The sequence below is a fragment of the Labrus mixtus genome, chromosome 11 (genome assembly GCF_963584025.1).
Source record: "Labrus mixtus chromosome 11, fLabMix1.1, whole genome shotgun sequence".
NCBI classification, from domain to species: Eukaryota; Metazoa; Chordata; class Actinopteri; order Labriformes; family Labridae; genus Labrus; species Labrus mixtus.
In genome coordinates, this window is record NC_083622.1 from 18,927,906 (window position 1) to 19,072,084 (window position 144,179).

The 144,179-nt window shown below is 40.5% G+C and overlaps 5 protein-coding genes across 8 annotated transcripts; 2 read left to right on the top strand and 3 right to left on the bottom strand.

Annotated features, from left to right (window-relative positions):
• The first annotated feature begins 6,398 nt into the window (after window positions 1-6,398).
• galnt1 (UDP-N-acetyl-alpha-D-galactosamine:polypeptide N-acetylgalactosaminyltransferase 1) lies at window positions 6,399-49,674 on the top strand. Of its 2 annotated transcripts, none has more exons than XM_061050557.1 (14): window positions 6,399-6,865; window positions 21,858-21,965; window positions 28,857-28,996; window positions 29,088-29,256; window positions 34,750-34,916; window positions 35,671-35,798; window positions 35,938-36,017; window positions 38,105-38,275; window positions 40,792-40,909; window positions 41,238-41,418; window positions 44,409-44,548; window positions 44,828-44,926; window positions 45,139-45,273; window positions 47,035-49,674. In XM_061050557.1, exons 3-14 carry the CDS (start codon window positions 28,858-28,860, stop codon window positions 47,179-47,181), a joined length of 1,674 nt encoding a protein of 557 aa, XP_060906540.1. In that variant the 5' UTR covers window positions 6,399-6,865; window positions 21,858-21,965; window position 28,857; the 3' UTR covers window positions 47,182-49,674. The 2 variants fall into 2 exon arrangements, with proteins under 2 accessions (XP_060906540.1, XP_060906541.1); XM_061050558.1 differs by having other exon boundaries at window positions 6,399-6,648.
• A 3,564-nt stretch (window positions 49,675-53,238) lies between these two features.
• On the bottom strand, window positions 53,239-64,736 carry tmem245 (transmembrane protein 245). 2 transcript variants are annotated; one of them, XM_061050553.1, is made up of 18 exons: window positions 64,058-64,736; window positions 62,595-62,712; window positions 62,010-62,105; window positions 61,517-61,624; window positions 61,151-61,354; window positions 60,884-61,053; window positions 59,382-59,405; window positions 57,764-57,868; window positions 57,599-57,681; window positions 57,423-57,513; window positions 57,215-57,313; window positions 56,998-57,129; window positions 56,616-56,738; window positions 55,850-55,995; window positions 55,649-55,749; window positions 55,357-55,531; window positions 54,674-54,868; window positions 53,239-54,589 (listed from the first exon to the last, which is right to left on the bottom strand). In XM_061050553.1, exons 1-18 carry the CDS (start codon window positions 64,721-64,723, stop codon window positions 54,544-54,546), a joined length of 2,682 nt encoding a protein of 893 aa, XP_060906536.1. In that variant the 5' UTR covers window positions 64,724-64,736; the 3' UTR covers window positions 53,239-54,543. The 2 variants fall into 2 exon arrangements, with proteins under 2 accessions (XP_060906536.1, XP_060906537.1); XM_061050554.1 differs by lacking the exon at window positions 59,382-59,405.
• Window positions 64,737-66,062: 1,326 nt separating this feature from the next.
• LOC132983971 (DOMON domain-containing protein FRRS1L) lies at window positions 66,063-69,387 on the bottom strand. Its single transcript, XM_061050548.1, has 5 exons — window positions 68,820-69,387; window positions 68,302-68,386; window positions 67,862-68,000; window positions 66,947-67,193; window positions 66,063-66,860 (listed from the first exon to the last, which is right to left on the bottom strand). Exons 1-5 carry the CDS (start codon window positions 69,022-69,024, stop codon window positions 66,688-66,690), a joined length of 849 nt encoding a protein of 282 aa, XP_060906531.1. The 5' UTR covers window positions 69,025-69,387; the 3' UTR covers window positions 66,063-66,687.
• Window positions 69,388-84,539: 15,152 nt separating this feature from the next.
• alg2 (ALG2 alpha-1,3/1,6-mannosyltransferase) lies at window positions 84,540-92,458 on the bottom strand. 2 transcript variants are annotated; one of them, XM_061050551.1, is made up of 5 exons: window positions 92,305-92,458; window positions 88,368-88,539; window positions 88,137-88,274; window positions 87,477-87,644; window positions 84,540-86,060 (listed from the first exon to the last, which is right to left on the bottom strand). In XM_061050551.1, exons 2-5 carry the CDS (start codon window positions 88,536-88,538, stop codon window positions 85,320-85,322), a joined length of 1,218 nt encoding a protein of 405 aa, XP_060906534.1. In that variant the 5' UTR covers window position 88,539; window positions 92,305-92,458; the 3' UTR covers window positions 84,540-85,319. The 2 variants fall into 2 exon arrangements, with proteins under 2 accessions (XP_060906534.1, XP_060906533.1); XM_061050550.1 differs by having other exon boundaries at window positions 92,285-92,375.
• Window positions 92,459-92,723: 265 nt separating this feature from the next.
• Window positions 92,724-96,349, top strand: sec61b (SEC61 translocon subunit beta). The gene is made up of 4 exons (XM_061050552.1): window positions 92,724-92,881; window positions 93,637-93,734; window positions 94,817-94,921; window positions 95,777-96,349. The coding sequence occupies exons 1-4, from the start codon at window positions 92,879-92,881 to the stop codon at window positions 95,862-95,864; spliced, it is 294 nt and encodes a 97-aa protein (XP_060906535.1). The 5' UTR covers window positions 92,724-92,878; the 3' UTR covers window positions 95,865-96,349.
• Window positions 96,350-144,179: the final 47,830 nt, after the last annotated feature.

Sequence of the window (144,179 nt, forward strand, 5' to 3'; positions counted from 1 at the left end):
AAATATCTTTGGATTTTGATTGTTTTCACATCGAATATAGGAATAACCAAACAAGTCACTATATAAAAGAGAATTACAAGCTGGTTGTATGTAACATACCTTATGAGGGGGGGTTGATGAATCAGGAAGCTCAGAGTGTTGTGGCTCCTGAAGGTTGTCACTTTGTGTGCCGACAAAATAAGTGAGTCCTGATAAAAGGGAAAAAACAAAGCATAGAGACGGGTTAGGGATTTTTGACTCACAAAAGAATAAGATAATATAGACAAAACTTAAAGGGTATTTACAAGAGATAACTTACCACTACACAGACTCAGTCCAAAGAAGAGAATCACAAAATTCTTTAAGTTGAACATAGTGGGGCTCTGGCTTCTTCTGCCCTTGCTGTTTCTGTCGATTTTTACAGATCTATCCATGCTGCTGTTTCTGTAGCTGCTTGCAGGTCTGTCTGTGTTGATGGTTCTGCAGGTGTGAATGATGTCCTGAACGGATTTGTCAATGCTCCTGCTGATTTGGCTCTTTAAGTAGCTGGGACTGTTTCTCACACTGTCTGTGTTGCCACGTTGGCTTTTGTCACTATCTGATATAACACTATCTGCTGTACTGCTGACGTCTAGGCTGCAGTTTATGTTAATATACAAACTTTCCACGCTGTGCGTATCACTGTTAGAGATTCTCCTCTCTCTCCGGGGTCTACAGGGAGTCCTTTTGTAAATCCTGGAAGTAATGAAAACAAGGAGAGAGTTAGCGCTGGGGAGACATTTAATAAAGGACAATTTTGAGTTAAACACATCCAAACCATGTGTACATATCATGCATGACTAGCTTACCTATATAATCTCTCTTTGTAGGAAATCTGTGGCTCTCCTTCTGGGTCATAATACCCCGTAGATTCCAGTCTAGAGCTTCTTCTAGACATGTCTGTAAAGGAGAGAGAGGGAGTTTTAGTCATATTCAACGAAGGCATGGCATGAAACACATCAAACAACAATAAAGCCACAGAAACTAATTAGGTCTTTATCAACATTATAGCATCAGATCTGGAAGGAAAAAAAAGCCGTATTCCCTCTCATGTCTTCAATCAGTATTCGTTTTATACTCTCTGTAGAGGAGTACAAGTTTTAACTAAGTACTAATCTAATCAAAAATGTGGCCAACTACATAATTGCAAATTCAAAGTTGAGATAGTTAAATGTAGGCTTATATTAGAGACTTTTTGGATTTGAGAGGAATCGTCATGACTGGCTGGATTTTGAAACATTGTCACAAGTCTCATTTAAAACATTAGACAAAACTTAAAAAGCCTACCTCACCGATTACATGAAAATATCACACATTATCACTTTCTATATTAAAAACAACCACTTACCTTTATTTGTGGACGACATCTTTTGAGCTGTAGCTTGATACGTGTTGAAGCTTGGCATTCGTGTATTTTCTGCAGATCCTTGCTTTGTGCCAGCTTCTATAAACAGCTCTCATGGAACTGCGCTTTGCGTCAAAGCCACTGATCATTCCAAACGCTGAACTGTGACGTCACGCTTGCTTCGCAATCAGAACAACTCACTAATTTGAAAAAAAACACTAATTTGTGGAACATTGCGCTCGCATGGCGCATGCGCAGAAATAGGCCTCGCTGAGCATGCATTATGGTGCTGTGATGACTGGTTAAAATAAGCTGTTTAGGGAAAGAGCCTAGTGTGGGGTAGGCATACAGTATATAAAACATTAATAAATGTGCAAAGACAAAGAAATAAAAAAGAAAAACAGAAGACTTCCCCAGGTCCTTCTTAGTGGTGGAGCGCTGCTGCCACCATGTGTTTAAAGCAATCTGTGCAAACAAACAGCCTCTTATAACGGCCTGCTTGTTATCGGATCACTCACTTTGTTAATAGCAGCTGCAAACAAAGCTCTTTACCGGTACAAACTGGAGGATAATGGATGGACACTCACTGGGAAGACAACGTTTTTAGCTCGGCTTAACCTCCTGAAGGTTCACAGTAGCCTACTTGTGATAGGCTAGCCTACTCTGCATGGACATTTCTTGTGATCTTGCAAGTCTGTGATTGAGCTACTTTCTCATGTAACAGTAACAAGTTAAAGAAATAACCCAGGGGACAAATGTATTTTCCATCCACTTCATATCATAAATATTTAGCTAAATAAAACAATTCTAAGCTGTAGCCTATCTGAAGTCTTCTTGATTATAGTTTTGTAGGCAGCAACCAACAAAAAACAGACCAGTGAAGCTTTCTGTCATCGCCTTCTAACAAAGGCTACATTCAGCTAGAGAAATGCTTTGGGCTTCATGCATATCCCGACATATCCTATACCACAGAATTTATTCTCAGAATGATCTCATAAACCACAACCAAGTTGATAAAATATCACGTGCCATTTTCTTTCAATCTTCTACTGAGATAGCCAGAATTCTGTTGTTACTATAAATGTGTAACCTCTAAATATTTATGTCAAACATAGATGATAATAAATAGTGTGGTAAACATTACAGTGGAGAAAAAAAAATGCTTTACATAAAATATAGATATTTTTGAAGAAAGCCTAATAGTCCTGGAGCAGGCAAGTTATGGTAAATATTTGATAGAATGTCAATGCTCCCTAAAATGAAACATACAGGCCCTCTAATGATTTGCACCTTTGTTGCATTTGGGAATTTTTTTGTCCTGTCACAAACTGAGCAATTTATGCTTGAATTGAACTGCCTTGCCAAAGAGTTAAAGTGCGAGGGGGGTAAAAAAGTTCCCCTGCAGCGATCTATAAAGTAGTTCTGGTAAAAGTGAACAAGATTACCTGTTGGCAGAACTGTGCAGGCTGAGGTGGCCTCTGGGAATCTGCTGCACGATTATGGCAGGGTGCCTTGGGAGGTACAAGGTTATTCTTTTGTCATTCGCTCACAAACATCTTTGGGAGGAATGTGCCTCCAGCATATCCATCAGTCTGTGCTGGGACGCATACCTGTCAGCATCCAGACATCTCTAACCTATAAAGATCTACCACATCTTAATTTAACACAGTGTCCTCTGAGCTGCTGCAGGGACCTGGATGAAGTGAGGGATGATGCTTTGTCTGACAATGTATGCGTGTGTGTTCTGTCGACACACACTCTGAGGCTTTACCACTACTTTTCTGGCCTTGTCATGCAGAGACTTTAGCTTGTAGGGGACATGCTAATTCAGAGGGAGGTCTTTTCAAATGTCTCATTCATTTTTCAGTACTGGCACACTGCTGCTGCCAGCTGCATGAATAAAGTATATATGACTGTGCTGGAGCTCAATTGCAAACAGATATGAATGTTTAATGTTTGAAGTTAAACTATGAGCTCTAACTGCGGGGCATTGGACCGGTACACCATGTTCCTTATAAACACATCACCTACTGTATCGGATGAGAGCAGAATGATAAAACCAGCAACATCAAAGCCTTTGCGCCAGCTGCTCACAGCCTGAACACACCTGGGGGCCTCACAGAGCTCTGCTGACAAACGAGGCTGTTTTGTGTGGATCTAAGCTGACTAGCATGCGTCCTTTTCCTAGAAGTCATGACACATACAGACTGTATTGAAGCAGATTATGTAAGCAGGTTGGTGGAGTTTTCTGCTCTATTGACTCCGGGTGGTATGCGAGCCAAACATGTAAGCAACAGCCTGAGGCACTGCTTATTGATCCGTGTCAGCAGGCCATTGACTGGCGCTGGATATGTGTCAATGTTTGTAATGGGGATGGATAGCTCTCACGTGTGTGTGTGTGTCTGTGTAGGTGTAAATCCCACAGTCTAAATACATTTGCATTAGCGTTTTGTAAGTTGTTGTTTTCTTTATGCATTTAAAGACAGAGTTAAAAATGTTGTAAAGAAAACATTTTATCATTGAAAGGCATTGAAAACTGTTTCTTTCATTACTTTTTTTAAACATAATTTTAGCCTTACAATCTGCAAATCTCTCTCTTTGGCAAGGATAACAGAGCCATTCTCTTTCCCTAGATCTAAAACGTTTCAACTCCAGCCCTGACTCTTACACGCTCACTCGTATTTTAAAAAGTGTGTTGACAGAGTTCATTTTGAAATAAACTGAAATCAACTAAAGTGGATCGTATATGGAAGCGAAAAAAAGGAGCTGTCAGTAGGTTTTCTCTTTCAAATAAAACATTATAATTAGAGACCACAAAACACCCAAGTCTGTATGAACCTTTTGCAGATGTACACTGACTAATACAAGATGGTGAGCTTGCCAGAGAATGCAAATCAGCTTTGTGTATCACATATTTAATCATTCACCGTGCTGAATCTCACTTCCTGAATACATTGTTCATGACCCGACCCAGAAGTGTAGCTGTATTACTATTCACATCTCATCAAGTCGAGGCAGAGTGTTTTCTGTCTGTGCAGGTAGAGAACGATGACTCACAAAAATGAGACACGTCTTCTCACTGACTTCATTATGTGCAACAGGAGATTGGCAGTGATGCCGACACAAACCAATTTGCATGTGGAATGCTGAAAAAGAAGACTTGCCCGTTTCATATCAGCCACCTTCAATGGCTTAAAGAATTACATCCAGAAATGTGTTGCCAATCAGAAACATAATTTACCATCCCGGTGAGTGAGCGCTCACTAAAATGGTATCAACTGCTGAAAATGAACTCACTGAGTAAGGCTGCTTCCAGTGCCTGGCACCGGCAGCGGTCTGAGCACTCCCAAGTGCTTCTCTTATTCTGGTAATAAATTGTGACGAGAAAAAGGTTGGGCCTCAAGTCGAGACATTTAAACACTCCCCTGATGGAACAGGCAATAGTGAGCAATACTGTTGACATCTTATTTACAGTTTTCTTCCCTGTTTGCTGTAAACAGTCGTTTTCCCTGTAGAAGAAAATAGGAGCCAATTTTCTGTTCCACTCTTTTATTTCCAACCTTTTCAGTACAATTTTTATCCTCAGCAGCTGCAATATATGACAAGCCCTCAGCTGTACCCGAGCTCTTTTGTTTGCAAGTAGTGGCCAATAAACCTATATAGCTAAAAGAATCAGAGCCTTCTGTCATGCTCACCTGATAAGAGATTCCCACAGGTTGTTTACATTCTCCAACACAGTGGTTTATTTCAGAGCGTTTTCAACGCAGGCTTGAATGAATATGTTTCTGAATATGAATATGTTGGGAACAAAACTGAGACAAGCACCTAATGTGAGGATCAGACTTCAATTAATCCATGACTGATATGTTCAAGAGCAAATTGGATCAATCACGTTTTTAGTGAAACATTCTAACACTTCAACTAAACTGATTGGTCGGGTGAGAATGGGGTGCATGTATTCACACCAATCTGTGTAATAAAAATGTATGAAGGCTATGACAAGATAATGAGGCGTGTTTGAATATTTGTAACCATACTATTCTGTTTCTTTTTTTATGAACTTGTTTAATAAATCCAGATATGCTTGTTTTGTTGAGTTAATTTTATCGGGAGCAGAAGGTACACTGAGGGTTCAGGTTGCAGTTTAAGGGTTAATTGGTTTAAAGCAGAACAGACCTTCAAGCCACTATCTGCAATGTTCAGCAGTGATAGAGCTTTGTAACACACATATACATGCTTGCTATTAGTGTTATAAACCTTAACATTCAACAATCTTCTATTTTAGAACAATCAGGTGTTGCTTATGATATCATTCAACGGGCCCTTATAGGCCTGTAACTACTGCTGACTTTCTTGTGTAAAGTAAACACTGGATGACATGGTTCTTTAACATGACTTGGATATTGGCATGATTTATCCTATTATTTCAATAGGCCTACTTCTTTATCTCTGGTCTCTTTGGTTTCGTCTTACTCTACACTACGGCCACTACCCTTTCATTTCCACCATCTATTATGTAACGACTTTCTTTTCCAATTAGAACCAATATAAGTCACAGAACAGAAAGTGCAAGATAAAAAAAATGTCTGCCCTGCAGCTCACAAAGCTGTAATAAAAGGGGTTCTTTCTTTGCATTAAATAAGTTGGACTGCAAGTTTTTTTTTTTTAGCTTACCCTCAGTGATTTATAAAGTGTTATTTACAATCACGCTACACCTGACTGATGTTTGAGTTATCGTACTATTATCCTACAGAGTCTACAACATTTTCATTTTGTAGACATTTTCAGTCAAAATGATTTGATGATCCAAACAATGCAGGACTAAGTGGGGCTAATTGTTGTAACACTGCCTTTATTACAATAGAAAACTATACATCCACCTCGATGGACGGTTCGGTAATTTGATGCATTTGTAATATTACTAGACTATGCGAAAGAGGATGGGCTCAGTTTAATAATTTCTTCCGGGTTGAGGGAGGGATGAGTAGTGATGCTGCTGCCTCTCGTTTGCTCCGCACACCCTGGTTTCTCTCTCTCTCTCTCGCTCTCTCTCTCTCTCTCTCGCTGTCACACAGAGCCAGGCCAGGCAGAGGCAGCTCGTCCGCCCGGAGAGACAGCCACACAACACCACATCGCGTAGCTGCTGCCGACTGATCAATAGCGTAGTCAGTTAAACGCTTCTTTAAAATGGATGTCTTGATTCATACCATCTTTTGACACTGGACTATGTTGTTGCTGCTGCGTTCAACGGGAGTGGAAACCTCTTCTCCGGCTTGCTGTTAGAGGTAACTGGTTCGCCTCGACGACATAAGAGAGGACCACACTCCCCCCCCCACTCCCCCATCACCCCCCCATCCCCCCCAATCGTTAGCTCGCTAAGCTACCTAGCCACGCTAACTTAGCTGTGATACTTTGAACCGTATCGGCGTCTGTTTTCTGCCTCGAAGCTAGCCTGCGGTCTCCTGCGCCACCGCGGTGGATTGAGGTGCTCTGTCTCCCAAGGTAAGCCAACAAAACGCCCGAAAACACCGTGTTATTGTTGGTTATTTTCTATCTAAGCCACACTGTCAAATAGCGGGCTTGTGGCGCTATGTCAGAGAGCTTTCTTGTTGACAGAAGCAGCCAAGCAACGGAGATGTGATGCGAGTGCGACTCCCCGTTAAACACACATTATGTCACTTTCCGCTATTTAGCCGACAAAAGCTTTCTCGTAACCAGCGGTGAATGGGTGTAATAATAGAGAGCCTTCTCAGTCGACGACAGTGATGCTGCTAGATACTTTTTTTTTTAAGCCACCTTGTGTTAGCGTTTACTTTTGGTTTGGTTTTTCGTGAATGGGCCACTGCCACATTATCTCACAGTTGCAGCATTTGACTGCAGCGAGTTCTCCTAACGGTGTATTCAAATGACTGCTGAGAAACAGGAGATAACACAGTGCTATCAAAACCCTAACATTAATGTCAGGGTTTAACATTAAACTTGAATGGTTATTAAACCGACTGTAACCTATAAGTGCTCTTGTTCCTGTTGGACGTTTCCTCATTTCTCTCTGTGAACATTTTAAGAGCTTCAGTGTTGCATCATAGCCTGGAAAGATGAGCTGTACACCCGGAATTTAACCCCTGCTTGGTGCTGGTTGCATGTCCCGATTAGAGGTCAGCTGATTTAGCTTACCCTTATAGTAGGAAACTAAACAGTGACCAGATCCTTCCTTGCTGGATTTCCGAGGGCCTTCCGTCTCTGCTCAACATCGGTTAATCACATTCCATGTAATTCAATCACTAAGAGACCTTTTGATAAGGTTTGGTTGAAGCAAGTGGGGCCTGACCTACAGTATGTGTATGTGCTGGAGACAGTGAGGCTCATTGACTGAGTGAAAGAGGAGGGAATGAGTTTGCATGAGTGAGCAGGCATTAACTGTAATTATCTCAAGAGATAAGAAAATGGATTCACTATCAATCCTGCAAGAGACTGCAGTAGCAGATGAAGATGTAGCGTCGACAGGAAACCAATTATATTAATCTGTCATGTTCCTTTAAAGGGAGAGAAGAAAGGAGCATGTATTATTTATCCCCAGCGTGCGTGGTGTTGTACATGTGTCGTAGAAAAATGTGCTTTGTAGCTGGAAGGAAGCTGCTGTATATTTTTGCTACCTGTAGCTTTGGTCCCATGGGGCCTGAAGATGAGCGTGTGGCTTTGATCACGCTTTGAGAAGATGTGATTTTAAAGCTTAGTTACGTTGAAGAAGCTCTGAATTGACCTTGTAGGTCAATATGCTGGTTGGAAAATGAATCAAGAGAAGTTGTCAGTAGATGCATTTTTCCTCATCAGGATAATATTTGTCTCATGTTTTGGACCATGCCTCAGAGCTGTATCTGAATCCAGCTCGGTGTTCAGGCATGACTGTCCAGCATTGGAAGGAAATGAATCATGTTCCTCATTTCAAGGCTGTGGAGTCGGCATGATGTGTTTCCTTCCCTGTGTGTATTGACTGTGTAGTCAGGCGTCGGCAGATGTGTCTGCTTTTGTGCGTGTTTGCTTCTGAGTGGGCACTGATTTTTTTGTTTTTTATTTGAATCACTTTTTTTTTGCCATTGTTGGGGAGCATATTTAGTTAGGCGAGTATTTGGATGACAAAAGGTTTGTGCCAAAGAAATGAATGACATCATGGCATCGGACATGTTTACAAGAACGTGTGTGTGTGTGGGGTGTTGTTATATCATTGTGGTTTTAGCTCACATTGAGGGTGTGTTTAAGTAATATGTTGTGTGTTTCTACTGTGAAATGTTGATGCAGGTGGTAATAATTGTATGTTCTTACTTTAATCTTTGCAAAACTCCTATGTGAACTAATTCAACAAGGTCTTTCATTTTAAATCAGAACAGACTGTCATTTTCTCAATATTTCCTCACAGTAGGTAACATAAGGTGAAATGTAACGGTGAAAATCTTCGATATCAACTTCTAATAGTAGGTATTTGTCATAAAAGGTGGCTGTGGTGCATTTATTGCTCCGAGCGGCTTTGGAACAATAGCTCTATTCTGGCCCATGTCTCCGGAGGGAGGCGGCAGTATTCGGTGTTCCCGGCACTCTGTGTGCCAGTGGGGTTTGGTTTGGGATTGGGTTTCCACAGCCACCTGGAGCTCTGAGCACAGGAATGCCATTGTTCCTTCTTCCAGACTATAGCCGGATCAGACACGCATGCAAACACACACATGCATGTACACAGTATACAACAGGACCTAATATTGGCCTGTGTGTCCCAAAGCCTTAGGTCACCCTTCTTTTCTGACGTTGTCATCCCTTATATAAATATATACAGCCACTGATAGCTTGCATCAGCAGCAGAGAAATAGGCTTGACTGAGGGACGGGTTTGTATTTTAAGCATCAAAGCACAGTAAGTATCTGTGAGCTAAAGTCTTAAACTTTGGCTTTTAGTTTAGTTTTTTAAATCCAATGATTAACCTGCTAAGACTTGTAGTGAGTAAGAAGTGGTTTAGATGCAATTAGTGCAGAAACAATTCCTCAATTAACAAACATGTTGCTTGACATACAATCAATCAGAAGTAAAGCAAGAAGCAGCTAATCATTTGAGTCATTAATCAAGCACAACTGTTTACCTTCAATGTGAAGAATTTTGAGCCTGAGGCAGCGGAAAATTATGATGACAAATTATCTCTATTTTCCGTCATTTTCTCGACCAAACTTTTTTTTATAAACAAATGAATTGATGAAAAAAAATCAAGTTAGTTGCAAGCAAAAATACAACCAAACTGGAGAAACAGTGACCTTGAAATTGATTTATAAATTCATTAATATGGATGTATTATGTAAAAGAGAAAGCAGAGCGTAGCGACAACTCCTCTGTTATCTGTTCCAGTCAGTGAAATGTCACTTCGACTTTGTTTACTTCCACGTTGTCTCTTTAATCAAACCCTTCTCTCTCAAGAAAACATTGAACAATCACCAGCTGTCAGTTAGACAAGTTATTACTGACTACTTTCCTGACACTTACTTCTCAGAGGTAGGGTCTTGTTTTTTTAATGACTTCTGATCACACAGCATGGCAGACTTATCTCAACACTTTACACTTGTTGGTTTTGCAGGTAGCTGTGAAGCAAAAGCTTAATTTTCTTTTCAATTATCTGCACAATAAGATAATTTCTTAAGTATTTTCAGCCTTCATTATAAAGGAGATAGTTGAGGGTGACAGGAGAATTGTACGGTCTAGGGATGGGGGGATGGCGTGCAATAAGGGCCAGTGGCTGCATCAATAAGGCGTAAACAGCACAGAAACTCATTCTTGATGTTGATGGATAGTTTAGCAAAATCAGATAGGGCAGATCCTCTAAATGGTTGATCTTCAGACACAGTGAGAGAAACAGAAAACGGACACAGAGAGATGAGGGAGAAAAAGATAGCCATCAGCAGCAGTTAATGTTTTTTCCTGTGTCCTTGAGGCTTTGCAGGCCGGCAGTTCAAGTTTAGTGTCAGTGCTTGTGTGTGCACGTGCATATGTGTGTGTCCTCTAGCTTTCCAGCAGGTCATATTAGGGATAGAGTTGCACAGAAGTGGGTCAGCTAGTGCCACCAGGGAGTCTTGTCAACTCCCTCTGAGGCTGGGACCAACTAAAGGCCAGCACAAACATGTAAACCATAGATAGATAGATAGATAGATAGAGAGATACTTTTTGGATCCCGAGGGAAATTCAAAGTGTTAGTTGTGTGTATGCTTGGTTTTGGGCATTAATTGTTTATGGCACACAGTGTGTATGTGATGTAATTCATTCATTGAGATAACATGTCCCTGCCTTGTTCGTTGTACTTTGACTTCTCTTAAACAGCTTTCATTTAAAGTGTAAAGCCTTCAAGACAAGACAGAGCAGCTGGCCTGAGCTATGATGCAGGATGTTCAGACTGCATATAGAGCTTCTACAGATGATTCAGAGCCTGTCATACTCTGTGTGCCTCAGCTGGATGGACATGCTGTTTCTGCTGGAGTAATGATAAGGAAATAGGATTTAGCCTAGTATTCAGCTGAGGTTTGTTTCATCTCCTCGCTACAGCCTCTTGTTCTCTGCAGTGGTTCTCCGATGACGAGGAATGAATGCGCTATTTCTGTTTGCAGTTTGCTTGCCTGTACGTCCCTGTTGTTGCTGTTGAATAGAGAGAACATCATTAGGATTAAGTCGACAGTAATATAGGCTCAGTACAATTCTAAATGATAGAAAACATGGCAGAGATTACACCCAACCTCCGTCCAATATAAGTAACAGCTGCTGCTTCAATTACCTTTGTTCTCAGATTCTTGGATAATTCTCAGATTTTTATTTTCATTTTATTTTCTAACAATGTGAGGGTCTTGTGGTGGGTCTGTACTCATATTCTGACACCAATGTCCAGTTGTGTTTAGGTGTGGAAATTACCAGGGTTTGAACTGGTCAGCAGCAAAAAGTGCTCTGTAATTTATTGCTTTTTACACAACTTTGGTGAGGAACTTTCTGGGGAGAACTCAAATCTGTGATGCATCACTGTGGTTTGGAGTATATAAATGTTTTGAAGATACAAGTCCAAACTTGTTCGTGATCTGCATTCCAGCAAATGAATGATGTTTCCCTCGGCAGACACTGTGACTTGCTTATTGATGTCACTGAGTACAGGGTGAAAACATTCAAAACATATAGAGTGGTTGAACACACATCAGGATGTTGAACTTGCTGAATTTCTAATACATTTTTACTTTGTTTGAGAAATATTTTCTCTATTTAAAAAAAAACAAACTTGCTCTTGATTAGAGGGACCCATAATCCAGCAAGTTTTATTTAATATTTCATGCATTTTTTACTGCCTAAAGCTGAAGTTATCAAATTTTCTGTTGTGATGTAATGGTCTTGATAAACTCTGGTTAGTTTCTGCACATCGCAACAGTGAGGAGAAACAGAAAACAGAAGGTTAAAGATAGAGTCTGTAAGTCCCCCCCCCCCACCCACCCCCCAGGATATGGCTGCAATGGAAACTCTTACCAGCCGCATTATGATAAAATTAAATCACTAAAATAAAACATTTTTTAGAGCGAGACAAAAAGCATGTCAGTATTTTCTTTAATAATTGAAACATTTAATTTCATAAAATAGCCAATTACTTAATTTTGATTTGATTTGATATTCTATGTCATTACATTATGCTGCCAGTGGAAACACAAACAAAACAAAAACGAGTGACTGGTACATTTTTTAATCCACCAGTCACAGTGGTAGGTAGGTGAAAAGGTTAATTTCGAACCCTGGCTAGCTGGCTCAATTATGGGCTTTTCCATCACAACAAATGTAATGTTCTCAGGTAACTTGCAGTGTACAGTACATACAAGCTGTAAACGTACATGCTAACCTTGCAGTGGAAATGTACTTCTGATGGCAATGAGCCCAGGAAGTGTGGCCCAATTTGAATGTTGCGGTTACAAGCTGCAAATAATATTACTGACTACCTTTAAGGACTGCCATCTATCATTAGCAACCTCCAAAGAGGCACAAGCTCTTATCTTCGTTTAGGGATTTGAAACAGCTCATCATTCAAGTATCAGACCATGTTTCATGTAGGGCTGGGCGATATTAATTTTTTTTCATTATTTTCAATGATTTTCAATCATTATTTCTTTCAAATTTAAAGGCTGATTTTTGCCCCTCAGTGAAAGTTGAAATAACCAGATGGTTAATTATGGTTTAACAATTCTTTATTGTTAGAACATGACAAACTATACTTCACAAGAGGAACGTTTCACAATCATAAGCACAGCGGTCTTTTCTTGCTTTTAGTGTGTTCTAACTCTAATCAGTGTGAACTTTCCCAGGAGAAGCTGGACATTTGGAATTGCTTGTCAGTTTTATGGTAAAGGTATTATGATGGGCAGACATTATGAGCATAAAAAACTGCTTTTTGCTAGGGGAGAGACAGAGCGAAATTCAATAAATGATCATTTTCAAATCCACATAATGGTCTTGGATATTATTAGTACCCAAATCCTATTTTCTACATTCCTTACACTTCACACCTATAAGTGTCAAAGTAGCTTTATTGGCTTAAATTAAATTTAAGTTGAACCTGAAATTGTAGTTAACTTGTTTTCCCAAGTCTCACTGGCTTTTCCTGCTACTACTAGTGTTTGAAACTGGTACATTGCTTGAGTTCTGTAGGAAGCTTCAAGAGGAACTTTGAAAATCTGAACAGAGTGAAGTAACACTAACTGCATCAGCTAACACTGGCAGCATTGAGTAACCCTACACCACCTTCAGTCCAGCTCCAACAATAACTTTCTCTGTAGGAAAGTGATGTTCATTTGTCCCTGTGTTGCTTACAGCATCAGTTTCAGACTTGAGATATATCCCAACAGGAAGAGACGTGGTTTCCATGGAGACAGTCCTGCTCTTTGCCCAACCCCACCGACCACTATCACCACCACAACACACACACACACACACACACGCTATAAGAGGAAGTGGAATAAGTATTTGTGTGACACACTAGCTTGTTCTTCTGGATTGGTGATATTGTATATGGACCTTTCTAATGTTTGGATTTTTGTTTTATTTTAAGTTGAAGCATGAACAGTAGCAAAAGTCTTTTAAAATACATAACCTTATTTATTGTAGGTTGTGTTTTAATTGTTTACCTTTTTTTGCTGTTTTCACCACCTTATTTATGTAGTTTTTAGTCCACACTGATGTTAATTTCTCACACACTCTCACACTCAAACACACATGCACACAGTAGCTTGACCCTCTCTTTCTGTTCCCCTCTCACTTCTCTCCCTGTCTGCTGTTACTCTTTTTTTTATCAGCAATAAGTTTCAGAAAGTTGCCCAAATACCACAATTTGTGTTTGAATATTTTCACCTGCGCTCCCAATAGAAGCCTTTAGAAAAGGCTTGTTGTTAATGACAGAGTATCAAAACAATCCAAAACCAACATGTAACAGAATGACATCCACAACGACCTGATGTTATTAAAACACATATTATTTTTTCACTGTTTAACTAATATTACTAGTTAATTGTCTAAAACTCGTTGTGCCTGTTTTTATCGTTATCCTTAAAGCTTGAGCCCATTTTGAGTCATTCCTGGTGGCAAACATTGAAAGTTTGCTATTTTGTAAGAGGAGAATCCCTGGGGGTTACCAGAGGACTTAACGGGAAGCACAAAGTGAGAAAAAATAAACCAAAAAAGGACCAGCATAAACATCTGGTTATCTGACTTCTGCAATGTGTTGGGCAAAATGGATAAATTTTTAGTAACTGCAGAGAGGGAGGCGACAGATTTTTTGGGTGAGCGGAAAAGGAGGAAGAACTACAAGCACTATTTAAAGTTTGGATTATCATGGAGTGGTCCTGATGATGCTCCGAAGCCACAGTGTGTAACTTAAAAAAGAGGGACTGTGTTAACTGGCAAGATATTGAGACCAAGTACCCAAACTTTATTACCAATCCACGAGAGGTTTTGAGAAAGCTTAAGGAATTGTGGACACAGGACTGTAGATGTAGAGCTGTAATATGGCCTTGGAACAAAAGATGAGTGTCAAGGGTCACTTGCTCACTTTTGGTTGTCAGTGAAGAGTTCTCACATCTCTCTACAAAGGTTATAAAAGTGCTCAACCCCTTCTTTTTTTCTTTTAGTTGGACAAATGTTTTAAATTTACCCTAGGATGGATTGTGGAAGATTAATTGTTGTATAATTTTTAGATTAATTTAGCCCACAATTTAAGCATTAATGTGACAGAATGCTAGACTGAGTGGAATAAAGACACAAACCATCAAAGGCTTTTTTTATAAATAAAGTAAATTATGTTTGAAATCTTAAGAAAAAAAGGAAATGGAAAACAAAAGATGTTTGAAATGAAGATAAAAATGATGACAATCTCATTTTTTTCAAATCAATGATCACAGAGAAAAATGTGTTTTCTCACCAACTACTTAGAATTTGCTTGCTCCCTACAAAAACTCCTATTAACTAGACTTGCGATGACTGAGATGAGTAGCCTTTGTTTTCAATCATGTTTGCTTCTTACTAAATATTCAATGGAAAAAAATATTTTTATGAATGGAAAAAACTATGAATAAATGGCAAAGATGGGGCAGCAATCTCAATGAAATTTAGATAATGGAAATGTGCAAAAAAAATAACCAGAGGCAAAATAAATCTCCCAAATAGAAAAGTACTGTAAAAAAAAATGAAGAGAGGGAACTAGTGAAGGGCAGAGAGGACAGACCCCTGCTGTGGCCGCTCTGTGCTTTGTCTTTGTTGTGTGACAGAGTGAGATAGCTGCCCCAGGCTCACCCTGACCCAGGTTCACTTCTCCCTTTTGGGCACACACACCAATCCATCTCAAGCTCTTATCTGCTACCAGGCTGCTCCTCAGATTGACTGCATGCATGTGTGTGGGGTCTCTGTGTTTGTGTGTCTGAGGACTCTTTGAGTGCAGTTGTTCTGGCCTGGTCACACTGATAGCTGTATCAACAGTTACTCCTGGCTGATGGACTGCAGAACAACAGGCCCATTGTTTTTCTGATGTGTGTGCGTGTGTGGGCGTGTATGCTAAGCCATCAGAAATTGCATTTCTACAAGCCACAAATGTCAGATGCACTGAGCTCATGTATCTTTGGATTGAGTGTGTTGTGTGAGTCTGTGTGTTGGTGCTGCAGTGTAATCTGCCAGAGGCTGGGATGTGGGTCAGTGTGGCTGCAGCTCTGCGAGGAGGGGCAGCAGCAGGATACTGCCTCTGTGCTAGTTGAGAGGGACTGTACTGGATTGATGAAAAATAAAAATAAAAGGTTTCACAAAAATTACAACGCTGAGGGGACTACACCCACTTGAGCTTTTTTTGTTGTTGAAATTTGTGCCTTCTTTGTGCATGTTCTAATAGGCCTGAAACATTCTGGTTTTGCTGTTTAACTCATTAGAGCCACCTATTCTGTGATAGGAATAGGGTCCTAAGAGGCATGGTTTTTAAATGGAGATGAAGATCTGCATGCCGTCTTAATAAGGCTAGATTCGAAAGAGGATGGATGATTAGATTAGCTGTACCTAAGGGCTTCACCTACAGCCAATAAACCAAAGTTATTGTTCAACGTTTAGAGCCCACAAAGAAGGCTTATCCACCAGCTTTATTTATAGAGCACATTTTAAAAACAGCAGAGTTCAGCAAAGTGCTTTACAGTCCACAAAAAATAATGGTTGCAAATAAATTACAAATAATAATAATAAGAAATAAAATGATAAAAAAGAAATAAAAACACAAGAACAAGATAAAACCCTAAAAGAAAAAGGAGCAAGGACATAAAAACACACTCAGAGTTCAAAGTCAAGGCGTAAAAAATGCTTTTAAGACATGTGTGGGGGCTAACCTGACATGTGTGGGGGGGCATCTCATTCCAGAGATTTGGAGCATTAGCTGAAAAAGCCTGGCTCCTCTGGTCTGCAGCCTCGTTTTTGGGATTGTTAAAAACAAATGGACAGCAGATCTGAGTGATCTCAACGGAGTATAGGGCTGCAAAAGTTCTGAAATGTATTGTTGCACTGACCATTTGAACAATTTTAAAACAAATAGTACAATTTTAAAATGAATCCTAAAAAAAACGGAGCCAGGGAATAAGAGCTTGAATAAGACATTCAAAAACATTTAAAGTTAAGGTAAGGACTTACCTTGGATAAAACCCTGAGTTGGTAATAAATTGTTTTAAAGGGATACTTCACCCGTTGAAACATGAATCTGTATTGACATTGGGTCGTATATGTAGTAGAAATGTGTTGGTGCCTTCTTGACTGAGAAAAGGCAGAAAAGTGTCTTTTTGGCTCATGTGGATGAAAGACACCAAATCCCAGAATGCACAGCACCGCAGGCCACTCCCACTAAGGTCCTCTATTTCAGAATCAGAAATACTTTATTAATGCCAGAGGGAAATTCGATCGTTACAGTTTCTCCAAAATATACAATATAGCAGTAGAAATATAGTAATAAAAACATTTTCAGACATATTTACTTCAACACATAAGGGATGTTTGAACAGTTAGATTTAAAATATCATTCACTCATGAGAAAGAACTTTAGACAAGCTTTTTGTTGACAGCTGTAGATGGATATTTTACACACCCACTATGACTCAACAGGCTCAGCTCACAGATTTTATAGGTTGGGGTCTGCAGATGTCTGTCACAGACGTCATCCTGACTCTATGCCGATTGAATCTGGGTTATGTTAAAAGCCCTTACTCTGCTTTGTAGGAAAAAGGATATCCAATGTTTTTGCAGTGTAAGCAGATACAAACAGCCTTTGTTCTCCAGAATCATTTTTTTTATCACAGAAATATGCAGTATAGATGGTCAGCTGATGCCTATATTAGATTTTGCCTATTGTTTATCATTTCTTGAGGTCTCTTCAAATCCGTCTTATCCCAAGAATCTAAAAGCTTAAAGATCACCATTACTGATGATAGTAATGAAATATGTCTTGCTTATAAAAATGTTTTCATGTTAACCTGCTCACTTAACTGTATGTGTGACAGCTACATACATTTCCACCTTTTTGATAGTAAATACAAAAGGTGTTAATTTAGATAATGCGTTCTATAAAGTTGTGCTACTACTAATCAGGTCTGCATATACCAGTTTCTGCCACAGTCCTGTGTGCTGATGGCCAATAACTTGCGCTCATGTTACCCTCATTCATGTGAAAAGCGCCACTGTTAGGACTCATGAAGAAGTGACGCTAAGAGTCTAAGGGAGGGAAATCTAAGAGCACTATTTTTCTTTTTCTTATATTTTGATATTCAGGGATCATCAATGATTTAATTACACAAGTCAGGAGGACGATATATTGGCATATTGATATTTTGTCCCACCCTTAGAAAAGACATCCATTTAAAAGGGTTAAAGCCAAACTTTGCCTGGGGGAACCTGGGATTGCATGTTGTAAAGAATTGCTAGGCAGTCTGACCTTGGTTGGGAATTATGCCTGGAGCATTTGAACACACAGCTGGAGGTATGCACACACCTAAGCTTGATCCTGTTGACATGGATGATGGCCAGAGCAGGGACAAGCTGCGAGATATATAACAGAGAGCAAACGACACACCGCCAGATATCACGAAAACAGATCACAGATAGATTGGAGAGTTTTGGGTGAAATCTGTTTTGTGTAATCAGTCAGAAGACCGGGGAGGAAAGGTATGACTGTGTGTATGTGTGTGTGTGTGTGTGCGAGTGAGTGTATTAGGGCAGCAGCAGATTAACGTCATTGTGAACTAAAATCTAAAATAAGGCAGAGAATACAGCACAATCAAAGTGGTCAATTAAAATACAACCTACTATAACTAGGGTTATGCATCTTTTCAAATATTTAAAAAATGACTCCAAAATGGCATCCCTGTCAGGCCTGTTAACTGTGTTCCCTCTGTACCCCCTTCTCTACATAAACAGGAAGCAGATATTTTTTTCTGTAACTCAGTCCTTTCATGTGTCCTTTTCTGTCCTCCCTTGGTCCCTCTTTGTTCCTCTTCCTACCCTCCCGTGAGTACACAGTAGATCTAAAAGAAATGACAGGTCCCCAGCTCCCATAGCACGTCCTTATTATAGAAAGTAAAGCAAGCTGTTGTGTTTCATCCAGGTAAAGTGTGACACAGTGGCATGTCCAGCTGCTTCTTACCTGTTTTTCTCCATGCTCTATTCCTGGTGTTCCTGTTTTTGCTCCCTGGGCTTCCCCTGGAAAGCTGTCAGAAATGTTGAGCTGCAGTTAGATTTGCCCGTGATACTGTTGTTGTCATCTTTTCTTACTTTTCCTCTAGTCCCTATTTAGCATGGATTCAGTGTTTGTGCGTGCATAAGGCACAGCAGACTCCTCTGGGCCTTCCTTTCCCACACCACTAGAGTCATGAGGGGTGTGACGGGGCAGAGGGCCTGCATGGAGTTGGAACAGGATTGACAGAGCACTGTTTGTTGTTGTCTTCTTTGGACACCCTCTGTTCCAACATATGCTACAAACAGAGTCACATTACGCATGTAGAAACCCTGGCTGGGAACCAAACACACATAAAATAAATTCACACACTTTATGTTTTGAGGAAGATATCACACAATTTTTTTTTCTTGTTTTTACCCTGTCTCATCTCTCTCCTCTGTGTCTTCCTCCAGCAGTCTGTAGAGAGAGAGCGGAACTGTTTGGTTTTATGCTTCGCTATGGCTGCTTGGTCATACTTTGTTCATGCTGAGCTTGGGGAATTGTGAGAGACCGATTTGACTGTCTGTTAGTTTAGGCTAAGGACTCACAACCCTCTTAAGAGCAAAGGTTGTTTCAGGGCTCCTCCACCTCTTCTGGCTCCAGTCCTGTTTTAAAGGCCAGGATCCCTCGCTTTAGCATGCCAGCTTCATCCTACAAGGTGTTGTGTTGGAAGAGCACTAATAATGCACATGATCATATATGTGTGTTAAGTGATTTCTGCTAGCTGATAAAGGGCATGTGCTTGCTAGCCGAGATTTCATCATTAATAATCCCATAAATTTACCTCTGCATTTGTTAGTCCGACTCGCTCACAGTGTTTTTTGGACATATGTCAGGATAAGTAGACGCAGACTGAAAAGAGCCCTGTGTAGGAGAAGAGAAAGAATTGGCTGAATCACTTAGGGAGTATTAAGTTTGACAAAGATAGGGGCAACAGTAGGGTGGAATGATGAGGGCCAAGCCTTTTGGCTCCCATACCTTGTCTTATTGGCTCTCAGCTGGTCACAGCTGGAACAAAGAAAAGTACAAAGGAGAGGAATTCACAATTCCCTGGAATTCACATTTGAAAGAAACACTAGGAAGCAAAGAATTGGCGCTACACTCATAGAACTTTTTTTTTTACTCACAAAACCAATTCTGAGACCTAATCTTAACCTGGTCAGCTTTATGAGGTCAATATGGGTACTGATGCCAATCCAACAGATTACCCTAACCCAGTACTGTCTATTCCTACAAAGAAAGTGGGATTGCAAAACCAACTGTTGCTGTAAAAAATGTGGATCATCTCGTAGTGTGGACTCTTGTAATGTTTTCTATTTGAGAGCGTGACAGTATCTGGGCTACAACAACACCGACTCTCTTAACCGGCACAAGACATACGCTCAAACAAACACACAGAGTATATCAATTTTTTTCTGGAAGCTTGAGTCAGTGCAGTGTTGGCCTACATACTGTCATGTTCCACTGACACTGCTTACTGTTTGGACAGGTCCATCTCTGCTCACTTGCTCTGCATTACACATCTGACTAAGTGTCCATCTGTTAGCCCAACCACCCAGGCGTCATGTTGTGAGGTGCTTGTGTATTTATATTGAAAGCTGGTCTGTTTTACAGCAACACTCTGTATTACAACTAGCCTTTGGGATTGTAAAGAACAGTTAAGCCCAGTTGAACACACGTGTGAAATATAATGTCCTTTTGAATTCAAGTTTGTTATATTAGCACAACAATAACTATGAGTTTTAATCTCATTCTCTGTCTTAATGTGTTTAATTGCAGGTGTCTTTGTGGTTGCTTTCTTGTTGGTTTTTGCTGCTCAACATCTAGCAATCATGCGTTGTCTACCACATGAGCTGGTTGGAAAGCAGAAAGTGAAGAGGACTTTGCTCTGCAGGCAGACACAGAGATGGGTTGCTATTTGCACTGCAGTGTTGCGTGTGGTTCTGTAGGTTTCTTTTGTGATTTGTCAGGGGAATCTCTGAGTATTTATAGAAGCTCTCGCTCGTCCTGCTTCCAATTTGCAGATGGATTATGTACCACTCAAACTTTGAGGAGGTGTGTGTGAGACAAAGGGAGGGAAAGGAAGGAGAAGGGCGAGAAGGTTTTTGACATGTGTGTGAAAGATAGAGGGAGCGAGGAAGAGTGAAGAAGGGAGCAAATGAGGAGTCATGACTCACCCAGAAGGAGACACCTTAGGTGGCCAGAATCCTTCACATACTGAGGCGTACCTGCACTGCAGTACAGCCTCCTCACACTCACTAATGCAGGAGTGTGTGGGCTGGCAGGAAGAGATTAATGGTATGGTTCTTCTTGTATTACAATCTCCTAATACACACACACACACACACACACACACACAGAAACACACACATATACACAGATACACAGCCTGGCAATACGAAATCCCAGTGGACCCAATGATGACTTGGCTTTAAAGTAGGCCAAGGACCAGATTGAAGGACACACACACACACACACACACACACACACACACACACACACACACACACACACACACACACACACACACACACACACACACACACACAAGCCAAAACAGAGTCATATTCTCTCTCATCTTCATTCTCTGCGGATTTCTCAAAAATAGCAGATTAATCCAGTGAAATGAGCAGTTCTGAGAACCCATCAGTTGTCCATCCTATATCCCTCTGTCTTCTCCCTCACTCTTTTTTGATCCCTCTCTGAGGCTGGCAGACTCTTTGGCTGTGTCTGACCTTTGGGTTGGCGTGAAAGAAGGGAGGATGATGGATTTATATCAAAACACAAACGGATACAGGGCCGGGCTGACAAATGTAAATGATTGACAACTGGAAACATGCGTGGTGACATTGTGACTCTGACTGTGTGATTATGTGAGAGAGATGAGTGTTATTACTGTGCGTGCGAGCCAGGAAGTGTGTTTGAGGCTGTTGACTGACAACGTCTCTCAGTTCTTCCTGTGGGTGCTGAGTGGTTTTACATCCCCGAGCTGTGATCAGCACACTCTCTGTCTCCTTTCCAAGCCATTTGGTAAAACCAACGCTACTGTTACCGAGATGAATGAAAGCAAGACAAAGCTCCTTTAGGATATTTCCTGACTTAGAATCTCTGTGTGTGTCAAGATCACCTGAGGATTAAGAATTTATATTTAACTGCTTGGCATGCACGCTGGCTTTTCACACCTATGGCTAAACAGTGTTTTAAGTCTGTGTCTGTTTCTTCTTGTTTAAGGAGCATGTTTGAGTGACAAGACAAGGAGGAAGTGGGATCTCTGACGCTCCGCCCCTCTGCAGGTGGAGCAACCCGCACATCTGACCAGAGACCCCTTAGTCTGAACAGGTAATGGAGAATCAGGTTAAGTAAGCTTCATAAGAGCCAGAATACAATAGAATAGATATTGCCGTTTGCAGTTACAGGACAATACAAGCACGTTGGAATTTGTGTGTGTTGTCAGTTTTTATTTTATTTAAAAGATAGATGAGCAACGAAATGAATAAAACATGTAATCACAAAAAATCCACAGTACGTTTACACTAATAAAAAAATCATGCAGCAGTACACCAACAAAGTAGAACTCCATATGTCATTATATCCAAATGCAAGAATTGTGAGGAGATCAATAATGTATTTAAGTGCTTTAAATAATATGGGGCAAGTATGTTAATAATGTATTATTTGTAGAGCTAAAACATGCAAAAGCATTATGTTCTGCCGCCTAAGAAAAGCAATACATTTTATCTCTGATCTGTTGACAACAGTCTCACTGTTCTGTCTTCAAAGCCTTCCTAGTACAAGGAGTACCTAACAATTTAAATAGCTGGTTATAAAGTTAATGGAGTCAGAACATTGCTCTCAATTGCTCATGGCACTGTAAGACGATTTGAAATTAAAAGGAAAAGCAAAGTGATGTATGACACATTTTCCACATTTTTGTGTTGGGATAACTTAGAGGTGGACTGTTAAAATAGCTAATAAGCAGGGAGACCCTGCTGGGAAGCAAGAGCCTCGTAAATCCTGTCTGCTCTGCATTAGCACTGGTGGTAAGAGTAGGAACGCTGACAGCAGCTCACATACAGCTGAGGCCATACAAGCAAGTAGACATGTTAAACAGATCAGTCTGCAAGTATTGTGATATGATCATATGTGTTTGTGTTTACATACAGTAAATAAACACACGGTCTGTGATGTTTATTTATTGAGTTGAGTTGTTAAACAGAAGCATCATACTGGAGTCACACATACTAAGAGGCATGTTGTTGTGGTTTGTGTGCCCTTATGTCTGCTGTATTACTTTTTTTTAACATACTGTTTGCCTTCCTGTATGTCTGTGGTTCGCTGCATAGTCAACCAGCAGGGCTCTCCATAGCCGTCAAGGGAACCCCCCTTGTGACAATAATGTGTATTGATTTTTGGCTGAAAATGCAGGAGCGATTGAAGATGTTTAATTCTGCGTTGCGCCTGTGCCAAGATTTTCAAATGGTAATCAATTTCATTTGTGACTTTTACTCTTCCATGAGTAGTTGTCTTTGTTTTACTTTTGCAGTGATCTTTCTTTTAACTGTTAGCTTCTCTTTCTCTGTGTTTCTCTCACCAGCTTTCTGTAAGCCAAGGTTAATGTTTTATCTCACAGAAGTGTGTTGACTCTTATGATATAAGGCAGGGGTTCTCAAACTGTTTGGGTTTGTGTACCCCCTTTCAGAATTTTTTTGCCTTTTCAGCCAAGTACTCCCTTATCCAGCCAAAGACATTTTTCAGGAAATAATTTGGGGAAAAAACATTACTAAACAAATGTATGTGGTCTTCATAAAGCTGTTGGCTTATGTCACCCGGCAAAAGACAAACAGTGCTTCAGGAGGAACAGAATACATGGACATAAATCCCATAAAAATATCATATCACGATCACAATTTTTCCATACTGATCTTAAAGAAAATATTTGCAAGTTACCAACCAGTTTAACCAAACTTATTTCCCTGTATAATGTTTTTAATTGCACAAATACTGTGCTTATAAGTTTACTCTATTTAAAATTGTCTTTGTTGAGGGGGGGGGGGGGGGGGGACAGCAGACATTTTTTACAGCAGAAATGTCTTTCCCTGCATTCTGATAAATTTGTATGTACAATTGTAGGCTTTTATGCACCACTTTAAATTAATGATTTAGTATTGTGTGCTCTTTCGTGTCTTTAAATCTATGTTAGGGTTCATCAGGTACCTTTTACCTGTAATGCATGCATTTAAAAACATGTAGACTTCAAACATAATCCAAAATGTGATTATTCTGTGACACATGCTCAAAGTAAGTTTTACTGAATTAAGAGTTTTATTCAAGGAGGGGGCGGGACATCGTTGATTGACGGACAGACAGTCACCATGGTTGCTCACTCTCACCTGCCTGCTGCACACTGAACGAGATCAGAAAGAGCTACTGACTGACATCACTTCAAGCAGGATGCATAGATACTAATGCATGGAAATAAATGTTTGTAGGTGACTGTTCAAAATTTTGTTTTTAACAACCGAGGTCCAGACCTTGCTGATATTATCGCCTCCCACCGTTTCATTCTCGTTTCCATTATCACAACAGATGAGCTTCGAGTAGAGAGGCTTGTTAATAACTTTAAAAACTGAGAGAGAGCAGAAAACACTTGGCAGCGTCAGTTTAAATAACGGATTACAAGACAAAGTCCTATCAACTGTTGTTGAAATGGCTTTAATAAACTTGAACTATGCCCTACATCTCCCATCACAGACTTTCTGTCTGACTCTCAGCAGACTAATAATGTTGTTGCTTGTTAGGGGTTTGTTATGTCGCTACCCGAAGTACAAACCTTAACTTTGCAAACTCTTCAGATAACTGTCTATTGCATCCTGCATCCTGTATCTCAAACAGTTGCATATAACCGCAATGGAGTTCTTTTTACGGGCTAACTCTTAAGTTTCGTTTTCGGGTGATGCGTCCAGCAGAAGGGGAGGGGGAGACGGGTCTGTGTAGGTGCATAAACTGCAGCATGATAAAATGAACACAGCTCCATTCTACGATCTCCCTGTTTTTGCAGATTGTCAACACATTTAAATCCTTCACGATCTAAGATCGTTATTTCGCACACCACTAGTTTGCTGTGATGAAACTTTTTTTTTATGACATTTGTCACATACCCCCTGCAGTACTCCCACGTACCCCTAGGTGTACGAGTACCCCCATTTGAGAAACACTGATATAAAGCTTAAGCAGAGGGTACCTGAAGTGATTCATCCACTAGTTGCATGATGTTTAATAAATCCACAGACAGTACGACAGTTTACTCTGACTCTCTCTCTATAAACTAATGACAGGGTGGTCTTAACACTCTCTTACCCAGACAGTTCTTGTCTCTCTGCCTTCCTGCTATGGGAACAGTTTTTAGTCAAGATATAGACCTAGATAAATGGACTCCAGTCATTTAGCTGTACCCCCCCCCCCCCCCCCCTCCACACACACACACACACACACACACACACACACACACACACACACACACACACACACACACACACACACACACACACACACACACACACACACACACACACACACACACACACACACACACACACACACACACACACACACACACACGCACGCACACATACCCCTTCCCTGATGTCTGACTTGCTCTGCTCAAGTTGATAGGCATTACAAATGTATAAAAAATAACCACAACCATCAGAGTTGCTGTAGCAACTGTTGAGCTTTATCAAGCCTACATGACCCACAGACAGATCAAACACTTTAATGGCATAATCTCTGGTTTTGTCAGGAAAGATCTACAATATACAAGTTTGTTTATGGTGGAAAAAGTTGTTAAAAAAGGCAGCTGGTTTTGTGAAGAATTAATTGTGATTGAGCTAAGTTAATAGTTTATGATTTAGCAACGTAAACTGTTTTAAATAGTAACAAAATAGTCCTCTTTTTTCATTTCCCCCTGCTCTTATAAATAATATCTCCCTCCCTTCCTCTTAATTTTCTTTTACACACATATAAACATTAATCCCTGAAGGGAAACTCCTCACTCCCAAATATACATTTTGAAGCTCTGGGTTACTCTTAAACCAGACTTTCTTCCAAGTGGTTGTGAGAAACACTGGTTGTGCAATCTCTAAAGGGGGATTAAGCCTGTAGAGAAGAGGAGAGGAGGGGGATATGAAGAGAGACACAGAGAAGGATGTGAAGGGGGAAATTGTGTTCTCGCAGGGGTGTAGTGATGGCAACCGCTCTTGAAAGGAGACTACATCACTAAGAGACGGACAGACAGACGGAGAGGAAGGGGTGGGGGTGTGTGTGGCTGAGAGAAAGAGAGCGCGAGATGCCAGGGTGGAGGTATAAATGAAGGATGGAGGGAACGTGATATGTTAATGGATCAGGGAGATGGAAGGTTGGAGAATTGTGAGTCTGTTTAATGTCATCAGGAGCCAGGCTGTTTAAAAGAGACTTCAAAGACATTAGCGCCAAACATAAACAAGACGTACACACACATGCTACACAAGCAGTAAAGGATGACCCGGGGCTGTTAGGGTGAGCGCAGAGGAGACTTGAGGTGTCCGCTGCCATGCCTGATTAGAAATACAGTGAGTAGAGCCGTATAGCAGAAAGACAGCAGTAGGGAAGTGTGTGAACTTGGATTAAGTCAATGTACATGTATATAAATCTTCTGCTGCTGCTTGGAGCACAGCTGTCTGTTTCTTTACTCTCACTGAGATCTAATAGCATCCAAGGAAACAGGATGACATCTCTCTGACAGCATTTTCGACACAACTTTGTGAGCAAGAGTATATGTGAGTGTTTGTGTGACAGAGTGCTTCCATGTCGGTGTCTGTCTCTGCCGGAATGTGCTGATTTAAGTTTGGCATATGTGCCTGGCTCTTCTGGGAGAGATAGAGGAAACGTAAAGTAAAAATATTGGTCTCGTCCAAGTTTCTGCCGTGAGATTGTGTCATGTTGCTGCATGGAGGTCAAGTGAGGCCGGCACAATCCTGCAGAGGTCACAGAAACAGAGAGGAGAGCTAGGACTGAAGTTCAGGCTTCCTACTGATCCTGGAATTTCAAGAATTTCGATGGGAGTGATCCAAACAATAAAAGAAGCAATTTGATTAATTATTTGAGGATAGCCAGAAAAATTCTACTTATGATAATATTGCAGCAAAATACCATGCTTTCATGTTTTTTTGGTTTATGGATGTGTTCTGACTGCAGTGTCAAAGCTGGCTGTCAGTTTGTCTCTGAGAGTTTCGATGATGTGGTTGGAACCTTGAAATCTTATTGAACATGCATACTTTGTGGCTCACAGAAAATACAGAGGTTATATACAGTATCAAATAAACTAGATATATAACACACAGCAAAGCACTCAAATACGCCCTCTCTCCACACTTTCTGCACTGAGAGTAACACTTGTATGTGTAACCACATCTACAGCCAAGGGTGTGAACATGCTGAGCTGTTAACAGTCCAGACAGCACAGAATCTGTCTCCTCCAGTACACACTGACAGGATCCTGAGCTTGAAAATAACATCAATATGTTATGGGTATAGCATGTATTTAAGTATATGTATATATATTTGTTAATGAGAAACTGCTTGTGGCAGAAATAACACACTGAGCGTTAAAAATGTATATTATTATATGTTAATTAAGGGACTACTTTATGAAGGGAAAATATTACAAATAAGGATAATAAATGTCATTTTCTTTTTATTTAAATAAGGATTTGTTACTCGAATTAAGTATGTAAGTACCGGTATTTGAATTCCGATGCCAGGGGGCTGTCAATGGAAACAATAACAAAAAGACGGCGGGTAATCATGGGAGTTCTCTCTGCTACCTCCCCCCTACCCCCGATGAAAACGAACTCGGAGTTGACTGTAGTCGAGAGGAACGGGCTCTAATGATGTTGAGTCCATCTCTAAAACAGTTTCTGATACATCCTGTACACACAAAGATTATATCTCTATAATATAAGCTGTGGTTTATCATACTGATGTTGAATTCTGATTAAATACACACTGTGCATGCATATGGTTCCTGTCTTTCCTCGGGTAGAAGTGTTCAAAATAGGAAATTGTCACAGCATTCAAACTATTGGCCTCCACAGGCACAAAAGTCTGAGAAAAGACAAACTTTGAGAGAACAGATCTTCACTTTTGTTTTATGCTGTGCACACACTTTGTGCATCCAGAATCCTATCAGGTGGACTTTAGAAATGCTGCTCTGCAATTCCCCATCCTCAGTGGATGTTGTGCAAAGCTACACTAAGCTAAGCTACGCTAGCTATGCACAAACACCTTTTTTCCCTCCCACGGGTAAGAGAGAAATCACCGAAGCCAAATTAATTTTCTCCCTTCTGCTTGTGCTGTTGCAACCTGCGGGATCACTGAAGCAGAGAATCAGCTAAAGAGAGGAGAGATGGTGCTGGAGGAGAGAAGGAAAAGGGAGCAGTGGAATTTTAATGTGGCTGTGTCTGTCTCTCGCTGCCTGCCAAAGAAAAGCAATTACACTCACAGCCCCCACCTTCGGCTGTGTGTGTTGGTGTGTATTTATGTGCTTACCTGAGTGTGTGTCTCGCTGCATGCAGGGATTCTGTATGTTAAATGTATAAAGTAGATAAGCTTGTTCTGCACCGTGCATAGGAACTCTGATCCAGTAGATATCTTACTCCACTTTAAATTTGAAAACAGTTAAAGCGTTGCCTGAATGCCATAAAACTTCCTCTCCAGAACACAAATCTTCATTCATAGTGCTCGGAATAATTCCTGAAATTTAAAACAATTTACATTTGATACTTCATAAATTATAAATATCCTTTTTGTTTTTTGTTTTTGTTTTGTATGGAAGTGATACAATACTGAAATCTGACATTGCGCTGTGCAGATTTTGAGGCTCTCTCTGAGTGTGAAGGTGACCATTTGGAGAGGGGCTGATAAACAGCCGGGAGATAGGAGAGTCAGACAGACAGACTGACTGAAGGAAGGATAAATGGAGGCAGTGAGAAGATACTCAGGCGCAGAGCTTTAGGATGATTGGGATTTGAGGGGTGTGAAGAGAGGGGATATGAGAAGAAATTAAGTGCGGGCTTCTCTACAGATCTTTGGAAGGCCTGGGATTGTAGCACCTCTGGACATCCCATCACTCCTCACCTTAGCCAGGACTTAACATGTCTACCCTCTTCTCTCTGTCTCTCCCTCCGTTTTTAGGATGAGGAGGTTCGCCTACTGTAAGGTGGTGCTGGCCACCTCTCTGGTTTGGGTGATGCTGGATATGTTCATCCTGCTATACTTCAGCGAGTGCAACAAGTGCGACGACAAAAAAGAGAGAGGACTGCCCGGGAGAGACGGTGAGTGTCTTTTTCCAACCATTAAAATGTGATCACAGAGACACATAGCAGCATCTGTTGATCGGCTTGTATGTTTGTGTGTCTCTTGCAGACGCCATGGCCAGGCCGCGGGATGGGCCCGGTGAGGGGGGGAAGCCTGTGGTGATTCCTAAAGAGAACCAGGAGAAGATGAAGGAGATGTTTAAGATCAACCAGTTCAACCTCATGGCCTCCGAGATGATTGCTCTCAATCGGTCACTGCCTGATGTCCGACTGGAAGGGTGAGCAGCCTCCCTACAGCTAATATCTGCCCTGTCACTTACTCTTACTGCACTCATCAAGCTTTTCTCACTGCTGTCCACTTCTGGGATAGTTCCAACTGGTGATGATCTATAGGCTGTAAGCCAGACGTCTAGTGAGAAACCTGCACAATCAGTCACAACGTCAGGCATTTTGTTCTGCAAAACCCTAACACATTAAGAATGACCACAAATGGTTGGTAATATTAAAAGAGTTGCAATTCATCGAAAATCAAAAGACCATACTTAACAGGAAGGTTTGCCCGAGGAAGTCATTAAAACAGTTAGACACTGGATAAGGGGTGTGGTGGAGGGAAAGAATCCATGAGCACTTGAACTTCCTGAAAAACAAATAAGTGTCCCATTCCATACCACAATCTGATTGCTCTCTGTTTGTTCTATGCAATAACTGTCCTCATGTGCTTTCCTGTACTGAATTTTCAAAATACTACAACATTGTAAGCAAACAGAAAAAAATTGTGCAAGTCGACATGCATTTCATTGAGGCTGTGATTTTATGATACTTTCCCTAATTACTCCCAACTCAGACAGCAAACAGCTACCCAGAGATTTAATTATTGTGTTGTTGCTGTTGTTGTTGTTGTTCTGCTATGTTCCCAAAGCTGCTATACTGTCATACACAATTCATTTGATTTTTTTTTCCCAGCTGTGAGAAGCTCCATAGTTTTTCTTGTTCAATGCAACATGGGAAATAGACCACTCATAAAAATCAACCGTATTAAGAGAGATCAATCAGACTGTGGTGCATTTGCTTGTTAAGTTATTTTCGTTGGTCTGGTGTGTTAGCTGTTAGTTTAAGCCTGGTGTTGTCAGTGTGGGAATGTGGGGACTTTCCACTGTGAATCATAGAGTTGACCACAGTAAAAAAAAATGCAGTGTCTTTATCTTTGTGTTTTTATCTTTGTGTTTTTTTCTTTGTGTTTTTTTCACAAAGGACACCAATTGTTTTTGTTTATTGGTTCATTTAAAGTGTATAACATGGGATTTCCACTGTAATATTGCCGCACAGAGGCTTCTTTCCCATCCTGTCGTATGTGTTGATAGCATAAATTACATATGTAGACAATCACCTCGTTCTTTGGGCGCTCTTTGTGACACCGCCGTTCATTATTGAACACATAAGTATTTGCAGTTTTGTTTAACCCAAGTCCTATTATGAATTGGACATATACAACTGGGAAACAGCTAACCAGGGATTTTATGAGGTGACATCAAGCTGCACTAGTGGGTGTCCCTAAAAGCTGTAAAGAAACAATAGATTTTAACAATCCAACCTTTTTCTGGCTGTCCTTTCAAATCTTTCTCGTCATGATTAAAAGCTGATTGGCTCACCATCAAGATTGATCCTGTCAGTCCCGTTTTTACAGGAAATACATCACATTAAGGAAGAAATGAATCCATTTTGATGAGACCTTGCCGCCAAACATTGACTCAGCAGTACAGAGCCCTAAGCTCACTGGCTTACAGTTTTATTTAAGTATAAAGAAAGTCAAGAAAAAACCAAAACAAAGATTACAGTCAGTTTGAAGGGTAATGATTACAAAGGAGGTTTTAATGATTGCGTTTTGGCTTCCTCCTTTTTATTTTGTTTCAGTAATACTACCTTGAATGTGCAATTAGCATAATGAGGAGTATAGTGTTACTAAAGTGTGTGTCAGTGCCAAAAGCTGCAGGTTTGTCACTCTTGCAAACAGTAACAGAGAGAGGCAGTTAGAACAGAAGACACATCCGGCCTGCAGCCCTGAAGATATGTCAAGATTAGTTCAACCAGATGTAAACCAACTCTGGCCTCCCATCCCCCCTTCGCCCTTACCTGTGCTTCTGTAAAAGAACAGATGCATGAATCGGTAATGAAGGTATTTTTGGGTGGTACACAGAAAGACTGACTGACAGACACGAGAGTGACAGACAGGCGCACATGCACACCAGACAGGCAGCAAAGAAAGAGGACGTTGATCCGTGAAATGGGGTTTAGTCTTAGAGCGAGAGTTGATTACTAGGTGTGTTTTCACTCAGCCTTCTCTCCGTCTATCCCCTTTTCCAATTAGGAGATAAGAGAGAGTCAATATCAAGGCAAGCAATGTGTTGTTGGATGTATGTATGTGTTTATTTTTATGATATGTCCACATATGTGTGTAGATCAGCAGTTTGAGACAATTCTGAATGAAATCATGAAGGTTCACCATTAGCTGAAAATCCAAGAGGAAAGTCACACATTGTTTCTTTCTTTGTAATCTGCAATGTTGTTTTTTAAGGATAAAAAAAGAGAGCGAATAGTTCATTCTGACATCACAGTCAAGCCTGAGTGTGTGTGTGTGTGTGTGTGTTTGTGTGGGTGTGTACATGTGGTTGGGTGGGTCCACAGTATATAGAAAGACTTTCCATGACCACACCTCTCAGAGACATGACATTTTCCGTTTTGAGATTCTGACTGCAACATTTTAATGAGACAAATATATAGATTTATGTATGTGTGTGTATTAGCGTGTTTGTGTGAGCTAAATGTTGCAAGAGTGATTTAATCAGAACCAGTCTGCCCGCCTATCCTTACTATGCCCGCAATCCACTGGCTGGAGAAACAGCCTGTAACTCATTATGCTGCTTCGCATCTGCCAAATGTTTCTCCAGCAGTATCCAGGCTGTTTGGGATACACAGGACTCACAACCACCCCTCATTTTTTAAATCCACATCATGTGACAAATAGTCACAACATGTGTCAACACATGTAGGCTCTGTTGACACACAGGCATGCTTGTTTTTTTCCATGAGCTGCACAGCACAGATCATGTCTGAAAGCCTAAAAATTCTTGTTTTTTTTTGTTGGTTTGTTGTACACAAAGAAGAGAGGAAAAACGAACTGACGTGTGTAGAAGTTGGAAGACTCCGAGGTTGTCTCTGTTTTCACAGTGAATCATTGTGTGTGCTCATCAACCCACCCTCCTTGCAGAAAGCGCATGTACGCACACAAGCACATGTATGCATATTACACACTGAGAGTCTCTATGTGTGTTATTTAATGTGCTTCAGAGGCATCTGCAGGATGGACTGTATTCTTGACCTCCTCTCCTCTGCTGCTGATACATTCCTTCAGTCAGAATCACCAGCAGCAGAGAGAAAGAGGAAGCATTCCTGCATTCTCGATCACATCGAGTGAGGGATCTATGACGACTGAGGAAGAGAGAACATTTTCCTTTTGGCTATTGTGACAGCCGAGTCTGCCAGAGGAAGGAAGTCACAAGCTTGCTTCGTTTTGTTGTCAATACTACATGAAAGTTTGAGACGCTCTCTGAGTGTCTTTTGAGAAAAATACTGACACAGTTTGATGTCAGAGCGCTGCATGCAGGTATCATAGCAGTCAGCAGTGTTCCACGTGACTCTAACTTGTGTTCTTCAATAAAATGGATCCCTGCTTCATTTGTTTTTTTTGCAATTTGTGAGTAACATTTAACATTCATTTGTGATTGGATGAGTCAATTTTTGTTTGCCATCTGCTGTGCAAATCAATCCATCTGTAATGTGTGTGATTGAGATTGTTTTAAAGCTGTTTCCCTAAAATGTAATTGTTTCAATGACTGTGAAAGAGGTTTAAGCCTTAAGAAAAGGTGTCACAATGGCAATGAGAAGTGAGTTTGTGACCCTTAGGCCCAGTGTCCACCTAGCGTTCTTTCTTTTTTTGGCAGAAGTAATGGCTGTGCGCTTGGGAGTGCTTGCATGAAGCGTTTGTGTACTGAGAAGAAAGTGCTGCACGTCCGTCCTGTCTCCATGACAACAATCTGTTGACATCGGCCGCTGTATGACCCACACTGCTCTGTTGCTTTTTACTGCACGTTTTTGATTTGAGATTGCTTTTACCCCATGAGACACGGAGCAAATAGGATGTGCATGCAAGGCGCAAGGCGCAGGCGGGAAAAATACGGGGAATATCATACATGTGGAAAAGAGCGCCAATGACGTCAACAGCGCCTTTCTGCAAAGTTGATCGGAAAAAAGACTCTGGGTACTGCACTTTTTGTCCAGGTGTCCTTCTGCTGCTCTACTCATTGAACACAATTTGAAAAAAAATGCTGGCACTCAGAAAAAAACACTAGGTGGACACAGGGCTTTTATATATAATATTTCAGTACCATGTGTTAATGTGTGGTGTAGTTTTGTGTGCCGTCTGTAACGCTGAAATAGAACTGCCTAAAATGTCTTCAAACGTTTGTTTTAAGATTCTCACATGGAAACATTGTCTTTAATGCAACGCCAAACCTGTTCTTGTTTTGCAGAGCCATACAAGGTTTTGCAAGCTGCAATATGGATTCAATCCTCTGAACCTGTTTGGATGCATCATTAAAAGTTGTTTTATTTATCATAAAATACTCAAATTGTTTCCTAGAAAATTACCTAAGAATCTTATTATGGATAAAATAACCAGAAATTAATTTGTTGTGATTATTCACTTTGTTAAAGAAGCTACATAGAGCAAGTTTTACATCTATGTTAGGCTGATTTTCTTCAACTTATTAAATAATCCTTTATCAGTGGCTGCCTGGAAAGCATAAAATACATCTTAAAGACATACATGTGGTTTGAATAGAGAGTTTAAACACAATTTATGTTATTTTTCTTCATGATCTTACAATCCAATCCCACCTGTGTCATTATTAAAAACGGAATATATAAATAAGCATGTGACACAGTTATCACCTCACTCATATCCGTCTCTGGTCTTCACTCACTCCTGTTCTCCTCTGTCCCTCAATAAGCAAGTTCGATGTGTGTGCTGCTCTACACGGCTATGATAATGAGTCACAGTCTAATTAGCATCACTAATCAACTGTCATCATGCTGACCCCGCTATTTCTGTATCGACTTTCTTCATCTAAATTTGGGGATATATACTCAGTTTCGCTCGCTCATTACTCCCCCTCAGTTTCTTTGTTGGAAGTTGCTAAAAATATGATTTTTCACGAGGCCATAAATGATGATCTGATTAGTGCAGGGACTCCATGACTGACTAATGCGCTTGAGCTGATGTTTTAGTGCCAGTTATTTTCCCTCTTGTTCAGCTGTCTCTTGTGTGCAGATTCTCTTTAGCTGCAGCTCTGCCTCTCTGTGTTGCAGTCACCTACAATCAGACAGAGGCTGCATTGTGTTGTCTCTACTCGAGTGTTTCTCTCTTATCTCTTTCCGTCTCTGTCAGCTCAGTTTTGTCGGCGTTCAAAGCCTACAACTTCACTTCATGCACATGTGGTTGTCTTTTTGTCTGTGTTGGTTAAGATGCAACTCTCACATTTCCTCCCCTTGAGCCGTGTGATATGTTCTTTCAGTTTGACAGTGTGTTTTCCTTTTCTTCTGAAAATGAAATGTACTTAGCTTCCACATGCTTACATGCATGAAGCATCTCTTCTATCATAGAAGTCCTGTTTTTGCATTCAAGTGTTTGATTCTGATTTTTTTTTTCTTTGAAGGTGCAAGAATAAATTATACCCAGATAATCTTCCTCGTACCAGCGTGGTGATTGTTTTTCACAATGAGGCTTGGAGCACGCTTCTGCGAACCGTCCACTCCGTCATCGACCGCTCACCACACACACTGCTGGAGGAGATTGTCCTGGTGGACGATGCGAGCGAGAGAGGTATATACACACACACATATACACACACACATAAGTCCTTCAATGTTTGTTCCTCTTGTTTGAGGCTTAGCCTATTTTTACTACTGTATGATTTTGCTGGGTTAGTGTGTGTGTGTCTATGAGAGTGTGTTGGCTCTAGTGCCCAACAGCCAGTCAGCATATATGAGCTGTGTGTGCCACTCCACCCTGTGCAATGCTGCTAATCCCTGTTTGGGGGAGATTAGGTCTTTAATTCGCCAGCCGCAGGGATTACACTCTGTTATTACCCTCAATCCCCCCCCCCCACACACACACACACACACACACACACACACACACACACACACACACACACACACACACACACACACACACACACACACACACACACACACACACACACACACACACACACACACACACACTCCCCTAGCCGCCACCAAATAGCACCGTTTAACCCTATGGACACTCAGGTTGATGTCTTGCAAATCAAAGAGAGTGTGTGTGTGTGTCTGTGTGTGTGTGGGTGTGTGGGTGTGTGTGGGTGTGTGTGTGTGGGTGTGTCTGCGGTGGGGGAGCTCTCCACAGGTGTGATTTAAGAAGGCATGCTAAGAAACATGTACACAAACACACACTTACCTTTTGATGACTTTTGCTTCTTAAGTAATATTTTGGAGAAGACACTTAAAATTCTCCTTTTGTTGTGTGTTTCTGTCAGTCTTGTGTATTAATTTAGCTCTTTGATTGCATTTATGTGGTTATCTCTATCTTTAAGATTTCCTAAAGCGGCCGTTGGAGCAGTATGTCAGGAGGCTGGAGGTTCCTGTCAGAGTGGTGAGGATGGAGCAGCGCTCCGGACTTATCCGTGCTCGCCTCAAGGGAGCATCCCTCTCCACTGGTCAGGTGTGTGTGTGTTGTGCTTTTTTCTGGATGTGTAAATGTGTGTGTGCATATGCAAATACTTGACACCCACTGACCAGTGACCTAATCTCCATATGGTGTTCACTGTTTGGTTTGTCTCATGTTTTCTCTGTGCGTCTAGGTCATCACCTTTCTGGATGCTCATTGTGAATGCACTACAGGGTGGCTCGAGCCTCTGTTGGCCCGCATAAAGCAAGACAAGTAAGACACACTGACACACACACACTACAAAAGAGGCACCCCAATTGCACGCATAAAAAAATCGATAAACTATGTTAAACCTGCAGGGGGCTTGCCCTTGTGTTAATTTGATGCTTACTTACTTATTCTCTGTAAACCGCTTTACCCAAGCAGGTACTCACTTAGGCACACACACACACACACACACACACACACACACACACGCGCACACACAGAGCCCTATCTTAGGCCTAGTGAAAGCATGCAGGCCCATCTATCATTGATTGTATCTCTGTGTTGCAGTTGTCATTTTCACGTTCAGTGCAAAGATTGTGTTAAAGGCAAATGGCCCTGCACCCATCTTAGCACCCATGGGTGTGTTTGTCTTAAAATGAGTTGAGGTCAGTTGCATTTGTTTTCCATTAATATCCTAAGGCAGCAGAAAAAGTTGTTACAATGATCTACAAAAACCTATATTATTAAAATAAGTTGTGCAGAATCCTGCCATTAGAACAGTGAATTTTTCAGATATTAAGATACATCATCGCCTACACAGGCAGGTTCATCACTCACTTACCCTCTGTTTGTTTCACACAGAGACAGAAACAGTCCTACTCCTCAGTTAACGTATGTGATATATCATTTTTCATAGGCAATCAAATTGAGTTGTTGATGGAAAAGGCTGTTGGGAGATGGCAAGCTTTTGTTTCACATCTCCTTCCATCAATATACCACCTTCAGCATTGTGTGGCTGTTGTGGTACTACAGAGGACAAGGACACACTCACAACTACCTCCTTACACCTTCCTCACCTCAGGGAACTTTGCTAGATCAATGATAGAGCCCTGCATGGGCTGCAACCAACAGGCTGAGACAGAGCAAAACTGTCACTGCTGCATGCTTTCTCTGCACGGTTAAACATACACTCAGATAAATATTTATTGTACGTCTTAAACAAAACCCAAACCACACCAAAAGGCGTGCACACTGTTCCACAACACTGTAACGCAATGTGAAATTGCACACATTGCGGATGTAATATTGGTGTACTGACGGCGGAACTAACTGCACTGTTGCAGAACTGCAATCTGAAAAGGACTACGCAACTGAACTTTATTTATATGAAAACATGCTGCCCAGAGTGCTTCACAAAAGAGACAGAAAGGAACAGTAATTAAAGAGAGGGAAAGTAATAAAATAATAAAAAGAATCAGATTTATTTTTAAAAAGATATAGATGAAATAAAGTAAACAAAATGTATAAAACAGGGAAAAAATATCAGAATAAGACATGGTTCAGAAGTTGACAAAGACGATAAAAAAACATGAGAAATGTAAAAACAAAATGATTAAGAAAAAAGGAAAGGCAGTAAAATCACTCCTAATGAAAAGCAAGATTAAAAAGGTAGATCTTAGGTTTACTTTTAAAAACACCCAGAGAGCTTTCTGTTCTGATGTCCAGGGGCAGTGAGTTCCACAGTTTAGGAGCATAAAAACAGAACAGCTCTCTCCCCGGTGCTTGTGTGGGTCACATGAGGGACAATAAAAATGGAAGCATTCCACTGAATGTCAAGGGTCCACTCAGAAGAAAATATAAACAAAGTACAAACCAGTAGCAAAAATAGGTAAAAAAAAAAAGAAAAAAGATAAACAGCCTCCATTTCTTTGTTGCACGCACAAAGAATGTTACATTGATACAACAAATTCTTTGGCCATGTTCCAAATAATCCATGTAGTGAACCACTGACGACCCGGGTAAATTCCCAAATTACCAGGGCTCAAGTGGGGTATATAAAAATGATGGCCAAATAAATAGCAAAGCAGCAGTTGTGAGATTACATTCTGATTGGTTTCATCTATACAAAGCCCCAAACACACCATAGTAAATATAAGACACTTAATACAAATCATTTGTGTCCTGTGCCTTACTTCATTCACTGTTTGAACTAGAAAATCAGGGGTGGGACAACACCCTGAATGCTATTTAGACTATGTGCTACAGACCCTAGGGGTAAAAAGATCACATGATAGTTGATGAGAAGTCACTGTGCAGCATGGTCCCATATATGAGAATTCAAGTTTTTCTCTCTGTATTTGTGTTTGCTTCAGGAGAACGGTGGTTTGCCCTATCATCGATGTGATCAGCGATGATACATTTGAGTACATGGCAGGATCCGACATGACATATGGGGGCTTCAACTGGAAGCTAAACTTCCGTTGGTACCCTGTACCCCAGAGAGAGATGGATCGCCGCAAAGGAGACCGCACGCTGCCTGTCAGGTACGTGATAAAGCGAGATGAAACCTTAAAATCGGCTGATGTGGGGTAAGAGAAATTCAGAGGCATCTTTAATCCTCGGCAGCTCTGGGGCTGCTGGCGAACTGTTAACCCTGACCTAACTGTTGGGTCAAGTGAAGAGAATTTGCAGAGAATTTGCCTACAGGGACAAAATTAATCCATTAGTAAAATATCTCATGAATCACACACGCTAACTCATTCAGTCAGCTGTTAAACATAACTTATATGCTGTGAGCTGCAGTGTTGCTGATAGGCATTTACAATTGATGTGCACAGAGTAATTGCACTCTGAGCAGCGTTTCATTTATCGCACTTAAAAGTCATAACATGTTGTGAAGGCAGAAACACTGAAGAAAGAGGTTGAACTTCCTCTGTAGCTTGAGTCAAGATGTTTATGTAAGACTCAGTGTAATATTGTTGTATGATTTCTCATGACCCCGATCCTGGAACCTGAATGAAACATATTTGTGCCTGTCTATCATCTCTTCTTCCTGCTCTTGTTTTTAAGCGTTGTTGATGCCAATATTCAAGGTCACACACATAATATATCTTATATAACACTGTGCCCCTGTTTTCACTTGCTTTTCACAGCTCTGCATAAGAAAACGCTCCTTAGGGTGTCTTCTAAGTGGCCTAAATAAACAAGAAAGGGATTGTAGTGTCAGGTCAGGAATTAAGAACTATTATACATAAATGACTTGATTTACATAATCCCTCTCCCGCCACAAAGGGCTTCTACGTTATTGAGATGACTTGAAAACTAGGTTTAGTTAACGCTTATGTTTTAGGTTTCAATATAGCTCACTGAGTTTTCCTTAGGTGAAGAATAGATTCATTATGTAACCATTAACACTGATGTTTTTACCACCAACCATTTCCTTACACAATATGCGAAACCCCATAGAGCGTCACTACAGAAGAAAAACCTTGACTACTAAACCGGTCGTTATCGCCTCATCTACCCTGTAATTTACTGAACTAACAAAAGTCTGAGGTCACTTGGAAAGTCTCTGGAAATATAATGGACAGAAAACATGTGTCCAAGGTCTAAAGGAGACTTGAACATGTTAACATGTTAAATGACCTTGTGTCATTTAAATTTGAAGGGATTTAAGAGGTTGGCTAGTAAGAATGAGAGGGGGGTGTATGAATAGGTATCTGTGGATGAGTAGGTATTTTTACACACATATTTGTGTGAAAGGTGATAGTTGTAGGGGATGGGTGGGGTTGAGGATGAGCGGTTAGCAGCTGATGTAGGGGTTTCAGACCTGAGCTTGACTGCAGATTGTGTGGTGGAAGAATGGGGCTGAGAATGGTGAACACCCATTTTCTTTCTGGCCAGGCTCCACATTGGCAGTCCCCAGGCTTGATTTTAAACAAAGTTTAGTATTTCAAGCATAAAAATCCCTCAAGTAAACCATATATGTGTCTCACACCAGTGTAGACTGACATACAGTAGGTGTTCATTGGCCCTGTGTCTGATTTTAAACTGGATGTTAGGGGGGCATCACAAGCTGTTTTCAAATAATGTACTAAATCATTCTTAGAGGTCCTTAAAACATGTCTGTGAAGTTTCTAGCCAAATATCCACTCTGATCCTGTATTGATTCATACATATAAACCCCTTTATTTCAGCCCTGCTCAGAACAGGCTTTTCTGTGTCTGTAGCTTTAAATGTAAGTGAGCTGTAATAGACCACGCCACTCTGGAAGGGTTTAGGTGGCTTGGGCTTTTTAGCACCATGCCCAATTGTTTATGGTGAAAAGGAAGACTCAGAGGACAGAACATGCGCAACACCTAGCTGTGGGAGTGTCACCCACCTGGGGGAGGGGTTACTGCCCTTTGTGATAAGACAAAATCTGCAAATGGCCTGTTTGAGTTCACATTTTCTGAAAAGTGGAGCAAGCAGAAGACAGAGAGGATGGACCTTTCTCTTAATTGGGGGTTTTGTGGACAGACTAGGGACACATATTAGTGTAAGAAAAACATTGTAAAGTGTATTTATTTAGCATCATAAATGACCTTTGAAAAATGGTATTGAAGTTTTTGAAGTACTCTTCAAAAGCTGTACAAGCTAATTTCACAGGGTGGTTCAGTAAAAACACTCACTGTACTATGAGACAAGTGCTGCCAGAAAAATCCTTTAACCTGTTTGCTATCAGATGTGCTGAATTTGTCAGTTTGTCTGCAATGTTACATGTTGGTAAATTAACTTTGATGCCAAATGAAAGCAAAAACAACCAAAGAAGAAAATAATCAGGCTCTTCAAAAGAGGGAACCATTATCTAAGTGGGAGAACAACCAAAAGAGTATTAAGATCAAAAAGACAACATCAAAAACCAGTAAAGCTGCAAATAAACAGGGGATGAGAGCAGTGAAATACAATATTCTAGATACTGTTTGACCTTTAGAAAGTTGGCTTTTGGTGAATCAAGTTGCACAGATCCACCTTGCTCTGAATTTACCCTGCTCTTAATCTACTTCCTGTCTCTCGACAGAACTCCCACCATGGCGGGTGGCTTGTTCTCCATAGACAGAGATTATTTCCAGGAGATCGGCACGTATGACGCAGGCATGGACATCTGGGGAGGAGAGAACCTGGAAATCTCTTTCAGAGTGAGTGAACGCACCCGCAGCCAACTGACATGACTGTATTCTTCCATGGCCTGGCAGGCATTGAGGAGTGTCTGAAACACAAACCCACACACACTCACATATTCTCATTATACTTGTGAGTTTGACTTGTCTGACTAAATTGTTGACTTGACTAATACTTTCTCAGGCGTCATCCTGACTGCCGATTAATCAAACTTATTCAGACTGTCAAAACACTGGCAGAGCCATTCTGTGTCACTGGTCAGTCTCTACTTGTTCACTGTCAGGCAGTGTGTCTACTCGAGACAGAATGGAGTACAAGTGTTTTCACAAGGCTTTTACTTCACAGATCTGGCAGTGTGGTGGGACTCTAGAGATCGTCACATGCTCTCATGTTGGTCACGTGTTCAGAAAGGCAACGCCCTACACGTTCCCTGGAGGAACAGGACAGATCATCAACAAAAACAACCGGCGCCTGGCAGAAGTCTGGATGGATGAATTCAAAAACTTCTTCTATATCATCTCTCCAGGTGTGTGCACGACTGTGTGTGTGTTTGTGCTCATGAAAGTATGCATGTATGTGCTCATGTGTGGAGGTTAATCTCCGTGGCGGTTTTGATCTATCCATTAACCCTGCGTCAGTGTGATATAGCAGTGGTGACCCAACAGCGCGGGACGGGGGCGGTGAGTAATTTCACGCTGCAAAGCATCAATTGACTCATGCAATCACACACACTTACACAGGCGAACACACAAGCTGGCTCAGGAAAAACAACTAAAAGTTAAGCAAAAGTACCTTAACAGAGAATAATTTTAGAGCTAGCCCAGGATTCCCTCTGTTCCATCACTCTTTTCTTTTTTTTTTTTAAAGCTGCAGAGTCTCCACAAGGGGGAGCTGTTCTGGTATTGTCAAATAAGTTCTGAACTTGTAAAGTTCTGCACTTATTACAAGAAAGAAAGTACCAGTAGCAGCAGCAGTTGAGGTCTGTGGACATTTTGATATAGCCACCTGAAGACAAGGATACTCACAGCTGTTTTCATTTTAATATTAAGGGCTCACTAACATTAGGCCACGTTGCCATGCTGAAGCACAATTGTCCCCACTCCCCAGACCCCGCAGGCCGGCAATCACACTGCTCCAGGCCCAACGTGTAATGCTGCCAGAGCACGCCAGGAATGGCGCTCTGGTATTTTTTAAAAAATACAGCCTCTACCTCTTACAATCCTGGATTTCTCAGTTATGGAAGACAGGGATCGATTATAAGTCATGTCAGTGTTGAAGCACACCTCTTCATACTGTGCCAGTTGGACTTGGACTGGGGGTCAAACGAGTTTCTGCACGGTGCAGATTGCCTAGTGTGAGTGTTTTATCTGTGTGATCTGGTCAATCGCCTGAGGTGGTTCTTTAGCTTTATTGACTAGGCTGATTTGATCTTTGAGAGTGTGTTGTCAGTATTGAAGTAAGCTGTTACCACAGATATCATACCTGCCTGTTTGAGGGTTTCATGTAATATTATTATTAAGTTGTCTTCAAATAAGCGAGCTAGATGTGTAATGGCAGGATTTCCTTTTTATTTTAAATATTATTTGTTTGAAAGTCTGGTAAGTGCCCTTTGGGATTAATTGATGTGGTGTCATGGGTTGTCCCATAAGTTTCCACCAAGCTGTCAGAGTCACTGCAACCTATGGGTTATTAAAGCAGTTGTGTTTTGTAATTGACAGTGTGTTGTAAGATAGAGACAGATCTATTGGAAGAAATACACTATGATTCTCATCAATATGTGTTCAGATCACCTGAAATAAGAAAAGTTATGTTTCATTCATTTACAATGAGCTATTGACAGAATGATTGTCTTCAAAGTAGTCTGTCATGTTGCTACATCCTGTTTCTACAGGAACCCAAAACATGCAGACGAAACACTGGCTCTGTCGGGCCCTGATGTGTTTTTCAAAAGTTTCAAGAGAGCGCCGAGAGGAATCCAGCATTCTTGTGCTACTAGCTTACTAGCTTGAGCTTGTGGAAGACCCCTGTTGTGCACAGTGTTAGCAAATGGAATAATTTAGGCAGGTAGACAAGCAGCAGTGTCCCCATCCAACCTGCCATAGCCTCCAATAAGAACAAACATTTGATTTGACTACAAAAATGCTGGTGGGATACAAAACCAGAAAATATCGGCAAAAAATCTTTAAAACGACTCAAATGACATGTCAATCTTCTTTGTAATGCTTTTGTTATGGAGTCTTATTTTGACATTCTCAGACAGTGATGTTTCAAATGCAGGAGACAATTGTTGAAGCAGCTCATGGGACTTGTTAACGTAACTGTTGGTGAAGAAAATGGACAGCTTTAAGGGATACACATCTGGGTCCACAAACAGATCACTTGTTGCCAGTTGTGTCCCTGTTTTTTAAGCTATAGCACAGAAAAACATTGCTGTATGTAATGTTGCCCACAAAGCTCTGTTTAGCAGTTTTCACATTTGCACCTCAGGAGGACTGCTTCTGAGGCAAGACAGGAAGTAGCGGACGAAGCAACAGCATCTGCTATACGATGCTATAAAGGGAAAATTTGCGTTTATCTTAATTCTATGTGTAGTTCTACAGTAGTAGTAGTTCAATCACAATGTCAACTAAAGAGCGCAGAAGAACATACTGGCGAACAGAAAACATATTGCAGCAGTTAAATGTCATGCACAGATATCATAGAGGTCGTGTGCAGTCTATGGTCGTGCACAAATCCGAGGCAGCTGGCAGGAGAAACTCCGGATAAAGTCAGAGTGAAAAATGTGGCTGTTTATGTTCACACAGGCAGCTCATCCTGAAACCTTCTGGAGTTTTTCAGAAGTTTTTTTTTTAGTTTGAAAGCACTGTTTGTCATTTTTTCCACATGGTGAAAAACTATACTTGACTTGAAGTATACTTGGGTTTTTACTGAGTTAATGGGATTTCTGACCCTGCACATCCTTTAAAAATTGAGCATGAGATTCCTAAATCTCATCAGAGACCATGAACTCCAGTATGGACAAAAAAAAAACTCTTTTATGCAGATTTTATTTTAGAACATTTTGAGCAAACACTTTTTTATAGACAACAAATAAAGTGTATTACCCTGCAGGGCTGCTTTAAATGTTTGTGGGTGGGATTTTCCCCCACTAATACTGGGTTTTATTATTTATTTGGAAACTATTCTACTTTACACAAATTCAGTCAGACTGTTGATGCTACCCCCCGGCAAAAAGCAAGCTCCACTTAATCTATGTAAGTTTGATATTCACCAAATGTATTTTTGACCAAGTGTCACTTTTAAACATTAGGCTTTTTAGGTACTTTACCATCAGACCATAAGCTCTGAAATTCAATCTGTGTTTGTGCGTTTTAAATCATTTTTTTGTCTTTTGCTTTGCCAGCAGTGACACCCTTTAAATAACGCCTAATGGAAACATTAGCTCTGGATCCTAATTTGGTGCTTGAGTTGCTGACTTTCATGCTAATGTCTGTTTGTGTGTCTGTGTGTGCGCAGGTGTGACCAAAGTGGACTATGGTGACATCACGTCTCGTTCGGCTCTGAGACAAAAGCTTCAATGTAAACCCTTCAGCTGGTACTTGGAGAACGTCTATCCTGACTCCCAGATCCCCAGACACTACTACTCTCTGGGAGAGGTACGCTCACATACACACACACACACACACACACACACACACACACACACACACACACACACACACACACACACACACACACACACACGTACACACATGTACACACACACACGACTCATAAATAACACATGACTCATACTTGAACATATTGTAATTCACATGACAGAATGACAGAAAGTGTCAATGCTTCAACACCTTTAGTCTGAGTTCCAAGCACTCACAAAGAATCAAGTTATTGTCTTTTTTTGATGTGTGTTTTTGTTTGTGTGTTCTGCTCAGATCCGTAACGTGGAGACCAACCAGTGCCTGGACAACATGGCACGCAAAGAGAATGAAAAAGTTGGCATTTTCAACTGCCATGGCATGGGAGGCAACCAGGTATCTGAGGAACATGACTTTGAAAAATCATTCAAAAAGCTATAAACAGATTTTTTCATGAGATGCATACAGTGAAAGGTTTTTGACAAACTGATTTTAGCCTCATTTCTGGCAGAAGTAATGAAAGAGTAGTACTAGAATAAATTATATGGAGTAGAATGATGAGAATTATTTGTTTGTTTTCGTCTGACATTTGTTTGTGTGACTTTCAGGTTTTTTCCTACACGGCCAATAAGGAGATCAGAACGGATGACTTGTGTCTAGATGTATCCAAGTTAAACGGACCTGTCATGATGCTCAAGTGTCATCACCTCAAAGGCAACCAGCTCTGGGATTACGACCCTGTAGTGAGTGGAAGAAATATTACACATAACACATTATGGTATATGTGATGAAATAAGGAATCTAAACATGAAAATACTAACAGAAACAACAAGGTAAAATTTGTGTCTTTAAAGGAACATTTCAAAAAGAGGAAAAAAAAAATGTAATATGCATGCAGGTGCAGGACAAAAATAGGATAAACTGCAGAAAAGAGAAAAGAACAGTGTGCAGTTTTTCTCTTTAAGACTTTCTTTAAAGGAACAGAAAAAAAATACAGAACCCTTTTTTTGTTTTATGGCAAATATGATTGTCAGTTTTTCATCAAACCAGACCCTGGAGCTATTTTCCCCTATGTACCATAAAAACTATGAAACACATCTGCTGATGTCATAGTTTGTTTTCTGAACACTTACAGTTGTGTCAGTTGCGCCAAGCTATAAGCTAACAAACAACATAAAAAAGACTCAAACTAAACCTGTCACTGATACGTCTGACAGCCACTGACTTTGGTGCATCATCTTTTGAATTTGAGTCTGACTGAGGCTCACACACACTGGGGCTGAATGTCCTCATGTTGTCTTTAACACTAGCCATCTTAACAATCCTGTTACTGGTCCTTTCACAACACAAGGAGCCGTGTCTGCAGGTTATTGAGCAAAGCATAACAAGAGCAGAGTATTTTTACATGAGAGGAATGAATGAATGGATTTATATTTCAACCATGTGTCCTCACACATCCAAAACTTTGAGCGTATCTCGTCAAAAAAAAGACGACTGATCACTGCAGTAAACAAGCTCCACTCTCAAAACCTCCCCACAGCTCAGCGATTCAAGTGAACTGAAAGTGAATATAAACATTTTGAAAGTAAGTATGAGTTGCCGGCTAGCGGCAGCCTCCAGTGTTGAACAAAAAGGACAATGCAGGAGCTCAATAAACTGCACTTCCTTTAGTGTCCACTTGAGACTAGCTCCAAAGCCAAGAACTCCCCTTTAGTTCCTATATTAAAAATGAAAGGAGAAATAAACATGTTTAGAGCCTCGACAGTAACGGTATGGATCTTACTAGCTCATTTATTTATACATACACAATGTAGGGGGGCGGGGGGGGTTTCTTTTGTACTCATCTGTTGAGATTATATTAATGCTAAAATGTATGCTTACATTTGCATACTTTGGGGCGTGGCTGATTTAACTGAGAGGTGGGGGTGTTGTAAGCTTAAGGTCCACTTTAACTCCTTCCTGTTACTATATCGATTGAAAGTTTTTTGGATACAGTATTACCTATATGGTGACAGACATCAGTCAGCTTCAAATGTCTCTTTAGAATCAATTGGGTGACATCACTGAAACAGTGTCCATGTTTGATACATTCCATGGTTACTGATTGTGCACCAATGTTTCTTTGACTGCATTTTTGAACAGTTTTGTAATAAATTTAAAGCCCTTAAAAATGAATTCCCATTTTTCATCATATCAAAATTATAAACCCACTGTCACACGATATAGCGACAAAAAATTAAGACCAGCTGTCATTTCAGTTGGTGGAATATTTATTGTCTTTAGTTAGTTAGTGATATAAATTGTAGATGACACATTACCCAACTTAACCAAAGAGTTTCTCTTGCTGAGAGCTGAGCCAAAATTCCACTGAGCCTCAAATGACAAGTGACAGTTTGTAAACAGATATACTGTATGAATAGTTATAAATGTACTTGTCCTGTGATTAAATATGAACCAGCTGGATTTGCATGCCCTCTCACACACGCTCTGTTTTCTCTGTGCAGAAGCTGACCCTGATCCACGTCAACAGTAACCAGTGTCTGGACAAGGCCAGCGAGGAGGACAGCCAGGTGCCCAGCGTCAAAGACTGCACACACACACGCTCCCAACAGTGGCTACTGCGCAATGTCACACTACCAGAGGTCTTCTGACCACGCTCCACACACTCCCAAACACACACACAATCACACACACAGCAGCCCAGAGTGAGCAATCAGGGGAACAGTCGGTGTTTATCAGAATTGGGCACAAGGAAAGAAAAGACTTCCCATGAAGGGATTCGGGAAGAGAGGAGGATGGATCGGATGGTACTACCTCTGACTGGGATTGGAGGGAGGAGTGTGTTTGACCCCCCTCAGTGCGACAAAAGAGCAAAGACTCCCACCAGGAGACTGTGGTTGGTTATTTTACGTTTGTATTTTTTGTTTTTTTAAAGAGATTTTAACCGCTGAGTGTGACGTGACTCCTGGGAGTGAACATGAGACTGACGGACAGAGTCGAGATTCTGTGCTCACAGCTTCCCTGGACAAAGTAGTCCATCTCTCAACTCATCACTAAACGTTTACTGACTGCCTCTGATGAGAGAATGTGTGCACTTAGGTGTGTGTTTGTGTGTGTGTGTGTGTGTGTGTGTGTGTGTGTGTGTGTGTGTGTGTGTGTGTGTGTGTGTGTGTGTGTGTGTGTGTGTGTGTGTGTGTGTGTGTGTGTGTGTGCATGTGTATTCTAAGATGAATGTATGCAATGAGAGGGGGGCTAAATTCCTTGTTTTATGTTTTTTTTTTTTAATTTAAACTTGTAATGAAATGAACTCCGGTGAATGAAGAAGGGTGCATGTGTGACTGAGCGTGTGTGCGTGCGTGCGTGCGTGCGTGTGTGTGTGTGAGAGAGCGTGAGCCCCTCCTACAGTCTTGCAGCAGTGTGTGTCTCCCTCTGGTGTGACACCTCAGTATTTCATCCCTCAGACTGAAGCCTCTCTACTGAGGAATTTCCAAGTTACTTCACAAACGAATCACAAGAGAACGAGGACTGACCTCTGCTGTCAGCAGAGAACTACAGATAGAGAACTATGTTTGTGATATCTTGAGATTTCTATGTCCATTTTTTTTCTATGGTTTTGTGTTTCTACAGTCCTGTGAGAGTGCCACAGAGCAGTAACATTAGTATGTCTATCAGTCTCTGTTGACTTTTAAGATGTTTAACATAGAGCTAACACACAAACAGGAACTCTGCATATGTAACTGATGTTCACTGCCTAATGATGTGTTCAACCATAAGGAAATCAAACACACACATGACCTGTAAACATATAGGAAACAGGCTGCACTAGCCTCATACTTTAATCCATTTTGTCATATCTTCTTCTCAATGACCTCTTCAAGACACTCCAAGGGCTTTTTTCCTCCAGTGGAGTGTGTGTGTGTGTGAGAGTACGTGGATGCATGTGTGCGTGCGTGTGAGAGTGTGTGATTTCTGTTAATCCCAGTCCATCAGCTCCCTGTTTACCAGGACAAATGGCTCTCTGATTCCTCGCTGTTGGACAGCCAGACTCGGTAGCATAGACCGACTGCAGATGCTTCATATAAAAAGCAAAATGCTGCTTTTCTTCTTTTTTCCACGCTCTCCTGAGGACATTTCTACAATAGGAGAGGAAGCCAAGGAAGCCCTTATTAGAATATCAAAGAGATGTTGCTGAGGTGTGTTCGGTGACTTAATCAGGGACGGAATAATAAATGCAGAGAGCCGAGGGGAGGGAAGGGTTGAACTGTTGGTTACAAAGAGCAGCAGCAGCAGCAGACATATCTGAAATCATGACTGTATATCTCATTTTGAAAGCCCACCTGCAGTATTTCCCATTTCATATCACAGACTGCTGAACAGAAACATCAGTGTGTCAATCTCATTTCAACCATCATACTTTCTTTCTTCTCTATCACTCCTGCCGCTGCGAGTCAGGGCAGGAGAGGTCATTTCATAAAGGTTTTTACCATTTCAGCTTCCTCCAGTGGAGGAGGGTTTACATGTAGGACAAGTCCCCAGTTCATCTTTGTCCTGGACGTGGTAGTAGTTCGATGAGGCCACTGACTGATTTCATGTCGGAGTGAACGACTGTGTGCTGAAGATGTGAACGTGTCTTGTTTTGTTTTTATATTGTGAGACAGAGGAAGTGGATCGATTGTTCTGATATTTGGGGGTGGGGGGTTTTAATTCAACTGACCTGTCCAAGCTTCCACACTGAGCTGATCCAAATGTAGAAAATAAAAGTGAAAAAGTTTACAGAACAATACGGGAGAAATGTGGATTTCTGCCTCTTTTTGTTTGCACACACCAACAAACACCATTTCTTTTCTGTCAGTGAGGAGTGCATTTTAACTTTGGTGCTGACATTTTTTGACCAGTGTTGGCCAAGGCTGAACAAAGTAAATAAAGTGCCAATGTTTTTTCATGAGAGGGAAACAAATATTGGCAAATTTTGCCCCTGACTTTCATTCATGACTGAAAATAATTTAATCTCCCCATGCTTGTAAACAACCAATATATTGGTTACTATTAAGTTTTTCTTTAATCAAACAAGCCCTATGTCTATCCTTAAGGTGTAACAAATGTCTTGCACTGCAATAACTTCCTCATAAACTATTTGAAAATCACATTTTCTAAATATTTGCTACATTTCTTGCTGCCTTTTGTCTTTCTTTTGCGGGTGGGAAAATGTTGAAACAAGTGGTGAGAAGTGTTTTGCAAACACGTGTGTCCTCATGTGAGAAGTCTTATCATTACAAAAAAGGAACTCCTCCTTTAAGACGGTTCTGTTTTTATAGAAAGACCGAGATAAGGACTCGCACTGCTGCTGCAGAAGGCACCTATGGGTGTTAAGAGATCATAATCTCACTTTTTCTCCCCACATAGCTCTTAGCATGTGCCATAAAGCACGGTGAGTGCTGTCCTTCTATAAACTTGACGGTGCTGTGTGGAGGTAACAGAGCTGAGCAGTAGACTCACTGTGTTGTGGTTGGATTATTTCAACTCCTAGACTTGATCTGCTGAATAATTCATGTGAGGATGAGACCCACAGAGAGCCATCACAGAGCTTCCATACACATCTTTAATAAAATATGCATTTTGTTTTCTAAATATATCCTGTATAGTAAGAGAATCAGTCTCGGTAAACGTTTGTCCTCAGTAAGGCCAAAATAAAAATGGACCGGATCTCCAAATAGAATCTTCCCCCCACATATTCAGTGATGAGAAAGAAGAATTATTCTGATGTCATCCCCCTGATGAAGACTTGATCTGTGCTGGAGATTCAAAAAGAGTCTTCTGCAAGGAAACACTGTACGATTGAATCTTTTGTGTAGAGCTTTAAGCTGCTCGAGCTGAGGAAGACTCTGCTGTGGTGTATGTGTGTGTGTGCTGCAGACTTCAGAGGAACTGTGACTGTGTGGAGCCTTTGATGTGAAGAAATGGATTAGAGAGAATCAGACTGCAGCCCGGAGGAGAACTCCACCAAGACTCAGAATAATGAAGGATGGGAATTTATGAACTCAGCTGTGGGTCCCTCTGATTTTGTTGTTTTATTGATCCTCTTATTCTTGTTTTGGGAAACTTCACTAATTAATATAAATGAATCCTTTCTTTAATTGAAATAATTGTTTGTTGCACCTTAGGACCGAGTGGTTTCCTCACTGAGAAATGTAGTCTATATTGTTGATGATGTAATTACAGATTATTGCAGTAATTACTTTGGGATTAAATTAATCATAGACATATTTAGTACTGACAGAACTAACATCATTCTTTGGACTGTTCAAATGTATCTTGTTGTCCAGCAGCTTTACAAGCCACTGTTAATTGAAACCTGAACCTGAAAAAGATCTACCAGCAGCATCATCGGTGAAGAATTCTAGTTGAGGTTTGCAAGCAGTATTTTCAGGTCTTTTGATCATTTGTCTCAATGATTTTTATAAAGGTTTAGATCTTGGGATAAGAGCCAATGAAATGGGATCTGTGATTTATTTATTTTTTAACAGATCATCATTATTTGCCGTCACCTGGAGGGCGATGGTTTATGTCAGCATCGGCTCTCAGGTAACACTTTATGATCGTACACAAACGCCTCTGTCAAATCGATGTTTATTACTCATCATTATTTGAATATGTGCATCATCCCAAAAGTCCAAATTAACAAGCTTCACAAAGCATCATCTTTAGATTTAAAGTACTATGCATCCTTCACTCACTTCCTGTCCAAAACATTGAAAACTCCTCTCATCCAGGTCACATTGTGTTTCTCTCTCTCTCGCTCTCTCTCTCCCTCTCTCTCTCTCTCTCTCTCTCTCTGTAGTTGACTTAGTCTCTGCAGTATAACACAGAGATCACAGGGGTTACTGAGTACTCAGACAAGAACTCATTCCTCTATTTCCTGTTCAGATCACTTTTTGAGAGTGCTTTTACATTTGACTTGGGATATCTGTTTTAGGAATATCATCCTGTGATCAATGTGTTAATTAGTTCACTGGAGACTTCAAATGAGAGGTTTCTTTGTGGATTTAGCAGCAGCTGTGCTGTGTCTTCATTTATTCTGTCCATCTGTCCAGAGCCTCGCTGACACATCGACAATCTGTCAAATCTTCACAGAACAGACGACACCATGTGACTCAGCTCACACAAACACATAGGGTTTTACTTTTATTGATCAAGGAGACATGAGCTTTTAATGCATGTTGTTTTAGTCTAATTTGAAGCCTGTATATACTAGCTTTATATTTACACAGTTCAGCATATCTTCCACCTGAAAGCTGCAGAGAACCGTACATAAGCTACTATTGTAAGTCTTCCACTGCAGGACAGTAAGTAAAAGAAAAGAAAGTAAAGAATGGGCTGTTAGGTAAAAGGAGATTTCACATTTCCATTTGTAAAAAAAATAAAAAGTATTCTTCTTCCCTTTGGACAGAGCTTGTTCTGTGATCACAGGTGAACATGGTTTTAGAGTGAGAATTTCCTCTGAGTCCTTGTTGCCCATGAATGGTTCTAATTTTGCACTAAATCAAATATTCTGTAACTCACATCACTCTTATGCTAAATTTGAAGTAATAATCTGTTTAAATTACATTTAGCACTTTAGAAGGAGGATCAGCAGTTAACACACAAACGTTCAGACCAACCGGTTTGCTGTTTGCATGGACTGACTGATTTTGTGACGATGATGTTGAACTGAAAAGTAAATATTTTTCCTCAAACAAATAATTAAATAATTAAATAAATCGGTCAGCAGATCATTAGTTATTTAAAAGTTGTTCACAGTACTACCTCTGCAGAGCCAAACAATCTTACATTAACGTTCTGTGTTTCCTCAAATGAGAAGTTTGTTTTGCATTCTGTTCAATGTATTTACATTACAAAAGTACAGTGAAGAGCTACTTGTCTTTTATTTGAGTATTTATATTTTCTGCCACGTGCTTTAATATGAAGTTAAACCTTATATCCATTACATTCACTTAATATCTTAAGTTTCTTAAGAAATTAAGATTTTGCTCCCAAGACAAAAATGGACCCATAATAAACATGTTTGGTTTTTAATTAGTAAAACATAATACGTTATGTATTACAGTTTAATGAGCTCAGTCTGAACCTACTTTAAACCAGACTGTAATCCGTCAGTAATTATAACAACCGTTCAATTTTCATTTAGCAAAAAAGAGCCATAAAAAGTCTCTATAGAGATCTGTCAAACCTGTAATCAGTTAAAGTTGTTTCAATGTGATGAATTAGTAGATAACAGTATTCTGCAAATGATGTACAAAGCTAGTAAGAAAACGTTGCCAACAAACAAAAAAAAGGGAAAGCCGTTATAGCTTTAAAGAGGACATATTATACCCCCTTTAACAATCTCAACAGAGATACCAAAGAATCTCAAGATTTTTCTTCTTTCTGCTCCTTTTAATTCAAGATTTGAGATTTTATGTTTGTATTATACTCTATTGTTTGGTCTATGAACAAAATAAATTTCCCAAAAAATAATAATAACGTGATATCCTTATGTAATCATATGACAGCCTCCATTTAAGAGTGATGGAATAGAAGCTGGGGGCTGGAAACAAAAAGTCATATTGTGAAGAGCACTCCTCACTATTTTCTTAAATTTTATGAAAAATGATTGAAAATACTTTGAAGTTGGACCCTTTACCAAGAAGCAAAGTACCAACAAGGACACATTGGTTTAAATGATGTTTATTGTGTCAGTGCATATCCAGTGATATAAAATACAACAGGACCAAATGCAAACAGTTTCAGCTGAACAGTGAACTATTGCTAACGCTTGTTCAAACCCAGGACATATCCTACCCCCAGGCAGCTAACATAGTAGCCAAGTTTGATTAGTGTGTCACATTACATACACAGTTCATATGTACAGCTTGTTCGTTAAAGCTTCAAATGATGTAAACAACTTCATACTCTGTTCAAAGTGCGCAGACTGATGTTTAAGAATGGAGAGAGCGAAGAGTGGATGAGGTGAATAGAAAACATAAAGACTCTCCTGTTGGACTTACAACTACTGAAAAAAATCACAGTCATACCAAGACTTTGGAATTCTGACAAAATTACTCAGTCAATCTCATCAATGAGGTTATCGATATTCTCACTGCTGAATCAGCTCGGTATGTTCAATTGCACTCAGTGTTTTATAAAACAATGAAAAATGTTAAAACATAATCCCTCGTTAATCCCCTGGTCTCAAATTCAGACCAAATTCCCTAACCGGACAACTTGTCCGACCCTCTAAAGTAGTCGTCATCTGTCTGAACCTGTAGACATTAGAAGAAAAGATGAAACATTGACATGCAGTAAAAGAAAAAAAGTGACAAAGTGGTAACGGATCCTGGTGCAGGAGAGCAGGAGTAGAAGTCTTGTAAGCAGCGATCTGGGGCTACAATCACTGAAACGTGAATGAAGTTAATAAAAACAGTTATCAACACCCCCCCCCCCCCGGCCAGGTTTGAGGACTTAGGTTTATCTTCACACAGCTTAACCGTCGCTATAAACTCTACGTGAGCCTCAATGAGGAGAGAGGTAGGGAGTACAAATACTGCACGAGCACATTCTGGAGCTGAAACACAGCCGGGGAGTGAAGGTGGACATCAGGGGCATATGAAGTTATTATTCACCACAAACTGGACAATCATTTTAGGCTTTTTCAAATGTATCAAAACCTATTTAGGCACATGGCACAGAGTGATGATTGATTAGCACCAACATCTTCACCATTCAAAGTCCAATGTGCAGTCATTGGTTTATATTTGGGATCAGGATGAACGCTCACATCCGTCATTTTTTGGGTCTAGATTGAGAGCAGCTGGAGACAAACTGCTCAGAGAAAGAGCTTTGGTAAGCAGTCGGCTGCCTTCTCTTCCGGGCCGGGGGCTCCTGTAGAGCCGGGCGAGCGGCGAAGGAGGAGCTCCAGGGAGGAGAGCAGTTCCAGCGAGGAATCAGCCAATAAGAGGCCGCAGGAACAAATCCTCTCACTCACTCTTCTTCAGGACCGAAGGGGTGGAGTCTGTGAAGGTCCTATAAGCGACAGTTAACGAGGACAATAATGGTAGGGGTGCATTCCAATCCATTGTATCAAAGTGTTTCAGATCTCAATTTTACCTCGTGGGGTGGAGCGGCCAGGTGGACTGCACGGGTGTTGGTGCAGCCGAGCTGGGACTCATCAGCATGGCGCTGTAGATGTTTGCTGCAACCACCAGGATGCAGAGGAGGATCGGCCCGATGATGGCGCCCTCCAGACCCAGATAGTACGCTCCTCCTGCCACCGCCAGACCTGTCAGATATGGGTGTCCACCCCTGAGACAAAGACAAGAGATCAAAACACAGAAATGTCTCAAGAACATCCTTTTCATAACATCTCTCCACAACACAATACGGACCAAAGGATGGAATCTGGGACGGGTTAATGGAGAAGTTCCCAAATAACTGTAGAGGAGCTTCTCTCTGTAAGTGCATGTCCATAGGATCGTGTTTGTGGAGCATGTCCAATAACAAAGTGAAAAAGCTGATTTCCCCTTGGTGATTAATAAAGAGGTGGCTGCCAATAAAAGCTGGAGCATAATCTGGCCGGCTGTCTGGTGTTGTTTTCTTTGGCTCTCAAACAGCTGATTTTTATGAAACTGATTGCGCTAATAGAAACACTATTTATAGACTTCACACTGAATACTTTCCTTTCCAAGCAGTTTTCCCCTACTAACAAGGCCGTTTGAATATCGAAGTCTGTCGGACAAATGTGCCAATGCTATTCTGGGGAACAATAAGCATCCGAAACATGGCGTACACACCCTGATATGTCCGAGTAGATCGCCGTGTCTACAAAATAGGTCGGAAGCAGGTGAAAGATCAGCAGCAGCACGGCCTTCGCGCCTTCTCCCTGTGCAAGCCACAGGTCGCACACTGCTGGCACCGCTGCCCAGTACGTCCCCAGGAATGGTACAGCACCCAGGATGGCAGCCAGGGCTTCAGGCGGGGGGGGGGGGGGGGAAGAGATTAAAAAGAGAGTGAGTAATCACTGACTGTGGCCGGTAAAGTCCAGGTATTGAGACATCACAATCTGCTGTAAACGTGAAGACTCACCAGAGGGAATGAAAACAATGTTGATGCCAAAGATGGTGTGAGTGAGCCAAGTGTATAGACCGTAGAAGCCGGCCATTTTAAAAGATGCGTCAAACACTCCTCTTTCAAGATAAAACACACACAAGGGCAAAATGAATGTCTTTGTTTAGACTGTTCACATGTGATTGCATAGCTGCGAGGAGATTCTGTATGTGTGTCTACCTGATGGCCTCTTCCACAGACTGGCCTATGATATTAGAGGAGGGTCCAGGCTGGGAGAGGGGGGTCAGGCTGATCACCCATTTCACAGGTTTGTAGTATTCACCGCTGGAGCTCAGCAGGTAGAAGAGAGTGGTGAGGAAAATCACCTGCACATAAAGAGTAAACATAGATTTACTTTACTCGGACAAAGGCGAAGACAGTGATCAATATTATTCAACAACTGTGCAGAAATCAAAAGGTTAGCGTTAAAAACAACAAAGCATGCAGCAACAATATAATTTATTTGCCTTTTCTGACTCTGAACGGGGCTTTAGCTTATTTTGTTTTAAATAAATCCATGAACTTCCAGATCCCAAAGTGAAAAAAGAGGATGAATGAAAGGTAAATCTGCACCAGAGACCAAGACTACATATTCATATTTTTTAAACAAAGCTTTACATGTATATGATAGCAAATATAACTGATCAATAATCAACAAAAAACACCACGTGCTAACGTTGCAGCACAAATATAGTCTGTTTCATTCCTTATGAGGTCTAACAACTTGATTTTGAAGTGAAATATTTGGATGTGTCACTCTTGTGTAATAAAAAGTCTAAAGACGCAGCAAATGTTAACTTTTTTCTCTGATTGTAAACCCTAAGTTGTAGTTTTTGCTGAGTTCAAACTGTCAAAAAGCAAAACAAAATCCACCTCAGGTGATTTATTCATAAAGTAATTTCATTGATTATTATGTTAATAGTTCAAATCAGTGAATGTCTCATACCAGACTCAGAGCGAAGTTGAGCAGCGCAGTGCCACTGTGGAACAGGACGGTGAAGAGAGTGGTCGTGGTGGAGATGAGGAGGCCGACATTTCTGCTCATCACCACCCACAGAGACTCCAGGATCTATAAAACAAGTAGACGGTAAACACGTCAGCCACAGGGAAAACTGTGAAAACAACCCTCTGAGACACACGTCTGCAAATCTGTCAACAACTTCCAGATGTTGCAACACCAATTAAAGGCCAGCCAGGGCATGAAATTTATCCCTTCACTGATTCTAAGAAAATATCAGGACACGTGATGTTGCTTTGTTCTGGCAAACACTTTTCAAAGAAACCAGAATAAATGCTACTTAAAGACAGAGTTATACACAAATACTTACAGACAGCAGGGTCTCAATATTTTCCTGCAGAAAGGAGGCGATGTCCTTCCAGTCCAGGATGTCGCCTAACCAGCTGTTCTGTCTCTGAGCCATCATCTTCTGACCACGAAGGCGTCCAGTGTGGGTAGTGTTCTGTTAAAGCAGGAAATATTTTGTGAATTTAAAGGGGGGGGGGACTTAAAAAAGACAGGCCTGGCGTCAGTCGTCCTCACAATACCTTCACAAACCAGGAGTGATACAGTCTGTCCCAAAGCTCCAAAACCTGTTTCTCAATCACAGCTGTGTGGTTCACCTTGTCTCCTAACATCTTATGGAGCTGCACAAAGGAGGAAAGATTCAATGAATTGAGCAGTTTTCTGGTTCTGATTCCATATTTTAAGTCTGAGAAATCAATGAAAAAGTACAGTGGCAGTCATCATTCTTACCTTCTGTGTTATCCATTCTCGACCGTGTTGATAGACATTAGTAGCAGCTGAATTTAGAGCCTTCTGAACCACATGAGCCTCTGGAAGCCAACTACAGGACAGGAAGAGTTCAGCAGATGTGAAATGATAAACCCCAAAAGATAAAGATACTAAGAAAAAAGTTTAAACCGTCATACTTTGCCCATTCTGGATGATTAGACACGGTCTCGTTGATGAGGTTACTCGTTACGTCGACGATGTGAACGCTTTCATGATGAACCTAAAAAGATCAAAGTTAAACACTTCTACAGGACCATGTCTCCGAGTAGCAATCGAGTGACTCAAAGGAGCAACAAACATACCATAGCAGTGAGCAGAAGAGCCATGAGCAGCGTCCCTGAAACCAGGACGAAGATGATGAAGATGCTGATGATTTTATCCAGAGATCGCTCCAACCACACGATCATCTACAGACACAGAGGAGGAGAAGCCATATACGAGAAAGACAGGGAGGTGTGGAAAAAGAGAAGATAAAAAGTCATTGGGATTCTGAAGACACTGAAAATATACAGAGAGCAGACACATGGAGAAACCTGCGTCCTTCCCATTTAGGATCTAAAAGTGCTCACTTTGGCCCTGAGTGAAGTTGAGTCAACCAACATCCACGATGTCCGTCTCAAGCATGCACACATCCTTACACTAGCAAACATGCGAGTGAAAACTCAGGCTGTGTGCAGAATGTTTAATCCAAAGACTTTTGCATGATTTCAAAGTTGATTCTTAACTCAGGTTTCTCAGTGTTCCAAATAACCGCATCAACAGCAAACCAATGACAGCGTCAGTATCTGTATGACTGTGTGTTAATGTCACAAAAGCCATGTGTTAAAATGAAGTGACTGGACATTATAGTTACTTTAATGAAAGAGGATGTGTTCCATTGGACACTTCTCTCCAATAAGGCCAAAAGGTTAACCATTGAACAACATTGGAGCTCCATTGCTTGGAGGAATATGATATTTCAGGCTTTGGATGCCCAGACAATACTCTATTAGAGCAAGGTTTTGTCTGTGTAGGCCTTTGTCTTTTCATGGAATTTGTTGATAATAATAAAGAACATATCCATGTATAATAATGCCAATCTTGTCCTTCAGAAGATGAATAAAAGAGGATTACAGTCTGATGAGCCATTTCTCAGTCTGATCAAAACTGTTCCTTTCGAATGTGAAAAGTTTTGCCAGGTGACAAAAACAGGTAAGCAGACCTTGGGTGGCCCAACTGGGACCACTGACTTAAACAGGGGAGCCTGAAGTATCTTCAAATCTTTTGTAGAACATACTTTGTGTTGACTGTAGATCAAATTATAAATATAATATAAAATGTTGCTAGATACATTATCATATAATATTATAAAGAAATTCAGCTCTTTTAAAGATAAAGGTTGTTATTGAAGTGTTTTCACATCCATCCAAACTTGATTGGTGTTTCCAATGTTTTGTAAATCCCCTGCCCCATTCCCAACCAGCATGATCACATCCCAACCCTGCCCACCTAGAGCCGTTTTTCTTCTTCATTTGTATTAGAGCATAATCAACCTCAGGGTTATGGACCAACATGTGTTCAGAAACATTGTCCGCTCCTCCATCTCCGCTCTTTACATCAGCCATTGCTCCATGCGGCCCATTCACTCTCAAGCCAAACCTGCCGGTTAGATCAAAGCAGGGAAGGTACGGATGAGGCCAAGGGACAAAATAGTCCTCGACCTGACCGTAGCTTCCTTTCAAAATAAAAGCAGGCAGCAGGAAAGCAGTGAGAGGACAAACACACAAACAGGATGACAGGGTGATGACAGTGGATGGGTAAAGTGCCAGTCCAAGCTACTACGAGGTGTGCTCACACCTTCACCCACACATATAAACAGGTTGATCTGAGTTATCTCATACACACTCTTTCTCTCAGCACTCTGCTCCCCAAAATCATTACCTGCTTGTTAAGCCAATGCCAGAGCTTGGGGAGGAGACAAAGAGACATTGGGAAGATTATTTTTGGAAAGATCTGTGCAGCAGTCATCACAAGTACCCGTGCAAGAAGAACACAGCCTCTTTGTTACGGGGTTTGAGTGGTCGGGTAGAGAAGAGTGAGAGGAAGGATAACAGCAAACAGGAGTGTGGCTTTACAGGGGGATGCCAGTCATTGTGGAAAACACATGACAGAATGTTCTCCATTAGCATCAAGGGAGAGACATCATTTAGTGTGTAAGTTGTCAGCGATGAGTTTTGTGTTTGTTTTCTTTGACAAATGCAAAGTGCAATATTTCTGGAAATATCAGTTTTTTTTAATGCTCCACTATGTTCACCAGCAGGAGTCACTTACTCTGTTTGTCCTAGACAGGTAGTGTACAGAAGCTTTCTGTGTCTCAAAACAACACTATGTGAGCAGTAAACAGAGCCAGTTCTGGCTGGAAGGAGATCACAGAAAGACCCAGTAAAAACTAAAACCTGCAAGGACAGCACAGTGAACAGACCATCAAAATGTCTCCGTTCACATAAGAGCTCAATCTTCACGACAGTTTTATATTAAAAACATCTTTTCAGTTTCAGTGTGTTTTTGACTGAATTAAGAATAAACTAGAACGAGAAATACATGATGGTTCAAATGACCCAAAATCTTTATTTTAAACTAGAATGTATTGCTATTGTTGTTTTTTGTGGGTTAACAATGTAATCAATATTATTTAAGGAGGGGTTGAGGACTGGAGCGATGCAAAAGATTTATATGCGTACAGGCTAATGTTTTGTTTATTTATTTATTATTATTATTTATTCTGGGCTTTTATGCCTCTATCACAGAGATGGGACATTGAATAGGGTCAGATATCAGGGACAGAGAGTGGGGAATGACAAGTGGCAAAGGAGCGCCACAGCGCCCCACCAGGCTGATGATTTTGTTCTAATTTTTTATTTAATCTCTAATATTAAAATTTAAAAAAATGTATCAAATATGTACGGGTATTTCAACTTTATTTACGCAGTGCTATATTTTCTGTGGAATAGCGTAGAGCAGATTCTGAATGAATGAATGATTGCAGTAACCTTATTTTGTAGGGTTTGTTAGTTGTTTGTTTTTTTATTTAGTGGACTACATACCAGAGATGTATTTTCTTCAACCTCAAAAGTTCCCAGAAAGTTATTCACTAAGAAAGTTCTGCATGCTCCAAACATTGTGAGCTCTCTCATTAGAATTAGAATTCCAAAGCTGTTCAACACTTGCTGAATATTTTATGCTGTGGTCTTTGAGCTGAGCTGAAACATTTATAGTACGAAGAGACCTTTGTAGCCACTGAGGACCTTAAACATGTTTAAAATATACCAGTTTACAAAACAAGGAGTGTGTGAGTTTGATGATGATGTGTGAAAGTAAGAGATTGTGTAATTAAGGAGAGCAACCTGCACATCTGGCACTTGGAGATCGGTCAGAGACATTACCTTAGTGTCCACACGCAGCAGGAACTGTGCCAGGCCTTTGATTGGTCCAGGCAGCAGGGCCTCCTCTCGCTCACGTCCCAGCTTCTCCAGCACCACCCACCACGAGCTGAGAGTCCGCTCTGCAAAGCTCTTCAGGCCAAAGTGGACCACCAGCTTCTTTAGCACCCACACTGAATCATCAACGCAACATTAGTCTGAGCAGGTGTGAGAGAAGGAGGGTGAAAAACAGTGTGCGTGCATGCATGTGTATGCGTGTGTTCAGTATACCGGCCAGAGGAATGGGCAGCAGCTGTAGGATCCATAGGTTTAGCCACACCTGAACCAGCACGATGGCCCACACCAGCAGAATGAAGTAGATGTCACTGGCTCTGTGGGAGCTTTTCTCTTTCTGAAAGAGGCCGGCTGGAAGCGAACGAGAGCCGCGAGGGAATCCAGGCGTGGAGGGAAGTGGGCCAACAGACTGCACTCGATCTTGTAGGAGGACATGGAGAAAACACAGGGGATGACAATAAGAAAAAGACACAAGGACTGACATTGGTTTGGTGTCATGCAGCAAGTGCTGATCACTGTTGCAGTTATGTAGTTACTCAAGGTGCGAACAGGTGAAAATGAAACGAAGCTGCCTTATATTACCTGTAGTTGAGTTTCCACTGGGCTCAGTTTTCAGCTGAAGATTGCTACAGGAGATAGCCATGTAAATAGTGTTAGCAGCGAACGACAACACCTGCCCTGACAGCTCTCCTGGGGAGGTAGAGAGGCAGAGAACAGTCACACACTATACCAGACACACTTATCATTTTTGTGTTTACATTTCACCGTTTGAATGACAAACTCTCCACCTAATACCTCGTATACATACATTATAATACAAACAACTGTAGGTTTAGAAGAAGGATACCACTAACATGTTTGAACAGTAAATATGAAGCTATACCGAGCAGCCAGTTAGCTTAGCATAGGGGAAACAGCTAGCTTAGCGTTGACTGAATGTAGCATAATCCTACTGTACCGACATATTTATAGATCACAGACAAACAAATCACTTCTTTATTGTTTTAATCATTAGTAAATATTTGTAAAGACAACTGGTGTGTGTGTGTGTGTGCGTGTGTTCACAAGTATTCACCTCTGCCAGGGACAGGCGGTTTCTCCAGAGAGCCAAGGATCATGAGAATAACCATTAAAACAAATATGGGCACTCTCCACGAACCAGTCAGAGACACTAAAACACAAAGAAATCAAAAGAGTTGAATATTAACAGACTGAATGCATTTTTACTTACACTGCTGGTCATTTTATTGGAAAATACTGACTTCAGGTGCACTGCAAAAAAAAAAAAATTGTTTTACAACTATAAAGTCTTCACGATACTCTAAGATGATATTATAATCACCCTATCATATAGCAACATTTGAACATGCACTCAGTCACATTTAACATTTCACGCCTGAAGGTCAAGTGTGCTAAAAATACTGGAGTCTTCCTCATCTACTCGGCATGTGCTCCGTCTGATAGAGGACCTGTAGAGACACCCTCTTTCATTTACTGGAGGACAACTTTACTCCTTCCACTTCAGAAAAACTCAATGTTGCAGTGACATGTCTACTCAAGTTTGCAAAAAAATGTAAAGAATCAACCCATCGGCAAAGACAATGTGTATGAAATGAAATCTAACAGGTCAGAGCAGGTTCCCCCTCTCACACAAACTCACCAATGTAGAAGAGCAGGACAGACCAAACAGGAACAGCCAGAGCCCGCAGGTAATGCTCAGTGTGAGGTCCCCATTTGAAACAAACAGCCAACAGGTAGCCAAACACCAAAGTGCACACCTGAAGAGAAGCCAAAGAGTCAGAGGGGAAACATTATGAACACAGGGTACAAACAAATGTTGTGATTCCTGCATCACAGGATGTTTTGCTGCAGAGTTTCTGAACTTTCTGACTGAGTTAAAAGAACATGGCCAGTGTTTGTGACGATCATATGATTCATTATTATTGGGTAGAAGTTTTCAGCTGTATTGTATCATGTCCACAACTTTGTGTTATAGTAATGATTGCTGGCAGATGGGATTGGATCAATCCAAGGCATTAGAGAAGTCAATGACTGATCATTTCTTAAACTGCTTCAATATCATTTTTTTAAGGCCTTGAAGGGATCAAACTGCGACCTCCAGGCCTCCCACACCTCTGATAACGTGAAAAGGGGAAAAGTATGAAATAAGATGTCTTCTGGTCTGGACACAATGGTCCAAACGTCTTTCTTTCCACACAAATGCATCTTTGGAAGTTATTTAATACACCGTCCTTCAGCCTATTAATAGTCAGGGACCCTGTGTGGATCCACCGCTGCGTCTAGAGAAAGGACAGACTGTCTTAGGAAGACCGTTTAACACAATTTGTAACTATACCAGGTTTAGCTGTGCTCATGCCCCTGGAGCTGTTTGGGAATCACGAGGCATTGATCAAAACAAAACAAAAAAAACTCTTAGAGATTAGATCAGCTGAGGAAAAATTTAAGTCACAAGTTCCTAGAATATTCTGTTTTTAAAATGTGGTTAAAATATGAACTCATTACAGACACAATTAGACGCAATTCATGCAATTCATGTTGCAAAACAAAATGCAACAAAATGCAATTCATACATTTTAAGACTAGTATTTATTTCTAGGATAGTGTATAGATTATAACATCACATAGAATCTTTGAACATGTACACTTGTACACATTCAGAAAAAACAGCAGATGGTTCGGTGGTCATTTTTACTCTTAAAAGAAATTAAATGAGAAATTGTACATAAAACATGTTGGTGACTGTTATTGTTGTTGTTGCTGGTTTTTAATTAAACAGATAATAAATTAGTAGTTTTATCTCTGCATTTAGCCCTCTGTTCTTGTATTATATGACTGACTTTTACTTTTCTACATGGCTCTTTGCGCTGCATCATTTTGTGTACATTTTTATGGTATAAACAATAACAGTATCAATAATATTTGAAATGATCTCAACCAATTGGCCCAGCTCTTCTCTGAGCCGTCGGCAGCCAGTGTTGGGTGACTCGGTTGACATGCTGACCTCACCCACCAGTGGCATCCACACAGCGACACAGAGGGGCTTTTGTTGTCATTAGAGAAGGGTGCATGTATGTACCCAGTTGCCACTGTTCACTTACTCACCCACACGGTGTGGAAACAGTCCAGCACGGCCCCGATGATCCCGCAGACGTGCCCGAGGATCACCTGCATGCCGATGACGCTCCAGAACAGGTAGAGGAAGTAGATCAGCGGCGCTCCGGCACCGATCACCAGCAGCACCGTCAGCCTCTCCAGCACCAGCCGACCCATCGCCTCCATCCCGTGGTTCACACACCACACAGGGACCAGCAGGGTCCCAAGCACGATGGGCGTCCCGGTTTCCTGTAGGCCGCTGAGCCAGGAGCGGCCGAGCCGGGCCAAGGAGTGCTTGAAGGGGTGCAGAAAGGTTCCGCAGAGCGTAGCCCACAGCAGCGGACGGAGGAAGGCCTCCAGGATGAAGTAGACCAGCACCGCAGCTCCGCAGCAGATAGCTACGAAGATCATCGCCCCGGTGTTATAGAAGGCCTGTTTGATATTTTTATCAAACTTCAGAGAAGACGGCTGGCTCAGCAGCTGGCTCATCATCCCGACCGCCGGCTGCACGCTCTCGGAAAAGGAGACAAAGTGAGGCCGCTCGCAGGGAGGGCTCGTCGGGGGAGAGACAGCGGCAGGCTCCGGTGCCGAGTCCTCCTCGTCTGCCATGTTTCCAACTCCGCTCCAGTAACGTCGCTCCACCCGAGATATCCACCGCGTGAGGAAGGAAAACATATGACGTAACGCGTTGAAGCCGCCAACGGAACTGTGGGAAGTGGGGTCGGTCTGTGTAAAAAAGAAAATCGCTTCCGGGGACTTATTTTTTATTATTATTAATATAATAACAACAATAACAATTATAGTTATACTTATTATTGTTGTTGTTAATATTTGTATTGTATTACCGTTGTTGAAATTGATATTACAAAATATAATCAGAATAATCGACAGCGTATTTTTTTTCATCTCCGCATCTGAACAGGCTATATATAGACCTATGTACTTTATTTATTTTTTTTTTTTTACTATCATAAGTAGCGTTGAGATATTTTAATGTCAGAGTTTGGCGCCCCGCAGTGGTAACACCAACTCATGACACGTTGGAGGAAAGCCATGCAAGTCACTAATGATTTCAAAACGATTGAAATAACTTGTTAGATAGATTTGAATTTCTAGCACCTGCTTTACATCACGGTCAGTAAATAGGCGTTATAATAGACCTACTTGAGTTCAAGAGTCCTACATGTGACATTCACAGATAAAAGTTGATTTAGTGTGGTCATAAAATAAGACACATTTTTAGGAAATGGCCACATTTTATGTCAATGTTGCTAATGCAAGCATGGATGGCAAAGAAAGCAGGTCTCTTGAATCCCGTTTAATGTAAAGTACATTAAGCAATGTTCATTTTTATTTAAATCAATTATACTTGGCATTGGCAACTGTGAATAATAGTCAATTGTGCATATGAAGTTTACAAGTCTCAAGTGGGGTAAGGATAACACTTCACCGGAAGACTGCTTTCACTTTCAAAGTGAAATATAAAATGAAATATAAACTCAAATTGTTAAATGCGTTTTTAAATAAAGCTATTTTAAAACTTTGTTGTTTTTTTTAAATGTGTATAAAGAGTCATAATATCTGACTGTCACATCTGTCTGTTCATGCAAAGAAACATCATTATTCTCTTGAGTATACTGTATTTGTTTTCATTAAAAGTTTTATTGATAATAAACTCAAACATTGTAGATTCATTTAAGTGAGAGGCATAATGACATATCCATTTTTGATACAGATCAAAAGGCTACAATAACAAACTGGAGGGAAAATGTGTCTCAGTCCCAGTAAACTGTTCTTCACTTGTCAGTTTGCTCCTGTCAGTGTGTTATTGCTTATGTGGGTAATAGTAACTCAGGTAGAAGTCTCGCTCTGCCTGCTAAACACAGTCACAGTGCCAAAGTCACAACCACTGTGGTTGAGAAAACAAATATAATTAAAGGAAAGGTTTTGAGTAAGATGAGCCAAGAGTTTATCAGTGCCATCAACATTAACATTTGAAAAATAAATAAAGAGCTTTAACGTGGTAAACATATACTGTATTCAGTCCCTAGAAACTACATGCTGTTATAGTGAAAACAAAGAAATAGACCATCTTTTTCCTGCTACTTTTGCAAAGGATTATATCCTTGAAAACATAATCGTGAAAGAACATTAAGTGTGGTTGCTTTATGTCCTTTTTCTCCACAGGTATCTTTCATGATGTAGTCAAGTTCAACACAAGATACTGTCTTCTTTCTCTTCTTCTTCTCCAGTGAACAGGGGCTGTTCCCAGACTTTTGAGTGCATGCAGTATTCTGAAGACTTGCCAGGCTAAGTCATCGGTACTGATAGTTATTGATACTTGGTAGCTATATGAAATACTGAAAATAACTGGTGTGCTTAAACTATAATACTACTTTTTATCAGACCCTGTATTTTTACTGACACCAGTACATGATAGCTCTACAGTACTGGTTCATCATTTTATCCTGATCCTCTGTGTGAGTTCTGAAAAACAATATATTCTCTCTAAGTTCTTAAATGTATTGAATATAGTGTCTCTCTGTGCAAAGCACACTTGACAGAAACGACAACATTTTTTATTGCTGCTTCCTCTTCTCTTTCCCTCTTTTTTTCCCCCCACCACATGCTGAGCTTTATTACGGTGTTCCCATTAGTAGATAAAAGGTGAGAGCTACTATGAGCAGTAAGCAGAGGGGGGAGTTGAAGGTCTGGTAGGCTGTAGAAGGCATAAAGATGTCCTCATACTTGTAGATGCTGATCATGCGGTCACTGACAGGTGGACTGTCGATGTCGTGCCTTGTAATGGACCCTGTTGGAAAAGGTAAGAAGATGTAGTAAATGTCATGAAAGACAAAGAGAAGCTAGCCAAGTGTATCCTTAAGCATGATGATTCACCTTGTATGGCAGGTCCCCATGCAAACAGGTAATACCACGACAGGTGTAAGTCTACAAGAGTCTCCTCTCTGGGGACGTATAACGGCCGTTTGAAGCGGCAGGTCACCCGGTTGTTCTCGAAGATGCCCTCTTCATCTCTCGCAGGGTTCCTCTTTATTTCTTTAGCCCACTGGCCCACATTGTAGAAGTGATGGATCCGCACACGTCCGTTATCATCATGGACACAACCCATGACGTCGTCCCCTCCCTGGGGAAGGAAAACAAAAGCAATGAGCTTACCTTTGAATTGTTGAATTTTGAAAGAATACCATTCTGATACAAAGTACAAACACAGTTAGAGGAAGAGACAGCAGGAGACTATGTCTGCTCATCAAAGGAGAGACGATGGGGTTTCTACTTTCTAGACTGTTACCCTAGATATATATATATATATATATTATTATAATGCACATGATGCTACATCTGAGGTTTTTGTCTTGTAAAAGGAGGCCATACATGTTTAAAAAATAATAGTTAACAATTACTGGGGAATATACAGTTACTTCAGTATCGATAAACTTTTGTTCACCATCCAGCACAGTTGACCATCATTTTATTTACTTATTGTAAAACTCATCTACTAGCAGAATATGTCGAAGTTTATTCTAATGAGAAGGGTTGACAGAAAGTAATTTAGAAAAAAAAAGTTATATTCCAAATAAAACTGTGTTTGAAATAGAGGCTCTGATACTTTCTGTCATATTTGGTTGGACAGCAAGCTTTAAAAAGATTCAAAATTCGTAATACGTATTATTACATCGTATGCAATTTACAGAAACTTGCTCAGATACAACAAGTATAGTCAGTCAGTGTATTTTTTTGCACAAGGACAAAGGACTCTCTCAACAAAGCCGAAAAAGTTTGGTAGCTTCTCACCATCTTCTTGTCAGACGAGAAACCTACAGCCACCCAGCCGTCTGTGTCTGCACTCATCTCATACTCCACATCTGTCCCGATACGACGATAACTCAGGAAGTAGTCGCACGTCTCTGCATCACAACCTGGCTTTCCATACCTTTATGAAGATAAACAAATGTAAACACTCTCTTTATATGCAGTAGAGAAGTAGGCTGAGAAGGTGAGGCTTACAACAGGGCTTAATCAATTTCAAACTGATATCAGAGAACAAAGACTGCACTGAGAAGAGGTCCATGTGTCGCTCCAGCACTCTTAAAGTTAGAAGAATGAAAAATAAGTTGAAAAAAAAATGATTTAGGACACAGCATCTAGGATAAAGCGTCCTCAGGGAACACAGCTGCACTGGAGCTCTGATTTCAGGCAGCGAGGGAAGGGAAAAGGATGTCTCCTCTTCTCACCTTATGCAGCCTTTTGTGACTCCACAGTCAGTCACTTTGATCTTGGCAAAGGGGTCGACTGGTGGAGCAGTGGGGAACGGATAACCTGCAAAAAGGCAAAAGAAGCACTTGTTTGGTCTTTTAACACAGGACATAGAATCAAACAAGGAAAGGGCCAACTGGGACGAGGGCATCTGCACTTTCTCTCTCTCTCTTGCTGCTTTTGTTTTTCGTTTGTGTGTGTGTGTGTGTGTGTGTGTGTGTGTGTGTGTGTGTGTGTGTGAGAGAGAGAAAGAGAGAGAGGAAGAGGGGGGTGGGCAGCCCCATAGGGGAGCTGGCCTGGGTGCTGAAAAGCCTTGCAAAGTGCAGACAGGTTGGTTACAGGACAAAATAAACAGCATATGCTTCGTTTCTGTTTCTCTGGCCCATGCTATCGCCTCGTGCATTTTTTTTTTTTTATCTTGCTTATTTAGCATGAGACGTAAACAAAATCCTCTAGCTAGCAGCCTTAAGTACGAAGCACTCGGCTCCATCCTTACCGTCGTCTGACAGATATCTGGACTCCAGGAACTCGGACGCGAAGGTGCTGTAGGAGTCCTTGTGAGGCTCATGGTGTCCCGGCTCTCCGTGCTCCCCTTGGCCGGCCCGGAGTGCTCCCTCATCGGTGGGGCTCGACGCGACCCCCCACCATCCAATATGGCTCACCAAAACCGACAGCTGCAGCAGCCTCCGTGAGAAAATCATGGCTGATAATGATTTTTATTTAAAAGGCAATAATAAAACAGCGTAACAACTTGAAATCAAATCGATTTCTCATGATTATTTGAATATCCTCGCAGGTATCCATCGCAGCGTCACCAGAATCATCTCCGCATCCTAATATTCTGTTTGGATGTTTTTATTCACGTGGATGAGGGGGGATTAAACTTCGATGACCGCGTGTCAAAGGGGCTAATCAACACTGAAATTACCCGTATTTGTAATCTTACCATCTAATTCCGCTACGCGACCATAATCCCCTTTGATATCCGAATCTAGATGCCTTCTAGCCCACGCAGATCTTTACATATTTTCCAGTTGTACGGGATAAGTGGTTTCGTCCTGCCTTCCTCTCTTCTCCCTCTTCAGTCCATCACAGAAACAGCCAATCAGGAGTCGCTACGTGCTGTTTTTCAGGATCGATCAATAGGGCAGTTTGCCCCATACACAGATGCATTTATGTTTCCCTAACAGACACAAACTATGTGCCAGTGATTTGGAGTTTATTCATCTTATTCCATTACGTCATGCTCGAAGACTGTGGCCACGTTTGCATGTGAGCAAAATAATATGATTTGGGTTTTTGGGACATAAATTGGTCTCAATGAAAATGACTGTCATAACCAAAGCCATAGCTAAAATGTCAGTGCCCTAAAAATAGCCACCTCCACACCCATTTATCAATAAAGTAAGACAATCATAATGAACTCTTCAGTTAGTTTCCTGTTCATTTAATCACTTAATCTAGATCCTGTGTCAATAACTCATCCACACTATCAGCCAAAAAATATAACCTTTTTTTTAAAGCTCCTGTGAGGCAGTTTAATCTTGTGTAGATATCCAGACATAAATGTGAAACGCTTCGACTTTTGGTAATTTGGTAAATGGCTTTTAGTCTTTAGTCTTCTTTTACACTGCAAGGTCAAAGCCTACCCATTCACACACTGAAGGCAGAGGATGCTATGTAAAGTGTCAATCAGTATTAGCTTATCCCATTCATAAACATTCATATGCCGCCAATAAAGCAGCAGGAGCAACTTGAGGTTAAGTGCCCATGGACAAACACAACATGTAGCTGCAGGAGCTGGGGGATCGAACCCTGACCCTCCCGTTGCGAGACGACCAACTCTACCAATGCACCACAGCCGCCCCATGAAAAACCTATGAGGGCTGGGCACTTTGTGCATGACATGTAAATAAAATACAATCAATCAATCTTCCAAACTGATCTTGTCCTGTACATGCTTAACTAATATCATGTTAGGGGAAACAAATCGGTCTTGTTACAGTCAAACATACCACTCACCAAGGTTATCACTGAATGTAAACAAAAGCTGATTCAGAAGCGTGCAGTACATTGTATTGTCCGACGCTAACCCATTACAGAAATCACTATTTAGAAATAGACAATCTTGGTTTAAGGTCATTTCAGTCTGTTTAGGACGAGTTGGTGAGGACCAGTTAAATCCTCCTCACATGAGCTTTACTTGTAATGAATGTAGAGAAACTAAAATCTGTCATGCAATGCTTCTAATAGCTTTGTTAAAATTACCCCAAAGTACTACTGCAAGTTTCTAATGAAAACAAATCTGTCTTATGAAATGGGAAATTGTATTGGTGTCAGGTGGCCCTGCAGGTGAACCAACAGTGATGTGAAACTTTTTAATTCATGCAGAACTGACAGACTGTAACTCATCTTCTGTCTCTGTCAGTGGTTGTTCACAGTCCTGCCACTAGATGGTGATATAAAACCACAGATTCAAACTCTTGCACAGACAGGTTTAGAGGGTGTCATCTTGGGCTACTTTGTATCTTTTACACTTTTACTTTTCACTGTTTTAAATAGATTTAGATTTATATAAGCTGTTTAACATGTAAAGTATGACTGTCTTACTAAACCTATGCAGTTCAAAAATACAAAATTAAAACAGAAAATCTGAATCTATTTACTTGATAATAACTGTGTCCAACAAATAAACATTACAGTTTGCAATTTCTGAGACAGAATGACAGTTGAAGGTGAAATTAATAATTGTATACTTGTCACGGGTCCAAACGACGCAATCCATTTAGCCTGCACTCTCAGAACTGTCAACAGAACTGTAAGAGTTTAACACAGATGAAATCAAAATAACTTGAATCTCTTTTTCCTTAAGTAAATAAAGTTTGCTTGACGAAGATTTTTTTGAGTTGATGTAAGACAACCATATTTAAGGTTTAATATTACACCTTTATGTACTGATGAAGAAAGTTTAGATTAATGGCTGAGGTTTAATTGATAAAGAAAAACCTAAAAAGAAAATAAATAATTCTTGATTGACTGAAAAGTGTTTTTGATCATGGGAGTTTCAGATTTTAATGGGAAAGCAGGTCAGGCAGGCTGAGAGATTTTTGTGTGCAACCTGCAGGTGATGCTGGTGTTACACCATCTGAAAGAGACAACAGTGACTGTCAGAGAGATTAAAGGCTGATTGATTACATTATGGAATTCACACACATACACACACAAACACACACACACAGAGACACACACACACACACACACAGAGACAGACAGACACACACACACACACACAGAGACACACACACACACACACACACACACACACACACACACACACACACACACACACACACACACACACACACACACACACACACACACACACACACACACACACACACACACACACACACACACACACACACACCACTGTGTCTCAAGTTTAAATAAGTTAAACACATACAAGTTTGATAGAAAATAATGCAATAATAACAACAATAGCAGTGTAACACAACTTTTTCCAGTGTGTGTGGGTCTAAAGAGCTTAAAATCATGCATGTCAAAGGTGTGTGTTATCTGTATTATGGGTGTGCACAGACATGTGTGTACATACATACAGGAGTGTGCAACCTTTAACCCTTCCTCTCTTCCCACCGCTTCTCTCTGCAGACACAAATCAACCTGATCAATCGCTCCTCTTGTTCTCGATCTGCCCAATTATCCCTCGTTTATCCCCCCATTATACCCACTACTAACCCCCCCACACACACACACATGCACACACACACACACTGACACACACTCACGCACACACACACACACACACTCTCTCTCTCTTTCTCTCTCTCTCTCCTTCCCAATTACCATTCTATGTAGGGGGCAATGCTTGCTGGGTAATGAGGGACTCTGGGCGTACCAATCTTATCTTAATAGCCTTAAAGGGCCACTCATTAACACAAACACTCACTCTGTCTCGCACACACACCGAACACACTCATATCCACACACATCTGTCCCCACGCATCACGCACAGAGAGAGATGGAGTGACAGAAAGAGGGAATGGGCGAGGGAGTTGATGGAAGTAGTAGGAGAGAGGGAGAACGAGAGAATGAGACAGGAGAGAGGGAAGGGGAAGGTGGGAGAGAAGTGATGAGGGGAGTGTGAGGCAGAAGAGGGAGTGAGGGGGGAGACAAGGGGGGAATGTCTGGTAAATGTCAGCGGTGTGTCTCCTGGGCCTGAGAGATGAGTTGGTGACAGGAGAACAATGGCCGCTGGATCCATTCAGAAACACAGCTGCTATGAGCACATGCATGTATCTGTCTGCTGCTATGCCTCCAACCTGAACTTGTAGAGGCATAACTAAACACACACACACACACACACACACACACACACACACACACACACACACACACACACACACACACACACACACACACACACACACACACACACACACACACACACACACACACACACACGTATAAATATAAACACACACCAATAGAATCAAAATGCATGGATTGTGTTTATTCAGGCACAGATAATAATATGTCCAGACACACAAGGTAAGGCCTGAATGTTAACGGGGATAAGCAGCTATATGGAGGGGTTAGTCAGAGCTGTCAGTCAATAAAAGCCTCTGTAGACTCATGAAGATGTTCTGCATACTCATATCTACTCTAATGAGAGGCTGGGGTTATTTTATATTTCTCTTTTTGTCAACAAAGATTTTGTTGTGAAAATCATTAAATGAGAAGGAATGTTGTGTTCCTTAACCAGGATAGAAATAGTTACTGTAACTTTTTGACACTGTGTCACAAATGGAATTTATTTCTCATCCAGATGGTACAAATGTTCTCAAACATTTCGGGAAATACCTTTGGTGCGTGTAATTTGTTGCAAAATGACCCTCTTGGTTTTTGGAAGATTGCTGAATATGTTTTCTTATTAAGAAAAGGAACGCTAGCTCTCTTATTCCGTTTAAGTTTTGATTGAAAACACCAGAGAAACAGATGGAGATATGTCATACTCGACACCCTGCCGCTATCGATATGAATGCACAAAATGTGTATCACTTATAAAAGCACTTTTTTAATCAGTTTAAAAGACTTTTGTTAACGCTACACTGCCCAGCCATTTTAAGAAAATTACTGAACCCTCATTAAACCATGAAAGAAATCTAATTTTGACCTTTTTAAACATTATCTTTTGATTGACAACCACACGTTGGGATCTCAAAAACTACAGGGATTTTTTTCTGGATTTTGATGTTGATTTTGATGGGATTTGTAAAACACTCTTTTCCTGTATGTTTCCTCTATTTCTGTACTGTATGTGTCGTATAATGCATAATCCTCAAAGAGCTGCAGAAACAAACCTGAAGGTTTGACTTTATTTCGGCATTTTAACTCAATAAAGACACCTTCTACCTCATCCTCCATCGGAGAGCAGTTAGATCACTTATCGACTCACCTACTCTTATAACGCCAAGCTATTACCTCTGTCTTTAAGTGTCTCACACACACAAACAGTCATAAAGCAGGCCTGTGATGTAGCTGCGGCCTCCCCACCCCCAGGGCTTCATTCAGGAGTTGTCAGAAATCACTTTACTCACAGAGGACAGTGAGCACTATTGGCATCTTTTCTGTCTGCAGAGCAAATGCAACCCCACCCCACCCCCTCCCACTCTCACACCTACAGAGACCCTGAAGACACGCCACTTTACTGGAGTTCTCTTATTGCATTTACTGGGTAGTGTGATTTGAACAAAAGCATGTCTGTCTCTGTCTCATTTGCATTTGTGGTTTTGTTTGTGCAGTTTGTCTGTTGGGGTCTCTGTGTGTACCAAAGGCTGAGAGGTTCCGTTGTGCTGATGAAATGTTTGCTTTAGAGATAACCCAACACAGATGAGACATCGATCAGCACTCATTAAACATCTCCAACTGTGGTCACACACAAATGCAGAGTCACACATTCACATGCACACACACACAAAGTTGACAAACAGAAAAAAATTATCGAAGCTGTGAATGTATTTCATCTCATTCCAGCCTCTCATGTGCAGGTCTTGAATCTCAAAGCTCATATTGACAGCTGACTTAAACTGCTTGTTGTCAGTAGACTTATCCATTAAGCTGTCACACTGCTCTCTCTCCATAGAGACGCGCCGACCGGCCAGGGCCTTAAGGAGTGATTATGGTATTGGGCATTGGGAGCTGGGGCAACAGCGTCATTAGTCTGGTTAATCAGAGCCTTGCTCCAGGTTAAGCTCCGCAGCCTCCAGAGACGGCTGATGAGCTGAGAGTCGTGCCCAGCCTACAGTTCTCGGGGTCTGGGCTCCAGCAGCTCCCCTGGCCCCCTGCCTGCACCAGCCAGTAATCTATAACTCTCCCCTGGAGCTCCGCGTGGAGGCTCAGCCTGCTGGACAACACTGACACACCATGCATGGTAATGAGACACACACTGAATGACACACTGTCACACACCTGTTCGCACACACCCACACTTTACACTGATGCAGTGTTAGAAATCAGCAATGAGTTATTATGAGTTGCTCTGCCTGGCTTCAAGGAGCAGCATATTACAACTACATCCTACATCATGCCCTGGGCGGGGTGCTATGTGAAAACGTCATAGTGATGTATTTGAGGTTGCTAGTCATAAAAAATGTGGTATCTGACAAATAATTATCATTCCACTGCTTCTTAATGAATAATGAAAATTCAGAAAGAAATATGAACATTTAAAAGAAACATAGTCTTTACAATAACCCGTAAGCTTCAGTCAGCAAACTGGTAACGTTAGCTACCATCAAACTTCAAATAAAAACCCATATTAATTTAAGGCCCAGTCCTTTTTAATAGCCTGGTGTTGCTGCAAGTTTTGATTAATAAAGGCAGGGCTAAACTAGAGGCCACTTTGCATTTATTGTTGAAATAATTTGCAGATCAAAAATAAGTAGAAAAAGCAGTGCAGCAGGTTGGCATAGTTGCTGTCTTACAGAGCAAGATCAGATCAGATTAGTGATTTCTAATTTAAGTTTTTAATGGTATCACAATTTTGTACACTGTTAAATACTATTTCCGGTGTAAATTAGACATGTTGTAGTCTTTCCCATCTTTGCTGTGCACGTGTTTGGTTTGATTATAATTAAAGGCCTGTCCCAAGTAAAGGCAGGGTAATTTCATAGACTGAATTAAATAAAGTTTTACAGTATATGCCATTTACTAACTTAAATCAACATTGTAGGAAGTGGCAAAAATATCTGTCAAGAAGCAAAATGTAAAATGATCAATTTAAGGCATAAATTCTCAGCTTGCCTAATATTTGCTTGGTGGCCGAATGCTAGCTTTAGCTTTGTTTTGTTTTGTTTAGAAAGGGAGTTCCTCTGTGTGTTACCAGTTAGCTCTGACCTCGACTAAATGAACCATTGGATTCAATGTCAAAATCTGTTAGAGCCAGTTTGTGATATTTGTGTATTTTGTGTTATCAATTTGCAATATAATGAAGATTATGTCAATTTGAATATCTTTTTTGATGATGGTTTGTGAGAATTAGCCTAAATATCGGCTAACACCAAATACCCCTCTAAATAAAATAAAAATATATATACACTATAGGTGGGAAAACAGTTAGTTGCAGATATATTGCTGTGGCAATAATTACACCATATTTTTGTCATACAGTAGTATAGATAATTTACCTGAAACCAGCTGAATATATCCTAGCAGATACCACTTTTGAAGCTCTATCAGAGGCCCTACCTATACTGGTACCAGTAATGGAACAACTTTGAGGGAGGGAACTGCTGTATGCTTAAAGCCCTAATAGACTCGTAAAAAATCTGTTATTGCAATTTAAAAGGTATTAAAAAGTGAACAGAAGGCATAAGAATAAGCATCAGAAGGGTTTAGTTGGAAAAATATGACGCATGTGTTCCGAAGCAAAGCTCTGAAAGGTGCAACATTTGAAAACAATTCAAACAGGCCATTTCAAAATGCCTGAGTATCCCTGTCCACTGAGCACCATAACAGCCAGTTCAGCAGAATGAGTGCATAATGACCACAGGGATTTTAAAACAGGAACAACACCAACACATTCACACTTGTGCACAAACAAATCCCCATAGGACCACAGGGGTCTCAGCTCAGCAGGGACCCTGTTGGGAAGTGTATCCGAGCCGAGCCTGCCGTTACCCCGCCTCCTCCATCCTAGTGTCCCCTGTGAGCTCATTAGCCCCAATCATAACCACTTCCCTATGTCTACGTTACATTCTCCATCCATCGCCACCTTGCCACACACAAATTACACTCTCCATCAGGATCCGAAGGAAAGCGCGTACTGTAAGTCTGTGAGGTTGTGTATGTGTTTTAAAGGACAAGGAAGGTCGAAGGGTCCCGTGAGCCTACACAACATGTCCCTGTGGACGTTGCAGACCCAAGTAGAGCTGGGAGGTGGCAGGAAAGGAGACAAGCAGGGAGTGAAATGTAGGTGGGAGGTTAAAAAGTGTGTTTTCAGGTGACTCTGAGGCCCTTGTATTTCTCTTTTGTGCTATGTGACCCAGATGGGCGGCGAGGGAGAAAAAGAGGAAGGAGGGGGAGGCGGAAGAGAAATAAAGAAAGAGGTTTTTCATTTAAAAATGAGTGTATGCTGCAGACACAGGAAGGACCCCAGAGGACCGCAGAATGGGATGAGACAACAAAGAGCCCCATCATCAGTTCAGTGAATAGATCTGTCTATCCTTCCTTTTTATCTCTTTTTTTTCCACCACCTCTTCCTCTCTTAATCAGCCTCTCATTGTGCCATTAGCTGAACCTGTACTCTTAATCAGAGGTTTGGCACAGACATCATCACTTACCACTGCCCTTCTCACACACCCACACACACACACACACAGACGCTAAATAAACACATTTTAATGCGACACCAATCATGTCATCTACTAAATGAGCCCTCCCTCTTGTAACCCACAACCCAAACATAACACATGGGACGCCTGTGTATCCCGTCCATCAGTCTGCCAACACACTGCTGGTATGAAAATGTGTGTGTGCATGTTGTTTGGTGTGAATTCTGAAGGGAGGGAGAATGATTTTAACGTAGTAACCTGAATCACCTCATCTCCCAAATCTTCACTGCATGAATACTGTACACACTCACCCACAAACACAACACACAAAACACTCATATTTATGTCAGTGAGTGTGTATTGATAATGGCCATTAGCATATTTATGATCATTGCCAGCCTCTCATTGTTTGCGCGCTCCATTAATCTTCATCTGCTGCCTGCCGACTGACAGCTCAATCTAACAGGCCATCACTGGACACACACACACACACACACACACACACACACACACACACACACACACACACACACACACACACACACACACACACACACACACACACACACACACACACACACACACACACACACACACACACACACACACACACTCTTTCTCTTTAACACCCATGAAGATTGCATAGTTGTACATTAGGCAAACTTGCATTCACAATCAAGGGGGCATTGTCTCACACATGCAGACACACACACACATTCAGGCAGACAGCAGATTCAGAATGATTGACATTCACCCCTGTGAGTGTAATCACTGGAGGTTATCCTCCCCGGCTGTGTGGGGGCCTGCTCGGCTTCTCCCATGCGGCTCTATGGAGTCATACCCGCAGGTAACTATGGGTTTCTTCTGGGCCATAGGTGGGCGATGGTATACCTGCATCATGCTGCATAGCCCACTCCCCACAAGAACTATAGCAAATACATCCCACAGACCAACATTTGTTTGTTTTTTTCAAGATTTATTTTTTGGCTTTTTGTGCCTTAATTGGAGAGATAGGTCAGTGGATAGAGTCAGAAATCAGGTAGACAGAGAGGGTTGGGAATGACATGCAGGAAAGATGGCCAGATTTGAAGCCGGGTCGCCCGCTTGAAGGACTACAGCCTCCATACATGGGACGCACGCACTAACCACTGCTCCACCAGCGCCACCAACATTTGTAAAGAACAAAAGAAAGAACAAAGAAATCAGAAAAATTCAGCAGGTGAGTGCATGTGCAGCAGAAACACCCAGCGTGATAAATATATGACTGGTCAAATGCTGAATATTGGTGTGTGTGCGCGCGTGCGTGCGTGTTTTATATGATGACAGCAGGTGGGTGTGTGTGCGCAAGTAAAAGCTAGGAAACGTTCACTCAAATGGTAATGTGTTTGTTTAAAACCAGTGTGACTGACTGACTCACAGCTGATTACTGGATGAATGAGGGCTGGAAGAGAGCCAAGTTCAATGGGAGGTCTATTCTCCTGTTGCCTCTACCCCTCACCCCCCTTACACGTTCACTGCTTCATCCCCCTCTTCCTCCTGCACAACCCCGCTGCTCCAGGAAGAGCTACCAGGGAGCCAGGATGTGTGTGTGTGTGTGTGTGTGTGTGTGTGTAGCATTAGGCAGATGCTTGACATGAATTTAAGTTAGCTCATGAATAAAAGCAAAAGGTACATTAAATAAAAATGGACTTTAAGACATATAGAGATTATTGTAATGGAGGTTTAGTTCAACATAAATTAAAGCACTACAACTGTAAAATATATTTATTTCTTGTGAAAATTGTAAACATGTTTATGTCTTTGCTGAACCTGGAAAGCAGTTAGCTGTAGCTGGGATTCGTGTGAGTCAATTCCTTCGTTGTATGATGGATAAAAAAATCTTTATCTATTATAAGGGACAGACTTACTTTATCTGTTCCCAAAAGGTGTGGCTAAACTGTTAGCTTGTAGAGCTGAATGTTAGCATTAGCTGTTGTCAAGCTGTACCTAACAGGTTATGTGACTCCCTTTTAAATATGTTATGAGAGCCCTCCAGAATCTTTTGAATGTAAAGACTCTGAATTGTAACGTAAAAGTGCTCTATTTAATCTTAAACTTATCTCACATTTAGGCTAAACAGCTCTTATGAGAAACCTTCAAGCCAACCATGCACTTTTTAAATACTGGTAGATGGTAGCATCTGGAGTTAGGATCAGAAACCGATACAGAAATGTAGGCCTATAGCTTCAGGATAAATATGCATTGTGGGCATAACACTGCATTGAGGAAACTGCATTTATTTGTACCAGAACAGAAGTTTACGTCTTTTGTTTTTTCTTAGCATATCTTTCTTTGATTCTTGTTCTTGCCTCTCATCAGTGTTGGCAGACATTTCTTTATTATGTTGCATCTTTTACAAGACTCCTCACATTTTTATTAGTAAACCAACTGTGAATTAGATGACGTCCCATGTTTAAAATCTATGGACTTGTTTCTTGAAGCTATTAGATGGTTTAAATACACACAACACACAGCGTCGAAAAAGTCATAATGCTTCTTTTCCCAAGACCATAAAGCTGTTTTTATAGAGGCTATCTATAATATTCCACTATCAGAGATTAAAGAAGTTTTATTATGATCTCCCACAGAGAGAAGAGTTTTATGTAGCTTTAGTAAATCATTCCTTTCCTCTGTGAGATCAGCCGCTAAGACTGTTTGCCTGCGCGAGTGTTAAGAGTCGTGCAGTGTTAACATTTATGAGGTGTACGCTAATATATTTGAATAGTTTATGGAAGCAGTAAAGAGTGAAATACATAATTTGCTAACATGTACCATGTAAAACAGCTCTTAAAGATGAGCTGTGAATACAAATGCATTTTTTTCCCCCATTGTCTAAGCAGATTCTATCATTCATGAACATCGCTCTGTCTCTGCTCTACATCCTGATACTCCCTCTCTCTGGACCAAAATGTGAAACATAATTCGAGAAAAAAGACAGGTGATGAGGTTTTACATTAATGCATCTTCAAAATTTACAAATATAAATAATATAAACTTGCTTGTTTTAAAGATGTTTCGGTTTATAGGGACTTTGGTTAAAAGTGCAAGAGAGATTTTTAGAGAGAGGAAGTGATGCTTAGTGAGGGGTTAAATAGAATGTTTCTTTGTTTTGAAAAAAAACCCATGTACTTTATTGTGTTAAATTACATTGCTGACTATACTTAAAATCAATAAAGAAATGGTGAAAAAAATAATAAAATACCTTTATTATACAGTAAAAACATTGTGGCTGATTTACTAGGTTGAGGAAAACAATATGTTTTACGCTTATAATACAAATCTTTGCAGCTTAAAATAGAAGTTTGTAAGGGATGTTTAGAAAGCGTGTTACAACGTTGCTTTTTTGTGTTCAATTTAGTTCATATTTTCTTGTTAACCTCTTGACTCAGAACATTCTGTATGTTTTAAATTAAACCATTCAACTTCATGGTGATTTATGTGTCTTTTGCAAGGTCGCAGGACTACTTTATGGACAAAATCTAAAAAAACCAAAAAACAGACACCACTCTGATATAGGCGACAGCATAAATACCCTTTGCAGAACATACAGGTATTGTTCAAAGTTGATTTGTTAATTACTTGTTTTTAATGAAATGTTATTTAACTCCTGGAGCACCCAAAATATTTACTACTTAATTTATGATAAAAGTGTTGTTGCTATATATGTATGCCCTCCAGCTTCTTCAACTAAATGATGTGAAAAGTCTTTAATGTATTAACAATCTTTCCCTTTTTGTTTGTACTGAATTTTCTTAAATAGAACATGCTTTTCACAAACATTAAAAAGAAGAAAACACTCTTTACCCTACACCGTCCATTTCATTACATTAAAACGTGCATTCAAACACCATACGCTGCTCTAAACAACAACCAGTCCTTGCAATATGTTTAAATGTCAAGTACATTTCTCTGTTTCAGGGCAATGAGTCCATGACCTGGTTAGAGAGCCGGAGGAAGAGTTCAGATTGATGCATTAGCACTAACTGTGTTTCTCCCATCATCATCTTCATTTAGCTCATGATTAACTCCCAATCATCAGGCGTGATTAAAAGTCAGAGTAAAAATATTCCATACATACTTAATATTCCACTAACAATGAAACCAGCTCCCAAACTGCCAACAAAATAGATCTACACCTTAACACACACACACACACACACACACTTGCACATACATCTCTCCGTTCTTTGCCTGAAAACACACACCTAAACATTTCACGGCTATCTCCCCCACAGCCCCGTGCTGGCTAGGTGGAATTAGAAAACCAACCCCGCGGTCTCATTAATTAATTAAACACCATGTGCCAGTGGCACCTGGGTACCGGTTATCAGTGCCACTCAGACACACCGTGATCTCAATATCCACCCCACCACAGGGCAACGAGAGAGGGGAGGGAGGGAAGGGGCATCTTTCACAACTTTGAGTTAAAGACAGTTTCAGTGTAGACTTAGGGGAACAGCAAGAGATAGAAAACTACGGGCAGTAAAGTGGGACAAATTTACACTGAATGGAGCCTGGTGAGTGTTTACGGCTGCATGTGTTTGTTCCTCCCTCAAAGGCTCCACGGGGCTTTTTTTATCATCTTGCCTAGCAGGGCCCCTAAATCACTGCAGGGACGCCCTCCTCATCATCTACACTTAACACATCTGCATGCAGAGACACATTCACACACACACACACACACACACACACACAATGCTGTTTTTCTATTATTTTCCTCGAAGAATTATGCATTTTAAAAATGTTTATATTTTTGAAGAATCATGTGAGCATTGTTATTATGTAGATATATTCTTTGTCTTTATTTTCTTCTTCATACTTCTTTATGGTTATTTATTCAAAGAGTTGGAATTTTTTATATATATATGTGTAAGAGTGTGTATATATGTATAATGTATCATTATTTGAAATTTGTTGGGACAATGAAGTGAAGCGGACTATTTCACATCTTTAAAGGAGCCTAATGTACAACTATGCAATCTTCATGGGTGTTAAAGAGAAAGTGTGTGTGTGTGTGTATGTTTGTCTTTTCTATTCTTGTCCTGGTTATGATTAATGTTATGTGTTGTACTGTTTTACATGTTTCACTATGTTAAGTCTGTTGTAAGGACCCCAGGAAGAATAGCTGTCACAATGCTGCAGCCAATGAGGATCCTAATAATAAACTAAACTAAACTGTTTTCATTGAGGTTATTTAAAAAGAGGTAAAAAGTCAAGTAATATCCTTTAACCATTAAGGGTTGTGTATCCATAATTACTTCATAATCATGTTAAAAAAAACAATTATACGTATAAGGCAGCAATGTGAGTTTAGGTCTTGAAGGAAACATGGAAACACATCATATTTGGCAAAATTGCTTTACTTCATGATCTAGGTGGACAAAGCTAATTCTTAACAGTTAAGTCACTTATACAAAACCCATGTATTGCCTTTCTTACCATCTCAAGATGTTAATCTAATGTTTTGATAATGCTTTGTGTCTTAGGCTCATGATGTGTTTTGTTTTAAGGACAGCATATTCCTAAAATGTCTAAAAAGGGCAAGGAAGGAAGTATCTCATTTGTACTTTCATTTGTCTGAAAGAATATTAATATGATAGGTTAGTTTCTCCTTCAACATCCAAGCAGTGGCAGATCTAACAAGCCTTAACAAATGTTGGAGTTGATAGTCTGTAGAACAGACATTTCCTAGCCTTTACAGAACCTGAATTTTACATCAAAGTGTTTATATTTATTGACACAGGCTTTTAGATCGACATAAATCCATTACTGTGTTTTTTCCACATGCTAAATATTTGTATGCATTTTAAATAAGTCTACCTGAACTAATTTGACCTATAGGGACAAATAACATTCAGCTCTGAAACCATAAGGTGTTTTTTCAATCAATAAGTGAAGTAGGGGTGGAGAACTCAATGCAGGTTAACACACTTTGTAAACTCACTGGAACATATATTTCTGAATGATTTCATTTTGGAATGATTGCTTCACAGCGTCTGAACCTAAAAGAATAAATAAAGCACATAGTAGATTAATATGTATTAGTCTGAAGTGCATTTGATGTACAGATGCACTTCAGTCTTTGTGTTGATCTCAGCTCAGAAACGACGGGCCTTTTAGGAAACATTTTGTCCCACAAATCATGGCGATGGGTGTGTATTGTTGAATGTATTCTGACATGTTTTGTCTGAAGCATGCTTATTTTCTTTGTCATGTTTAAGAGATGCTGCAAAAAGGTACATTTTACAATTAACTGTCTTTTTGGGAATATGAGCTAATAAACTCCTATAGCTTACATATACAATGTCTCTTTGTGTGCTTCTATAAGACAGGACAACATTTCTATCCACATTGATTGCAGTTGTACAGACTGGTTAACTGAGTATTGTCTCACTTCTTATGTCCCATAAGTTGCTCTCCAAAAACTTGATGATGAAAAATTACGATTTGATTAGTTTGATTCATTTCGAACCTTCTTTAATTTTCCAGGAATAAATATTTAACATGTGCATACTGCATGATGATTTAACTTTCCTTTATTTTCTTCACATTGATCTGACATTTGGAGCCTTGATTGAGTTTGCATATTTATGGTCAGAAGAATTGTCTCTTTAGGGTGTTTATTATGGAAAAGGCTTTTGGAGTTGGAGGTATGAAAATAAAACAAGACATTATTTGAAATAATGACTGTTTCAAAAAAAGTGTTACTCAGAAAACAAACATTTACCAGAACTTTTAAACAGAAATGTAATCTCTTATGTGCACTTACTGTCTTTCTAAGATGATGCAGAAATCCTGGAGATCAAAGTTCTTCCAGGAACTCTCACCGGGGTTAACAACTAGCGCAACTTGGATCCGTCTCAAGTACAACCCGATGAAATTCAACAGTGAGCAATTTGCCACATTTGTTCTTTATGGCCAAGCTGGTAACAACCAGGTTGGTTGAGTTAGACAGTAGTTGTGTGAGGAGTGTAAAATGTTATATCTAAAGCCAATTAGCCTTTAAATCAAATATCTAGTATCCATTTATCCTTTTCAGATTCCATTACAGAAACAAAAGCTAGATACATCTGAAACTGTGCAAATGATAATGCAGCTCAGATAGAGACAGAACCTTCAGATATTCCTTGGTGCCTCTGAACACTGACTTTATAATAAGCCAAACTCTCAATGTAGGAACTTTCTGTTCCTACATTGTTTGTGAATGTTTGTAAATCCGGATGATGCAGCATGAACAATGTTTCCGTCTGCATGCTCACCCACAGTACCCTTAAATCACTTTGTTAAAGGCTAAAAAAAAAAAAACTTTCCCACAAAGCAAAGCATAAGAGTCAGGAAACTATGTGTCCTCTTGTTTATTAAGACTTCTGGAATGTCAATAAGAGCATTTCTATACAGTAGGAGGGCAGCGCACAGACACACTGACCTTCTGCTATTCTCCTGCTTGATAATGACCCAGACAAAGACATGCTGCCCATCAGCCAGACCTCTAATAAAGCCAGACACGCTCTATCATCTGCTAATAACTTGACGCTGCAGCAAGAGTCACAGACAGGCCAGCTTCTTCTGAATGAGAGGAGCGGGGGACAAAGCTCTTTGCGGACAGGAAGTAGTGGAAAGCATCCCGTTTATCGATCTGGGTCTGTGCGATGGCTGATGGGACTCAGTGTTAACTACATTCTTTCTCTTCTTCAGCCTGCAAACATAGAGCGACAAAGACTAAAAAGAACAGTGCAAAACATTTCACTCTAACAATCAATCCTGTTGGTTCGCTCATTTGCTGGACTCTTTGTGGCTGTGCTGCTACACATAAAATATGACACACCCATACACATGCATACTGTTGCAGGGGAGGTATTTTTCCACAGATAGGGTAGGAAAACTCGTTACTCTTTTCTTAATTGGTATAGAGATTCCATTCTTTTTTCCTCTCAGCAACCCCTCCAGGGGAATGCTGATTGATTGTCCTCATAATACCCCTCCGTCGCCTTCCTGCATACACACACGTTCTCTGTTAGACGACACACACGTCAACTCTCTGCAGTCGTCTGAAGACAATTCACAGTTCAGTAGCAGATATCAGTAGCTGTCCTCCAACTTTCACATCACTGGCTCAGACTCACTATGTACCCGTACAACTGGTCTGAGAAGGCCTGCAGAGAGAATTTATCTTGCACCCTCCTCCTCCCAGCTTGTCCCATGACCCTGCGGAGTTGCGGCTCCCCGAACAGCCTCCCCATCCCCTGAGAGAAGGCCTCTGCCGTGGGCTCGCACAGGAAGCCCGTCTCCCCATCAGCAACGCTCTCCAGGGGGCCCCCGGAGTTGACGGCGATAACAGGGCAGCAGCAGTACATGGCCTCCACGGGAACTATCCCAAAATGCTCTCTGCTCGGGGTGTAGAGCACGGCCGCGCTGCCCTGCAGCAGCGCCACCTTCAGTGAGTCAGAGGGGGAGCGCAGGAAAGTCACACAGTCCTCCAGTTGGAGCTGTGCTGCAAGTTCCTTCAGTTCAGTATAATGTTGAACGTTCTCGGTAACTCTGTCATCGTAGCCCCCCGCCACCACCAGGTGAATACCTGCTCCCTGGCCAGGAGAAAGGCTGCTCCTCAAAGCTGCGAGAGCCTCCAGAGCTAGCCCCAGATTCTTCTTCCTCTCGTATCGGTTCAGAGAAAGAAACAGGCAGGAGGTTCCCTCGGGGAGAAGCCCCTCCAGGCTCTGTGTCTCAGAGGACGGCTGGTCGAAGGTTCGTGTGTTGAGGGAGGGATAGAGGACATCGGTGTGGACTCCTCTCAGACCCTTGAAGGTCTCCCTGAAGATGCCTGCAGTGAACTGGCTGTTTACCAGAATCTACGAAGAAGTAAAGAGAGATTATTTCAGAAGAATCTCACATATATCACAGGTGTTTTAATTCCTTATGAGTGTGATAAAAGCCTGCGGACTTTGATTATCCTAAGGTCTAGTCTAACGTTGAAATGTCATTTCCTTTCTATCAGGGCTCTGAGCTCTTAACACTGTTTGCCGGAGGAGATGTGGCCGTATCACAATTTAAAACATCACTTAGATTTATTTAAGCTGTTGAAAGTGAGGAACCTTATATTTTGATTCATTTTATTGCACCTAAGTTTAAGTAGTTACTCAGAGCTGAGCTAATTCAGAAAGAGAGCGCATCACTGATGAGTTGTTTGAACATTTATTGATGAGATAGATATAACTCTAAACAAATAAACTTTATGTGTGTATAACACGGCGGTATTTATTAAGTGCGTAGTTGCTATCTAATGTGTTTGTAGACTCACAAGGTTTAGCTGACAGCTGACAATTTATATATTGATATTTAACTACAGGTTTATGTATATACTGCCGCGACACACAATCGTTAAGAACAGATCATCAATATTCAATCACTGGGCTTTGAAAAATACACATCAATCCTTGTTTTTGTCCTGATGGCATCCTGTACTTTAGTTTTTTTACGCATGTACAGAAAATAAAGAGCTACATTTTTGCACAAGGTACAACAACAAAAATATCAGTATCTATGAACAGAGCTACACTCATACATATTCAGTGAGAAATCTACAATATGGTATGATTGCAAACAGATCATTAGCCAGTGTGTGTTAAAAAGTCAAAACTATTCAAATAGCTGTTCTGTAGTTGATCTACATGTAACAACAGGTAATCTACTTTCAAGCCTTTAATAAGTTTTCAATCTTTTTATGTGTTTTATGTACCATGATAATGATTTAATTTTTTTAACTTTATAATAACATATTGATTATATGCTTGGTCTTCAGTGTAATTCAATTTTTATAATTTTACTATGTGCATCATATCAATTTAAATTTCGCAACGTTTTCTAACTCTTGTTACTGCTTTTTGAGTCCGAAAAAAACATCTTCCCTCTCTGCAGCCTCTGCAAAATGCATAAACAAGGCTTTGAAATACAAAGAAGAAAGTGAATCATATGAGCCTATTAGTTGGGGAAATAGATTTTGAATGTTACTTATAAGCAGCTTATAGCCCCTGGCCTTTTGCAGCCTGAAATCCTCATACATGACCCTTTGGCTATTCTTAAATCTCAAAACACTCCACCAAGGAACTTGCAGCTATTTTATTTGATCCTATTCTTTTTATGGTGTGTTCTTAAACATATCTGTTTTTTTAACTATACATATGCCATTATGTAACATGGACACAATCCTGTCCTACACATCTCAACCTGTAGAATGATACAACTTTCAACTCTCAGCTGTTACGTACCATATCAGCCATGCCTGTGGTGCGTTCCTCCAGCCAGTCGATGGGAGCACGGTAAAGCTTCTTCAGGAGTGACTTCCTTTGGGTCAGCAGCTGGTCTGGGAAGTGACAGTAAAACAAAACCTTCTTCCTGTGACGCGACAATCGAAGCATCGGGATACACGCTGACACCTAGAGTAGATTTAGAGGGGAATAAATCCTAAATATAAATACATACACAACATAACTAAACAACCAGCTAGATTTGTTGATGCTTAATCACCTTCTGTCTTAATACTAAAGAATATATCAAACTACTTCATGCACATCCGAAGAAGACAGAAACCTTTAAAGCTCTATCTTACTGCTGTTTTACATATTTTCATCTGAATAATGATTTTCTCTACACTGTTATGATGTGTGAGAAAAGGTGGTACCTGTAAAAGAAAGGTACCTTTGTTGATTTGTGTTAAAGTTAAAATACAGTAGAAAATAAACAAGGGAGTGTCCACTTCATGGTATGGTTTGAGGGTGTGACACAATAAGGGAGACCCAAAGAGAACAGCCATTGTTAACAATGGAAGCTATTCTCAGAGATTTTTACCAGATAAGGGAGGCGTTGAAGAAGTCAAATACGTGCTGTACAAACAGACTGATGGGTAATATCTGTCTGAAACAACTCACTTGATCACAGAAGATGACATCATACTCCTCGCCGCTGAGGAAAACCAGGTAGAAGGCCACAAAGATCATCCTCAGGTAGGCACATAGAGCATGGAGGAAACCAAACACACTGGTAGGTAGCCAGTCACCCACACAAACCTAAGAGGGTAAAAATGAAAAGCTTAAAATGAAAACTTCTGAGTGTCCGTACGTTATATTTTAAAGAAAACACTGTAAGGTGTGTTAACGTACGACAGGTAGATCTGGGTCCAGGGTCTCAGAGAAGCAGTGTGTTGGGTCGTAATGGGCCGTCCAGATCTGAACACTGCATCCTTGAGATTTCAACGCTACTGCGGCATCCACCACCAGTCGCTCAGCTCCACCTATGCCAAGGTCTGGATGAAGGAACACCACCCGAACCATCCTAAGGTAAGATAAGATAGTCCTTTATTGATCCCCAGTGGAGAAATTCAATTCTACACAATAACAATGAAATAGGTTCAAGTATTATGTTTTCTGAAAAACAGGATGCTGATTTGCAGACAGACCTGGTAATACAATTCATTACATTTTTTATTACTACATCATGTTAAAGGATGGATAACATTATCAGTACAGATACAGAGTAGATCACGCCACAATCAGAAGTAAAAATAAATAAATAAATATATTCATGGAGTTTAAAGTGGCTAAGAAACATGACACAAACAAGCCCTCCAACAGAAGATACATTTTCCAAGCTGCATTGTTGACGGGTATTTTTGTAAGCATATTTAAGTCATGACTTATTTTAACCTTGAATTAGTTCATGGGTCAGTGACAAATAAGGCTTGTTCAGATGACCAATTCAAAAATCTTTTAAAAACACAATTTGAAAGCCTGCATCAGGTTCATTAAAATGTGAGATTTGTATTCATGTTGGTTTTGTGTTTTTTAAAATGACATTTAAACCTTTTTTTTTCAAAAGGTAAGACTAAATGGACCTAAAAATGTCAAGTGGTGTAACCACTGAAAAATTAAGAATATTGAATATTTTATACATCTAGAGTATATGTAAGTGTACTCATGATTGTAATTAGTTCATTTTAAAATAGCACAAGAAAATAGATTTTAATAGGATTATCCCTAAATTAATAACTTATGCCCTTTTTCAATCCTGAGCGGGACACAAAGCTGAAAACTCTGTTTTCTAATTCATTTTTGGCAAATTATGTAAAAATTGTTAAAAGAAACATGTTATTTCACTGCAATAGGACTACTTTTATTCAACTTTAATTGTCCTGTATTTCATTATATTTTTTACAAGAAATACTGGTTACACCAATTGACGCAAACCAGTTACACCAACTGACCATGCTGCTTCTACCATCAAAGACCTTTGTTTCTTTATGAAATTGTTGTTAGCTTCCTCCATTTTATGTTTGCTCCACCTACCAAAGTGCACAGAATACCAGTACGCTGATGACAGTAATGTAGCACATTTGTCTTAAACACAGAATAGCATAAAACTGAAGTGAATAGATCGGCCTTTTGGATGGGTCTCATAGATCGACAAATTCTTACTGATACCTGATCTAGCTGTCTTAGTCAGGATCGGTGCATCCTTAATTAATTCATATCTTAAGTAAATTACAACATCTGACCAAAATTCATTTCTTCAGTATTTGGAATAAACTCAAGGTACTTTTGCCCTAATCAAAGGATAACATACCAACAGGCAACACGTTACATCTCTCCTTCTTTACATCATGGCCATCACAGCACAAACAGCACTGCCACCTTCTATAGTACCAGACTTTGGCAAGCAAGCTCCAGGTAGTGACACGCTGATACTACCTACCACATGGCCCCTGATAGCCGACACATCTAAAATGCAACTACTGGTGCCAATATTACAGCATACATACATATATTAGATCATACATGTTTAAAGGTGCACTATGTAGATTTGGTGGTGAAATTTGAAAGTTGGAGAAGTGAAACAATTCTTTGATATATTTTCTGAACTGAATACACAAACTTTATTCAAAGTAAAAAATGGGTCCCTGGAACACTGTTTGGAGATATAAAGCTACCAGGAGAGTTACACTTTCACTGTTGCAGACCCCCCACCATAACTTCTCCAGTAGCATTTTATCTTCAAACAGTGTTACAGGGACCAAATCTTCATCTGAGGACAGTTTGTGTTTAGAGTTATGAACATATACCACAGAATCTGTACATTTCTCCAACTTTCACATTTCTCTACCAAAACTACATAGTGCACCTTTATAAATGTAAGTAAATGGAACACAAATATGCAATTTGAAGCTAAACATTTACAAAATACCAGGGCATTTAGACCCTAGACCCTTGGACCCTGTGGATGAATAACCACTTTTATGATCATTATAAAAATTTGTGTTCACTTTGAAAATTAGATTTGAAATGTTCACACCAAGAAATGTGCTTACATAGGTGTCAATGATAATGCCTGTCAAATTTGATTTGAAGTGGAAATGTCAAATGGTGTGACCGGTTACACTATCTTTTATGACCAGCCTTGCTGTTAGAGGCCACTTTTGTCAAATATCAGTATTTTTTTATGTTGATTAATTGTTAATGTTTTTCTGAGGTCTTACCATTTGACACGCCCTTAAAATGTCAAATCATCTCATGTTTTAAAGAGAGTTGCTAAACTTGTCCTGTAGTGGGACACGAGTTGGAAATTAGCAATAGCTATATACTCTTTATGCAGCACATCAGTTTCATGCTTTGTATTGAAATTATGTTAAATTGCATTGTCCCTATTAAATAAATACATTCAAAATTCAGTTAGGACCATCAAAGGTTCTTCTTTGTGATAACATTTCTTGTCACATGATGAATATATGAACAAAATGGCTCCTTCAATGGTGGTTACACCATGTTGACAATTTGGTACTTGACTGGGTGACACGATTTCCCTAAAATAATTATAATAATAAGAACAATGATGTTCCATTACTTTTATTTACTATTGAACAGTTCTATTGTAGGATAATGCCAGACTAGTTCATAAGGTGTTATATTGAAAAGTTAACCTTTTTAAAGCAACTTTAATTCTTTGGTATTTTTTGCCTAAATACCCCAAATATTCTCTAAAAATGTATAATAAACATAAATTTTAGACTAGGTCAAAACAAAGGATGAAAACATGTCATCTGTGCATTTATTTTTAAATGTTAAGCCTTTAAAAGTTAACTAAACCTTATGGACACAATACAATCTCACACACGTCATTGACCCTCATTTCAAATGTATTTAAATCTACTACACATTACCCTGTTTAAATCTACTGCACATTACCCTGTATAAATCTACTACACATTACCTTGTTTAAATCTACTACACATTACCCTGTTTAAATCTACTGCACATTACCCTGTTTAAATCTACTACACATTACATTACCCTGTATAAATCTACTACACATTACCCTGTTTAAATCTACTACACATTACCTTGTTTAAATCTACTACACATTACCCTGTTTAAATCTACTGCACATTACCCTGTTTAAATCTACTACACATTACATTACCCTGTTTAAATCTACTACACATTACCCTGTTTAAATCTACTGCACATTACCCTGTTTAAATCTACTGCACATTACCCTGTTTAAATCTACTACACATTACATTACCCTGTATAAATCTACTACACATTACATTACCCTGTATAAATCTACTACACATTACCCTGTATAAATCTACTACACATTACCCTGTTTAAATCTACTACACATTACATTACCCTGTATAAATCTACTACACATTACCCTGTATAAATCTACTACACATTACATTACCCTGTATAAATCTACTACACATTACATTACCCTGTTTAAATCTACTACACATTACCCTGTTTAAATCTACTGCACATTACCCTGTCTGTCACAGTGTCCTGTACTATAAAAACCTCTGGCAGACTCTGAGTGGAAGAAGAAAACAAATAAGAAGTGTGATTGTTTGAGCTGGATAACTGTGTGGATATGAAACGTGACATTGATCAGATGTTGAATACAAGACAATGTAGCTATGACATGTTAATCCGTTTTAGTAAGCTAAAACCTCTTCCGCGGGTTGTGTGACTGAACAACACAATTCACCTCTTTAAAATTAATTATAAGCAGTAATTATTACATTTCAATCTATTGACCAACCTGTCCAACTTTGGAAACCTGTGACGATCCACGTCTAAACGCTCCTAGAAGTAATATGAACTGTTGTGAAACTCTAGATTTAGGGAGCCATCTTGGCTCAAAGTTACCATTGAAGTCAAGGTACTTGCGCTTCTCGTTTGAACCGCAATGGCGTCTGTTTCTCCTATGAAGCAGACTCGCTTCCTGTGAGACACGTCTCCTCAAACTGAAGACTGACCAATTATTCGCCATTAAAATAAAATGTAATTTAAAAAAACCCAGATTTCCACAATGAGAATGACTATGTGTGTTATAATTACTTTTCATTTAAAAATGTAGTATATAAGCGTTTAACTAAACATTTGATGGATTCTCTCAGCGGTGAAGGTTAACTTCCAGTCAGGCATCTGCGTGGTCGCCTGCGCTGGTCTTTTATTTTGCAGTCGTGTCCTTTTTAGACCAGCGTCAGCTTTGTGGGGTCTCCTCTCAAGTTTTGACCAATTCATACATCGACAGTGTGCTGCTCATTTTGACGTGGACATCAGTTTGAAGAGGGGCTCAGGGTTTCATATCCCATCAGGACACTTATCTCAACATGGTAAGTATCTCAGCTTTATTTAAAACAGGTCGGACTGTTGCAGATAATCACACTTATTTAACGTGACACAGAAGCTAGCATATGTTAGCTAATGTTGCTAACGACAGATCATCATTTGTGGACGTGGCTTTTTCAAGACCTCAGTCACAAAACACACAGAACTGTATGTATTAACTGTATGTACATGTCAACATGTTTGGTTTCGACCCTGCATGTAACCATTTACTGTGAAATTGAAATCAGTGAACAGTGTTGGCTATTAGTCAGGCCTTTGCTATCAGTCACCGTCATGAATGAAGTTTACAATCAGATGTGATTTAGGTGTTCAATAATCAAATGTGAATGCTGTAGATCAGGGGTGGGCAACTGGCGGCCCCCATCAACCCTCAACGTGGCCCTCAGGTCAATTTTTTTTTTTACATATCAATTAATTGGAAACATGAAGAAAACATGACAAAATCTGCCATGAAATCATGAAAACCAGAAATATTTCCATAATAATATTTGATCACTGGTATATGTTGAGTTAAATTTGAGACATTATTGACTGTTATCGTTTTTTGTATCCTACAATTTGGCCCCCTGGCAGTCAGAATTAAATGAATGTGGCCCTTGCTGTGACCAAAGTTGCCCATCCCTGATGTAGACTTTACTTATCTGAAATGTTATTTCTGAGTATGTGTTTGTATGTGTTAGTGGCTAACAGATTGGGGTAAATGAGTTAATCTCTGTCTATGTGTCTCCCCTCCTTTTAGCCTGGACCAGCAGTAAGCGCAACAAATGTTGGGGCATCTAGCCGCTCCCCCAGCAAGACAGTGGCTCCCCGTGCAGCAGGCTCCACAGTCAGACAGAGGTACTCACACACAGTCACAAACACTTACACCTCTCTCTTTAGATGGGTTAAGTGTTTTCACAAGTTCACAACAACAAAAAACAAATCAAGAAAAGAACCAGAATTGATGGGTGCAGTAACCCATTGAATGAATATCATTCCCTGATGGACTCAGTGGGTCACTCAGTGGTTATCAATCATCAATCACTATTTGTATAGCGCCAACTCATAAGTGTTATCTCCAGACGCTTTACAAAAGAGCATATGGGATAATATGCAGGAAGAGTATAAAAATGATGAGCATGTAGTTAAATAGCCACCTTCAAAGTTTTGGATACTTTTGGTTCCATAACATGGCAGCTCTTCTGACCAACATCATCAAAACACTTAATGAGGAAATTTCTTTCAACCCACCAGTAGACAAGCATCTGTGGTGATGTCTTGTCTACTGGAGAAGCCTTCAGATACATTTTATGCCGGCTTTTCAATTAATTTGTCAAACGCATGTGTTTGCCATTACTGTGAAAATAAGCCTTTTGAAGACCACTTCAAAATAAAACAAAATAAAAAGTTATGCTGTCATCCCAGCCTGTTTACACTCGCACCATTTTTTTCTTCTACTTTCCAAACTACTGAACCCACCTTCTTGTGGCGTCCCACTGTTAAGAGAGATGGATGAGTTGTGGATACCCCTCTCCTGTATTTCTTTGTGTGCCCTCCTCTGTAGATTAGAGTAGCAAATAGATGTTGTGCTGTGGCCTTAATCAGTGTGTAATCACACGCTCACTGTTACATCTCTCATTATCCATTACTATCACCCTCTTCATTACCTCATTAACCTTCGTTTAATCTCATCACACGAGTGAAGCAACCATGATTCACACCACAAGCAACCATGATTCACTCATCTCTTTAATCGCCTGCTACTGTAGTTACTTACATCTTGAGTACAGTTTGTGATGGAAAAGACTGTCAGCTTATTGTATGATACGAATGAACACATTTTTGATTGGTCCCTCAAGAAGTATTTTAACACTATAAGATCATATTAGTTGTCATGTCGAGCATTACAACATTCTTGACCTTATCTGTGTGTTCTACAGGAAAGCTACCAGCAGCGGTACACGCAGCGGTGGCAGGACCACGGGATCGGCAGGGACCGGTGGCATGTGGCGCTTTTATACAGAAGACTCACCAGGCCTCAAAGTGTAAGTGCTGTTTATGAAAGCAGTTGTATAGCCCCACACACACACCGTCCCTCAATCCCTCTCAACCATGCATGCAAAGTCCAGAAAATACACTTTAACAAATTTAGCCTTTGACATCATCAACGTTCATCTACTCACAACATGTTCTAATTCTCAGGAGTTCCGACACTTGTGCTTTCAGTGTTATTAACGTTCATAAGGTAGGAGGGGAGAAGGGTTTGATTGCAGGAAATTGGGCGGACGTGCCTCTGCTGTAAAACTATTCATCCCTAATCAGTGGATGTGTTTATATTCACACACACACACAATAACGTGTTAGGATAGTAAACCTTTAAGAGAGCTTAAACTTAATAAAAGTTATACCCTGCTGCATCCTCGCCCAACATATTAGAGAAGGCGTCCTGTCTCCAGGCTGAGGTCGGCCGTGTTTGATCGATGGTGCTGTGGTGGTTATTGAGTGTGTCTCTCCAGCAGTCAAAGGAGGGCACACCGTCCGTACAGTGCTGTATATCGAGTGCGTGTTTGTTCCTGCGTTAGACGCCCGCCTCAAAGCTTCATTAAAGTATCCACTCTGAAAGGTCAACTCAATTACAGCCTCCTGACAGGGAGAGGAGGGGGTCCGCTGAGGAGCTGGTTGGCATGGCAATGCTGCTGCTTAACGATGCGCCCCCTCCACCCCAACCCCCACTCAGTCCCTCCTTCAGCTATAAGAGCCCCTCCTTGTTTCCCCGAAGCTCATCAATAAAATCAGCCACTCCACTAAGACCCTCAATCCGGTTGGGGTTACAGCAAATGATGGGATTTTGTGTGTCTGTGTCTGTGTGTGTGTTAATAAGTGTGTCTTTGTTGTTACAGCGGCCCGGTACCAGTGCTGGTGATGAGTCTGCTCTTCATCGCTTCCGTTTTCATGCTGCACATCTGGGGGAAGTACACCCGCTCTTAAACCCAACCTGATGATCTCTGACCTGCGCCTCGGCTTCTTAAAATATTGGACCTGGACCAAAAAACAACAAAACCTTACTCCCCTATTTTCCATTTCCAAAATCATGACAACACAAACTGACACACAAACTGGATTTTTTTTTGTTTTGTATTTGACCATTTCAGTACAAAAAATGTATCTCCAATGATGCTGGATTCCACCTTGTTGCTTTTGTTCTTCCCGGGATTTTAGGAGCTAATGGGCTGAACAGGAGGACGCAGTGCTAGTTCACCTCACATGTGATGTCTGTGTGTATGGCCCTCCCTCTGAGCAGCAACAGCAGCATGTTTACGCCACTGTTGCGTAAAGGTTTAGTGCCGTGCCCAAGGACATTGTTGTTTTCAGGCCGCAGCAAACATTTCCTCTTGTTGCCTGAATTACATTTTTTGTTAACACCATTTGTACAAATGTAATTGTAAAATTGTACAATAAAAATGAAAAATCCATTTGCATTGAAAGTAATCATTTTGTTGTGAAAAAATGTCTGGTGTGTTTTCTTAATTAAATCGTCCTGTTTATATAAGAAGAAAAATACAGGTTTAAGTAACAAGTTGGGTTGTGTTTTCACTTTGAACCCCTGATGGTATATCTGCTTCACACCCTCAGTAAGCACTACCAGTTTTAAACATTTTGCCTTATCAGCAAAAAAACTGCATTTTCATTTTAAATGGTTCTGCTTTTCAGAAAAACAGGATTATTAAGTTATATGTTCCAGCGAAACACAGTTCACCTTTAGCTCAATGCTTTAACATATTCCAGCTTCTTACACCTTTTTTTTTTCCCTTTGGGCTTTCATCATGTCATCCTCTGGTTCTGCCTGTTGGCCAGAGTCAGATTAAACATCACTCACATACTGTATCACCTTCTCTACACGAGCAGAAAAGATCAGACTTGTCAATACGTATGTGAACCAGCTGCTTTAAATTGAAGTTTGACTGGCTCAAAGTGTAAATCTTAATCTAAAGAAGTTCACAGGCCTCTGCCTCAAAAAAGGAAAGCCTCAAGGTTTTTTTTATTGCCATCCCCACTGAAACTTTTCTTTCTGATGCTTTCAATAATTGCAGGCTGGCTAAATTAGTTTTTGAAAAATTGCAAGTTCAGTCTCTATAGTGTCAGAGCAATACCAGAAGGCATAAGACACACAGGATGTCAAGAATTGTATGGCCTAAATACAGAATGTTAGATTTATTCTATAGATATTTTTTTTAATTCTCTGTCCCTATGATTGTCCGTTTGGATGTGTATCTTATTGTATGTAGGAGAATAGAGCAGAGCAATAAGCAAATGTTTTTTTTTAGAAAGCAAACCTGTCATTAAATAATTATATGCCTTTAAGTGATTCTCTGAAAATGTATTCAAAATCAAATTAAATGTAGTTCTTTGTGCCTTATAATTCCTAGCAATGAGTGTTGATGCTCATCAAAAGGCTGAGTTTGTCTCTAAAAGTCAAGATTTATAAAAAATGTGCATCTTGCCCAGGTGTTTTACTCTCTTTTCCTGAGGGGGGCGCTGTAGACCGTTTTCTGAATATAACTGGTTGAGAGGATATTGAGTTATAACTTATCATGATCACATTTTCAGCATGGTGATGTGTATCATTATTAAACTGCAATGTAGCATGTTTGTGTAACCACACTCAGCTGCCAGAACAAAATCATTCACTCTGTTTTATAATCAATAGCCTTGTAACAGGATTTTTTTTTTTAAAGTCTCTAAACCAGTGCTCATGGTGTGAAGCAGGTTTACATCTTTATGAAGTTAAACAGTGTGGAATGAATGGACGATGTTCAATTTAAAGGCTGCAGCTGGATGTTCTGTAGCCTAGTTGTAGAGGTAGTTCTAAGCCCAACCTAATCTATGTTAAATATGAAACCACCAGCTGGCTTTGCTTTTTGCTTATGCATTTGTGTGTGTCAATGTGTGTGTGTGTGTGTGTGTGTGTGTGTGTGTGTGTGTGTGTGTGTGTACCTTGTGTTAAACACAGCATTCAGATCTCCTGTTCATTAATTCATTCTGTTGCTATGGTTCTGCTTTCCCACAGGCTTCCAGTGTTCGTGGCAAACTCGGCGCTCCTGCCACATCACTCTCCCTGTCGTCCCTGTCCTACACACACACACACACACACACACACACAATGAGAGATACACTCACTAACTCCACGGCCCAATTCATGGTGGCACAACACGACTGTGGGCCAGAATTATTCAACATAAGCATTCAATATTAAGGAGCTGTGGTGGTGCTGTCCCTCAGTGTTCAGCAGTGAAACGTGGAGCGTTGTGACCCTTCATGCTGCTGCAACCTGTAGTTCTAAACTCCTCCTGACACCTTCTACACAAGTCAAGTCAAGTCAGTGTTTCATCACAGGGTGGATATAAGTTCTTCATTTTCTTAGTGATTAGTACTCTAGTCTCCGTGTTTGGGACAGGAAGTCACATAAATATAAACCCTTAAATCACTCATATTTATGAAATAACATGTTTTTATTTCTGTTTTTTTCCACTTGTGCTTACTGTTTTTTAAAAGGTCTGGCATTATACCTGCACTACCTGCACTGTAAGCATAACAATGAAACATAACATCCCAGAGGACAACAGCCAAAACACTAATCTTTGAATGTGATAATTCGGAAAGAGTTCCTGTGTAACTTTTGTACATTAATCTCCCACACGTCACTGTGTCTTTCTTTTAGTAGTTTGGAAATCACTCGTACATTTTTCAGACAGGAAAGTAAGTTTCCAATATTGTTATGGGCAAAATGTCGTAAAGGTCTATATTAAATTAAAACTTTAAGATAAAGGTGTAATTTCACTTTTTTAACTGATTAAAAAGACATTAAAAGAGTACAGTTCTGCTTGATTGTGAAATCAAATTTTGAGGTAAAAATGTAACTCTTTCTTCGAACTGGAATTCACAACCAAGTGATTTATTCCCCCTGTCGGTGAGATCATAAGAAAAAAGTTATCCGAATACATCTTTATTTCCATTACATCAAACAATCTTCTGTCGACGTGCATGTTAAGTTACCAGAGAAGCACAACCCACCAGTATCTGTCTCTATTTGACTCAAATGGTCCTGAACATTTCAGACATTTGTTTCATGAAAAAAAAAATAAAAACAAAGAGAGAGAGAAGTGAGAGAGAGAGAGAGAGAGAGAGAGAGGGAGAGAGAAGTGAGAGCTAGAGGAAGAGGAAGAAAAAGAAAAAACAAGAAGCTACCTTTAAAGCTCAGTCTTTTTCACCAGAACCCATTTCCTGTGAAGAAACCACACATTTTGACAAGGGATGGCCCCTTACATGGGGGGCTGAGCACATATAGTGCATAAACACACACGCGCGCCCGCACGCACGCACACACACACACACACACACACACACACACACACATCTAGTACTAAAGGAGACCTGTAAATAGGTCACATGCATTCTCTGTTCTACATAACAAACGCCTCTCTGTGGTTTGCCATGGAGGGAAATAGGGTAACAATTTGTGTTAAGGTTCACATATTAAGCTACATGCCAGCTTGCTTTTTTAGTAAAAAACGTTTTTTCTCTTCATAAGTCATTAAAATCGATCTATTTCTACCTTATTCCGAATCACTATATTCCACCTCAAACATCTTCCTTTTTATTGCTAGTTGATTGTAAGGATGTTGTATTTCAAATACAAAGACATCCTTGATTACTTTTTATCAGCAGTAATTACAATTTTATTAAGGGGAAATCCCTAATTAATGGTCCTGTTGTCATGCGGAACAAGAGGAGATTTAAAATGATTTATAAAAAGCCAATCTGCTACATCTGCTAATTAGCAGCTAACTAATGGTGAGTCTGTGTACTCTCCCTTTAAAATGAAACTAAAAAGGAAACTCTCCCTCTCTCTCTCTCTCTCTCTCTCTCTCTCTCTCTCTCTCTCTCTCGGGCTATATCGCTCTCTCACTCATCCATCACACTCATGTTTATGCCTGGAGATGTTCCACCCTGCAGGTAAACACTCCTATCAGGATATCAGGTGCATCAGAGGGCTGAGGATCTGAAACTCTTTTTTTCCCTTGCAAAGACAGTGCAGAATGTTTCTTTTTTTAGACGTGAGAGAGTTTGCCCAGTCATGCACAGAGTGGTATGTCAAGGAAGAGTGTGTATTTGTGAACAGATCACATGGTTGGTAAAGCGTGGAGTGAACGGACAGGCGGGTGGAATCGATCCACGCTCACTGGCAGAGTGAATCCTGAGGGACGTCCCAAGAAATGAGGGCTGGTTAAGGGGATGTAGGGACACCTGTGACAGGGACTACACTAGCTGCAGGCACACAGGCCTATAGCTAAGCAAATTGTATATGCTGATAACAAGATACGGTGTACTATACAAGTGCTGACAGTGGTGTAATAAGTGATGAGCACCTGAACTTAAGTAAAAGCAGCAATGAAACTGTAATAATATCAGGTAATTCAAAAGGAAAAAATGTAAATAATATTTGTTACCAAAGCAGAAAATTCTCACTTTAATCTCAAAAATTAAAAGTACTTATTTTACAGGATTGTCTCCTTCAAATGTTAAATAACTGATCATCTGTGATTGTGACATAAAGTGATGGCTCATCTGATGCTATTAGGCCAGTGCTAACTCATACACTACATAAACAATATAATTCATTTTAGTTAATGAACTGGTATGGTTTTCTTTGACAACTACTTTCTGCAAAAGGCTCCTTATGTATCCTACATGTATCAGACATTAATCAGCTACTGCATGTTCTCTTCTTCTTCTGTGTTTAAGTTTCTTATTAATGCTCTGTACTGTGATGTCATTTATTAAAAATAACATTATTTATAATTTGCTAATAAAAACACATTTTTTTAATACTTATGCTTACTGCAATTGTTAGTATATAACGTTGCACACGCTACACACAAAAAAATATTTTTTAAAGGCTGCTTATATTTTGTTTCCTTTATTGCTAAATGGTTTCCAGATGATCTTTTATTGATTATTAATTGAAAAATGTAACTTTGTATTCATCTATTTATTAATGGATTTTTGATAAGGACAGATACAGATTCATAGAAACAGCTTTCCCATTCATGTATAAAAGTGTTTATAGTAGATGCTTATGTGCAACACTTGTTGTAGACCTTTAGGTGAATAAGAGATTAAAAGAGTGAGTACAAAATGAAACATTACATTTAAAACTCTCTCATTGTGTTTTACTGCCATCTTAGAGGCACTCTATCGATACACGCGTGTGGTTTTTATGTAGACTATAATCTCAAATGCTACCTAGGTTCATTTATTTAAAAATGCACATAATTCAAAGGTCACTGAAGGAAGCGCAGCGTATCACACATGCGTGTGCTTTGTTGGTCCGGTTGCTGGGATCATAAGACCGGTGATCAGTCAGTCACATAGCAGCCGATTGGTGCAAGAGTCTGTTAATGGTCGCTGATCAGTAGCTCAGGCGGGTCTGCTGAGAGGTGAGAGCTTGTTCACTGTAAATTTATCTGACTGAATATCCTGCCCTCCTGACCACATGGTCGCTATGATATAACCTCAGTGTGGGTCAGGAGGGTCAGTGTGTGTGTGTGTGTGTGTGTGTGTGTGTGTGTGTGTGTGTGTGAGTGTGTGCCAACTGGAGGCTCCCTGAACTTTCTGTACTTGGACCCTGGTTCAGAGAGAAATAAGAGAGCCAGTGTGGGAGCCAAGGCTGGGTGTGCATCTATCAGGACCTCATCCCTGCCTCCCTAATCCTCTAAGACACACACTCTCCTCGTGCTTCAGGCACGAAAGATGGACCACATAAAACGTCTTCATCGAACAAAGAGGAGTGACTGTTCAGAAATAGAACTAATCAACTTATTGTGAAGCTCTGTTGCAACAGTTCATTGAGTTCGACAGTTGGAGCAAGTAAGAAAAACGTATGTCCAACACATAACTGAACGCATGCAAAAGAAAAAAAGGTTGACAAGATGCTATTTTCTGAGACAGTTGTATAAGTGTGTCTTTTTGTTTAATTTACTGAAACATTTTTCTGGGAATTTATCAGCTATGATGCTTTTTTAAATTCATAAATACTCTGCTCATTCATAAAAAAGATCAGATGAAGGAATAATCTGAATCATTCAAATAGTCAAAATACTCCAACTTAAACCAATTACTTACTAGTCTTAGATATTAACAAGTTATTAACCAGCTTTTCAATATCTCCAGTTCCTTTTAGTAAGACAAACAGTAGCTGTTTCAAACTAAACAAGCGAAAGACAATAACTGCCGTGTCAGCAACAAACTAGTGAACGTAGAGGATCATTAGCAGGGAAAGAGACAGATTTTCCTGAAGATACTCCTAATGAATGCTCTTTTGTTAAACGTTTTTTCTAGTGTGTTAACTGTTCGCTAACTGGTCTGCTAGAACAACCTGAAAGGTGACATCTTGTACATTTTTGGTTTCTGCTATAGCAGCTTGAATTCAAAAGAAGCTTTCGCAACTCTATTTGATGAATGACACCAAAAGGTGCCTAAAAAACAGTCTAGCAGGAATACAAATTGAGAACTTCATGAAGTATTTAAGACAAACGGAGAGAAAAACAACTATTCAGTTGACAAAGAGGTAGAGCAAAAGAAAAAGATCAAATAAAGAGAGAAGAAGAAACAGAACGCTGAGGAGAGATATAAATAAGAACAGGAAGATGGAAACAAGCAGAGACAGGTTATGGTGGGAGAAACACAGAAAAAGATTGTATAGGTCGACAGTGATGCGTGTGAAGAATTTAAAAAGGATGGAACAATGTGGAGGCTCATCTCAAGACAAAAATGACAGCTGAAGGAAACTAAACACAATTTCTTACTTTGATGCTGAATATAGCGAAAGGGATCAGTAAAGAAAATACTCTGAAGTATTCCAATAAGGTGTTTCCAGTGTGTGGCCAGTTAGGTCTCTATATGACCTCTTCACCCACATCCCCTCCCAGTGCAGACAAAAGCGCGTCAGGCCTGGTGATGCCCCGTGTGACTGCCACGGGCATACAGGGCCAACTGGGCCGTGATGTCATAAGTATGTGTCCCCCCCCCTCAGCCCCACTGCCCACCCCACTCCACTTACCAACCTGCAGCCAAGCAGATCAGACTGGACTCACAGGGACACACCGTCCACCGCTGCAACTAATTTAGTGAGGGGGAGAGGGGGGGGGGGGGGGTTAGGAGGGTGACACTGCTATGCTGAGTGTCTCAGGTGTCAGCCTTGTGTTTTCTAATATTAAAGACACTCAGCCTGTGGGTGTGTGTGTGTGTGTGTGTGTGTGTGTGTAGCCTTGTGTTTGTAAGAGTGTTGTTTATGTGCGGTGTATTTTTAGGTGACTGTATTTTCCACTCCTTGTGCAGCGCTCCAGGGAAGTGCCAGGGGTAGAGATGAGGAAAGGGGGGGAGGGAGGGGGGGGGGGGGGGGGGGGATTACAGTGAATCTAGGATCCTCTTGTCCGCTTGTACAGTAATATTTATTATTTTAATATATAACAGGCTTTCAAGTCAATCTTATCACAATGCTTGTCAGAGGATATACATTTGTTACATCCTTTTTCATCTCAGCCTAAAAAACACAACCTGCTTTCATTGAGCCAACTGTTATTGTCCATCCAAGCCCACATGAGGAGCAGAAATAGTCTAAATAATGACGTCTTTGTATTTTAATTAACGATAGAGCCAACTATGTTCATCACTGAATCTCTGAGTCATACTCATCATCTTCTTGGCTTGTTTGTTTGTGCTGGGCTCCTGTATCTAATCTTTTTTCTATTGCATAAAAATAAACTAATATCCTGAGATCAATACTTTGAATGTGAGGGAGCAGGAGGAGGTGTAACACTTGGCGAACACGAACATCCAGTGCAAGAGCTGAATGGAACAACATACAATGACTTGTAATTCAAGAATTAAAATAGTTGATGTTTGTGTCCATAGTACAGATGCATGGATTGGGTGTGGTACATGGCGACTTCTATAAAGGAATATTTCCTCCATTGTTTATAACAAGATATTTAATGAAAGGATTCCAACAGTTACAATCTCTCTCTCTCTCTCTCGTGCCAACCTGCTCATAAACAGGTGTGGCCGCTTTGTTGTTTATGACTAAATAAACCCGCCACACATTATCAGCTTAGTCATGGTATTGATGAATGTAGAAGTCTGATTTGACTTAGCGTCACATGCTTGATGGACATGCAAAATGCTCTCCTGACAGGTTGTTACCATAGGCTGTAAATATTCATGGACGAAGCCTGAGTGATGTCACTTACTTATCTGTAACTGCAGGGGGCTTTGGACACCCATTGATGGTCTCACCATAACTTTCAGTCAACCTAACAACAGGCTGATAACTGGAGCTGAGGCGGGCCTTAAGCCTCGTGACGAACACCTACACTGTGCATGCCTGTCAGTCTGATCAGCTACGTGCCTTATCGTGAATAACGCCTGTCCTTCATTAAATCAAAAATGATGAGTTATCAAAAAAAAATCATCCCCAGTACACAGTGTGTCGATCAAGAAAAGTAACCAAGCAGACCAATATTTTTTATTTTCACTAGGCTGTAAACATGTTAACTTCTGCTGTAAAATGTGCTTCCTTGAATGGGTGTCTATATGACTTCATGTGCTTCTGCAGCCAGCCTCAAGTGGACACTCAACCAACTATAGGATTTTGCACTTCCGCATCAGCTTAATTTTCCAACACCAGAGGAGACCACTTAGTTGTAACTGGAACAGTCAATCTTCTTTCAGTTAATTTTAGCAAAGATGTTGCTTATCAACTCATCTTATCAAGACAGCAACATTAGCATACATTTGTATAGCTGTTTTTGACTAATTGATAAATTCCAATATCAAACCACATTTTCTCATCTTAAAGGAGCAATATGTAAAATATCTACTGAATGAAATTATAAAATGACCTTACTATCTCATCAGACATGCTATGGTGAAGTATGTTGAAATAGTTGTCCTCCTTCTAAGTTTCAATGCCGGTCCTGAATGGTCTGTATTTGTTTTAACTAGAGAAGGTAGGCAGATTTAAGGTAGCCCCCCCGCCTGAAAACAGCTTCAGTTGTATAAGACAACAAAACAATCAGTTTAAGATAACCCTGAAAAAAACTGTGGCATTCAACCCAAAACCAAATGAGCTGAACGATGCCCTAAAGGATGAGAGCAAAAAGTGGAATGACAAACCTCAAATCCCTTTAAGAGCCACTTATCAAATCATACATTAAAAAATCAAACATATAATGAAAAAAACATGAATGAGTATAATTTTTACACACAAATGAGTCAATGAGACGTCTTAAATCTGCCTTTTCAAATGTATGAATATAAACCTTAATGGATCCATAAAGTCCTGATTACAGTACATTGTACAGTACATTGATACACAACAATAAAGTACAGGACTTTTTTATTAGCTAACCTTCCGTTCATTACAACTTTTGACAGACTACTTTATTTGCATATAGTGGCTCCCTGCTTTGCATATAGTATGTGTTTTGTAGGCATGTTCATTCCTTTGACACAGCTGTGTGTGTGTGTGTGTGTGTGTGTGTGTGTGTGTGTGTGTGTGTGTGTGTGTGTGTGTGTGTGTGTGTGTGCATGCTGCAGCAGCAGGTGAAGGTGTGTTATGTAATCTTAAGTGTTCAGGGAGTGGAAGGGCTTAAGGAGTGGGGACGTAATGTGGATCAATGTGCATACCCCTAAATTCATGTGCTAAACTCCGCACACAGAGCTCTGTTTGAGTGTGAATCTAAGATTTTACAGCTTCTATACTTGTGATGTCCTAGTACTGTTACATATAATAGAGGCCTTTCAATGAGTGTTTCTTGCATTTTTTGCCCTGGGCCCTGCGTCAGATTACTTATGTGGATGCAAAGAATGTTTGGCTAACAGCTTTTCAAACTATAGTTTCATTCATAATGATCTCAAAGCTGGTGTCACAGCATCTCTAACCTCTCACACAGTGTCTCACTGTGACCTGACATGCAGCCGCTACAGGCTTGACACAGTGCCCTGACTTGAATCCTCCAGAGCTCTTATGTAAGCTTATCTCTCTGCAACAACTTATATATTGGTTCACTTTTCTCTTCTTTGCACCTTTTTGCTGAATTAGCACAAACTGTACTAATACTCCTGTGATGTAAGCTCATGTGACTCTTTCTCTCTCTCTCTCTTAGCTGCCTACCTGCTGCAGGTCTGAACAGGGAATCCCCTCATATTAGCAAAATGTAAATCAGGGTAAGTGTTCGGGGGGCTTACATGAGTCTGTTCATGAGTGTGGATGTGTGTGTGTTAGCTACACATGTCAAAAGCCCAGGCAATATAAAGGATGATAACATAATAACAGGCCAGTTAATTCTCCTGTTGCCTCGGGGCAAGGTGTGTGATTGTGGGCGGGCGATGTTCCAGGAAAATTACCAATAGGAGTTGTTTTTCTCATGCCTACCTGTTTTACCCTCATAAAACCCATTACCCTTCCTGTTTGCTTTGTCTACTTAATTCCCTTCCTCCATCCTCTTCCTATAGCCGGTTACAATGGTTTACCATAAGTAAAAGTAACAGTACAACGCTGCAAAAATGCTCAATTGTAAAAGCATATTCAAGCAAAACAGTAAAAGCATGTTGTGGAGGGGCCAATGAATGTGAATTATACCAAAAATGAAAAAAATAAAATAAAATTCTAATATCCGTACCGTACAGTGATTTTATGATAAATGAAAGCTCTTTTATTTGATATTATATTATATATATATTATAACAAAGCTGACATGCTGAGTTTAACTTTGGTCTTCCACAGTGTCATGACCTGTATGACCCAGCAGTGCTTCTTCTCCATTGTCTTTTAGCGTTTACATTTCATGAATTCAAAAGGAAACATTGACTTTTTGTATTTTAAAAAAAATGTGCCTCTGTGACTGATAAAGTAATGTGTGTATAATAACTGCCAATCAATGCTTAAGCATTTTACTGTTGCAGCTTGTAAAGACAGGACTGTTTACAACTACTTAATAAACATTTTGTGGTTAAGTATGGTGTTCAACCTAAGGATCGGGCCCCAAACAAGGGTCAAGGGGTTTGAGGGGTCGTGACAGTTCATCGAGGAGAAAAAATTATTTATATTGAGAACTTTTTTCCTGATTTTTGCACGTTCATGAAATAAAATCTAATTGAACATCTTAGGGATACAATACAAATATAATAATCATAAATAAAACATTTCTAAGGGAGATGAAAAACTGCTTTACTGCTGGCTGTAAAGCCAATTGCCCCTCTGGGATAATAAAGTTTACCTTGAACCATCTGATTTGTATTTTGTAGGCTTATCAAATGTTCTTTTACTCTCAAAATGTATTCGAATAAGTAAGAAGAAAAAAAAACTAGAAGTGAAGAAATGATATATTCAGTTACTTTGCACCACTCTGTTCTTCCTGCTTGTCCTTCCACCTCACCCGCACTGGGCTCCTGCTTCCCCGCGACAGTCACCAGGTGCTTGTATGAATGAATAAATGAGAAGGAGCGCAGGTAAAACAAACACGAACATACAATCTGCTGGGGGAGAAAAATGCAGACTTGCAGATTTTTCTCACAGAGATTTGTCACGGTGAATGACTGACGAGTGGAGGCAGACCGAAACATGACAGCGGCAGCATGTGTGTATGAGCTCTGAGCAATGAGCTGTTTTACGATGCATTATTAAGAAGCTGAGAAATACAAAGAAACACAGAAGCTTGTCTTGTTTAGCAGAGAATTTGTTATTCTTTTATGAGGCTGTTATTATATTGATGAGTCTGTTGTGAGTCAGTGATTTGTCACCAAAACAGAAATAACTTTGATTCAGCTTGATGAGCAGGGAACTTAACAATGACCTTTTGGATACTTTCATTTAAAATGTTTTCACAGTTGAACAGATTAGCCTGGATTAGTCACAGATTTACAAGGTAGTCGAAAATATGCAAGAGTGTGTTTGTGCGTGGCTCTGAGGAGTGGCGGATCCAGGCTATCATCGGTTGTCACGTCTAATACCGTCATATGGCTACTGAAGCTCTATTATTCATGAGATCAATGCTGAGACTCAAGCAGTCCTGATACAGGAAGATCTGTCCCCCCCTGAGGCTCTTCCCCTTCGTCCCCCCTCCATCCTTCCGCCTCAACATTTCTCAGAAGATTATTTTCCCTGAACACTTCTCTTTTCAGCTGAGATTGACTTGTGGGACTTGTGAACATGAAAAGTGAGAGTGTTCACCTCAAGGGGAAGACAGGCAGTGAGAGACAGTGCAAGGGAGCCACTCGACATGTGCAGGGAAGCGTAAACCTGTGCCACGTGTCCCATGATTCCTGCTCCCTGGTCCACTCATTCACTACATGATAACCACTCGAGTAGTGTTGCATAATTATAAACCAATGTTGTGTGAATTTGGTGCATCACAAACAATATTTTCTTTCGTTTCAAAGTGACGATATACTGCAAACGAGTTAAATGCTAATTATTTGAAGTAAACACAGATTAATAGGTACATTGAGAAACAACATATAGGTAATAAATTGGTGTCCTGACGTTTGTATATCATTTATCTTGTATTTAATGGTTATACTTCTTATAGTTTCTTGTCTTCAATATTTTCAGTTCAAAGAGAGATGTAAATGGACAAGCACAAGTTACAACTACACAAAACCAATTTTAGCAGGAGTTTGGAGAAAACAAGAAAAAAAGATCCAGATTTTTTTGTCCCACACATCCTCCAAAGTCAACATGCAACAACTCCTCCCACACACATATGCACATTTGTATTCCGCGATGCAGAAAACGTGACTGTTGTGCCGGGAGCCAGTGCCACAGGAAAACAGGGACTATCCATGCATGCTGACTGATGCCTCCCAGGTCCATCAAATATGCACTTTTTACAGCAGAGAATCACTATAGATTCAGGACAACATGCATAAACTAGAATTGTTAATCAAGACCCCACTACTTATTTCTTATACAAATATGAGAATTTTAAGAACTTGACTGTCCCTCACTATGTTTATGTTCTTACATACATGGAGCAGGTTATTGATCTTTTCCAAGCAGGATAGAGTATCTGAATTCATACCTCATTCATTCAATTATAAATGAGGTGTGAAGATGGGCGGCTGTGGGAGAGTCTCGTCTCTCAATCCATTTGAGAGACGAGACTCTTCCATTGCTCTCGCTGCAACGTCAGAGGCGTGTTATAGTGTATGAATGGGATTAGTTATTACTGATGGACATCTTCCATGGCATCTGCCATCAGTGTGTGAATGGGTGTGAATAGGAAAGTGTGACCTGTGGTGAAAAAAGCGCTTTGAGTGGTCAGAAGACTAGAAAAGCACAATGCAAGTTCAAGCCATTTTTCAGTTATATATATACCTGTGCTTTTCCCAATATCCCCCGTTAAAAGGCCAATATGGGGGCGCCAGCGGTCGAGTGGTTGGTTCGAGCGCCCGATGTATGGAGGCTGCCGCCGGTGAAGCAGGCGGCCCGGGTTTAAGTCGGGCCCGTGGCTTCTTTACATGTTGGTCCTGTCTCTCCAATAAAGGCCCAACAATAAGTCTTAAAAAAGTCCAATATGAATGCTAAGGTGAAAGTTGTCTCACCTTTATAGACCTAGCCAAATTAATAGGTAGTCAGGGAGATTTCAATAAAGTGAACAGTTTGCGTGACGTCTATAGAAAACCTGTGAAAACACATGTGGAGGTGGAGTCTTGATACGATCAGCCACATCAGTAAAAGTAATTTACTAAAAATTTAGTAAAAAATAACCCACCAGGACACAAAAAAAGCTGGTGCAGAATTGGTAGTTTAATTCTCTGATATTTATTTCACACCACCGATGTTTTCAATGTATTGAATTAAACAGTTCATTCCTTAATATCTCAGCTGTTTGACTGTAATTTGTCTTGTTGGCTCACATGTTTAACATGCATTTAGAACTGCGAATGAAAATGGGCTTACAGTGATATTCCTAGATACATTCAAGTGTTCACACCCTTAAATGCAAATGTTAGCACATTATAAAAATGTAAATACACCTTTAAAAAGAAAAAGTTCTTACAGTGTGTCCCACAAAATATATCAGAGTTTCACAACAACTCTGGAATAGTTCATAACCCATAAAGCTCACCCATGAGAACTACAACTTCATCAGAGAGACGTCAGTGTGTCTGTGTGTCAGACGTCTTCTTGGTGTGACGTCTCTGCAGGAGTGTGCGTGTGTGCTGGTCTGAGCTGTGTGTGCGTGGCTGCCTGGATAGTGATGTCATAACAATGTGGCTATGGTCAGTGAGAAGAGATTGAGGCTTTGGGAGGAAATGGAGCTGCAGCAGCTGGAGCAGACTCCCCAGGGAGAGCTGGGAAAGTGGCCACAGACCCCTCTCCCAAAAGTACAGAGAGAGGCATGAACCTAACTGCAGCATGTTGATAGCGGATGTTGTGATGCTGTATTCTCTTTCTGTGCGCCAAACTGGTTTAATATAGTCACTAAAATCATCTTGTGTGTGTGTGATTGTGGGTGTGTGACGCTCTAACACCACCCACAACAGATATGAGAATGAAAAAGCTAAAACTAGCTGCCCTCCATCAAACACATGGAAAATTACCATAGAGTTGTTCAGTGGTTGTACTGGTCAGTTAACCAACACTCAAAAAATGCTGAGTCCGGGCACTTTAGTCTGTGTGTGTGTGTTTCTGTGTGTTTCTGTGTGTGTTTGGGGACAGAGCAGAGATGATGGCAAAGCAAAGGGGTGTACGCACACTCACATGCTCCACTCCTGACACGTGTGAAGCTAAACAGCGCTTTCCTTGACTGACGTTAACACCCTGTTGAATAAACACACACCTTAACCCGCACCACGGCGGCCTCGTACGACGGCCCCGCAACACTGACACAGACGTATACGCACCTCGGTTGCGTCCGCAGCCGTCTGGTTTACGGCTGCAGGCCCAACAAACAGAGTCAGTTCAGGGTTCAGAGCCGCATCAATACAGCTCTCCCTCACAAGCAACCACTAAACACAACAGCACATACCTGTATTATGGTTTTCACAGCCACAGCACTGTCATGCCCCACAAGGTAAGGAACAGACAGACACAGGTCACACATTAAATCCCACAACCACCTGTTCAACTTACACACTCAATGCCATGTCATACCTAAATGATTTGATTAACTTTAGCTTTGGATAAAGCCGTGGCTACATTAGTCCCCTTAAGGGGAAAAAGCTGCTTGAATCCTACGGACCCTGTAGACTGTCATTGTGTAATAACATGTTTCTCCTGTTTACAGCAAAGGAAGCCTGAACAACAGTGTAATAAGATTGCCAATACACCATATTCACACAGGGGATATGTTTCTGTGACATCACGCTCAGGATGGGAAAGTCAAACGTTATCATGTAGGCCTTCTGCTGTGTTCTAGATTGGTATTCATATATATGTTTCAGAATCTGAAAACGTGTTTATATTTAACACTACCCGACTGATAACACACAACAAAGACATTAAACACTGAAAATACGGAGAGACATCAAGCCAAACTTTCAAGTTACAAAATATTGATAAACCATTAGCTACCATTAGACCACAGCAAACAAACAGTTTCATCGCACCCGTCTGTCAATCAGGTCACCTGTGTGCCTTATTGTCAAATCAAAATAGATGAGTTACCAAAAGATCGACCATACAGTGTGTGCCGATCAGACCTTTTTTTGTAGTTAGAACCAGGCTGTGAACAAGTTGATTTATGCTGTGACTTTTTAATGGGTGTGTATGTGACTCACGGTGCTTCTGCAGCCAGCCCCAAGTGGACACTCGATGTACTGCAGGATTTTGCACTTCTGCATCTGCTTCAATTTTCAACACAGAGTTTCTATTTGATATTATCTGACTGAAATGCCCTTTTATTTTTTCTTGGTGGTGGTTTCATGGTTCCACTTCGAAATTAAATTGCGCTTTGATTTAGTAATTTATATCAGACATCAAAACAAACTAAATCGTCATGCAGTGAACCGTATAAGTCTTTAGGGCCACTTGGGGCTTGAACACTTGGTTATATATAACATCAGCTAGAGGGCTCATATTCCAAAAACTAAAGATTTTTAGGGAAGAAAACAGTTGCTGTAGTGAGGAAGATACCAAACATTTTTCACCACTCCTTAATCACCTTCACGTCAAACCAAACCTAAAGTTATGTATATTCTACTTATCCTGTGAATTATTTTTTTATTTTATAACCATCACTGTTCTGTAAAGGACATAGAGCTTCTGTTCATTGTTACCTGTAAAAGTAATACAATTCACTAAATAAAATCTTATATCTACCACTAAGGATAACAAAGGAACTTCAGGCTGAGGAAATATTTTTCAGGTTTATCTTAACCATGTCTGTTCTCTGTGATAACCACATATACAACAACCATTAAACAAACCAGTGTCTCAATGTGAAACAGTAGATGTTTGTGAAGGCAGGAGTTTAAAAGGGTTGAATATAAAAACAGCTTATCGAAGCACTTTCACTCAAAGGAAGAAAAATATATCAAATATTCTCACATGAAAGCCTCGCAGGAATTTTGTATGAGTGTAGAGGAAACCTTAGTTTCAGCAGCTTCCCCTCAGGCGTCAGGCTGAGAAACACACTGAGCTCAAGACGTCAGTGTTGGTGTGGAATTGTGTCTTCAGGCAGAGTGTGCAGTTAATGTGCGTGTTTTGCAGAATTCCCAGTAATCTGGATTCTGGCCTCCTTTCATAAATAGATATGATCAATTGTGTAACAGTGTTTCTTCCTGAATGGTGTGTGTTGTTATTGATGTTTTTGCCCTGCGTGACAGAAACAGTGACACAGTGAAGCAGTCCAGAGGGGAAGTCATGATACTATGAATGAATCATTCTCCTGTGCCACAAACCTAAAGTCAGCTGTTTTTTTGTGTGTAGAAGTATTAAATAAAAGGTTGCATGTGGACAGGGTCGTTTACAGGGAGTAACAGAGGGTGACATTGGCACCTTTAAAATGAAATTGACAACCCATAAAGTGTGATTGGCTTTAACCGACCGTCATGCTAACTTAGTAGATTGTAGATTATGTGTCATGTCATGAATCACATTGTCTTTTGTTGGTACTGTTACTATTGGAGAGACATATTTTGGAGTCCTTGATATGCTGCCACTCTGTTTTGTTATATTTTAACTAAACTAATACAAAGCTTAATGTGAGTGATAAATGTAGATATGATTGATGGAGACAGAAACATTTCTATGCAGATATGTTTGTGTTGTTTACAAATTGTAAGCATGTGGAGTATGTGTACGTGTTTTCAACTGTTGCCATGATATCTATAGGCTGTGGCTTAATGGTTACATTGGAGAGTGTCATTTATGAAAAACTCATTGAGATAGGTTTGTAAGGTTCCGAACATTAAAGGTAATTTGAAGATCGGAGGAATGACAACTTTTTGGCGTAAGATGGATTTATTACTTTCTGAGACACAACTTGGGTAAGATGACTTCCTGCATCAAGTAAAGCTGCTAAACCTGAGACAACGATGACATCGATGACAATACAGCCCAACGTTGCATCGCAATCTGATATAAATCATGTCTGCAGGGATGTACACCCTGCTTCTTGCTTGTTCATTCTCTTTTTCTCTTCTTAGCGTCATCCATCACCGTGCTCTTCCTCTATAAGCGTCAGCCATTTGTATCAAACTGTGCAGAGGCGGGCTAACTGGCTGCTGAAGTCTTGTGTGTGAACTACTGCCATAAAGCCTTACACACATCTTGAAAGATGACCTCTACCGTTGCCAAAGTGACATACCGCACTGAACGGGCGAGGAGCGCAGATAGCATGGAGAAAGAAATTCATATCTATCTAAAAAAAAATTGGACCTTGGACCTTGATGTGAATGTATGAGCTTGGCTCTAACAGAGATACCCACACATTTTTTCTGTTTGATAGGTGAACTTAACATATTGAAATTTGAAACGGATACTGTACATTACACATGGTAGTGATCATACTTTAGGATGTTCTTATACAGCATCTGTCTTTTTAGCATTGGGTATTGACATTTGACAAATGTATAGATGTGTTTTGATACGTTATGTAAATTAGCGTAAGCAATGTGAACCAAAAAAAAAGGGTACATATCTACTAAGGAGTTCTGTAAGCATGGTAGAAACGCCATTCTCCATGTTGAAAGTTATTGTGCTAATTATTCAAACTTTGAAACTAGGTGGAATTAACATATTGTTGCTTTAATAGCTAAGTGAAGCCATCACAGAAACTTAGATAAAGTCAAATCAGACTGTAAAAGAAGAAGAAAAGACAGAAAAGCACAGAGAGGCTAAGGAGAGAATGTCCTGAATGTGTGAGTGTGAAGGAGGGTGGAGGGCAGCTGGAGCTCGGCGAGGTTGGGTTTGCATTAGAACTTGCTAGAGGATAAGGCGTGTCCCCTTTGGCAGCGTGGCGCAGCGTAAATCCGCCGGTGCCATCTGACGCCTGCGATTGTGACGGAGCAGCAGTGTGCAGTGGATGCTGAGAAAAGATCTGGCAGCTAAAAATAGACTGTGTTAAAGAGGCGGTGTAAATATAGTGCCCTGGTGTGGTGTCCCTTTACACCCTCACACCCATAGCCCCACTCCCGCCCCAAAACCCACCCCACCCCCAACCCAACCTACTCCATCCAGCCTCCATCAGACTCCTCTTTAACAGTTTCATTATGCCAGAGTGCGTCATGAGCACTGGAAAAAAAAGACTTGAAAACAGAGGAAGAAAGAAATAAAAGAAAAAAAGAGAGGAGCTCTGGCAGCACAGCAGTTATGGGACACATTAGACTCGTGTGTTTCTGTATGTGTATGTGTTTGTCTGTTTAGTTGTGATGTTAGTGAGGCTGGCCTCGAGTCCTCTGGTGTCTGCAAGTACAAGAACACAGAGCAGAACTCCTGAGAGGGAGGTGAACCCCAATTATCTGATCCTCCATCTCTCTACCTCTACTCCCTTCTTGTCTTTTCTCCTTTCCTTTGCTCATATTTCCCATTCCCACAACAACTATTGTTTCCCCTATTATCTTCCTTTCCTGTTTCCTCCACTCTCCTCCTGAGTTGCCCCCTCTTTCTTTTCCTTGACTTTTCTTATCTCCCCTTTCTCTCCTCACATATCAATTTAGCTTTCCCCTCTCTCCTCTCCTCTTGTTTCCTCTCATCTTTTCCACCTTTGCCCCTGCTCCTCTTCCTGTATCCTCCCCTGCTGTTTCCTTCTCTCTCATCTAATTTCTCTCTCCATCTTCCTACATCACCTCTTTCTTCTTCTCATCTTTCATTTCCCCCAATTTAAACCTGTGGAGAAAGTACTCTGCTGAGTGAGGTCTGTGTGTAGGTATTAAACTCCAACTGCTGTGTCCATTGTGTGTGTATGTGTTGGGGGGATGAATTGCTCCTATCACATATAAAATCTTTCCTATGACATCACAAAGTGACGTCCTTTGACATTCAAAGCTCTACTAAGCCTGCTTTCAGGGTTATAGTGTTGGAGTGTGTGTGTGTGTGTGTGTGTGTGTGTGTGTGTGTGTGTGTGCACTCTCCCACATCTGGCAAAGATTTTCAAGAGCTTTTTCCTTTTTGTTCCTTTTCAGCCTGAACAAGTGACTTCTTTACAAGACAGAAGTCGGATACACTCTCTCTTTCTCTCTCTCTCTCTCGCTCTCTCTCTCTCTCTCTCTAACTCACACACATCCACACAAATACACAGACTTACACATACACACACTGTGACGCAACAGGCAATGGTCATGTTCCCAAGGTCCTGTTCTCAGAGCGGCCTGACTAGAGGCCTTTGTCTGAGCTCACTTTAAAAATAAAACTGGAGCAGGGTTACCACACACACACTTGCACGAACACACACACACACACACACACACACCTACACACACGCACGCACACACACGCACGCACACTCGCACACACACACACACACACACACACACACACACACACACACTCTTTGTGCTTGAACTAAGCCTGACCTGAGGTGGAAAAGGAGCCCACTGCCAACTCATGATGCTGTTTAAGTGTGTGTGTGTGTGTGTCTGTGTGTGTGTGTGTGTGTGTGTGTGTGTGTGCACATGTGTGTGTGTGTGTGTGTGTGTGTGTGTGTGTGTGTGTGTGTGTGTGTGTGTGTCTGTGTGCACATATGTGTTCTGCCCCACTGTTTTCATGTTTGCATTATTCCAGTCAGCCTCCTCCTGACAGTGTAATTATGGGCTTGTGTAACACCCATGTGCAGTTGTGCACACTTCCACATGAATGTGTATGTGCTTCGAACACGATCACAGCACCTGTCATTTTACAGTGGGGCACGGTAACATGATCCCCCAAATCCCACAAATTACAGCACCCACGTTGAAGTTGCCAAACTCTTCATAACACCTCATAAACTGAGGAGGAACTTTCTGTTCTCACAGCACTACTTTATGACTCCCCCTGAATGGGTTAAGATAAAACTCTATGACACTCAAATGAAAACATCTCTTCTCATAACCAATTAAAGTACAAAAACTTACTAATCAAAACAAAACAAAACAAAACAAAACATGACAGTTAAACTGAAAACAGGGCAGTTCTCATCAAGTATCACCATACTCCACTTCAGAGAAAACTTTAGGTGTTTACCAAGCAGCACTAATGAGGCTTTTAGGGCCAAAATTATGCCTTATGAGGCAAACCATATGTTTTATTTCTTTCTCCAGATATAAAAAAAAAAAAGGTGCTATATAAACTATAAAAACATATGAAGGTTATCTAGATCTATAAAGGCTGAGATTTGAGAGTCAAACAGCCATCCATTTTTTAACCAATAACTTTCTAATGCCTTCTGATATATTTTTTTTATCCAATCACAATTTCATGCTCATACTTTGAATGGCCACACTTGGGCTTCAAACCTTTTTACTGTGTTGTGTTTTACTTAATGAGAAAGACTTAACTCAAGAAACACTTAATTAGCTTTTAACTCCGAGGCCTTTTTTTCCCTTCTACATTAGCTTCTACTCCAAGATCACCCCGACCACAAATGAATCACTTTCATCCTGAACATTTGAAGAGTGCATGTCCCCTTTAAGAACACATGATACCCAATAAGAGCCCTTATACCGCATTAGCAAAGATTTGTGACAAGGTCCCAGAGTTACACATGTAAATATGACAGATTGAAAAGTAAATTAAAAGCCAAGGGGTAATAAAAATGAATATTAGAAATAAAAAATAACATTTGCCTCCTCCTTTAATGTAATGTTCCTTTCTGTGTTTTTATTAGATGGAAAATATCTAATTTAAACAATATTGTAATTGCAAGCTTATGTATTTAACTAGGCTATAAGACCCCCCTCCCCCCCCCCCCCCCCCCATTTTTTTTATAAGAACCCAATCACACATTGACTAACATATTATAAGTTGACTTTTTTAATGCAAAAAAAAGAGTAAATATCAATGAATAAATTGCTTTATAAGCATAAACTCTTCCATAGACTTCTGTCCCCTCCCTAAGACTGAAAGACATCACATCCCTGGTTTCATATGTTAGGTGTGAGCTTGACCCCTGGCAGGAGAGGGGCCGTCTGGCCGCATCACAAGGCAAACCCTCCTTAGGACACTCAGACCCTCTCCAGGGAGCCAGAGAACATCGAGGACATTCAGTGAGGGGGGGACACCTGCTGAATCAGGCGCTTCTACGACACAGAGTGTGATGGAAACTGATCCACTAGTATCAACCATGTGGCTATTAGTGCCCTGTACAAACACACTGCCGTCTATTAATACTGTAACCTGGCACACAAACGTATCGCTCTATAAATGCACACTCACGCGGTGGCTGTCACACAAACCTGATCTGGTTTCAGCTGCACAAACCTTCCCGGCAACACATTATACAAGAGATTGGTCCACAGACACAGACACACACACACACACTCACACACTCACACACACACTCACTCACTCACACTAGTTGGCCATGGCTCTCAGTAGTGTCCCCTTTAGCAGACACTTGAAAGGACACCCCAGAGAGGGGTCCTTTTCACAGTAATAGTGCCCAGCAGCACTTACAGCAAACCTCGTGGCTCCCTCCCACTGTAGTGAATGGGGATGAGGGTTCTCAATTCCACGGCAGCCCACTCCTCTCCTCCCGCCGAGTGGGGAGAGAAGAGTCTTTCATGGACACAGCACTCCAATGGCTGCACACTCACACACACTCCAAAGCACTCACTCAGCTGCCGTCCACTGTGGAGTGTGACATCTCAAATTTGAAACAAGTGGGAATTGGCGATGAGTGTGAAATATTTCTGATTATATTCAGATGGTTCACACTGAAAGCGTCGAAACTCTGCTGCCACAACAGAGGGAGTGAATACACTCACACACTCTCACACACACACACATATGATGAATTGATGCAAAAAATACAACATACAGTTTATTAGTAAGCTTCTCAACTTCTACAAACTGCAAAAACGGCTTCAGTGCTCAAGTTTCTACTGAAGGAGAGAAGCGCTCTCTTAGATGTTCCCTCTTTTAGGGGAAGGTTTGTGTGGTAACGGTTTACTTGCTCCATAAATACAGAAAAACATGGCGTAAATCATAAATAAATAAAATCACTGGTCACTGATTTTTATCTTTTTGGGGCGGTCTGTTGGAAGCACAATGGCCTCTGTGCATGGGACATGCGACGTAACGGCTATGCAATCTAATGCACCTCGTCAAAGAGTTTTGACTGAGACATTTAGGAATCACATATAGGTGTAATGTTTGAGTATCTATACTTTTGGCCCAGAGGTTGCGCTAGACTTTCTTTTTGACGGACAGGGTCGTAAAATGTCCGTCATAATCTATAATGATCCGTCATTTTCATTTCTTATATTTTTATGATAATGAGACATTGCCTATTTGTTTATTAACTCATTATTTTAGCATTTGATCTAAAGAAACAAGTCGATCAAACGTTACGTCTAATTTGCAGAACTATTTTAGGGCGCACTCAGACGATGCAAAGATGTTCTATACTGTGCTTAAGCACGATTGTAACACAACCTCTGTTTTGGCCATGTATCGTAGATTTTACTCTTAGTGAGAAAAAAACTCCAAAGCTCCTGGTCTCTTCACCAGCTGACTCTGCATTGTCTTAAACAGTAAATGAAGACATTAAGCTTACCCTCACAGAGGGAACATTAACCTAAGAGCAGCATGAGGGTGAGGTAAGGAGAGGGGAAGTGATGAAAGCCAACCTCTCATCTCATAAGCATGTACTTCAGTTCATAAGTGAGACGCCGTCTTTCTCCTTCTGTCTTCTTCCCTCTTATCTCTCCTGAACATATTCTGCATATTCTGTTGCCTCTGTGGTATTCCCATGTGTGTTCGCCAGCTCAGCATCACCAGTGGAATTCATACCCTCGTGGTTTGGCACGGCTGGGATTACAGCAGCATTCTCCGCTGCTCAGTCACGACGTAAATTCAGCTCATCTAAGTGGATATCTTGGCTCTGTGTGTGTAAGAGTTAAGTATTGTATCTTGGACAAGGATCTGGACAGGATCAGTAAAATACTAAGCCTTCAGGAATCAGGAAGATAGTTCCTCGGGGTGTCTGGAATTCCTTCCGGAAACCTCGCTGTCTGACATGGAATCAGACAGCGAGGGGAAATGGAGTCCAGCGCGTTCTGTGTTTGAAACAGAGATTGTAAGTGAGAGTTACGGCAACTGCCTTCCTCAACTCCGTCTTCCTTTTGAGGCCAGAGCTGAATGTATCTACACAAGACTAGAATTATGGGACAGTTATTCGAAGGAGCCTATTATGGTATGAGGATCCAACTGACACAGCCAAAAACACGCTCAGGCAGTTAGACCATCCCAGGTGATAGGAATCAGGCTATTCCAGAGTTATCAGACCAGAATGTGATGATGCTGTGGATTCCTCAGATACCTCAGTGGTCAGGTTTATCCCTCACTAAAGACAAGTAGTGCAGACGATTGCCTAATAGCTCTCCGAAGTGCAATAAAAGTAAATCTACGATTTGTCGTAACAGTTATGAAGTCATGCGGAGGAAAAAGAAACAGGTTCACAGATGAAAGGAATGCGGAGGAGAGAGAGGAGCAGGATAGAGGCTGGACCTGTCAGATCAGTGATAAACTACAAATACTAACACTATTTCTCTGTCCCATTAACCCATTTTTCACCAACCACTTTACAGTCTGACGAAGGAGAGACAGACAAAAGTTTACACAGGAATGCAAGACCAAATTACAAAAACTTTGTGTTCAGGGAAAATTACAGATTATGTCTTTGGTCTTAGTTTTAACAGTTGTAACTTTTTACACACCAGAGAAACGTCTGTGATCAAACAAAAAGAGAGGTTTACAGAGACATGTGACACTGTCAGTTAGCAACAGGCTAACAGGATTGTTTAACCATTTTCTGTGCTGCAAATTTAAAATTGAGAAATTGAGAATTTACAAACGTTGTTTAAAGTTGGTGGACTTACAAATGATTGGATGTTATAAAATGATGCAGTAGAGGCCAAAATATCATGAGTTTTAGTCTGCAGAACGAGTTAAACTCAAACAAATGGCCTTTTTTTCTTATAAAGCAAAATCTTTAATCACTCATCAAGGCTGGTATACACACAGAACTCATTTTGATTGATTGTATCTTTTTGGACACCCTAGTCGGCACCATTAACTCATACTATTATGTCACTCTCTCAGAGCCTGCAGCTTTGATATACCGTATGTTACTGTGGTAGTCCAGAACAACGCTTTCAGTGAACTGTCGATGATCTGATCTTGGTCTGATCCTGATTGAGAAGAGAAAGTCTTTCTCTTCTCAATCAGGATTTCTATCACAGCAGCTGAGTCAATGGACCTGATATAACATGATGTCAGAGACGGGGCAGAGGAGCACCTTGCTGAATGCTGGAAGACACACCATGACACTCTTACAGTCACTTACAAAAACAGTCTCACACACACACAGGGCTCATGGGAGATTAACCAAGATATGCAATTGTGGGGACACCCCTCTTCTCTGCTGTGTACAAGGAATAGCCTCTTCACCATACACACAACCACACACACATATGTGGGCATAAATGCACACACTTGTAATATGTGTTCATTGAAATAGTCAGAAAAAAAGACATCATACGTTTTAACTTCATGTTCTAAAACGAATGCTCTGGTTCGTTTCACCACACATTCATGTTTTATTCTCACTCCTGGAAACTTTCTTCAGAAGAGAATACTGCCATTTATATAAATGCATCTACCTTTTTATGTTGTATTTTGTATGTGTTCATTGTTACAGTTTTGTCTTTTTTTTACCATGTAAAATTTTGTTTCCCTGCATTCTGAAAAACACCCCATCAAAAATCATCTTTCACAGCCAGATTGCACTGGAAAGAATCCCTTCGTCACCAGTTCCCACAACTCACCTACAGCAGCCCATGAGGGACAATAGATGCATTCAAGTATGAATAGCTGGCAGCTTAGTGAAAAGTTGGTAACAGGGTGAAAGGATATTGCTATAAATTTAGTCACATCAAGAGCATTTATCCGGTCCTTTGGACATTTTTGTTTCCCCACCTACACTGATATCTGTCCCATTTGAAAACTTCACCTTTCTCTTTGTAATACTGAGTACATTCACAAAACTGCTTCTTTCGTTATTTGAAAAAAAAAAAAAATTCAGAGAATCGCAGAACAGTGGTTGAGTCTTGAGAAGGGATTTCAGTGTCTTACAGCCAACTGAGAGGACTGCTCTGATAATGAGGTCATTTTCTGTTTCTTCTAATAAATGGGCAGTCACTTGTGATAAATGTTTTGATCTCAAAATCCTCATCAATTGTTTGTGTGTGTGTGTGTGTGTGTGTGTGTGTGTGTGTGTGTGATATCTGTCATTTGGAGGCTCCCAGCACTATTATAACGAGCATACGGTTGGCGTCACACACAGCTCACATTAACCCGTTGGCTCTTTTTGTGTCTGCAAGATTGTGTGTTTGTATCTTTGTCTTTGCAAGTGTACAGACATTTTTCTGTGTCGGCGTGCAATAGACCCCGTCCACTGAAGGATAATGTAAGTGTTTTACTCATGTTTTAATGTCTTATTATGTGCAGTGAGTCAGGGAGAGGATGAGGAAAAGTCTTTGGCTTAGAGCTACGACTTGAGTGCCGCCTCGCTCTCCTCATCTAGCCTCATCATCCGTCTTTATCGGCGTCCGCACCCTCCGGTCGCTGTCCTAAACTTTTTGCGGTCAGTGCCCTGAGAGAAGTCAGCCATGCACCCGAAAAAACTCCCACAGCCGCTCAATAAGGACTATTCATGGCCGAGACTATAGGCAGAGACAGAACAGAACATTATGCATGTGTAAGGGTGAGCCAGAGGTGAGCGAGAAACCCAGAGAAGTCCCGATTCAATTTCACACAGATTTTCTCAGCAGGCAAAAAAAAAAACACACAGAGTCACAATGAGATGTTTCAAGTGCAGCTGTAGCTGAAGAACTGCAGAGAAACATCCTGACAATCCCACACTCCCCTCCCCGACCTGATCCCTCTCTCCTGCTACAACAAGATCCATGAGTGGCTCCTGCAGATATCCAACCTGGCAAACATATGAATGTGTGTGTGTGTGTGTGTGTGTGTGTGTGTGTGTGTGTGTGTGTGTGTGTGTGTGTGTGTGTGTGTGTGTGTGTGTATGTGTGTTCCTCAAGCCATCCCACAGGGGATACGTGCTTCTTGTCTGTGAGTCAAAGGCAGGGTCTGTGTCTGTGTAAGAGTCCATCAGAACACATCAGCATCAACATCCGCCTAGATTACCTCAGGCAGACCTCCCACCCCCCCTCATCCCACACACACACACACACACACACACACACACACACACACACACACACACACACTTCTATTGTACATCGTCAAACCTCCCCAGGGCTATGTGCTACCCCCCCCACACACACACACATGTCCCCTCAGGCTCAAACCAAGGTTTCTCTCCTCCCTTCACTTTCCATGTCAGACAGGCCGTCCCTTCACGCCGGACAACTGCGAGCATATGCTGCTCGCCTGGGAAACAGAGAGAGTTGTCCAGGGCTGGATGAGACTCTGAATAACACACTAAATTTTGATTCAGCAATATATCATCATCCTGACATGATGACGATGAATGATTATCTAATTGTTATAGCAAAGTATTACTATTCTACCAAAGAAATGTAAAACTGGCGCTCTAAACTGATTTACTGCCAATTTGACTCACAGTGTCCCCTCTTGGTGACTCCTCACAGTGGGGCTTATGACATGAATGAAGGTAACATGAAGGGAAGTGAATTGGCTAAAGAAAAAGCTTACAATGGATTATATACAGTATTTTGAAAAGGAAGATGACAGCGGGATGATGTTGGACAGCCATGAAATGAAATTAAGAGATTGCGCATGAGGTGAAACTGACACAACATTGAGTTAAATAAATACACTTCTTCTGATCGTTGCCTTTTGAGGGGGAGATTTTATCTTAATTAGTAAATCAGATTTTCAATCAGAATATGATTGTGAACAGTGTATCGGGTTTGTATCCTAAACCTGGTGTGGTGTGTCATATCATATCGTTTCATGAGTTACCCTGCAAGTCTCACCCATATATAACACACACACACACACACACACACACACACACACACACACATTTCACCACAGACAAGGACACTAATGCATAAAGCTTAAAAATAGTGCCTAGATGTCAACACACCCAATGCACCTGCTGCAAAAAGACAGTTTTCAATGAACTATGTACCTATGGAAATATGTTAAAAATAGAGAGTAAATTATGGTGAAACACAAATAAAAAGTTGGTAGTCTTTAAAGCCGATTGTCACACTGATTTCTGATTCTTTACAATTTTCTTTTTTTTCTAGTTCCAACAATTATAAATTAGAACATTGTTTCATTTTGTGACACTTAATTTATCATCTTTCCGCGGGGGGAGGGGGGGGGGGGGTTCATCTGATGTCAATTTTACTTCTACAATTCTACAATTCACTTAGCAGACGCTTTTATCCAAAGCGACGTACATCAGACAGAGACTGCTCTGTAAATATTTATAATCTGATTTCTGGGGAAATACATTTAGCCACTAGATGAGACAAAGTCTTCTCCGGACAGTCTTGGCTGGATTACTGTTACACACAGGGCCACCAGAGCCACTTACGCATTGTTGACATTTCTCAGAAATATACTTGTTAAACAATCACCAAAGGTATTATTATGAAAGATTATCCTCTCAGTTTGCTCAACATAATTATCAAAGAAGATAGGCAACAACAAAAACAAGGTTTATATTCCTAAAGTGAAAACATGGAAACCGTCCTTTACAGAGCCATGGTCAGGTGGAAGTCTTTGCCAGTTTGTATTACTCAAGAAAGTAATAAAGATCGGGTTAAAATGTTGTTAAAACAGTATCTTGAAATATGTATTCAACCATAATCAAACATTCACTTTGTTGAAGAAATAGAAAATTGAGTATGAAATTAGGTGTACATTTGGATTAAAGGAAAAATATGTCTGTGAGGCAAATTGAGTCAGGTCTTTTGTTTCCCTTTACTTGAAATGAATGTCCGTAAATACAGGGCGGTTAGATATATACTTATAATGGTCATTTATGTTTATCAAAATGCAAATATGTACATTATAATATTTGTATATATAAAGAAAAATCAAGTCTGACATGACTTCTGCAGACTTGTGATGATGATTTTGTGTCTCTCAAATGGATGACCATTTTTTGAACTTCTGTATTTACTTACTTACTCTATAAGAGGAGCTGTGTTATCTGTCTGCCATTGATTTGTTATTCTGTACTGTGTATAAGTGTGTAAAGAAAGCTGACACGCACTAAGCAATGGAGACAGGGAAAGAGACACAGAGACAGGGAAAGAGACGGAGAATTAAATAACAGGGAAACAGACAAAAGTGAGGTGAGTGGTGCGACAGAGAGGCAGACACACAGAGACAGGGAAGAGTAGAAACAGAGACAGAGGCGCAAACAACAAACAGCAAGAGACAGACAGAAACAGGGAGGTGACGGGACAGAGAAGCTGGCTGAGAGTGGACAGCGGAGCTTGAATTGTGTGCCAGTGCTTCAACGAAGCTCTCTGCACTTAGAGTCTTCATCGCTCTATGACACAGATGAATGGTGAATTAGCATTAGAAACATGACAGACTCATTCACTTTGGCTCTGTCACCTTTTTAATGAGCTTTCCTCCACCCAAAACATGGACTTGACTTTTATTCCTGCATGTCGTTTGCTGTTTATTTGTTTATGTGGTGTATGCATGTATGTGAGTGTATGACTTGAACACATGCAGAGAGGATAGGCCATTGTTTTTACTAGAGACTGCTGTTAATACGGTGTGCAGGGTGCGTGTGTGTCAGAGAGAATAAAAGAGAATATAACAGCTCTGCACAGCCTCACTTCAAACTGAGTGTTAGTTAAGGGCCTCTGTGTGGACTTGTGGCCTTGTTTGGAGTGTGTTGTTCACTGAAGAGGCTCTCAGAAAATACACACACACACACAAATCACTCCCTACAAATGGTATCAATGGCTTTCTAGCACATGGAAAACGAGAGCATGCAGGGTGGGTGAAGGTCTTCCATCCGTTGATTGTCTTGCATTCCTGTTAATAATTTCCACAGTGTGTGTATCTGAGATGTTTTCTGGCACGTGACATGGAGTTTGTCTTGTGCGTAAAGGGAAAGTCTCTGGCTAAGCTCTGGGTTTCCGGTTCACTCTCTATATCTCTGCTGACTGCTTAGAAATCACTTCTTGGCTTCTTCCTCATCTTTGCTGACTCATGGAGCAGCCAGTGTGTGTGCATGTGGGTGTGTGTGCATCCACAGAAATAGCAAGGGGATCCCTTGTGCGTATGATGTGTCCACCTGATACAGTGGCAGAGTGCCAGTTAAGCACCTTTGAGCTGGGGAAACACAGGGATTGCCCGGTCCATCCATCCAGTAATAATTGGATCAGCGTGTGTCCGAGGCAAGGCTGCTACAAACTCATGTCCTAATTGGATTAGTGAGTGCGGCAGTTGTGTTTGTGTGTGTCTGAGGGTTTCCCCCGCCTTACCGTGTCCCTGTGTGCATAGTAAAGCTGCTGGAGTAAGACGTGCAACGTGACGTCACTCTCCAAGGCAGATGTCCCGGTCAATGTTGTGACCTGGCGATTGGCTTAAACCTGCTGCTGAGACAACCCCCAAACAGGAGATTCCGTCAGCAGCAGAAGTGTGACGTCACTTCGCACGAAAGGGAACGCATGGACGGGGAAAAAGTAATTCACCTGACAGGATTCCACCAAAGAGGCTGCTAACGAGCTGTAAACTCAGCTAACAAATTAAGTCAACAGATGGTGACGGAGCCTGCCGTCTAATGCTAACCCGGAAACCAGAAAGTCAACAGAGTCACTTACAAAAATACAAAATGAACAAGGCTTTTGTCTCTATTACTTTGATTGAATAATGTATTTTTTTGATTCCTCGAGGACATTGGATCAGGATCTTTAAAGTTTAGTTTGTCATCACTTAGTAACTTAGGAGCTATTCATTGTTTTGTATTATTGATTATTTTACATTTAGTCTATTTTGTTTAGGGAAGATATAGGACTAAGTTTAAGTGCCATTAATGTTGTTATTTACAATATTGGAGAACTTATTTATGCTTTTATTTTGTAAGAGTATGTCGTTTTTGCACAGGATGACGTGTAAATAGATGGGCCGCTTTGTTTTTGTTGTTGCTGCTGCTTCTTTTTCTGTGTGTGTGGGGGGGGGGGGGGGGGGGGGGGTTAACTGGCAAGACTAATTATCCAATATCGTCACAAAGTGCTAAGGTTCCTGAACTTGTGTAGCTATTGTTTTTTATGTGAACATAACATTCCTCTAACAATTGTGCTTCATATGCAAACTAAAACAGATCCTCCTGCACCTTAATCAGCCCTTAGAGAGAGGGACACATGCCATCAAAGGAGTGGATCATTATGGACTGATGACGTGATATATATGACTTTGTTTTATCATGAGTTCACCAAAAGTTCTGTGGACTCAGTGAAATTAAAAGAGCTGTGCTGCAGATTCAGGTCGCTTTTTACGGTAAAAAAAAAAAAACGGAGAAAAGATCAGCATCATTAACACACAGATCCCACTGATGTCCCATCACCAGACTGTCACACTATCACAACCTCGTGGAGCACATCTCACGATCGAGTCATTCACAGCATGTGCAGACGAATCCAGGGCCTGGTCTGGGGCCCACATCAAATCTGTTTAAGCTACCCCAAAATCCTAAATCAACATCCTGCTAGAAGCTTTCTTTGCATTTAAATGTGGCAAATTTTAAGTTTAATTTTTTTTTTTTATTATTAATTTTCAAAATGGAAAATTTTTTGAAAATTGTGATTAATCAGGGGCCTAGCGGTTAGGTTGCACACCATGTACAGATGCTATAGTCCTCCAAGCAGGTGTCCTGGGTTCAAATCCAACCTGTGGCTCCTTTCCCGCATGAAATTCCCCACACTCTCTCACAATTTCCTATTCAATCAACTGTCCTATCAAATAAAGGCAAAATCCCAAAATTAAATATGAAAAAATGGTGATTAATCGGGATGAATAAAAACCTCACATGTGATTTATCACGATTACATTTTGTAATCGAATGAGCACTAGTTCAGAGCCATGCTGATCACCGCTCTTTTCCCTTTATCTTGGGCCTCCCTCAACCTTGCTCTGTCTTGGTTTTATGGACTCCGATCCCAACCTTCAATCCACTTATGGACGTTTTAATCATCAATTGAACTGAAAAGGATACATGCTTGTACTCATATTACTTTGGTGTGTTTGTTCTAAATAATCAAGGTGAAAAGATGATGCGTGAAGGTAGAATAAGTAGAGACTTAACGTGCATAAACTGTCTGAAGTTTGCTTTTCCTTTTCCATGACTTGAAGAGCCTTGCATTCAGGGTCAAGAGGATTTAACTCATTAATTTAATTAGTTAATTAGAAGCACAACTGTCATTTTAACCTCTTAACCTCTTTATTGAAAGTGTGTCACTAAAAGCAGGCATGGAGGTTGTGGAAAGCTTCTCAACCAACAGATTGACTATTTAATCCTCAAGAAAAATCTCTGATGACATTAAATATCACAAAAACATATTTAAGGAGCTTACTTTCATGATCGTTTACTTTTTCATTCCTGAACTCCCGTTGGATTTGTCTTTTTGTTAGATTTTTAAATAAAGGATTTAATCAATCAATTTGTGAACCACTAACTTCCAAAAGTACATCTCTGCCAGCACTGGAACATCAAAACATAGAAAGACAAAGACTCCTCTGATATATCACTGACAGAGTGTGACATCCCAATGAATCATGTTAGTAAAGAGAATCATTTCTCTCATAGTCCAAATCTAAAGAATTATAAGCAAGGGTTTACATTTTTTATTGCATCTGTGAGGAATTAGGTTATTTTTTCTGGTAACTAAAGCTGAAAACCAATGCACAGAACACGTGTTTCCTTTATGTGAATGATGCATGGTGATTCATATGAAAGAGCTCTGTGTGTGTCTGACCTTAAGTTTTCTACAATACATGAACAAACAACAAACCAGCAAAGTGGTTACCATGACAGGACTGTTGTCCGGTTCCACTAGTGTTACTTTAGTACACAATAATGCTCTTTCTCAAAAAGTACTCCTCCTGTCACCTGACCAGTGCAATAAAACCTGAACGTAGCTCGCCCCTGTGTTTTTTTTTTTTTGCATGTGTGGGCGAGCGAGTGGGGGCAGGGACGCTCAATGTGCCAATCCATAAGCCCCATCAACAGAAAAACTACTGTTCCTCAACCGGAAAGAGCATTGGAGGAGAAGCACTCAAACTGGATGTCCTCAGAGCAGTTCAAAAACACACGTAGACCCACACAACACACGCAGTGAGCGGGCAAAGATGTCAATACTGGATTTTGGCAGAAGTAACATTGGGTGGTGTAGTGAGTGGGAGACAGAGTGAGTCAACTTGTTTAAAAAAAAAAAAAAAATCATCAAACTTCATCCAATGTTGTTTTAATTAAATCTAGCTCAAGATCAAAGACATTGAGACAAGAAAGAGGTGATTTACTTCCCTAATGTGTTTGTTTGCAGCCTTTCTTTCTTCTTTAAGTGTGACTGTTAAATGACTGCAGGGCAGAGTTTGAGTTTCTTTGAGTAAAAGCAGCTTGAGGAGATTTTTTTTTAAGGGACAATTCATCCACTTCACAAACACATATTTTCATATTCACACAAACTGGCCTGCAGGTTTGCTTGGAATTCAGATATTCAGAGGACGTTTACACCAAATGGATTCAGAAATCTTACACAAAGCGAATTATTTACAGAACAATTGTTTGTACAATGTACGTTATTTATACGCACATAAGGTGTGTATAGTATGTGAAAAACGAAAACTACTTGAAACCCAAATTTTGGTAACTTCAGCGAACTAATTCTAAAGCTCTTAAATGAGCTCAGAGTACATTTAAAGATTTATTTTTGGGCTTTTTGTGCCTTTTAAGGAGAGATAGAACAGTGGATAGAGTTGGAAATCAGGGAGAGAGAGTAGAATATGACATGCAGGAAAGGAGCCACAGGTGGGATTCGAACCTGGGCCGCCCGCTTGGAGGACCATAGCCTCCATACATGGGGCACTCGCAATAGTTTAGTTTACGTAATAGTAATAGTTTGTGTTGGGGCCAGATAGGAATATTGATTATTTATGTTGTAGAAATGCAAAATAGTCAAACATTAATACATTAGAATTATTTGTTTATGTTATTGTTTATTTGGGCTTCTTTTGGTTTTAGCTTTTATGAATTGACTTGGGGTATTTGTGTCTTATTTCTCCTTCTTTGGATGAGAGCCGCGGTGTATTATGGGTAATTCAAAGGTGATTAATGACACCTGGGGGAAACTGGTTAGAGTGGGAGGCAGGACAGTTTTTTGACCGCAAACGGCAGCTTAAGATAGACTTTACATGACAGCGACCAGATTTGTTGATTTTATTTTGTTGATTTTCATTTTGGCTGAAAAGTTAGGCTTAAAAACACGCTTAATGTGTCTCAAATGAGATTTTGAATCTCAATGGAATTTCCTGGTAAAAAAAAAAAATTATAATAAATAAATTACAAAACAAACAGAAAAGAACCGCAGCAGGTCACGTGGTGATTGAACGCGTCCGTTTGCAGCAGAGTAAAGCTGTTAGTGTATCGGGCGCTTTTAATGTGTGAACCTGCAGGTGTGTGCTTGTGTTTGCTCGTGATTTTCAGCGCTGGATGTGGCTTGTGACCACAGATCTTTCATGGCATGTTAATTAAACATTCAGCTCTTCATCTAAACCGTCAATGAAGCAAAGTTAACACTAAAAGAAACTCAAACATTAGGCTCCATCTTTCAGCACGTTGCCTTTTATCAAAGAACAAACTACAAACGGATCCAGTGAAAGGCACTGACATCACAGGGCCCTGTGACACTAGCTCTGTCATTATAAACCCAGACCCTGCAAGCCGCGCTCAATCACACATCAATCAAACACCTCCAACGCACATACAATTCATGTGGGTATTGACGGTACATGGGTTATTACGTACAAGACTGTTCCAAGTCCTCTGATAATCTCATCCAAAAAAATACAACCTCAGGCTTTGCATGCATGTATATTCAAAACGTACTAGATCCTAGACTGGATCCCTTCAGAGTATGTCAGAAAAAAAGCCTTCAAGCCAGAAACACAGCTAACATAAAAGTATGTGCAAATACAGGTAGTGCAATTTACTTTTTCAGGCCTTGACAAGAATACTTAAATACTTTACCTAAAAAATTAATCAAATTTATGTGACAGCATTTACAAAACCACTTCAAAAGGCAGATACAGCAACCCTGGTTAGTATAAATAAAAAAAAAAGGTTGAAGGACTAAACTTGAGGACTTTTGTGCACTTTAAAAATAGGACTGTTTATTTGTTGGACATACAACAAACTTGGTTAATGTAAAATAGATTGATCCAGGAGCCATGTAACCTTTATTTGACAAAATGACATCTGCATATAAATCTGTCAAATCAATGTCCATTTTTTAAAACTTTTTTAAAGATCTTTCAGTAAAAAAAGACAAAGATTGACAACCAATCTTAGTTTTTTTCTTGGGTCAAAGAAAAACAGTGTCAGTGTCTCAGCCTTTGACACATGGTAAAATGTGTCACATAGTTGGACGTTTCTGTTCCCCATCCCCAAGTGAGCAGCCGATTACTTTATAGCTTGGAAGCTGCAGTCAAATTGAAATTTTCTTTTTTTGCCGTGGGCTGTGTGACATCTTTGGAACATAAAATCAACTGTTTCTCTATTGCTTGGAAACAGGATGTTTTTATCAATTATCTCGGAGAAGAGGCCCGCTGAGACCCCTCAACACTGAAGCCCACGTGCATAAATGTGCAAACGTACTCACACACACACACACACACACGTACTCCCACAAGAAAAGACACACTGTCACAACTACCTCAAAGACGCACAGCCTTTTGCCAGAGAGAGGAGAGCTTTAGCCAATCAGAGGAAGGAGGGCGATAGAGGAGGAAGTTGGTGGTCACACTGTATGTGTTCATCATCATCATTGACAGAAATAGCTCTGTCAGAGAGTAAACAACACATCCCATTCATAAAAAAAAAAGCGGACGCCTACACTGCTACAGTGCAATGAGTGCAGATAAAGACATGGAGAGAGATAGAGACACATACATAGACTGTGCAGACACAGACACAAAGAGAGACCGAAATATAGACACAGACAAAAAAAGAAAGAAACAAAAGAGTAAAATGAGGCGTAAGAAAAGTGACAGCCTGATCATGACATCACATCCTCGTCACTGCTGGTTCCACTTCTATGCTTTGGAAAACACCACAAGCCTACGTCACGTGGTGAGACACCACTTTCCAACTCTGACACTTTCTCGACAAGTCAGCAACACAATGAAACATGCACACACTCTACCACACATAAGTGTATACGTAAAACCGAAATGATCTATATATTCATATCGCAGTGATTCTTAACACAGGACTTAATGCATCCATGCGTGTCAAACCAGCTGTTTCCCTGCCCACACATTGTGCCATTACACTCAAACCACTTTCCACTTACACACACACACACACACACAGGAAGACACACAATACCAGATAAGGAAGTTGTAAACCCTTGTTAAGTTACATGCATCAATATGTGTGTAGTGCATGCACAGTGTGTCAGAAAGGGGAAGCTGTAATGGAAGGTGTATTTTTAGAAAGAGCGGAAGTGTCCATCTCAGTTCTCTTTCCAGGATTGGCAAATACATATAAAATACAGACAAGCAAACACACCAGAGCAGCCAATGAAAGTGCGCACTTCCTCGCCACAAACATCTTCCAGTGGTGTGCGTTGCTGGATTATGCAATATGTTGTAGTTTTAAATTACAATGAAAAAACCCAAAATCATGGCTTGCTTTTAATCTTCTAATAATGTGAACACATGCAGCCAATAAACTTTGACAAATTTATATTCATGTGGTGCGACAATAAAAATGAAGAAAACACAAAACAGCCCTGATTAACTTTTATTTCTACTTCAACACACACACACACACACACACACACTCACTCACTCACTCACTCACTCACTCACTCTCTCTCTAACTGCACTCTCTCACTGTCTGAAATTAGCATCACCTAACCGACCAAGAAGCAGCTTTTTCAAGCCATACTTTCACAACTTACCAACAGGTTTGCCCAGGTGATAATGAAGCTGTGTCATTGCAAAACTGATGTCATACGATTGTCATAGCACTGAGAGAAGAGTTGGTGTTTTCACTTCCATTTACATCACATGGTCACAGCTTGAAACCAGCAAGTGAGACTTGAGTGGGTGATGCTGTTTCGGCCTTGATCACTGGACCACAAACGTGCTGTTGATGTGAACAGAGGAGTCAGAGTTAGCAGGTTAAAACACGATCCCAACAGGACTGTGTGAGTATTGGCAGAATTTGACTTGGCCTCATACAACCTTACTGAAATGTGATCACAAAGGTGTTACCAAGTTTGTTCTGCGTTTAATTTTTTTCTAGAAATTGAAATTGAGGCTGATTTAATGCAGGTTTCAAAAATAACAATACAAACCCTTTTATTTTATTTTTACTGCCAGCGGAGGAACAATTGAACCTAATTTTTCCACCTCTATGTGTTTAATATTGCACATGAGGAATACGAGGGGCACAAAAGTCCTTGAAAAGTCTTTTCTTGTCATTTTCAGATTTTAAACTTTTACTTTCAAGATTTTATTTTGGACATTTTGTCAAAGACATGTCCAACGACAATTTTGTTGTGAATGACTGATTTGCTGTAATTGTTTTTTTTACAAATAACTGAACTGAAAATAATCTAAAACTTTATGTTAAATAAACTGACTTCCTGCTTTCAAGTTAGATAGGGGCGGCTGTGTATGCAGTTGGTAGAGTCGGTTGTCTCTCAACTGGAAGGTTGGGGGTTTCGATCCCCAGCACCTGCAGCAACATGTCCGATGTGTCCTTGGGCAAGACACTTAACCTTGAATAGCTCCCGCTGCTTCGTCTGCGGCGTATGCATGTTAATGAATGGGATTAGTTACTTCAGATGGTCACTTTACACAGTAACCACTGCCATCAGTTTATGATGGATTCGGTTATTTAAGGCTGACAACAAACTTGGTAATTGTTCCAAATGCTGAAACCAAACCACAGAATGCTTGTTTGACTGCTGCAGATTTAACAAAGGGCTGATGGTACTGCTTTATTAACACAATGGTCAGCATGTGAAGAAGCTCTCATTAGACATTTGACTGCTTGCTTGTCATCAGACAATCAACACTGAAGGAGTCAAGAAACAAGGTAGTAGAGTAGTTCCCTGCATTTACTTTTTTTTTGGCAGAATAGAAGACAAACTGAAAGGTTTTCTGAAGAACATCATAGCATGAAAGGCAGGGAGAGCAACCGAGGATTTTTTTTTTTCAACACTACCTAAAAACCTCCACGAACACAAAAGCAAACGCAAACACACTTTACCCAAGTACAAGGCCCAGTCCCCTCATCTCCCTACGGTGTTCCTCTGGGGGGGTTAATGGACGCACTCACTCACCCAGATACTTTCCTTCTCCCCTTAAGCTCATCTTCCACTGCCCCTGTCCTCCCACTCCTCTTTTTTCCCACTTCACGATAGTTTTCCACCCCAGTGGAAACAAGGAGGGGTGGGTGGCAGGGCTTCACACCAGCATCTGCAGTGTACATAGGAAAATGGGTCAGATAGAGGAGTGAGAGGAGTGAAGGACAAGGGGAAGGAGGGGTGGGGGCAGCTTCTATCTGAAACATAGGGCAGTATACGTGATGCTAGGGGCAGGGTGTATGTGTTTGTGTGTGCGTGTTTGGAGGTGACAGGGGTGAGCTGGTGGTGAGAGCCCCCAGGCTGGCTTCACCTTAAGGCACATGCTGCTGGTACTTCTCTCTCTAAGACGCACTGATGTTTTCAAGACAACAAAAAAAACAGCCAGTTCTGCCTCACATAAATAAAAATATACACCCAAATTGCAATCTTTTTCTGTTGGATGTATATCTTGCAATTCTGTAAATGAAAAAAATGTTTTAAAAAAACAGTTATATGTTAAAAGGAGCAAAAACTGTTGATGAGATGATATAACTATTTGTTTTTCAGGACGTTTTTGTTTCCTACATTAGTCTGAGACGTTAAAACCAGCACACTAATTTTATCTCATAAACAAGCAGGCTAATCATCTCTTGACACTCTGTTTAATTCTGTTGTATATGTTGTGTTGTCTGTGGGTGCTTGTGTGTGTGTGTGTGTGTGTGTGTGTGTGTGTGTGTGTGTGTGTGTGTGTGTGTGTGTGTGTGGTTGTTTGTTTGTGTGTTTGCTTGAGCGCATGTGTGATGTTGATGCGTAGGAGACAGTTACGTGTTTTGGCTTACAACATGGTTGCCGATGACTTGAGTTGTCATGACGATTTTTAGTAGGACTTCACCATGGTGACCATGACTGGACACACACACACACACACACACACACACACACACACACAATTTAAATCCAGTTCAATGGAATATTTTGTTAAATATGTGAATGACACACTTTTGTCCTTCTTCTTTACTTTTTCACACTGCAGTTCTGTCTGACCCATTTTTCCAAGACAGAAAAACAGGCTTTTATTGAAAATAGCAGCCACACTACTGGTTATTTTTAACACCAAACCCAAACTCTTTCTAAAATAATTATAAGATTTGAAAAGAGGGGTAATTTCATGAGGTATTAACATTCCTCCTAATGGAGACCTAAATACATCATATTACACCAAGTCTTATGTTGGGTCCCATTGTACTGTCAATGTTGTTATTTGTTCAAATGAATCAAACACCTAACAGGTAATGGAGATCTGGAAATGTCCCAGAGAAAATCACACAAAGAGTATCACCCATGTTTAAAATAAATCTAAGTAAGCCAGTCTTAGTGATCACAGAAAGACTAAAGGCAAAATTATTTACCAAAATGTCCCCTGTGAACATATATCACAGTGTCCAGAATAACTTCATGGCTCCATTTTGATCTACTCAACTAGCCATAGGGGCGAACACACATTCATCCTTTGTTATGGTTAATTTCAAATGGACATTTAAGATGCGCTCATTATTGGGTCACAATCAAGGTCTGTTGATAGGTACTGGAGAGCACTACTGTATAAGTGAAAGAAAGTTTGATTCCATTCTCACCATATGCTCTCCTGCTTAATGACAGCTCTAATCTAGAGCTTTCCTTTAAACACCACTGCCAAAAGACTTATAGCTCGTGGATGGAGGTATCCCTATTCAGTATCAGTACAGAATAGGTTGTTGGATTTTGTCATTGTGCCAGTTTGGAACTATGGGCGGCAGAAATACACCGTGCAAAAACCATTCATTTGAGTTCTTGTATTGACACCCCCGCTACTAGTATAGAACACTTACATTTTTGACAGAAATGTTGGCACTTAATTTGCATTGTCCGTCGTAAAAATCACAAGTTTTGTTAAAAAAAAAAAGGATATTACTTGTTCTGCTGCCCACCTTATTATCACCAAGAGCAAGATGACTGCAGCTCTGTATCTTGCGCTGAAGATCATCTGGTGTATTTAAGCGTTTTCTTAATTTTAACCTTTCATTTTAGATCTGATGATGATCTGAGTAAATGGTGTTGTCTTAAGCTTTTTTTATAATTTAATGGATGTGAAAAAAGTGTTAGTGGATCATTTTAAGCTTTTATTCACTTCTATGGACTTTTGTATCAGTTTTCTTCTAGCCTTACTCTTCTCCTCTACTACTTTGGACTACAATACCACGTCCCCTTCTAGCCCAACCAGACTGTTTATGAGCTGTATGGTTGACTTGCAGGTTAGCTGTAGGAGTACAAGATGAGTCCTAATGACTTTGACATATTACATGGCTGTGTGGGTGGATTGCCAACCTACCTTTCGTCATCTGAAGGCAGACTTTACCAAACCGAGCCCGAACCCAAAGAGGGGTGGGTTAATCATGGAACTATCAACTTTTGCAGTGTCGCAGTCAAAACAATTCTCCCTCCAGTATGACCAAGGTGCCTGTCCTTCTCTCCAGGGAAAACAGCTATATATTTTTTCATAATGCTAGAGATGATACTTGGTTAAACTTAATAAAATAATGTTTTCCCTTAACTACACAAATGACTACGTGACCTTTTGTTCACTAGCGTACCAGAAGCAGTGTCACTTCCCTCAATGACAAAAATAACACAATTCACACTGCGATGACAAAGCAGATCCAAGTGATCCACTGTAGGTAAGAGGCTTGCAGGTCAGTTGACCAGTTTGAACAAACGCAAACACTCAGTGGTACAGAGAGTAAAAGTCTCCCAAATAGTATCTCCCACATACACAAGACGCAGTCAGACGTCAGCCAATCACACACAACAAAGCTCTGACATCATGGCTGACATGACAGCTAAGCAGGAACAGCTGTGTAGTAGTTAAGGGCCACACCGCAAGAGAGTGACGCAACAATATGTGTATGAGCGTAGGAGAGTTTGTGTGTTGGCATGAATTCACTGTATGCGAGTGTAGGTCAGCACTGCGTCTGAATGGGATACAGGACAGTGCTGGTGTGGTCAGTGTGGGAGAGATGAGTCACAAGGTCAAACTGAAGTTAAATTCCATCACGGGGGGAAGAGGAAAAGAAAGAACAAGTGAGAGTCACTTGAGTCAGAAGTCAGACTGAGTGGGGGGAAATTAGACACAAGAAAGACAGACAGAAGTCGTGTATTTTTTTTACTGATTTGGTAACACATCCTCATCATGTTAATCAACTGTTGGCCCCAAAGCACAGATCTCATGAACTCTGTGATGATGTTAAGTCCATGTGTTTCCATGCTTTGCGGTGTTACGTGTTTATGTTCAGCACAGATAGCTGTGTTCGAATGGTCTGCTCCGCTGGGGAAAAAGAGGGAATCCTGCCCAGACATTCCAAGGCACAGATTCCCAAAGAGTTTCCACTACAAGTAAGAAATACACACAAGAATTCCTTTCTAATGAAGGATGGAAGACAAGGGGAAAAAGCAAAAGACAACGACTTAAAAGAGGCAATGCACAGCACTCTGACAGCTTATGAACCACTGGTTTTTTAGTGTCATAAAGAGTGGCATATAAGCACTCAATCAGGCTGGTGGTTACAGTGAGCTAATATAACTGCAGCTAGCACCCAGCATGCAAATTTCTAACAGGACACAGATACAGATGGGGCTTCCCATAATGCAAAGTAAGGACAGTCCCTCTAATACAGAGGAAAAAGTTATATCTGCACACTAAAATACAAAATGCTGAAAAAAATATAGCAACAATTTTATCAATGTTGTTATCCTCTTCAATAAAATTAAAAAAGACCAAAGAGAAATGACTGTTTAAAGTCATTACTTAAAGCTACATTGTCTTAAAATTGAGTGAGTTTAAAGCTGAAAGCTTTAGTTAAAGCTAAAGTTAAAGATGGCCGCTTGTTGGACTCATGATTTGGGATTCATGCTTACATCAAATGCCAACTGTAACAAGTGCATAGGACTTAACAGTGGACAATACTACTTATACTATATACTGATACTACTGTAGAACCCTTCTGATACCAACCCACTCTCAAGTCACAACCTAACCAATAGACATTGAGAACTCTCTCTATATTTTCACGATTGCTGGTGGTCCATATATCCATCCAATTCTTTCTCCAGACTGGCTTGCTGTGGCAAGTATACGTGATTGCTTGTGTTGCTGAATGAAAGGTCAGGGCATTCAAAGTCATCAGGATTCATCAACTGAGAGCTATGAATATCTGTGCCAAAATCATCGCAATCAATACAATGGGTGTGGATATCTATGTACATACAGGGTAGACTGGAGTATGGCATTAAGCTACCTAACAAGAACATTTGAAATTTGATCTGCTTGTTTTTGTACTGAGATGGTTTCATGTTGCTCTGTACAAAATGTACAAAAAACAAAACTAAAAAACAGAAATGGATAAACAAAATCAGGTCAAACTGTGATATGACATAAGCCTGTCCCGTAGAAAACAGAGAGGTTCTAGTTTACATGAGACTGAAGTTAGCGCAACCTTTCCCCTCTTCTTCTGCATCTGTCTCTGTCTGTTTGTGTCACAGTTTAACAGCTCTTCTCCTTCTTCTTCCTCCAACCATCAGAGATCCCACTCCCCATTCATCCATCTGCCCATCTCTCCACCGCCGTCCCCACTGAGCAAAGTGGGCCAGTGGAGCATTTCCACAGCCATGGCCAGGAGAGCTTCCAAGGCGTCACAGACACACACACACACACACTCACTTACAATCACACAATTGTAGTTCCACAAGATTTCCACACACACACACACACACACAGAAACTTAAATTGCCAGAATTTATGTAAGTCCCACGCATACCTTATATAAAGACCAGATATGTTCATGGAGAAAAGGAATATCTTGACTATGGAAAAGGCTTCTTTAACAGCAACACACACACACACACACACACACACACACACACACACACACACACACACACACACACACACACACACACACACACACACACACACACACACACACACACACACACACACACACACACACACAGACACAACATCATTCACACATAACAAATGCCACTGGTCATTGTTGAGGTAATGGCTACTGCTTACACCACTGTGGTTACCTCATGTATTCTGTTTCTATTCCTGTCTGCTTTGAATATGATGACACCCCCAGTGTTTCCTCTGTGTGTAAGCATGCGAGTGTGTGTTTGTATTCCGCCAAATATTTTACTTACGTATCTCGTCTATCCATTAATGCTGATAAGTAGCCAATTATAGCAGCCGTCCTTCAGGAGAAGATCCAAAACAAGACGCACATGGTGACAGATATAGACCTCTGCTTTGCATGTGGCAGTCTTTTCGGATGTTGAACTGTAATTTGAATGGGAGTGCCGCTTATGATAGATGAAGAGATACAAAAACGGGTCCTTTCTCTGATGCATGTGCTGCCGGGCCATTTGATATTATTTGTATGTTAGCAGGTTAAACAAATGCTGCTGTCAGTGCTGCATGTTGTGAGAGATTGACAGTGGAAATGTGTGTGCGTGGATGGGGTGGAAAGTGAGCCGGAGCAGTGTTTCCACAGTGGAAGTCTGTTTCTGGATGGAAGCTGCAGTGGAAGTTCCCCCTCATGGAGCGAAGGAACACAAGAAGGGAAAGAGGAGAGGGAAAAGAGGAAAGACAGAGGAGAGGAACGACTGAGTGTTGAGTTTAAAGAGAGGACAACAGAGAGAGGAGAGAGCGCCCGGATACAGCAAGAGGGGAACAAAGAATCAGAAAGGAGACAAGTGGGTCAGAGACAGTGATTACGAAGGTGTTGTGGGGGTGGAGGAGAGGGCTGCTTGCACGGATCAAGTGGCTCAGTCTAAGATCGTGACCTGCAATTGACCCGAGTCCCGTCTATCAACTGTCTGAGAACTTTAAGAGCGACCTTTGCGCCTTAGGCTGCTATAGGGGAGACAAATATTTATGTAAGAAACTTATTAAAGGCCTTCCATGGAGATTGTGACCACTTGTTGATGTTGATCATTGTTTAGATTGGCTTTTATTGCTTTACAAGCACACAACAGATTCAGGTTGATTTAGCTGTCGCCATTCATATTACAGATGACTGCAAAGGGTGAATTTAAATCTGTCATTCACACAGGCCATAAAACACACTAGGAGAAAGAACAAGCAGTGGAGAACGGTAAAAGCTTAACCAGAAATCAAAGCAAAGAAACATAAAGGCAGGTATACATGACAGAGCTAGTACATTATGTGTTTATAAGAGTGCCGAATGGCAATCTGAAACATGCAATTGGGAGCAAGATGTGATCTTCTTTACAACTTTACTTTAAAGGTCACACATTGTGCAAAATACACTTTACCATGTTTTTCTAACACTAATATGTGTCCCCAGTCTGTCTACAAACCCCCAAATTATAAGAAGGGTTCATCCTCTCCGTCTTTTGCCTGCTCCACTTTTCAGAAAATGTGTGCTTAAACAGGCCGTTTGGAGATTTTCCCTTTGTGACATCACAAAGGAAAGTAACCCCTCCCCAAGGTGGGTGACACTCCCACAGCTGGGTGTTTGTTCTGCCCTCTGAGTCTGCCTTTCCACAACTCTTTTGTTGATATTGTGATTGTGTCAAACTACACATAGCATTGGTATATAGACAAAATTTTACATGGGTGCTGGTGGCGCAGTGGTTAGTGCGCGCGCCCCATGCATGGAGGCCATAGTCCTCCAAGCGGGCGGCCCAGGCTCAAATCCAGCCTGTGGCTCCTTTCCCACATGTCAGTCCCCACTCTCTCTCCCTGATTTACAACACTATCCACTGTCCTATCTCTCAATTAAAAGACACAACAAGCCCAAAAATAAATCTTTAACAAAAAAAAATATATATACATAGCTTTGCATCTTCTGTCCTTCTTTTTACGTCATTTCTTGACTGTTGAGATTCGCCCACCCTCCTGGTACGAAAGGGAAAGTCTCCCACTTTGAGGTACATGTGTGAACAACTGATTCAGGAAGATTTCATGGCAGTCTGCCTGAATTTTTCTAGACATTTTTCAGGAGTGCATGTGTGAAAGTGGCTTAATATGAAAAGTTGTGATCTAGCACTAGCTAAAACAAGAAGTATTTAAACCCACTGTTGGGCCAATCAGAATGAAACACTTTCTACTCTCTAAGAAAAATGCAAAACTATGATGTCAATTTTTTGCGTGCGTGCAGTAATATCGGTCACCTCCTGAAAACCCCTCAGCCACTTATTGGATGAAGATTTCAAAGCAAGCACAGCAGCCACCAAGACTTCGGCTCAAACCAAGTTATTTATCTAACAAGCTGAAACTTTGAAAACATTACAAACCAAACATTTAGACAACACAACCCTCTCTGTAGCAGCGTTAGTTAGGTGAATCACATCCGGTGAGTCAGCAGATTATTCAACAGAGAGAAGGGAGGAGAGCTGTCTCCTTCTTCCCAGTGACTGAGCTGATGGTCACTCCTACTTTCACCACAGGATGGATGGCACACAATCACACATAGACACATTAACGCAATGGTGACTTATTAGGCACAGTTTACTGTAACAATACTTTTATTAACAATAGCCTTTAAAAGGGCAGTTTAGTTTAGAGGTACTTTGGATACATACGGCATAACTTAAGGAAATACATATAGTTTAACTCTAAATATGTATCACTGCTCAAACTTAAAAACACATTCTTGAACAAAGGTGCAAACTTTTAAATTACAGGGGCCATTTAATATTAATTGTACTTATCCTTAGGAGTAAATCTCAAGCTGTTTTAACAGACTTTAACATTATGTGGCTCCCTAAAATGTAAGCACCATACTAAATTGATGCCATCAGGTAATCATGCTACAAACGTGTTGCAATTTCTTAGATTATAAGGATTAAAAAAAGCAAATTTCAATTTCTCTACCATACAGTGGATGCAGAAGCATTCACCCCCTTGAACTCTCCCATATGTTACCCTGCAACTGCAAATACAAAATTGATTTACTTGGTGCTATCTGAAATGGACCTACACAAATAAGTCCAACATTTTTAATGAGAGAAGTGGGAATAGCATGGTACTGAAAATGATTGACGTAAAACATATTTAAAGCCTTGATTGCTTTGCTGGGAAACCTCTAACTTAGGCCCGGTGCAACAGATTGCCTTCGGGTTAGCCTGTGCATCCTACAATGTTGTCTTTTTTTTTAACTCCTCTAGTTTATTTATCAAGCATTTAAAATCGGGAGTTTAACATTGTAAAACGTGGAAAAATCTAAGGCTGTTGATACTATAGAAATCCTGTACTTGAGCTCTTGAGCTTCATCATTTTCTCCCCTGAGAGGAAATATTTTCTAATGCATTAAACTGTTACAGAAAGGTTATCCTACATAGGTTTATGGGCAGAGTACATGTTGGTATCCTGCTTGCTTGATACTGATGTTTAACAATTCCAGGAACTTTAAGCTGCATAACCCAGGATTACAATCAAGGCATTTTGCAGTGGATAATTATGTCGGCCATGCACTGCAGGTTTGACTAGAGAAAGTAGGACCTTTGTGATCCGGGCCTTGGCAGAACCCTGAGCCTCAAAAACCTCGACTCTGGTTTGAGCTCTGTAATGTGGTCATCTCAGTGTGTGTGTAGGAGGACACAATGAGCGTAAGTATGATCGTCTTCAAATGATGTAAGAAAAGGTTTTTTTTTAAATATAATTGCACTTTTGGTAATAACACAAGCATGGAGGCGTCGGGTGCTGGCATCCTTACAATGAAACTGATTTTTTTCATTTCCAATTTTCCTGAAAATTATACATGATGCTGGAACTCCCTGTGAACAACTTGCATCAGCAGCAGCAGATTATGTCAGCATTTTTGGGTTTTACTCCCACTCAACAAGTCAGCACTTCCAGTCATGGGGAGCGGCACGCGTAAATACTTGTTCTTCAGGTATGCAGCTGGCCAGGCATCAGGAGGGAAGTCCTGGTGCACCAAACCAAATGTGTCTTGTGGAAATATCTGGGAGTGTCTCTCTCTCTCTCTGCGCATAGAGGCCTTCTGGGAAGATCACAATGGCACATGTGGGTGGTTTGTGTTTACTGCCAGTTGTGCCATGTTACATATGTTGGATTCCCGTATTCAGGTAATTATTATGACCTGAGTTTCAATCGTGAGAAGCAGTTGAAACCCTAAATGTCAGAGTTGAGGCACAGTGATTCATCAGAAGTCAACTTTAAAAAAAGAAAAGGTCAAGGATGAGCAGATGCCAACTTAAAAAAACGATCCACTTGTGCAACTCAGAGAAATGTTACACCACAGTGTTATCATGTCATAGCACGGTGAATTATAGTTTCTGTAAAACAAACTAAAGAAGGGGACGGGCACCAAGACAACGTGGATGTTACCAAGAAGAAGAAAGAAAACGGCATGATTCTTGTCGTCGTAAACGACTGCGTGGCCAGATGTGATGAGGTTACTCTGGGTGAGTTTTGCCTGAACGGAAAGGTAAGTCTAGCCCGCTTGAGTGACAATGTACAAAACAGAGATCATTTTTAATCTGTAATATTTTATATAGAATTAACTTTTGAGAAAAAATAGAAGATAAAATAGTTTCAGCCTACATATTAGAGTCTGCATTTGTGGAACATCCCCCATTCATCAGTGTTTCTATCATTTACTACCTACACATATTTCCATAGTTTAATCAAATTCACTTTATTTCAGAATCTAGGCCTGACCTGTAGTTCTAAAAAAAGACGACAAAAAATAAATGTAGTCTTTTAATAACATTCTTATTCATGAGTGTTATAGTTATCATTATTTACCTCTTTCCCATGAACTTCTGTATTGATCTTTATTTTTTTATATGGGCAGGGTTTACACCATAAACACACAACAAAACAATAACAACTGTTCTTTTTTTTCATTCATAAAGAATAACCTATTTTTTTTGATAATTTTTAGGATTGAATTTAATAATGCAGCT

Coding starts and splice junctions, on each gene's coding strand:
- galnt1 (XM_061050557.1), top strand. CDS start 28,858: ATGAGGAGGTTCGCCTACTGTAAGGTGGTGCTGGCCACCTCTCTGGTT. Junction 28,997..29,087: donor AGGACTGCCCGGGAGAGACG/GTGAGTGTCTTT, acceptor TGTCTCTTGCAG/ACGCCATGGCCAGGCCGCGG. Junction 44,927..45,138: donor ATGGCATGGGAGGCAACCAG/GTATCTGAGGAA, acceptor TGTGACTTTCAG/GTTTTTTCCTACACGGCCAA.
- tmem245 (XM_061050553.1), bottom strand. CDS start 64,723: ATGTTTTCCTTCCTCACGCGGTGGATATCTCGGGTGGAGCGACGTTAC. Junction 61,054..61,150: donor GCTGCCCATTCCTCTGGCCG/GTATACTGAACA, acceptor TTGATGATTCAG/TGTGGGTGCTAAAGAAGCTG. Junction 57,869..59,381: donor GGCATTGGCTTAACAAGCAG/GTAATGATTTTG, acceptor CTGTGTCTGTAG/ATGATCGTGTGGTTGGAGCG.
- LOC132983971 (XM_061050548.1), bottom strand. CDS start 69,024: ATGATTTTCTCACGGAGGCTGCTGCAGCTGTCGGTTTTGGTGAGCCAT. Junction 68,387..68,819: donor CAGATATCTGTCAGACGACG/GTAAGGATGGAG, acceptor GCCTTTTTGCAG/GTTATCCGTTCCCCACTGCT. Junction 67,194..67,861: donor TCTCGTCTGACAAGAAGATG/GTGAGAAGCTAC, acceptor TTCCTTCCCCAG/GGAGGGGACGACGTCATGGG.
- alg2 (XM_061050550.1), bottom strand. Junction 88,275..88,367: donor TGGACCCAGATCTACCTGTC/GTACGTTAACAC, acceptor TTACCCTCTTAG/GTTTGTGTGGGTGACTGGCT. Junction 87,645..88,136: donor ATGTCATCTTCTGTGATCAA/GTGAGTTGTTTC, acceptor AATCTACTCTAG/GTGTCAGCGTGTATCCCGAT.
- sec61b (XM_061050552.1), top strand. Junction 93,735..94,816: donor GGCTCCACAGTCAGACAGAG/GTACTCACACAC, acceptor TGTGTTCTACAG/GAAAGCTACCAGCAGCGGTA. Junction 94,922..95,776: donor GACTCACCAGGCCTCAAAGT/GTAAGTGCTGTT, acceptor TTGTTGTTACAG/CGGCCCGGTACCAGTGCTGG.